The sequence below is a fragment of the Xenopus laevis genome, chromosome 9_10L, assembly GCF_017654675.1.
Source record: "Xenopus laevis strain J_2021 chromosome 9_10L, Xenopus_laevis_v10.1, whole genome shotgun sequence".
Classification (NCBI taxonomy): domain Eukaryota; kingdom Metazoa; phylum Chordata; class Amphibia; order Anura; family Pipidae; genus Xenopus; species Xenopus laevis.
This window is the reverse complement of record NC_054387.1, coordinates 2,353,507-2,497,011: the sequence shown is the minus strand read 5'-3', so window position 1 is coordinate 2,497,011 and position 143,505 is coordinate 2,353,507. Positions and strand designations below refer to the sequence as shown.

General features: G+C 42.8%; 8 protein-coding genes and 1 long non-coding RNA gene across 14 annotated transcripts; 5 read left to right on the top strand and 4 right to left on the bottom strand.

Annotated features, from left to right (window-relative positions):
* Positions 1-2,521: 2,521 nt before the first annotated feature.
* rpl19.L (ribosomal protein L19 L homeolog) lies at positions 2,522-6,156 on the top strand (the record flags this gene model as incomplete). Its single annotated transcript, NM_001086798.1, is given in 5 exon segments — positions 2,522-2,628; positions 2,709-2,831; positions 4,138-4,258; positions 4,473-4,583; positions 5,960-6,156. Coding segments are annotated over 5 exon segments (589 nt in total), but the record flags the coding sequence as incomplete, so codon positions are not given.
* A 2,889-nt stretch (positions 6,157-9,045) lies between these two features.
* Positions 9,046-14,491, top strand: 42sp43.L (P43 5S RNA-binding protein L homeolog). Of its 2 annotated transcripts, none has more exons than XM_018234134.2 (9): positions 9,046-9,481; positions 10,833-10,930; positions 11,536-11,629; positions 12,249-12,337; positions 12,514-12,587; positions 12,679-12,759; positions 12,846-13,075; positions 13,172-13,225; positions 13,952-14,491. In XM_018234134.2, exons 1-9 carry the CDS (start codon positions 9,356-9,358, stop codon positions 14,198-14,200), a joined length of 1,095 nt encoding a protein of 364 aa, XP_018089623.1. In that variant the 5' UTR covers positions 9,046-9,355; the 3' UTR covers positions 14,201-14,491.
* A 3,857-nt stretch (positions 14,492-18,348) lies between these two features.
* Positions 18,349-35,526, bottom strand: stac2.L (SH3 and cysteine rich domain 2 L homeolog). The gene is made up of 11 exons (XM_018234718.2): positions 34,289-35,526; positions 25,668-25,971; positions 25,471-25,568; positions 23,578-23,659; positions 22,563-22,681; positions 22,403-22,475; positions 22,260-22,312; positions 22,054-22,157; positions 21,721-21,772; positions 20,655-20,792; positions 18,349-20,249 (listed from the first exon to the last, which is right to left on the bottom strand). Exons 1-11 carry the CDS (start codon positions 34,379-34,381, stop codon positions 20,148-20,150), a joined length of 1,218 nt encoding a protein of 405 aa, XP_018090207.1. The 5' UTR covers positions 34,382-35,526; the 3' UTR covers positions 18,349-20,147.
* A 14,344-nt stretch (positions 35,527-49,870) lies between these two features.
* ubp1.L (upstream binding protein 1 L homeolog) lies at positions 49,871-58,624 on the top strand. The gene is given in 15 exon segments (NM_001098699.1): positions 49,871-50,032; positions 51,243-51,385; positions 52,720-52,796; positions 52,911-53,016; positions 53,094-53,200; positions 53,361-53,513; positions 53,852-53,962; positions 54,107-54,186; positions 54,392-54,446; positions 55,226-55,319; positions 56,142-56,232; positions 56,979-57,058; positions 57,315-57,457; positions 58,007-58,058; positions 58,366-58,624. Coding segments are annotated over 15 exon segments (1,413 nt in total). The 5' UTR covers positions 49,871-49,949; the 3' UTR covers positions 58,404-58,624.
* A 2,887-nt stretch (positions 58,625-61,511) lies between these two features.
* On the bottom strand, positions 61,512-75,720 carry fbxl20.L (F-box and leucine-rich repeat protein 20 L homeolog). Of its 2 annotated transcripts, none has more exons than XM_018234463.2 (15): positions 74,916-75,720; positions 69,688-69,749; positions 69,466-69,520; positions 68,906-68,980; positions 68,470-68,564; positions 68,281-68,349; positions 68,049-68,144; positions 67,292-67,418; positions 66,216-66,290; positions 65,506-65,639; positions 65,223-65,283; positions 65,064-65,108; positions 64,278-64,334; positions 62,932-63,144; positions 61,512-62,450 (listed from the first exon to the last, which is right to left on the bottom strand). In XM_018234463.2, the coding sequence occupies exons 1-15, from the start codon at positions 74,955-74,957 to the stop codon at positions 62,343-62,345; spliced, it is 1,314 nt and encodes a 437-aa protein (XP_018089952.1). In that variant the 5' UTR covers positions 74,958-75,720; the 3' UTR covers positions 61,512-62,342. The 2 variants fall into 2 exon arrangements, with proteins under 2 accessions (XP_018089952.1, NP_001087065.1); NM_001093596.1 differs by having other exon boundaries at positions 61,679-62,450; positions 65,506-65,636; positions 74,916-75,335.
* A 2,313-nt stretch (positions 75,721-78,033) lies between these two features.
* Positions 78,034-99,255, bottom strand: med1 (mediator of RNA polymerase II transcription subunit 1). Of its 2 annotated transcripts, none has more exons than XM_018234281.2 (17): positions 98,650-99,255; positions 94,382-94,490; positions 93,240-93,318; positions 92,203-92,257; positions 91,842-91,974; positions 91,206-91,234; positions 90,422-90,493; positions 90,208-90,282; positions 90,016-90,089; positions 89,359-89,448; positions 87,845-87,956; positions 87,476-87,600; positions 86,319-86,437; positions 85,063-85,264; positions 84,826-84,921; positions 84,396-84,501; positions 78,034-83,177 (listed from the first exon to the last, which is right to left on the bottom strand). In XM_018234281.2, exons 2-17 carry the CDS (start codon positions 94,466-94,468, stop codon positions 79,922-79,924), a joined length of 4,710 nt encoding a protein of 1,569 aa, XP_018089770.1. In that variant the 5' UTR covers positions 94,469-94,490; positions 98,650-99,255; the 3' UTR covers positions 78,034-79,921.
* A 2,749-nt stretch (positions 99,256-102,004) lies between these two features.
* On the top strand, positions 102,005-130,142 carry cdk12.L (cyclin-dependent kinase 12 L homeolog). Of its 3 annotated transcripts, none has more exons than XM_018234716.2 (14): positions 102,006-104,072; positions 106,236-107,102; positions 113,194-113,373; positions 114,192-114,331; positions 114,576-114,746; positions 117,963-118,152; positions 118,487-118,543; positions 119,191-119,292; positions 119,404-119,481; positions 119,705-119,821; positions 120,650-120,781; positions 121,006-121,208; positions 122,359-122,811; positions 128,599-130,142. In XM_018234716.2, exons 1-14 carry the CDS (start codon positions 103,063-103,065, stop codon positions 129,297-129,299), a joined length of 4,401 nt encoding a protein of 1,466 aa, XP_018090205.1. In that variant the 5' UTR covers positions 102,006-103,062; the 3' UTR covers positions 129,300-130,142. The 3 variants fall into 3 exon arrangements, with proteins under 3 accessions (XP_018090206.1, XP_018090205.1, XP_041432791.1); XM_041576857.1 differs by lacking the exon at positions 128,599-130,142 and adding an exon at positions 123,955-123,992 and having other exon boundaries at positions 102,008-104,072; XM_018234717.2 differs by lacking the exon at positions 122,359-122,811 and having other exon boundaries at positions 102,005-104,072.
* A 2,631-nt stretch (positions 130,143-132,773) lies between these two features.
* On the bottom strand, positions 132,774-134,552 carry gs17.L (gastrula-specific protein 17 L homeolog; the record flags this gene model as incomplete). The annotated part of the gene is given in 3 exon segments (NM_001088064.1): positions 132,774-133,070; positions 133,564-133,918; positions 134,536-134,552. Coding segments are annotated over 2 exon segments (444 nt in total).
* Positions 134,553-137,965: 3,413 nt separating this feature from the next.
* On the top strand, positions 137,966-142,270 carry LOC108700779. The gene is made up of 2 exons (XR_005964168.1): positions 137,966-139,666; positions 142,102-142,270. It is a non-coding gene; the product is annotated as an uncharacterized LOC108700779 (long non-coding RNA).
* Positions 142,271-143,505: the final 1,235 nt, after the last annotated feature.

Below are 143,505 nucleotides of genomic sequence, written 5' to 3'. Positions count from 1 at the left end.
AGTAGCAATAACAATACATTTGTAGCCTTACAGAGCGTTTGTTTTGTTAGATGGGGTCAGTGACCCACATTTGGAAGCTGGAAAGAGTCAGAAGGACAATATATAAGAAAAAATGAAGACCAATTGAAAAGTTGCTTAGACTTAGCCACGGTAAGGGCAGAGACAGATGAGACGATTCGGGGAGATTGTCGTCCAGCGACAAATTGCCTCTTCTTCGGGCGACTAATTTCCCCAAACTGCCTCCCCGCCAGCTAGAATCGAAATCACCAGCAGGATGGCACTCGGAACCGTTCGTTTTCTGAAGTTGCCTTGCGAGGAGACTTCGGGCGACTTCGATAGACTAATCTCTCCAAGTCCCATCCTGCCAGCTTTTTAGATTCTAGCTGCCGGGGAGGCATTTCGGGGAGATTAGTCACCCGGCAACAAATCTCTTCTTCGGGCGACTAATCTCCCAGAATTCTCATATGTCTCTGCCCTAAAAGTTAACTTTTTTTTAAAACATTATTCATAAACGCAACGGCTGTTGGCAGCAGCGCATGTTTATTTTATTCTATTCTCTGGTTCTGACTCCTGAAACAATGTAGCAGCAGTGTGTTCTCTGGGATGTGTTCAGGAGTCGGGACTGATAGTGCTCAGACTGTAAGGAGCCAGGCAGATGGGTTACACTTGCAAATAACATATTGACCTCTATATGTAAATATGTTTTTTTTTTTTTTCCTTCTCCGACAGTATTTTGGTGGAGATCCCCCTATAATGACTGTGATCTGTACTCACATAACCTGTTAGTTTAAATAGGACACTGCTCCTAATCTCAGCCCTGATACAATAGACCATGCGGTTGTATTTGCTCTCAATGTGACCACAATCTCACGTGGTTATTGTCAGACAGTTGTGCAATACTTTGTATTTCGCTGCTGGCCCTGGGATCAAAGTTGGTCCTCTTGGACTCTCTATTTAGCAACACGGCCTGTTTCTTCTGGATCCGCTTTTCCAGTTGCGACCCAAATGGAGTAGTACGGCTAAGCAAGACTAAACAGGGAAGCATGGCCTGGAAGAAACTGTCAGTTACGGACAGACTGACGGCGAGCCCTGTTTATAATCTTTTAAAAGAGGGGACATAACTCCATTCAGGACGGTTCATTTGGATCTTTAAAGGCAAGTGAGCTGCTGACCTGAGGTAGAAGTACAGGTATGGGATCTGTTATTCAGAAAGCTCCGAATTATGGACTGTCTTGTCTCCCATAGACTCCATTATAATCAAATCCTAATTTTAACAGATTTCCTTTTTCTGTGTAATAATAAAACAGTCATTTGTACTTGATCCCAACTAGGATATAATTAATCATTATTGGAAGCAAAACTAGCCTATTGGGTTTAACGTTTACATGATTTTCTAATAGACTAAGCATGGAGATCCAAAATATGGAAAGATCCGTTATCTGGAATCCCCCAGGTCCTTGAACGGATCCCATACCTGTGTGCGGGGTTTACCAGTGCACCTACCTAGGCAAGACTTGACTTGTTTTATCACCGGCTTTTCTTTTTGTCTGCTGAGTTGGTGTAAAGGAGCAGTGCACTGCTGTAAGTACCCGAATAGCTGGTGACTTTAGAATTCCTGCGCGCTAAGTAAGGGGCACTGGAATGCCCTTAAACCCACGTGTATTTTTTTGGAATGATGGCTGTCCACAGATGTAGCGAGGCTAATGAGACCATGTGATATTGAATCCTACCCTGTTATAAAGTCAGTGGGGCTCTTTTATAAACACTTGGGGTGGTAACCCATGGCAACCAGATAATTGCTTTCACTGGTTGCTATGTGTTACTGCCCAGGTGCAAATTTGCCCAGTTTTTATAAATGAGCCCCACTTGTATAAACAGTAGTATTTCTGCCACCTGAAATATTTACCGTATATACTAGAGTATAAGCAGAGTTTTTCAGCCCCCAAAATATGTTGAAAAACTCTACCTCGGCTTACTCGGGTCAAGCGCAAAAACGGTCGCCGGCGTTCAAGAATAGTCGCCAAGAATATTCGCCGGCGTCCAAGAATGGTTGCCGGCATCCAAATATGAGACGCCAGCACCTCCAATGGGAGCAGAACCCCTCAATTTTTTTGATTGAAACTTACCAGAAGCTGCTGCATTTCTCACCCTAGGCTTATACTCGAGTCAATAAGCTTTCCCAGTTTTTGGAGGTAAAATTAGGTACCACGGCTTATACTCGAGTATATACAGTACCTTTAAAAAAAAAAAAAAAAAGCTTTGTTTGATGTTTGTCTAATGAGTTGCTCACTCATACTGAACAGACATTTTAATTGTTTTGGGCTTGAATGGCAGCTGCCTGGTCCCCGCCGGTGTAATTGTGGGTCAGGGATCACTCGGAAACGCAGCACTGAGCTCATTCCATACAATTAGCAGGATAAAGTTTCTATTGTAATTACCCAACATGTGAATGTAGGGACTGGTGGGGAACGTTTTCTATAATGACATCTAATACATCAATTATCTGTCTTTTCCTCTGCAGCATGCTCAGACTTCAGAAGAGGCTCGCCTCCAGCGTGCTGCGCTGCGGCAAGAAAAAAGTCTGGCTGGATCCAAATGAGACCAATGAGATTGCCAACGCCAACTCTCGTAAGTGCTTTCTTTGCATTGCCCGCAGATATTCAGTGCCCACAGAGACCAATCCTAAATATTTCTGTATTGTTTAATAGGTCAGCAGATCCGGAAACTGGTAAAGGATGGCTTGATTATCCGCAAGCCTGTCACTGTCCATTCCCGTGCCCGCTGCAGGAAGAACACCCTTGCCCGTAGGAAGGGCAGACATATGGGCATTGGTAAGTCCCTAGCAGGCATTCCACTTAGGCTTCTGCTCCTCATGGCAAATACACACCACATTTTATATTAATGAGAATGGAAGCATGCGTTCAGGGATTAAACATATTAAAGGGTTTGTTCAGATTCAAAACTTTTTTCAGTTGGTTTCAGACCATTCACCAGAGATTTTTCCAAGCACAGATTCTCTAATATTGAAGTGTAAAGTTTCATTTTTCACCTTCTTAAGCAGCTCTGAGAGGGGTCGCGACCCTGTAAACTGTTCTAAATTGATTTAGTTGATACATTTCTTATCTTTGTCCCTGTTGAGCAGATTCCATGAGTTTTAATTACAGGCAGCTGTTAGACTTGATACAATAGTTGCTAATAGTCCAGAGATGCTGCTGAAGAATATATCAAATGTTGCAAAAGTCTAAAAGTTTAGATTCTGCACCTGAATTACTGAGCTGCCAAACACCAGAGATGGGGACATTCAACTTTAAACTTGGATATGGGGGGGGGGGGAACATAAAATATGCAAAGTAAATGAAAAAAGTGTTTTTCTGGTGAACAATCTGAAAACAACTGATCTGGGAAAAGTGTTTGGAAGGTGAACAAGCCCTTTAAAGGAGTAAATTTCCTTTTATGCATTACACAACTATATACGGTATTCCTGGTGAGTGTTTCTCCCTTGTTACTGGTTGATGGATGGTTGAGGGTTTACAGATATAAACATTAAATAACACTGGCGTTGTTTTGCTCTGCTGCTTCTGGAGACCCAAGCACTGAGCCTTTAGGAATACTGTACCCCCAACTTTTAGTTGCTATCCATGTCGTTTCTTATAGGCAGATTGTTTTTGTTGTTTTTACTCTTAATAGATTTGAATATATTCACAACTAGAATGAGTGGTTAAGAAAAGATTAAAATTTCTAATATTCGATCGAACATGAACGATCCAAAAATTGATTTGTATTTGATAAGTTTTCCCTCGAACTCGAATGGCTATTATCATCTTCAAATGGCTCAACGAACCTCTGCCACTGACTTGTACATGAACTCAGCAGGTTTGAGGTGGAGAATATTCGAATTAGGACTGTTTGCATGGTGGAGGCGTGCTAAATCTCGCGTCCGAATGTGAATTTGACACCAAGAAAAAAAATAATGTACCGGTTGAGCCTTAATAAATCTGCACCTTGGTGTGAATGTTTTCTGCACTTCTATAAAATACTTCAGCTGTTCTGTAGTGCGAGTGCTTCTGAAACCATTTCATTCAGAATGGGATTTCTTTCTATCTTCCTTGCTGAGAGTTTTTATTTTGCTCTTGTCAGGTAAGAGAAAGGGTACTGCCAATGCACGTATGCCAGAAAAGCTTTCTTGGATGAGGAGGATGAGGATCTTGCGCCGCTTGCTTCGCCGTTACCGCGAATCCAAGAAGATTGACAGGCACATGTATGTATGATTAGAAATAGAATACGTTTATCTACCGAGTAGTGCTGAATATTATGTAAATTAAACACAAAGCTGTGGGGCACACCACTTTCTCTTGGTTATATGAAAACTATTTCTTTTTCTATGTAAACAATGCACATTGGGTTTAGGTTTTTGCTCTGGCAATAATTGAAATTGCAAGGCTACACCGTATAAACGTTTGCATCTTTTGTAGGTACCACAGCCTGTACCTGAAAGTAAAGGGTAACGTGTTCAAGAACAAGCGTATCCTGATGGAGCACATCCACAAACTGAAGGCCGACAAAGCTCGCAAGAAGCTTCTGGCGTAAGTATTGAACATGTGCCAGTGCTGAATAAACCGGCCCTTGTATTCCGTTTAGTACAGGGACACCTACAGGGTCTTCTGCCAAAGTAGAACTATTTCATGCTGTGGGTCTATGCCTGGCAGCACATGGGTTACCAGGTCTTGGGATTCCCAATGAGTTGATGGGAATGGAGATTTAGAGGCACATTTATCAAGGGGTCGAATTTCAAATTTAGTTAAAATCCCATGAACTCGACCAATCGAAATTTATTTTAAAAATCGTGTTCTGTAAACTCGGGTGGATAGGATCGACCCGAAAACTTGAATCAAATTTGATTCGACTCAAAAAAAAAACAACTTGAATGTCAGGAAGGCTGTAAACAACTTCAAATTGATCCCTGGATGTCTCCCATTGACAAAAGCAATTTGGCAGGTTTTAGGTGCGGAATAGTGTATGATAAATCTCAAAAATGTAATTAGAATTTTTTGAAAGACTCTAATTGAATTTGAATAACTCCCTAGTCGAATTTGACAGTTTTGTCAAACTCAAATTAGAATTCCAAATTTTCAATTTGACCCTTGATAATCTGACCTTAATATTCAATGCTCTAAAAAAACTGAGCAAGGACTGTTGTTGCTGTTTTCTGAGTTGATCTGTTACCTGCGATAACCTTGAATTTGGAATAGAGCATTGCATTTACAACCACCCCACCCCCGTGACTATTTGGTACATGCCACTCATAAGGACGGCTTAGAAGTTCACAAGTTGTAAGGGCATAACCTGTATGTATAACAGCAATGTAATCGGAAGCAGGAAAATATATTTAGATAAAAAGCAGGTTGTTCTACAAAGGCCTCTGCGTGGGCTGCTGGTTTCATTCCCTCCTTGGGATCAGGAATTGGAATATGGCTTTTATTTCATTTTCAAATGTTGACCTTGTTTAGCACAAGAAATAACGCACACTCATAGATAATTCTTAATTAAAGGAGAAATAAACCATCCAAAACAAATGGCTAGAAATATCGTATTTTCTATATACTGAATTTTAACAGCACCAGGGTCTCTAGAGCAGTAATGATGGCAACCTTTAACGTTAAAGCCCTCCTTGGATTTTGTCGGTGGCACTGCACATGCTCAGTGTGCTCTGGGCAGCTCAAATATATTGAGTTGATCCCTAAGCGCAGCACATACTGGGTGCATCTTCAGAGGCAAAGATTTTTACTGCCTGTGTGTGCCTTAAGCTGGTATAGAACCCCAAAATATGCAGTTTCTACCCCTTTTCTGCTTTAAAAGACCAGCCCTGTTCTTTGCACCTATAAGCCATTGTATTACCTAGTGCTGATATAAGGCTGCATTCTGTGGCTGCGATTCCACTAATACAATGTCTCCTCTCCAGTGACCAGGCTGAGGCTCGCAGGTCTAAGACAAAGGAGGCAAGGAAGAGGCGCGAGGAGAGACTGCAAGCCAAAAAGGAAGAAATTATCAAAAGCCTTTCTAAGGAGGAAGAGTCTGGAAAGAAATAAACCCCACGGCCCTGCCGTTTGTGTATATAGAGTGCTGCTTTGTGCAAGCTCAATAAAACTCTCCAACACACTGGATGCTGTTCCTTGGCTTCCTACTAACACCCTGCAGCTCTACACACAGGAGAAGCTGCTACACTGTGATATACAGGAATTATCCAGTGACTTGGGGTAGAACTCCCTGGTGGGGCTCTTGCCATGCGACGTGTCCGATGTCCTGAAGATGCAGGAAGTGAAGGAGAAATCGCAGGTAAGAACTACATTTATCCGACTGAAAACACAGTGTGCAGCAGCGTCTTCATCCGAAAGTTGGATAAATGTAGTTCTTGCCTTGTGATTTCTCCTTCACTTCCTGCATCTTCAGGACATCAGACCTGGGGAGGTGTCTGCTCAAGCCACACCATGTAGTTCTACCCTAAGTGTCCCAGAAGAGGTGCTGGTATTGTGTATTTAGTGTCTTGCTGGAGCTACTGGCACTGAAGCTCATGTATTAGCCCCTAACTACACAAGTGCTTTTCATCAGATTATATGGGATCCTCCGTGCAACAGCACAAGCATTTGATGCTACACAATCTGGTGCCCTTAGGTTAGACTGTAAGGTCCAATTGAGTCTTTATTTCATGCGTTTACATCAAACAGTCAATATTTCTGTGAGGAAAAAAAGTCCCAACACCATCCGTTTTTATCTTGTCTGATGGAGCATTCACATCAGGCACGAGTGGCAAACGCAGGTTGGGATGCAGCATGTTGCATTTCACCTAAGTTCGGCGCATACGTGCGTCTGTGTGATTGCAGCCCCCTTAAAAATAATTGCGTCTCATCCTGTGCTCCCCTGCGGCTGAATGGAAGAAAGTGCAATGCAGGGGAGCGCAGGCAAAAACGGCCGTGTGTAAGAGCCCTGTCTCTGGACCCAATTAATTTAGTAAATTACATAAGCCTTTAGATCCTTCCTGAGTTCTGTCTGATACTCACTACTCCCACCATTACTCTATGTTGCAATATGGCTCCTATGTGTACAAGATATTTACCAGTTTGGTTCATTTCAAGCAAAATTGCCAGCTGTTTGGTCTTTCCCAGTGACTGATGCTGATTGGCTGCCTGTTCAAAAAAGTTTTTCCTGGGTGGACAAGTTGGAAGGGGGTGTAGCTGGAGGCTTAACTGTTATGATGATGTAGAGAGGGATATTCTGACCATTTGGTTTTTATTTTGTGGTTTTTGACTTATTTAGCTTTTTATTCAGCAGTTTGCAGTTTCAGCTGTCTGGTTGCTAGGGTCCAAATTCCCCTAGCAACCATGCATTGATTTGAATAAGAGACTGGAATATGAATAGGAGAGGCCTGAATAGAAAGATGGGGAATAAAAAAAAGTAACAATACATTTGTAGCCTTACAGAGCATTTGTTTTAGAGGGGGGTCAGTGACCCCAATTTGAAAGCTGGAAAGAAGTCAAATAACTCAACCTATAAATAATGAAGACCAATTGAATAGTTGCTTACAATTACCCACTCTATAGAATACAAAAAGTTAACGGAAAGGTGAATGGCAGATGCATTTTGGTTATTTGGTGATGTGCTAGAGCTGGTTACTGTACAACACTATGTGCTCCCCATGGAGTCGGGTTGTGGAGGGGGGACACTGAGAAACCCTAAAGGATAAGTGGGGGCACATCATGGTGTCATTGATATTAAGCGGCACAATGGAAGTCACCTGAGAGACGTTACTATGTGAAATAACTGATGGGGGAACTTTCAATGGGCCAAATCATGAAGTGTCTGTGAGTAATGAGTGAAGTGTTTATAGTAACCGCACACACACTACATCCTCACACTTCTACTTTACCCCTTACACTACAAGTAACAACCCCTAGTAGCACTTACACACACTTTACATCTCTAAACATCAAGGCTTTGTCCCCTTGCCCAGTCTTCCCATGTGTGTGTACTGCAAGTGAGCTGAAGTTGCACTACATCTTTTACTAACAACACTATTGTATGCAGTGGGCAAATCCTGCTTCCAGTGCTCTCCTGCAGCAAGCAGTTTCAAAAGTGCCCAGAATTAAAGGTAAAGCTTTTTCCTGCTGCACTCTGGATCTATAAACCTATTGCTAATGACATCAGCTGCAGGGCGACTTGAAAACTACTGCAGTCTCTACTAATTCCCCAACAACCACCTTTAATAATGAATTCCATAAAACTACGTAGCAGGATTATCCTAAATGTATACAGTATCCACTATAAGTTCTATTACTGTCTGAGGTTTAGTCTGTTTGGCCCCCCATATATAAAACCCTGACTCCTATTCGCTGCTGGGAGGGTTAGAACTGCAGCGTTCTCATTGGCTAATTTCCAATTAAATAAGGGTTGCGCCTTTGGGGCTCTTACAGACAGCTTTACCTGCGCTTCCCTGTGTTGCGCTTTCTTCCGTTCAGCCGCAGGAGTAGACGCACTCAATTATTGCCAAGGGGGCTGTACTCACACAGACGCATGTAACGCAGGTGGGACACAGCATGTCGCATTTCACCTGCATTTGGCGCATACATGCGTCTGTGAGTACAGCCCCCTTGACAATAATTGAGTGCGTCTACTCCTGCGCTCCCCTGCGGCTGAATGGAAGAAAGTGCAATGCAGGGGAGCGCAGGAAAAACCGCTTGTCTGTAAGGGCCCTTACTCGCGGGCGTTTGAAGCTGCGCTCCCCTGCATTCCGGTTTTATGCGTTCAGCCTCAGGGAAGCGCAGGAGTAAATGCACTGAATTCTTTTCAATGTAGCTCTACTCACACAGACGCAATAAGCGCCAAACGCAGGTTGGGACGCAGCATTTTTCCTGCGTTCGGCGCTTACATGCGTCTGTGTGAGTATAGTCGCATTGAAAAGAATTCAGCACGTCTTCTCCTGCTCTCCCCTGTGGCTGAATGCATAGAACTGGAACGCAACTTCAAACACCCGTTAGTAAGGGCCCTAACCCATATAGAGCCCACATGCTGAATAGCAATCAGTTGAGGCTCATGCTGCATAGAAGCCAGTACAGTCTGCAGCATGAATGTGAATTCTCACTGCTGGTTCTGAGCGAGGAAACCTCAGACTACTGGAAGCAGTGGGCTGGTGTAAAATCTGTACAAAAATGACAGTTTTATGGTGCAGACCCCCATTTAGTCAATTTGCTGCACATGCAGGTGATGTGACTCAGGTGTTACTGGGGGAGGAGCCTATATAACCTGGATCAGAGGCTCAGCACCCTGGGCTGTTAGAGAGAAGGACCTTTTTGCTTTGGGGAAGATGAAGAATGTTGGTGAGACTGTGCCAGGCAAGTGCCAGCTGCTCAGATGCCCGGCCGCAGGGTGCAAGGCCTTCTACAGAAAGGAGGGCAAACTCCAAGATCATATGGCTGGGCACAGCGAACAGGTAAGAATTCTATTTACACAGAGCTATAGTTTATTTGGGAAGATTTGATTGTTGGGGTCACTGACCCTGGTAACCAAAAATCATTAAGTGTTGCAGACTAGAAAGAGACCAACTGAAAAGTTGCTTAGAATTTGTTCTAAGGTGAAATAATAAAATGTATTTGGAATGGGACACTGCTCAGTGCTCAAACCTGCACCTGTAATGGGGAGAGCCAGTTACTCGCCAGTTACTCGCCAGTTACTCGCCAGTTACTCGCCAGTTACTCGCCAGTTACTCGCCAGTTACTCGCCAGTTACTCGCCAGTTACTCGCCAGTTACTCGCCAGTTACTCGCACAACATGGCTGACTTTTTTTTTTTTGGGTTTCTAGATTGTGTGTGTGTGTCCTGAATACAGTGGAACATGGATTTTTTTCCCACATTTTACATTTTTTTATTTGTGCTCCCACCAACTTTATAATTAATTTCTCTGATTTTAAGTAATGTTTTCCCAGATTTTGCATCAAAATTTTGTCCTGAAGTTCCCAAAAACTGCATTTTTTTTTCCCCATTAACACTGCAATGTTTAACCCTTGTTGTTAACACCGTAAATATTGTATCTGAAAGTAAATCTCATGCCCTTATATCCTTTCAGTACTTGAAGAAAAAGTCACTTTAATACATTTTTCCCTAATTTTACATCATTTTTTCCTAGTCCCCCTAAAAAAAATGTAAACTGGGGGTTGTACTGTAATTAGGGGTTCTATTGGAATCTGCTTTGGGGAACACGAGTTGCAGTTATTTGTGTCTTGTACATAGTGGGCTAATTTGCACCTGGGCAGTAACCCATAGCAACCAATCAGTGATGAGCTTTTCTCAGCTGCAGGTGAAACAGTGAAAGCAATTGATTTGCCCACTGATTTATAATTGAGCCCCAGCTGAGTGGCTCGTCTCTATGTAGAACTTCCATGCGAGGGGCCTGAAGGGGGTGGTTTCCCTTAAATGAACGTTTGCTATGATGTAGAACTTGCAATTGTTTTTAGCATTAATTTGAGCAACTGTGTGGTTACTATGGTCTCTTACCCTAGCAACCAGGCAGCTGTTTACCTGAAGGCCCTAGGGCCTGCTTAGAAAGAGAATTGTAACCTCAAGGGGCAATTGTTTTTGGCTGCCAGGGCTATTAAATAGCAATTTGTTTTCTAGATGCAGATTTAGTGACACTAGGAAAATCCCTTTTATTTTTAACCAAAAAGTCCCTATAGTTGTGTAATCTCCAGGGACCACTTTCCCTTTATTCCCCCTGGATAAATTCGGATATAACTGCTGATTTTGGTTAAACTCGACCCCCCCCCCCCTGCGCTTGTTTCCCAGAAGCCGTGGAAATGCGGCATAAAAGACTGCGACAAAGTGTTCGCCCGAAAAAGACAAATCCTGAAGCACGTGAAGCGACACCTGGCGTTGAAGAAACTCAGGTAAATTTGTTCAATTAACTGAAAACTGACCAGCAGGTGGTGCTGTTGTAAGAACATTAATTCATATAAACAGTAAAGACTCCCCTTCATATCTTGGATTCTTAAAATAAAAAAAATATATAAATTGCAAAGTGTTTAAAAACAAGTGGCTGAAAAACTGAGGAGTGCACTATTCTAAAGTCTCCTTAAAATGAACTGTAAGTATGATGTAGAATAGAGGGATATTCTGAGACCATTTGCAATTGGGTTTTCATTTTTTACTTGTGGTTTTTGACTTATTTAGCTTTTTATTCAGCAGCGCTCCAGTTTGCAATTTCAGCCGTCTGGTTGCTAGGGTCCAAATTCCCCTAGCAACCATGCACTGATTTGAATAAGAGAAAAAAAATTGTAGCTTTACAGAGCATTTGTTTTTTGATGGGGTCAGTGACCCCCATTTGAAAGCTGGAAAGAGTCAGAAGATGAAGGCAAATAGTGTAAAACTAAAAAAAAAAAAAGTGAAGACCAATTGAAACGTTACTTAGCATTAGCCATTCTATAACATACTAAAGTTACCATAAAGGTGAGCCACCCCTTCATTATTTGGATTTATTTACTCTTCCTCCTAGCTGTCCCACTGCCGGCTGCAAAATGACATTTAGCACGAAGAAGAGCCTGAGCCGACACAAACTGTACAAACACGGGGAGGCCGTACCCCTTAAGGTGAGTTTGCAGATACTAGGGCTCAGTTTGTAGCATTTATATTGGGGGGGGGGGGGGGAGATATAGATATTCCTATATTATAAATAATCCTATATATTAAATATAATATTCCTATATAATATTCCTATATAATAATCCTATATCATAAATATAATAATCCTATATCATAAATATTATATTCCTATATAATAAATATATTCCTATATAATAATCCTATATAATAAATATAATAATCCTATATAATAAATATACTATTCCTATATATTAAATATACTATTCCTATATATTAAATATAATATTCCTATATATTAAATATACTATTCCTATATATTAAATATAATATTTCTATATATTAAATATAATATTTCTATATATTAAATATAATATTTCTATACATTAAATATAATATTCCTATATATTGTATAATAATCCTATATATTAAAAATAATAATTCTATATATTATAATAATCCTATATATTAAATATACTATTTCTATATATTAAATATAATAATTCTATATATTAAATATAATAATTCTATATATTAAATATAATCCTATATAATAAATATAATATTCCTATATCATATTTAATCTGAGTTGTGCCTCTGCTCTGTCAGTGCTCTGTGCCAGGATGCAAGAGAAGCTTCCGGAAGAAACGTGCGCTGAGACGCCATCTGTCGGTGCACTCTAATGAGCCTCTGTCTGTGTAAGTATTTGCCCATCCTGCTGCTCCTGCTTTCCAGTTGCACGGCTCTCTCTGCCCATGACATAAGCTGAATACTGCATTACGTTGGGAGGGGGGTCCCATGTAAAGGGAAGCAAGAAGCTTCTGTTGAGTGTTACAGTTGTACAAGGCTGAGCCTCTATCTCTTATACTGACAGTTGTGACGTCCCTGGGTGCGGCTGGAAGTCGTCGTCGGTAACTAAATTCGTTGCCCATCAGAAGCGACACAGAGGTGAGTTGCAAATGACTTTTGCCGGGTTCTTGGGGGGGGGGGGGGGGTTTGGTGACTCTGATGCCGCAGCTTCTGTATTTCTCTACCCCAGGTTACCGCTGCTCCTACGAAGGCTGCCAAACCGTGTCCCCCACTTGGACTGCCCTCCAGACGCACATGAAGAAGCACCCCTGTAATTCAGCCGCTCCTTTCTTCTAGCAACCCCTGAACTCACTTACTGTAAACATTAGGGTGACCCCCTTTATTCTCTCCATGCAGTGGAGCTCCAATGTGCCGCCTGTAAGAAGCCATTCAAGAAGGCCAGTGCTCTGCGGAGGCACAAAGCCACCCACGCCAAGAAGCCCCTCCAACTGCCCTGCCCCCGCCAGGACTGCGACAAAACCTTCAGCTCCGTCTTCAACCTCACCCACCATGTGCGCAAGCTCCACCTGTGTCTGCAGACCCACCGCTGCCCCCACTCCGGCTGCACCCGCTCCTTTGCCATGAGGGTAACTTGTATGGGGGGCACAAATGGAAGGACCAGGGTCCAGTTCTAGAGGCTTTTTATTACCCTAATCCAAATTAAAAATATTTTCTCTTTCCAGGAGAGTCTGCTTCGCCATCTCGTGGTTCATGATCCGGAAAGAAAAAAGTTAAAGGTAGGGAGAGATGGTTTTCAAAATAAAGGGGTTGTTCACCTTTTAAATTTTTAGTATGATGTAGGACACTGCTAGTCAACTCTGTATTTCAGGTGCTATCTGGTTTCTAGGTTCTTGTATGCCCTAGCAACCAGGCAGTGGGTTGAACAACAGATGGGGGATATAAAAGGGAAGATAAGGTAATAAGTAACTATCCATAAAACTGTAGCTTCAAAGACCAATAGATTGCTGCCAGGGTCAGTGACCCCTGTATGAAAGCTGGAAAGTCGGGACAGGAAGGACAAACTATTTAAACAAAAAGTAAATATAAATTTAAAAGGAGTTGCTAGGATTAGGCCACTCGGGTTTATGTTGAGGTTAAGCATAGATTATTTGGACCAGTGCAGGAAACCAATAGCAACCAATCGGATCCATTGATTTTGTGGTAGACCAATGGAAAAAGTGACTGGTTGCTATGGGTACCTGCAGTGATGCAAACTGGGAGATTATGGGATAACTTGACTAATCATTGTTGACCTATAAAGGGCACCTACTGTCCAAAGCATGCTGGGTGCTGGCTAATAGAGCTCACACTCTAGTTGGGGGGGGGGGGGGAAATGTGGCAAACTCTAATCCCAGCCTGTATGTGCTTATGCCGGAGGGCCCCATGCTAGTCAGTGTTTGCATAAGCAAGAGAGTTTCTTTAAATGCTTTTTAAGCTATGAATGTTGCCCCTTCTCTTTTTAGCTAAAATTTGTACGTGGTCCCTCCAAATTCCTTGGGCGGGGAACCCGTTGCCGCACACCTGTAGTAGAAGAGGACTTGAGCCACCTCTTCAGCCGCAAACTTCTCTTCCATTTCAAGACCAGGCTGGAGACTAACCTCTCCGGTCTGTTTAATGAGCGTCAGCTCCGCGAACCAGCAGAGCCAGAGGTCAACCTTAGTGGCCTGTTCCAGCGGCCCCAGGGTCGTGCCAAAGCGGAAAAATCCGCCTGAGCCCAGAAGGATCATCCATCATAGAAACTGGAGCTTCTTTCCACCGCTCCAAGGCTTGATTACCAAAGTCATGGTTAAATTATTTCATGTTAAAATATTTCTTAAAAGGGGATTTATTTATTTATTTATTTTTCTAGCCACAGCGCTAATTTGGGGAGTTTGTCTGTAACACCTGTGCTTTGTTTTGCTCTGGAAATTGAGCCCAGTCCAATCACTGAATAAAGTGGAATATGATGCCCCTTGTAACAAATTGTAAATCTTTGTTTTCAAAATAAACCAAAAGTATCAACACTTGTTTGTCGCTGCTGTACTCGCACCTTGCCACTAGGGGGCAACGCTATATCATGTTTTGCACCAATAGGGATTAAAGTGTCAGTATAAAAAACAAGCCAGGCGATGTTTAATGAGCTCCTATGATTTATTTATAATGCGCCAGCACTTTTTCTGCTAAGCTGTACAGAACTAGAGCATGTCTTGGTGTGTGATCAAAACAGGGGCCCCATGTGAAAGCACCTTGTCTCTGTAGACATTATAGAGGTAACTAATTGGTATAAATTAATAAAAAGCAGTGAAATAATCTTTCTGGGGGTTAAGACCATCAGCATTCTAAGCAGGGGACGTGCAAAAAAATATATAGTCTTGTTTATCACTGATCGTGCTCCCACTGTGAGATTTAGGGTAGGGCTGCTTGCACCAGGTCCAGATTTTTTTTTTGGGGTTTGGCTGAGTCTGAACCCTAATTTTCTTATATAATCTGAATCGTGCATCCCTACTATAATATAAAGTATTGTACCAAAGAATTCCAGAGGCTAATTGTGTGACATGGCGACTCCGTCTCCCATGGCAATGTTCCCTCTAAATTGTGCACCCGATAGGGGAGAAAATTAAAGGGAACATTGTCCCATGGGTATTTAAATCGAATTAGGATTTGCACCGTTCAATTGACATTTGCATGAGGCTTCCAACCGCAAACTGCTCAGGCCTGGAATGGTCTATGGCAGACATGTCTAACTTTTTTTTACCCAAGAGCAATATTCAGACATAAAAGGAGTTTGGGAGCAACACCAGAATGAATAATGTTCCTGGGGTGCCATATAAGGGCTGTGATTGGCTATTGATGGCCCCTATGTGGACTGGCAGCCTTCAGGAGAGTCTGTTTGGTAGTACCAATAGTTTTTATGGAACTAAAACAAGCCTGGAATTCAATGTAAGCTCCTGCTTTGAGGCCACTGGGAGCAACATCCAAGGGGTTGGAGAGCAACATGTGACTCATGAGCCATTAGATTGGGATCACTGGTCTATGGCAGCTTCCCGGAATGTGCCAGGATCTCCATATTGTCAATGGATGCCAAGCACCCCCAGTATATAAAGACTTGGTATTACTGCACCAACGGGGCTGCTCTTAATCATTGGTGCATCTTCTTGGTGGGTCTTGTGATGGAAATATAAAAGTTCTGCTAAGATTTAGGACAGGGTTTTGGAATGACAAGCCAAAACTAGAGTGGAAAATGTATGGTCTCATATCCGGGCTTAAAGCCTAACGCAGTCTATATGGTTAATTGTAGAACTGCTTTTAGTAGAGATCTGGTCACATCAGGTCTGATGAAACGGCAGCAGGATTTGCCCCCCAGTTTAATGACAAACAAGAGAATATTTAGAAGTGCTTGAGAGATTGTGGCGCATAACCCAAGAGGGAGTGGACTGAGACACAGATGTTGCTGCTTGTGCCCGGGGTAAAGAAATATTGTGCATAATGGGTACGAGCAATAGGAACAAGAGAGACAACATCAAATGTTTCTGGATCAGTTATTTTATTGGGGGTTGACCACCAGGATAAAGAGGGAGGTCCTCTAGTCACTGAGATACAGTCAAGGGCCAATCTTATGTGATGTGAGGAACGTGTGCAGTGTCGGACTGGCCCACCAGGAAAACTCCCGGTGGGCCAAGGTGTCAGTGGGCCCTCCTGCTTCTAACCTTTTGGCCTATTTCATAGTCATTCTCTATTTCTTTATGGGAATAAAGAGGCTTAATATTTAAAGAATATAGAATAGTATGCAGAGAAAAGAGACTAGGAGAATAAAGAGGGTGAGTTAGGAGAGGAGGTATAATAGTTTGGAAAGTGGGCCCTCAACCTAAGGTTTTCTGGTGGGCCCCTGGCATCCCAGTCCGACACTGAACGTGTGCTACTGATTTGTATCTTATTGGATTGCTTTTGTCTTCAGATGAGGGGCAAAGAATCTAATAAATACCAGAACAAACCCATATCACATAAATTCCACCCATCAACCATCTTGTGAGGGCAAATCTCCATTGTTCAGTTTGGAAAACCAGGGCGCCTAGCACTAAGGAGGGGCATCAAAAAGCAAAGCAATGGCTGACGTGAGTTTTCCTACAGCTGTTGGCAGTTGGCAGTGGCATTTAGTTCTCTCCTGTGCCAACAAATGGATAATAATAATAATAATAATAATCGTGAGGTTATGGAGGGAACGGTGATCATTTAGATGGTCATTTCCTCCACTGCAGGAAAGGGGTTAATGGAGCGGAAGGATCCCTGGTAACTGAGCGTATAGTGAAAATGTCTCTAATTATATGTTCATCTCTGGTTATAGGATTGTGAATAAAGTCCACACCTCTTGGGGGCCTTTGGGGGCTGTGCAAGGTCCTCTCCCTCTTTCTCATTCTTTTAAAAGCCCCAGTTGAGCTGATTGAGATTGGCGAATGCACTCAGGGAAATGATGGGGATTAATGGATGAGGTTTGGTTATGTAATGAACTGTCTCCCCCCCCACCTCTGTATCTGGAGGGGTGAGAGAGAGAGAATGAGAGTGAGAGAATGAGAGAGAGAGAGAGAGAATGAGAGTGTGTGAGTGTGAGAGAGACAGAGAGAGAGAGAGTGTGAGAGAGAGAGTGTGTGAGTGTGAGAGAGACAGACTGAGAGGGTGTGTAAGTGAGAGAGAATGAGAGTGAGAGAGAGAGAGAGTGTGAGAGTGAGAGAGAGAGAATGAGAGTGAGAGAGACAGAGAGAGAGTGTGAGTGAGTGTGTGAGTGTGTGTGTGTGTGAGAGAGAGAATGAGAGTGAGTGACAGAGAGAGAGAGTGTGAGTGAGTGAGAGACAGAGAGTGAGAGAGAGAGACAGAGAGAGAGTGTGAGTGAGAGAATGAGAGAGAGAGAGTGAGAATGAGAGTGAGAGAGAGTGAGAGAGAGTGTGTGTGAGTGTGAGAGATAGAGAGAATGAGAGTGTGAGAGAGAGAGAGAGAGAGAGAGAGAGAGAGAGAGAGAGAGAGAGAGAGAGAGTGAGAATGAGAGTGAGGGAGAGAAAGAGAGAGAGAGAGAGAGAGAATGAGAGTGAGAGAGGGTGTGTGAGTGTGTGTGTGAGAGAGAGAGAGAATGAGAGTGAGTGACAGAGAGAGAGAGTGTGAGAGAGAATGAGAGTGAGAGACAGAGAGAGTGAGAGAGAGAGAGAGAGAGAGAGAGAGAGAGTGTGAGTGAGAGAGAGAGAGAAAGAGTGAGAGAGTGTGTGAGTGTGAGAGAATGAGAGTGTGAGAGAGAGCATTAGAGAGAGAATGAGAGTGAGAGAGTGAGTGAGAGAGAGAGAATGAGAGTGAAAGAGAGAGAGAGAGCATTTTTGTGCCCAGTTAAGCATATGCACCTCTATCCTCACTTCATCTCCAAAATATCCTCATTCTCTCACTCTCTCATATATTGTCTCATCGCCTGCACTCTTTCTCTTGTACATCACTTCTTATGTGCCGTCTAGCATTCCCACCTGGACTGTCTCTCTCCTGACTCCCCCTCACTACAATATTAATGTTATTCCTCTTTTGGTTCTACACAATTCAGTTCCACATGGAGCTGCCAGTTCTAGCACTTGCCTTATAGACCCTCAAGTAGTTACACTCACATATACAATATTATATTATTAACTGGCAGAAGCATCTGGGACTGTTTGGTGGGGTTCCCGCACTTTCTGGGAAACAAACCCGACATTTCCAGGTGGCAACTCTACTGCTTTCCCCATAATGCCCCCCAATCCCTGCCTGTGCCACCGGCACTTTCTATACTTTTCAAATTCAATATTTTATTGGCAGTGATTTTCATGATATCTTTGACCAGTTTCAGCATCTCCCCAATAAAATGTCAGACAAGAGGGGTAATTAACACTTTAATGTTTGAATCAGGTTAAATAACAGAATATTGCTCCTACTGGGGTCATTATTGCCGTGTGGGTAACAATAAAGGTTGTGTATGTTTGTGGTTACATTTAGACTGTCACAGCAGAACAGAGTAGGCCCCAAGCACCCCCGCCCCCCGGCACACATTTATTTGGGATAACATTTATTTCCCGCCACTATGGGAAAGCAGGACAGATACTCGCTGCTGCTATACAGTGCGGCGGTGGCAAGATAAAACGTGCCCTTAAAAAGCAGAACGTGCCCCGAGGAGAAAACGGAGAAATGGAGCGGAATGAATGGGAGCAACAGAGCGGACAGAGAGAGAGGAATGAGGGAGAAAGAGGGAAACTAATGAGGGGGACTAAGGCATGCAAGCGGGAGAGGCAGGAATGGGGGAGACAATTCAGGGAAGAGTGTGGGGTATTGGGAACAGGGGGTGAAGAATAGATATGACTTCTTGGGGCAACTATGGAACTAAAAAAGAAATACACAAGTTAATCCATAGGGGAGAATATGAACTACAATAAAGGAGATAACTGTCATTACACCGCGGCACCTGCTTTCAACCAATCACAGTCAGCCGGGCTTGTCAACGTAGGTCATGTCTGCGGTGAGGCTGCAATAACGTCCACTGACAGTCTTGCTGAGCACACTTACACACTTACACACTTACACACTTACACACACCTATACACACTTGTACATGCATCAGACATGAAGGGGAACTTGCTATTCCATTCCATAAGCTCCAAGTCTTGATGAAACTGCTATACGGTTGCCGTGATCGGTGGCCCAAGCAACCAGAGAGCAAGAAATTCATTTTGAGGTGAACTTCCCCTTTGCAGACATGAATGGCAGAAGGTGGGTCTGGAACAGTTGGGGTTTAGTTTAAGGCATGGGCGCTAACATTGCTGTACATGGGAGGGATACGGTGCTGATATGTCAGCTGCCATTCGGTTCAGGTTACACTAAGTGGGTTATGGAAATGTATCTAATATCTCATTTATATATAGGCAAGTCCTGGTGAGGGCACATCCATCCTCTCTCCACATGTAGCCTCAGCATATCCTCTCTAGTATATCATCTATGAGTATATTCCCAGGCTCCTTGCACCTTCTCCTCCAACGCTTCCATGCCTTTCTGATATTGCCACCCAATTAGTCCCCATTAACCACATCCCACCCTCCACATCTCCCCATCCCTTCCACCATGCTGATGTTGAGAACCCTTCACCAATTCCTTTTTAGAGATAAGTAACCGTAATTAGAGTCCTTGTCTTCCTTTTCATCGTCAACGAATGTCCTTCTTCATGGATGGAACGCTCATGGTGGTGCTTGAGAAGATAACCCAACTCCTGAGGTGCTGTTTGGTTGGAAGAGCACAGGCAATGGATTGGAAGGGCTGGTTGGAATTGGGGATGGTGCTGTTGATATCACATATGAGGTCACTAAGTGGCTTTCCCTGAAGAGTTGGCCCTGAGTGATGATGTCACAGACACCTGGTGGAGTTGTGCCCAATGCACAGATATAGAGAATATTCTTTGCATATGTACAGGGAAGGGAAGACTCAATGCAGCATTAAAGGCCATAGTATCAGTGCCAGGGTAATAAGGAGCTGGGTTATCCCCCTTTTTTTAAATAGAAGTGGTGGTATAGCAGCAAATTCAGAGTGCCTCATTCATTTGAAACTGGGGTCCTTGATTCTCCACTGTTCTTATTGCCAATTAAAAAAAAAAAAAAAAAAATAATAATAATAATAATAAGCAGCAGTGACCATTCAGATCTCAATCAAGCAATCCTGCGGCACCAAACCCTTCTTCTTCCCACTGGAGACTTTAATGAAAACTTCCATCTCTGGCTTGACCACCCCAACGCACACCTGAGGAGGAGAAAGACAGGGTGCTATTATAATTGGATAAAGCTCTAACAGTCAATTAGGAATACTGGAAGAGATACAGATACAGCCTCTGGGTAAACCGAGAACAAGTAAGTGAAAGGGAATATATTCCATGATAGGAGGCTGGGGAGAAGGTGAACTTAGGTGGACAATGATTAGGGTTTACATATCCCTATAATACAACTTTTATGTATAAATGTATCATTATAAGCTCAAGCCATTCATAGGAAGCCATTCGATTGTCTATCTATCTGTTTAGGTAATGTGTCCCAAAACCACAGAGGCTGTTGAAGGCAACATTGTCCACCAACAATATTTCTCTATTGATCCCTCTTGGAGCTGATGCCCAATTCCCTCCTATCATGTTGGCATATGCCCATTAATTACCTGCCCTTCTTTCAGACAGAGCTGCCCTTGTTCCTTGATCCCCTGGAAGGGTTTTGTGCTCTTCCAAACGGTCTCCCCCAAACGCACCCTCTGCACAAAGTTTGCAGGAAAGAATCCGGTCCGGTCCCCACATTTCCCCTGTGAACGACAAAGTAAAATCCTAAGTTCTTGGAGGAATCCATGGCGGCAAGAGATCATTTCTGTTATTCAGGATTGATCTGTTCCTCTGGCCTCTATAGAGGACACGCCTGTAGAAAAGGCACCACATAGAAATAAGGAGTTATGATGACAATGAACATTTGAGATGCACTCAAAGTCCTGCACTCAGGCTGAATAACTCATAACACTGAGACCAGTCTGATACTAAAAGCTTGTAGGTTGCATCGGTGCATGCAGTTGCAAGTAAGGGAGGCTGCACGGGGGTTCTCCTTTCCTGCATGTTTGCTGAATGGATGCACACAGGCAGTTTGTTTTATCCCACCCTTGAATTTCTCTCCCTCCCTGATTTATCCGGTGACCCCCGTCCCTCCATCCAATCTCCCCTTTTGTGTATGTTTTTCGTCTGCCTCTGGCACTGGCCTCCCTCTGTGCTTCTCTATGCCCTGTTCTGTGGGCGTGTGGGTAGATCTGCCTGGTCACCCACTGTGATTAACACAGGGACAATGATCCGCATGCAGCTGGGCTGTCACAAGGAGAATGGAAGCCGAGACGGGTCCTTAGGAGACCCAAAACAAGTTATAATCATATCCCACAGCAGGTGCTCAGATATTAAGTATAAATAACCTATTTTCAGTGACAGATTATGAAGCTCCTTCCTCTTCTTCGCCTCCCGTTTAAACTGCTAACTCTGCTTTCATTCTCCCTGGTTCCCACTGTTCTCTTGACATCTCTATCGGACCTAGGGCCCACCATTGACTGACACTGGGGCCCCTGTTCTCCCGACAAGTAGATATTTAGATGTGCAATAGGGGCCATATTGATTTATAATGTAAAGAAAAGATTGAGGTGACTTTGGGTCTTCTGCCAACCTCCCTGCTTGGCATGGACTACTAGTTTGTTTTCTTACCTTCCACCAATCCTCATTGGAGTCATCCAGCACCATAACTCTGTCCCCGGGCCTAGTGAGAGAAATACAAGCAAAAGGAAAAGGAAAAGGGGGAAATAAGGATTAAAATGGGGGGCTGAATGAAGAGAAAAGAAGAGACAGAAGAGGAAATGGACATAGGAAACCTCTATTGCCCCTTGAATCCAGAAGAAGTTGGAGTACAGAGCTCTGTTGGGGGGACATGGTCTGGGTATAATGGGGAAAGGCAAATATTTAAATGGTATTTGCCCAAACCAAAGTAAATAACTAATGACGGCAGAAAGCTCAGGACTGGGCACAGGGTGGCATACTCACTGCAGTGGAAGGTCATTGATTTCTTGCGGAAGGAACTTGTAGAGGGCCACATAGCAATACATAGGAGAGATCTCCTTACGGGGGCGGCCTGCAACCGCTAAGCTCTGGGGGCATAAACAATAAGGGATGAATTCAGAGCCATGCAAGGAAACATGTCCTACCTCTTACTACCCACATACACACAGACAGACAGACAGACGACTTACAGACACACTGCGGGCATCTTCACCTACAGCAGCCTCGCTCTCTGCTGGAAACACTGCAAGGGACAGAGTAACATGGTTTGAGGTGGGGTTGGCATGAACATATATTTATATATATAGTAATAAAATATCCTCCCTGCCCTCACCTGGGTGACTGGGACTTTCTTCACTACTTCTAATGCTGCCCTCCGGATCCTCCAGCCGCTCCTCCCGCTCGCCCTGCAGGGCAAAAAGAACATGGCACTTTAGGGGCATAAGGGAACCCTAATGTTGGTTCTGGGGTCCAGTCCATGTGCCCCCACTCACCAGACTGCGGGTGGGCGACTCTGACACACTGCTGCAACTGGAGCGGTTAAAGTGAGCCAGGGAGGTGCCATAGCGCAGCGTCTCATACACAGGGTCCACCTTACCTCTTGGACCAGGGGCTGAGAGAGAGAAAAAAGAGAGAGCACAGAGTAAAGAGAGACAGCTCCTTACATAGGGAACAATGTACCCTCTTTGTAAAAATATAAATATGGCATATGGTACCCCCTGTTGTAAGATATAAGGATATTGGAAGTCACCAAGGTGTCCCATGACTACATAAAGGCACGAGAAGAGCTGTAACATAAGTCATGAAACTCCAAGTTGACTTTTAATAGCTTTATGTTTTACAACAGGGGTGATTGTATCACCAAGCAATGTTTATAAGGATATATTTTTCTATACGTATGTGCCTGTTTAATGGTTAGTAGACGTCACTGAGAAAAGACACAAAGCTGTTGCCTCATAACAAGAACAAACGTGGCCTTTAGACTTGGCTTAAGGAACATCTAGGATAGGAAACAACATTCATCCTCAACCCAATGGCCCTCAATGAACTTCACAAATAACCGTTGGGATATAGACCTTCGTATTTTCAAGTTCTCCTGCATGGAGGTCCTTCTCTACCATCCTTGTTACTTTATGTGACATTGATTGATTGGTTACGGCACCACTGTGCTGTCAAAGGTTGACACTATTAATGGCAAGACTAATTATCCCAAGGACACTTGGTATGGAAGTTCCCAGGTATGTTTATAAATAGGATTTTGTTTCCCCTACTGACGCACAACTTTTTTTAGTGTGGAGAGAGTGAAACCCACACACCGATTCCATAGTGACACTCGACTGATAACTAATGATACAGAAAGAAAAGTCTTGGTGGAGTGGGTGAACTTCAAACAAGCCCTTCACCTTGACAACCAAAAGGCAGACTGCTGAGAAACTAGATTTTTATTCTTTTTTCTTCTTTCTTATCTTTCCACCCCAGGCATGATGCACAGAGTTAGTTGTCTCTTACCAGGCTGTGGGATTTCCTTTGGGCTGGACTGAGTTTCATGGATCAGGAGAGGAGAGCTGAAGTTACGTCGGAAAGATGTAGACTGAAAAAAGCAGGAGAAATGTTGGTAGACGGAAGATGGAGATTAAAATGTCAAAACCCTGTTAGTTAGGTTTGGTGGGCAAACAGAGGAACCACCAATGATATATGTTAAAATGTTCACCACCATCAAGTAGAATTCTAACATCCACTATTATATAAGATTCTAGCATTTGAATGTATTCCTGACCCAGTTCCTCTCCCTGAAATGTTCCACCAGTGCTCTACAAAGACACAATCATTTACCCCCAGATCCCTGAGGATGGTCTCTAGTTACAACATTCAATGCTGAAATGTTAAATAGGATGGGAAAGAGAGGCATCGCAACCCTTGGAAGAGATGATTACAAGACAATTTGTGATCAATTCCCAGAAGTGACCACAAAATGTCAACTGTAAAAGTAAAATATTATAGAAAACCTGCCCAAAATGTTCTCAGCAGTCCCAGACATCAGATTCAGAGGATACGTTTATATTTTGTCTTCTACCAAATTTACATTATTACATGGAAATATAGTTTGGTACTGCGTGATGGGCTTCACTCTTGACCAATTAGATGCTGACCAGTTGACTTAGCATAAATGTACTGAAGCTGAAATGTTTGTGGATTAATCTTTATTATATAAGTTCATATGTTTGTAACTAAGTTCCCGAACTCTAGTTACGAAATAGGGAAGTTGGGGTTCACAAGGATTTGTTTAGGATTAGGGCCGGCCTTAGGCCTATTGCACCAATTGGGCCCAATAGGGCCCCGCACCTCTGGGGGCCCCACACCACAGGGCAGCACAGATAATATTTCCCTCAGCACATGATGCTGCCTGGCCTGCCCCCAACTTTGAGAGTCCAGCCCATCCCCAAATCCATAGGTCCAGCCCACCCTCAACTCTGATAAGCCAGCCTATCCCCCAACTCCATAGGTCTAGCCTGCCCCCAACTCTCATAGGCCCAGCTTTCCTCCAACCTTGATAGGCCCTGCCTGCCCCCAATCCAACCAAGCCTGCTCCCAAGCTGAATCGGCCCAGCCTGCCCCAAACTAATTGGCCCAGTCCACTCTCCTATTTCCTCCCTCTCTCTCTTACCCTGTGTGCCCCTATTATGTGCCCCTATTTCATCCCTCTCACTCTTACCTTGTCTGCCCCTTTCCTTTCTATTTTGTGCCTGTATGCCCTTATTTTCCTAAATACTTGGTGTGTCAGTAGCCAGCAACACTTTGTCTAGGGGCCCCGACAACATGGTCCCAATTGGGCCCCACATTTGATAGGATCAGCCCTGCTTAGGATGATAATGGTGAATTTAAGGGGACATAAAGAGTTTGGAGGTGAGAACATATAGAAGAGAGGGCATAGAAAGCAGAGACACCAAGTTCTAACAAAGTTGCTGAGGACATCGGATACGAGAGATAGAGAGAAGATGTTAGGAGAAGGCAGAGAGGTCATTTTGGAGTAGAAAAGTGAAGAGAACATGGAGTGGAGATAGAGAAGAAAGGCTATGACTATATGTGGGCACCTATCATGGATAGAAGGTAAGAAGGGACTTGTTTGGGACTTTATACAATGCACTTAGTCTGCCCCCCACATAAATACCTCTTAGAAACAGAAGAGGACCCCAGTCTAGTATTTCAATTTATAAGCAGCGCATTTATGTCTAAATGTTCCTGTGCTTTTAATTGGAAGCAGATAATATACTGTATGTAAGGAGGACTGCCAGGAGCAGATGGAATGGAGCCCAGATACATTTATAGAAGAGAGAGAGGCAGATAGAAGGCAAGACACGGGGGTGTGTGCCATTATGGTTAACACATTTTTACTTATCTCACCATCTTCCCCAGACACTGCTGATGAGACACTTCCTCCGAGCACCACAGATGGACCCCAATCTTGCACATCTTACAGCGTAGGCCTTGCTTGGAGTTTCCTGGAATATACATCGAATAATGTCACATCCATTGATTGCCTGAGGCCACATGCCAATTAACCGTTGGGTTTCTCAAGGAGAAAAGCCGACGTCACTTACCGACAATGATCTGATGGCACAAGTGGCAGGGGCACTGTTTCTTGAAGACGTGTTCATGGAAACTGTGGGTTTGGACAGGTTGCAGGACAGAGAGGGGCTTGTGACAAGGGTGTGGGGACTGTTCAGTTTGGGGAAGAACCTCACTGGGGACTGGAGGTGGGGAAGGGGGAGGTGGAGGGGCAGGAGGGCTGAGAAGGACATCAGAAGGTATTTTGGATTCACTGAGTGGTCTCTGGAAGAAGTTTTCCACGCTCTTACTGCGTAGGATTGTCTTCAGAGAGATAGAACGGCGAAAACGCTGAAGCTGGAGAAGACATCAAAGAGAAACAATAATAGAGAGGAGAAGAAATGCATGAAACAGAAGAGACTCGAGAGGGGGATTCTGGGGTTTTGAGAATTCTAGGACTGAGGCCATTTCCACCCCACCCTGGAATCTCACTGGTGCTCCCTGCCTTACAAGAGGTCATAGGACCCCCCAGAAGAACTAAATGTGCAGATGAGATGTGACAGGCCCTACAGACCAGTGACAGGGGTCACAACTATCATCCGAGTAGGGCCCGGGCCCAGGGCACACGACTGACAGCTGGATCACAACACATTAGGCAGAAATGGAAGAACACAATGAGGAGAAGGGAGTATTCATGGGAGGAGAACCAAAGTGGAGTTGGGGCTAAACAAGAGAAGAAAAACATAAAGGTACAGACAAGTTCAGATCTAAATCAGCAATAACAGCTCTTGTTTAGTGTCACTTGGTGCAGACTATGGGGTATATTTATCAAAGAGTGAAGTTAATAGTGAAGTTCCGCCACTAGAGTGAAATTCCGCCGCTCTCCATTCATTTCTATGGGATTTTTATAGGCGTATTTATCAAAAACTTTCACTTTCACCCATTGATAAATACGCCTTTCAAAATCCCATAGAAATGAATGGAGAGCTGCGGAATTTCACTCTAGCGGCGGAACTTCACTCTTTGATAAATTTACCCCTATGAGTTGGGAGGATTCAAGGTACATGAGCTTTATAATAAAAGGGGTTTCTCCCTTCCTGAAAAACAATGTTTCATGGTTAATCGTTACGTTTCAAATAATGGATTTCACGTGAATTCTAAACCTGTTATAGCGCCTCCTGTTGTTACCTTATATCTCATGGGCCTGTCTACTAAAGTGCACGGATTTATTATGTTTTCATATTTTAACTCCCCATAGAGTGAGATAACATTGACATTAGTTGTCCCCATTGTGTCCAGCTCCATGGGACAATCAGCAATTAAATATGGAGACACGTCATCTAAGTGAATGTGGCCCATGTCTGTTCCACGTATAATAAACGTGGGATAAATGCGCTCCCTGCTCACTTCGTTATCCTCGAGGCCCTGGTCTTATCCAAAGACTGGAATGTTCTCCAATTAAAAGTGCCCGGGTTTTGGCCGACGCTTCTCTTATTTCCTAATTATTCTCTGCACAATGTTTAAAAAGCCCCAAGGACCACAATTAGTTTTAATTACAGAGTTTCTTTAAAAGTGCAAAGCCAACTGATTCCCAAGAACAGTGCGTACGGGAGACATTGGCGAACGGGAGCGAAAAAGACTGAGCGTTCTATTATTTTTAACCTATGAGAAGCCTATGGAAAGCCCTGCCTCTCTATTATAAGTCAGAATTAAAGCCAACTCCCCTTTATCACGGATCCCTCTGAAGTCGCTGGGACGAGGCCAAGTGTGAGCTCAGTCTAAAGAGCCGTTTATCTGCTTCGACCCGCTCATGTTACTCTGCGGACACAGAAATCCGGGTGGAGAACATGAGGGGGGAACAGGGGGGCATATTTGGGCCTGGATATCATTCATTTAGAAAGAGATAAAAGGGCCAAGTGGATCCATATACTGTTCTTGGCAGTTGGGTTCAGAATAATTAGATTGTAAGCTCTGCAGGGAACAAACTCATTTGTAAACGTATCCTTGCTACTCCATCAGAAGCAGACCCTGTGTTTCCCGGGGTCTCAGAAGTGTCGGAGGCCATAATTAATGAACAATTTAAAGGAGAAGGAAAGGTTAAAATAAAGTAAGCTTTATTAGAAAGATCTATATAAATACACCAGTAAAGCCTCAAAGTAATGCTGCTCTGAGTCAAAAGAAACAGCACATTTCTTTCCTTCTATTGTGTACTCATGGGCTTCTGTATCAGACTAACTGTTTTCAGCTTAAACCTCCAGGGCTAGGGCTTGAGCATGCTCAGTTTGTTCCTCTCTCCCTCCTCCCCTTCCTGCTGTAATCTGAGCCCAGAGCAGGGAGAGACTCAGGCAGGAAGTGATGTCACACCAAGCTAATATGGCAGCTGCTATCCTTAACAAACAGAAAGCTTCTAGAACTGTTTACTCAAGTATGGTAAAGCATTCTGCCGAATAAATATAGTGTTAGAGCTTGTACTACTGTGGGTAATCTATTGGCAATAAACTGCTTCAATAGCTTTCCTTCTCCTTTAATTGGTAGAATAGGCCAACTTTTGGGGCCCTTAATCGAATTCGCTGTGGGGCCCAGTAACGTTAGTCACATTTAGTTGTTTTTTTTTGCCACGCGGGCTCATGTAAAGGGCGGCTTGTTTAACATTGGGGTCCCTATAAATTAGAGAGGTTGAAAACATTGGGGGGCAGCCTGGGATTGCGCAAATGCTTTCTGCAGCCTTGTAACCCATAGCAACCCAATGCTTACATTATTTACAGCATACGGCCGCACTGCTTGTTGGTGGCAGGGTTAGGGCACTAGTTTGTGCCCCTTGTTCTGAGCCTGCACCCTTTCCTGCTGCTTGCACCTCCTTACCTCCCGTCTGACTAGGGTGCCTGTGTGAGACACTGAGCGTGGGCTTTATAATGACATGTCACAGCATGTGCTAATAAGCATGTGTCCTTGGTCCTTATACAGCCTGTAATTACCCTGACTCACGTATACAGAGCATGGCGTGACGCATTCATTTGCAGGCGGCGCCGGGAAGTTCGGATGCTGCTCTTGTGCCGCACAGGGCAATGGCGTAACGACATATTACTGGGCCCCAAAGCAAATTCTTTTTCAGGAACCCAAAATGTTTAGAGGTTGATCTGCTTTACGAATATTTATTGAACTGATATATGAATTAGGGCCTCCTGGGGCCCCTATACCTCCTGCTTCGTCTGTAGTTCTACCCCTGGCACAGCGGGGGTTCATTGTTCCTTGTTTATATTCTGCAACGTAGCGGAATATATTGTATTATTCATTACACACACGGAGAAATAACTGTAGCGCCGCGTGTTTCCTCGCGTCAGCAGAACTTACACATCAGGCTGAAGGTTTTGTAACTGTGCCAGGCTTGTGCCCTGTTTCTGTGCCGCAGCCCCTCCGTGTGGTGCCGCTCTCTCCCCCCTCCCTGGAGCTCATTCCCACCTCCCTCTTCCCCCTGCTCCGTCAGCAAATGCGCTCGGATTTTTAAGCAGGGGAAGGTCATTTATCACAGGTGACGTGGTCTGATCCATCCCGGTGTTGGACCTAAAAATACCCTGACGTTGCTGATTTGTCTGCCCACCTTTACACAACGCGCGCAGCTGAATAATTGCCTTTTGCTGGCGAAATACTGGCACAAAAAAACAAGAAAAAAAGCCAAATGTGAGGCCTGTTGTGATTACTAATAATATTGCAGCTGGGCTTGACACACGCATAGGAAAATACAATCAGATTTTGCATATGAATGTAATTATCCAGAATGCTCAGGTTTTCTGGATAACGGATCTTTCTGTAATTTCGATCTTCATACCTTAAGCCTACTAGAAAATCACATAAACATTAAATAAAGCCAATAGGCTGGTTTTGCTTCCAATAAGGATTAAGGGATCAAGTACAGGTATGGGACCTGTTATCCAGAATGCTCAGAACCTGGGGTTTTCTGGATAACAGATCTTTCTGCAATTTGGATCTTCATATCTTAAGTCTACTAGAAAATCATGTAAACATGAAATAAACCCAATAGGTTGGTTTTTGCTTAAAACCACGATTAATTATATCTTAGCTGAGATCAATTACAGGTATGGGACCTGTTATCCAGAATACTCAGGATATGGGGTTTTCTGGATAGTGGATCTTCTTTCCTTAAGTCTACTAGAAAATCATATAAACATTAAATAAACCCAATAGGCTTTTTTTGATTCCGGTAAGGATTAATTATATCTTAGTTGGGATCAAGTACAGGAATGGGACCTGTTATCCAGAATGCTCAGGACCTGGGGTTTTCTGGATAATGGATCTTTCCATAATTTGGATCTTCATACCTTAAGTCTACTAGAAAATCATATAAACATGAAATAAAGCCAATAAGGATTAATTATATCTTAGTTGGGATCAAGTACAAGCGACTGTTTTATTATTACACAGAAAAAGGAAATCATTTTTAAATATGGGAGACGGCCTTTCCGTAATTCAGAGCTTTCTGGATACTGGGTTTCCTGTATATAAAGGTGCACCTGAGTCTGAAGAGTTGTATCCAGACTGAAACAGATTTTGCTTTGAGTATGCGGGCGGCCGAAAAAATGGTCCTCATTGTTAGGGAAGCACATTATTATATATTATAATTCATTAAACATGACATCACTCACTACCTGATGACATCACACAAGCACTGCGCATAAGGATTTATATGTAATTCACATATGTATTACTGACAATGTGTCCCTATTTTGCCCATTACCATAACAATGAGGCACCTGGCCAGTCTGTATCACCCATACAATAAATCATATAGTGGATGCCGGGGAGCAGGCGGCCTTATCTCAGCGCGTTTCGTGCATTTATAGGACTTGCAGGGATCAATCGCTTTATATCTGCAAATAGGACAAATACGCCTATTGCATAAGGAGAGAGACAGCCGTAGCCTGGATGCATGTGCCACTTAAATATTTTATTTATTCCGCAGGAATCTCGGCTTGTGTGGATAACCGTTTAAAGGGACAGGCCACTTATTAAAGCAGGTGCTATATGATTCTTTATGACTGTATATGATGTTTATGGTACAGTTGCTATTCCGCTTGTACAGTTATGGGATTCGTTATCCTGGAAACCCAAATTACGGAAAAGACCATTTCCCATAGACTCCATTTTATCCAAATTATTCTAATTTTTAAAAATGATTTTCTGTGTAAAAATAAAACAGTCGCTTGTACTTGATCCCAACTAAGATATAACTAATCCTTATTGGACGCAAAATCAGCCTATTGGCTTCATAAAGAAATAAAATCGCCGCTAGGTTTGGGGGAAATGTACATGGAGGGGAGAAAGTGTTTCAAGTACAGAAATCTCTTCATCCGCCGTGTAGTGAATGTATAAAATATATTTATATATTTAACCCTAAGGCATCAGCTCTGGGGCACTGCCTCGGGATATATCCTGGTATATAACAGACCTGTGCGTGAGGGAATCCCTAGTGGAAACTCAGAAGTTTCAGAACCCTGTGAAAAGAACAAGATCTGCTGATTTTTGTATTTTTGTATTTAGAGTGCAGTTTTGTGCATTGTAATTAACTAGCCCTGTGAATAGATCAGCGACAAGGAATAATATATATTGATTATTGTCTGGGGTCTGTGTGTGTATAGACCCCCTGTAGACTATTGTCTGGGACTAAAATAACCTTGTACTCCATATTTAGTGAAATATGCTCCATAATCATGTAACCCCATGTATAGGACTTCTCTGGGGTCTGTAATCATGTATATAGGACTTCTCTGGGGGTCTGTAATCATGTATAGGACTTCTCTGGGGTCTGTAATCATGTATATAGGACTTCTCTGGGGTCTGTAATCATGTATATAGGACTTCTCTGGGGTCTGTAATCATGTATATAGGACTTCTCTGGGGTCTGTAATCGTGTATATAGGACTTCTCTGGGGTCTGTAATCATGTATATAGGACTTCTCTGGGGTCTGTAATCATGTATATAGGACTTGGGTCTGTAATCACGTATATAGGACTTCTCTGGGGTCTGTAATCATGTATATAGGACTTCTCTGGGGGTCTGTAATCATGTATATAGGACTTCTCTGGGGTCTGTAATCATGTATATAGGACTTCTCTGGGGTCTGTAATCATGTATATAGGACTTCTCTGGGGGTCTTTAATCATGTATATAGGACTTCTCTGAGGTCTGTAATCACGTATATAGGACTTCTCTGGGGTCTGTAATCACGTATATAGGACTTCTGGGGTCTGTTATCATGTATATAGGACTTCTCTGGGGGTCTGTAATCATGTATATAGGACTTCTCTGGGGGTCTGTAATCATGTATATAGGACTTCTCTGAGGTCTGTAATCATGTATATAGGACTTCTCTGGGGTCTGTAATCATGTATATAGGACTTCTCTGGGGTCTGTAATCATGTATATAGGACTTCTCTGGGGGTCTGTAATCATGTATATAGGACTTGGGTCTGTAATCATGTATATAGGACTTCTTTGAGGTCTGTAATCATGTATATAGGACTTCTCTGGGGTCTGTAATCATGTATATAGGACTTGGGTCTGTAATCATGTATATAGGACTTCTCTGGGGTCTGTAATCATGTATATAGGACTTCTCTGGGGGTCTGTAATCATGTATATAGGACTTCTCTGGGGGTCTGTAATCATGTATATAGGACTTGGGTCTGTAATCATGTATATAGGACTTCTTTGAGGTCTGTAATCATGTATATAGGACTTCTCTGGGGTCTGTAATCATGTATATAGGACTTGGGTCTGTAATCATGTATATAGGACTTCTCTGGGATCTGTAATCATGTATATAGGACTTCTCTGGGGTCTGTAATCATGTATATAGGACTTCTCTGGGGTCTGTAATCATGCATATAGGACTTCTCTGAGGTCTGTAATCACGTATATAGGACTTCTCTGGGGTCTGTAATCACGTATATAGGACTTCTCTGGGGTCTGTAATCACGTATATAGGACTTCTCTGGGGTCTGTAATCACGTATATAGGACTTCTCTGGGGTATCTATCTTGCAAGAAGCAGGACACTGGGAAGAAGGAGCAGCTGCAATTTCTTAATTTGCCTTTTCTAGTTCTATCAATAAGAAAAGCCATAGATTTGCACCATAATCAAGGGGACATGCTGTTCCTTTAAGGAATAAATTGCACAGCAATTAGCCTACACGTAGATCTGCATTCCAACCCGGTAAATGTCATTGCTTCTTGATACTGTTTTGCTAAAATAGATATCTGACGTTTTTGGTTAAAATGATCAGTTATTATAGGATCGGCCTCGGCTGGTTGGCGGTTCCTGGTATCATTTCTCCTTTACTAACTGTCAATCACAGGCGTAATCTGATTGCTTTTCCTGAGTGCATTTCTTAATTGAAATCAAAGTGTTTATTTACATTCAATCAAAGTGTTTATTTACATACATATAATTAGGCGCCGCTAATGTGAAGCAGAGGGTGGCGGCACTAATTATGCGGTGGAAGGAGCTGCTAATGTTATTGGGTAGGCAGTTAACGAGTTATTCTATACTTGCGTCCTTATTGGCCAGCACCATTGGGTTTAGTATTATTATATGGAGATGATGGTTGACCTCTGTTTGTTGGCCAGTTCCATCAAAGATGGTGGAATGTTTGTTTGGATGATGTAGTTCAGCCATCCAAGGAGTGCCTGGACCTGCCCCTGCCCCTGGACCTCACATTGGAAACCGCCTGCCACCATCAGTACTGACAGTTTAGAGCCTGGAACTGCTCTTGGGAGGTGGCAGTTTCAGACACTTCTTTTCTGGCTCAGATTCACCGGTGGAGAAGACATCCCATGTGCCACCAGCCTTAAAGTAAGATGTTTGGAAACAAGATATTTATAATAATAACAATGCTGGGGACACTTGGAAATATCTAGTTTTTCCAACTGTTCCCCCAATCCAGTAAATCTGTTATCAAATAATTTTTGGTTCACCCAGGGAATAGTTTGAAGCCCCCATAGTGGTGGATCTCTCAGAGGTTCATAAGGTGGAGATAATGATTGATACGATTGATGGAGCAAAGTTCTAGGAAGAGTAAGTGGGCAAAAAGTGCAAGTTCTGCTGCCTTCTTTCGGGGTACAGAAACTGTTAGACCTGGGAATCTTAACACATGAACCAGGACAGCAAATAAGGTCCCTACGCTGCTTTGGAGTCCAAAAAGTAAAGTGTTCTGCTCCAATAGGCAATAGTAATTGAATAAAGGTGTGTGATTCTTTCTAAGCCACTGGATTAGGTCCTGGAGAAGACTCCAAGACTTACTTTGGGTTCTCACTGAGAAAAAGGTGCCGTACGTTAAGGGAATTATATGTTTTCTCAGACTATGAAGGTAAGAGGAGAGACCATCGTCTGCTGCTTTATTGGCTTTACAACCTACGATTGTCCTCACCAGGTGCATTCATGAACAAAACCTATTGGTTAGATGAAGGGTTTAGGGGAAACAGGTGCTGCTACTGATATGGATGGAGTGACCCCTTTGGATTCAGGTAAAGTGAATGGTGTGGCCCCCTAGATCCATGTGCAAGCAAGCTGGAGTGATGGAATGTTGAGAAGATGTTGGGATTATGATATGTCGGGACAGGCAGTCAAATGAAGAAGAGATGATGCTTTTCAGGATACCTTACTCTCAGGCAGACCACAACCTCCTCCGATGCTGCTCCCCAGGGGTCTCTGCTCTGTATTTTGTGGGTCGCTTTCAGTGATTTCCGTCATGATGACCACTGAGATCCCGACTCTGCTCGGCGAATTCAAAAAAAGAAAGAAAAAGAAATCGAAGGAGTCTCTGTTCAACTACAGTCCGTAAAGTCCCTTTCTGACGACCCTCCTGCTTTTAATAAAGTCCCTTTGAGAAGATAACAAGCTCGATGGGACTCTTTAAAGGTGCCTTTGGCTTAATTATAGCATTGAATCCCATAGAACAGTATCCACCGGGATATGCTGAATATCTATATATACAAAGTAGTTATTCTTCTTGTCTACTTCTGAGATCTTTTGACCTCTTTCTGTGTTTACAAAATAAAGAGCCCCCCGACGGCCGTCCCTCCTGCGCTGAGTGTGGGTTGGACTGGGTCCAGGTAAGTCATCAGCACATTGTCCCCTCTGCAACGGTCTAGTTGAGCAGTCTCGCAGCTTACGGTGCTCGCTGGGTATTCTTGGCTTTATTGGACGCAGTCTCTCTCCATTCCCAAGGTTACAGATGGCATGTCTTGCCCTCACTCCTGGACCGGGTGCTGTCTCCTCTCATTTGCCCAGACTTGGGTGCTGTCAAGTTCTGCTCAGGGTGCAGCTCCTGAATGACGGGGCAGGATGGCAGCAGTCTCTCACTTTCCTTCCTTTTCTTTGTTATTTTATTGTAGCAGCAGTAGCAGTAATGTCTCAGAAGTGTCTCAGAGGGAAAGCAGTGGCCAGTAATACACTTCAGCCTGCGTCTTGCTCTTTAAATCTCTGCCTGTGGCTCCTTCTCTGCCTCCTCTGCAATCTCTCTCCCTCCCTTTTCCTTCTGTCTCCCTCCCTCTCTGCTGCAGCCTCTCTCTCTCTGTCTCTGCTATCACTGCTGCAGTCTGTCTATCCCATTCCCTGGCATTGCTGCAGTATCTCCTCCTCGCTGCTACTTCTCCAGAGCCTTTGTCTATAAAGATTAATTTCTTCCCCACTGCAGCGCTTTATCATTCCTGCTGTCACGCTCTGTCACTCATCCCGTCACTTCTTCAGTCCCGTCTCCTTATTTTCTGTAAATCTCGTGCTTTCTCCTCACTTTCTCTGCTTCTCATTGTCTTCTTATCTGCCTGTCTCTACCTATCTGCCTCTGCCTAAAAGCCTCATTGTCCCTGTCTATCCCTATCAGAGTCCCTGTCCCTCCTACTCCAGGCACTTGTCCCTGCTTGGCCCCTCCCTCAGCATTCCTCCGCTGCCGAGTAGAGTGTTGGATGGGGTCAGCCATTGATCCAAGCAGGAAAATGTATCTCTACTAAGTCAACGCATTTCATACCTTAAAGGAACACTATACCCCCGAACAATGTAGGTCTCTATAAAACTATAACACATAAAACAGCTCATATGTAAAACCCCGCTTCACCTAAATAAACCGCTTAGTAATAAATGCCATTGGGTATTCCTAGATAGAAAGCTGCCATTTTAAGTACTAAGGGACCATACGATTCATGGTGCACACACACACCTGCTGGGTCACATGACTCAATTACTGGACAAAGGTCTGTCTTTTACTTCCTGCTCCAGTTAGAGCTGCAGCGTTTCCTGTCAGGTGATCTCTGAGGCATCACAGAAATGGCGGCTCAAGATAAAAGAAATAAAAGGGCTAGATTTACTGATATCTATATTCTAGTTTGGGAAGATTATTTAACAGGCCGCATAATATGGTATAAACTATCTGTTGCTGATGTATTCATTCTAGGGTAAGTTTTCCTTTAATTTCTGTCCGCACTCTCATCTGTAATAGGTTCTACCGTGTCAAATATTCCAGTAGGGACCTGTACCAGTGTCTATGAAGCTTCTCATTCATACAGGTCATGGTATATGTATAATAATGAGTCCAATCAACTGGACTTGCTGTTTTTTCTTTGTTCTTGAAGATGTTATTACTAGTTATCTCACTGGCTTTCCCAAATTAAGAATTTCCTGTACAAAAATCAGAAAAATCTATAAAAAAATCTACAGGAAACCAACCCACATGGGATCCAAGACATTTATAAACTGCCACATATATATATATATATATATACGCCAGTACAGTCTATATATATAGATTTATTCCATATAAAAGGTTAATGTGCAGATCAGTAATCCCTGAGCCTGTGTGTTTCCCAGTGACAAAAGGGTTTCTCAGTAATTCTGAGCCACGTCGAGCTGCCAAACTAAAATGACAGTTAGGGCTCCATTCATGTGCGGCGGCATTTAGGTCTATTTTTGTATCTGTGATAAAGTGGTACAGAAGCTGCGCTGCCATGCTGCTTTCATTCACTGATATGGGCTCCATTCAGTTACAGGTCACTGCAACCAACAGCCTGATGTACATGCAGGGGTCTGGCAGTTAGGGGCGGAACTGCCATAAAGGGGCGGGGCTTGCCAAGCTACAGGTGGCATTTAGGTACAATAAAGCTGTAATTGTTCATCTCTTTCACCTCTCTCCTCTTTTCTTCTGGTCTGTTCTTCTTCTCCAGGTCTGGCTTCTGCTACATTGTTTCAGGAGTCAGAGCCAGTAGTGCAATGTGTTAGACAAGTCTGCAAATCGCAAGCTCTGATGCCTAGAGAGCATTCGTTAAGCAAAAGCTTTGCATTTTTATTCTGGGGCATGATTGCACTGGTTCTATTAGGTTGTTTGACTTTCTGGGAGGCTTCAGGCCAGACACTGAGGAATGTTATCTCATTATGTCTGGTCTGTTTTGAAGTGGAAATCAAGGGTGCAAGGGGGGTGTATGAGAGAGAGAGAATGGCAGGTTCCTCCATCAACAGCATATGCTGTCCTCCAGTTTATGTACTGATGGGGGATGCTGGGAGTTGTAGTTCTGGCGTGCCACAAATGAAAAGGATACTGGCATTATGTGCCAATACATCTGCACTACACTGGATTATGTCCCAATTGAATGTATAATAATAATAATAATAACAATAATACTACTACTACTACTACTACTACTAATAATAACAATAATACTACTACTACTACTACTACTACTAATAATAATCTGGGCATAAGTGCAGAAATTGTGGGGCTAATGAGTCAGTGTGCCAGCAGGAATCCTGGGAATTATAGAATTGTGGGACAATATACCTGCAGGATCATGTGTGTGTTTTGGACAGGGCCGAGTGCTGGTGCCCACAGTTCCTGGCAGGGGCCTGTATTGGCTGTGGGGCCCACAAGGCTCTGTAAGGCTACAAATGTATTGTTATTGCTACTTTATATTCCTCATCTTTCTATTCAGTCCTCTCCTATTCATATTCCAGTCTCTGATTCATATCAATGCATGGTTGCTAGGGGAATTTGGACCCTAGCCACCAGTTGAAATTACAAACTGGAGAGCTGCTGAATAAAAAGCTAAATAAGTTAAAAACCACAAATAATAAAAAATGAAAACCAATTGCAAATTGTCTCTGAATATCCCTCTGTACATCCTACTAACAGTTCATTTAAAGGTGAACAACCCCTTTAAGGTAACATTCCTCCTCCTCAATTGTAGGATGCCTAGAAGTAAGGGCTAGTACTTTAATAATGTAAAGTAAGGAATAGTAAGGGGTAGTACTTTAATAATGTATAGTAAGGGGTAGTACTTTATTAATGTAAAGTAAGGAATAGTAAGGGGTAGTATTTTAATAATGTAAAGTAAGGGGTAGTAAGGGGTAGTACTTTAATAATGTAAAGTAAAGGTTAGTACTTTAATAATGTAAAGTAAGGGATAGTAATAATGTAAAGTAAGGGGTAGTACTTTAATAATGTAAAGTAAGGGGTAGTACTTTAATAATGTAAAGTAAGGGGTAGTAATAATGTAAAGTAAGGGGTAGTACTTTAATAATGTAAAGTAAGGGGTAGTAAGGGGTAGTACTTTAATAATGTAAAGTAAGGGGTAGTAATAATGTAAAGTAAGGGGTAGTACTTTAATAATGTAAAGTAAGGGGTAGTAAGGGGTAATACTTTATTAATGTCAGCCCAATGAGAAGCAGAGCAGTGGAGAGATCTGGGCTCACACACAAGGGTTTGGGTATCAGTATCCACAATAATCTTTATTACTACTCCAAATAGGATCAGCTTTAAGATTACAAGTTCTTAGTCATTAAATGGCCTCTCCATCGAGGATAATAGAAAATCACCTTTAGGCATTTGGATGACCTAGAGCCGCTGAGTATGATACAGAATGTCAGTCCCATAGTGTGTGTGTGCGGGGTATTATTTATGTATGATTTATGTATGATTTATGTATGATTTATGTATGTTGTACAATGACATGTCTAATGTGCGCTAAGCCTTGGATAGAGTGTAATTCTGATTGCAGATCCCTCCTCAGTTCAAAATGTTGGCCTGATCCCCCCCTCCTGCCCCTCTTGTACTTCCCACACCCACCGGATTGTATTCACTAGATTTAATCCCGATGCTCCAAATGATGTGAAACCCCTCCTTATCCGTAAAGCCTGACATTTCAGATAACAATACCCAGGAGAGAAGCCCTGACTTGATGGAAGCGCCTCTGCCTAATGGATCCGGAGAGAGTCGGATACTGGGAGTAAAGGAATACTGGGATCCCATTAAATTTCGGGGGATTACTGGTTTGTCCATGAAGCAGAGGATTAAGTCGGTGTCCGTATAAAGCCCAAGGCAAATGCACAAGTCGCATCTCTTTGTTGGGAAGGAGAGAGAGGACAAGAGATTCTGCGGGGGGCCGTGACCCACATTTTCGCAGCAGGGAACTGCAGTATATACATTTATTTATATATATATATATATTTATACACATCCTTTTATATATATATATATATATCAATGCACATCTTTTATGGGGCACCGTGTGGCTTTGTATCTGTCCTGCGAGCACTTTGCATATTGATAGGCTAAATCTGCAGCTCTTGGGACTTCAAAACCCCACACTTAGCAATGCGCCTGGATGTGCATGTGAGCTCCCAGCATGCTCTGGGCTCCGCTTTTATCTCTCACGCCAACGTTGCAGCTCAGCCCTTTAATTGCTAATAAATCTCAGAATTCTGCCCACACTCCCAGCATCAATAAGAAACTCCGCAGGTCATCCTCATAGGGTCCTGATGGACTAAACGGCGCTAAAGGGTAATGGTGTAGCGTTTCGGGGTGCAGCCCTTCCTCAGGTCAATATCCCACTGTTGCACTTTATACCTATTAGAGCACACATGCCCCACACCCTCCATTTACCAGTAATACTTTGCATTCTGCCCTGCCATTGTCTCTCAGACGGGCTGGCTGCACACTCTCCTTAGCTTGATGCTGTAAATGAGAAAGAGGTGTGGCCTAGTAGCTAAGGGGGCGTGGTATGATATTGCTGGGGGCATGGCCAGAGGCACAAGGGGTTTAAATGGCTCTTTCCACCGCACAAATAATTAAGGTGACTTTCTCATAACCAGTAGAGAAGGAAGGAATGAATTTAGGCCAATGAAGGTAATTTACTGCCTTGAGCAAAATTCAGCAGGAACGTCGGGGGGTTATAGTGCCCCTTTAACCACTTATCGGGGGGCCAATAAGAGCACACATGCCCCACACCCTCCATTTACCAGTAATACTTTGCATTCTGCCCTGCCATTGTCTCTCAGATGGGCTGGCTTCACACTCTCCTTAGCTTGATGCTGTAAATGAGAAAGAGGTGTGGCCTAGTAGTTAAGGGGTGTGGCATGATATTGCTGGGGGCATGGCCAGAGGCACAGGGAGGTTTAAATGGCTCTTTCCACCGCACAAAGAATTAACGTGACTTTCTCATAACCAGTAGAGAAGAATGGAAATGAATTTAGGCCAATGAAGGTAATTCACTGCCGTAAGCAAAATTCTGCAGGAACGTCGGGGGAATATAGTGCCCCTTTAACCGCTTAACTGATTGTAAAATCATGGTGTTGACTATTAAAGACCAGCTTGATAATGTCTGATCAAAAAATCAGGCAGGAAGGGGGTTAAACGTATTATTTGCATTTGAGGTGTGAACCTGAAAAACTGGATTTGGCACCTGTGGGGGGGATGTATATTTTATATTGTGCCTATGTCCCTTCTGATGTTGCTGAACTAGATCTCACCGCCACCCTCTTTAACATTTAAGGGTCCTGGGTGCAGAACCTGAAAGACTGTAGGTTGGGTGAAACGGATAATAAAGTAAATATACACGTAACTCGCTGACGCTGTGATACGCACATTGCCTCCTGCATTCCCCAAAATATTTACACTAACACACAAACGTGGGGGGAGGTCTCCATGGGGGCAGATGCTTTCAGATATTGTTATGTGTCAGCCATCTGCTCCTTGAGATAATCTCCCCTTTATACAAATCGACTCTCTTTATTGTACCAAACTGTCAGATTGCTGTGTGTTTCCTCTGCCAGTTTATCCCTATGCATTACACACACACACAAGCTTTTAATATTCTCATTACAGGGGCAATAAGGTTTATTTTGCCTTCGATTAGTGGATTACAAAGCAATCAATTTTTAAAGTGAAAACAAAGCAAGCAGAGTGGTCCCCCCTTCAAGGCTAGAAAAGGAGCAGATAAGCGCCAGGAGCCGCTTCCAGCATCAGTAACAGCAAGGACAGACCTGCAGGGGGTACTTGAGTGGCACTTTTGTGCTGTTGTTTGAGAGAGAGAATCTCATGAAAAGGAAAATATTGAGTATAAATTGCAGTAATTGTGCGCTGGACTTCCCGGTGTATGTGATTGGCTCGCTAGAAATGGCCTCCTATTGGCTGTTGCTTGTGTCCTGGTGCTTTGTGGTGCATGACAAGTGGATTATATGGACATGAAAGTGATATTTATCCCCCCACCCCCAGCTGATATTATAGTACATAAGGACACCCAGGCGCTGCCTCCATAATCCCATTCCTTATAATCCGTGTATCCGACATCTGCCGACATCTGGACTGGAGCAAAGTGATCAGCAGCCCAACCAACGTCTCTTTAACCCATACACTGCCTTCTATTAGCGATGCAACCAATCCACCATTGGGATTGGGATTCGGCCTTTTTCAGCAGGATTTGGATTCAGCCGAACGAGTAAATTAGAGGCTGGGAAGGGAATCGCGTGACTTTTTTGTCTCAAAAGTAAAAAACGTATTTTTGCATATGCAAATTAGGATTCGGATTCAGTGCGGTATTTGGCTGAATGTTTTGCGAATGATTCTGGGGGTTCGCCCGAATCCAAGATAGTGGGGACCTTTTATAATAAGATTATTATTATTAAACACCCTGGAACCATCTGCATTATTGCTCCTATTGCCCCTTTAATGACTCCTACTATTGCTCCATTTATCACTTCCTTTAACTCTTTATATTCCAGATTTATTTGCTCTGCCTTTATTAACTCTTTCCCTGCTAACTCTCCCTATAACTCCTCTTCTTCTGCCTTATAACCACTATAAAGTCTATTACAGCTTTAGAAATTTTCCTTTTTATTGAGCTCCTCTATTTCTCTGTTTAACCCCTTCTCTTCCCATTGCCCCCTATAAACCTTCCATTTATTCCGTTCCCAATAATCTCTCTTACTGTAACTTGTCCTACGGCTCATTCATTCCCCCACCCTCCGGGATCTCACTGATATGAAGTGGGATACCCAGTAATGTGCCCTAAGGCTAAGGCCACACTAGGCGATAGCGCCGCGATTTGACTCACGGCGACTTTTCGCCGCGACTTTTAAGCCGCAATCGCTGGGGAAACTTTTGCGCTGGCGTATATGGGGAATCGCGAAAAATCGCCAGCGTAAAAACACACGCGGCGATCTTTTCTCTACTGTCGCTCGAAATTGCCTCGCTAGGTGATTTCGAGCGACAATAGAAATTAAAAGATCGCCGCGTGTGTTTTTACGCTGGCGATTCCCCATAGACGCCAGCGCAAAAGTTTCCCCAGCGATTGCGGCTTAAAAGTCGCGGCGAAAAGTCGCCGCGAGTCAAATCGCGGCGCTATCGCCTAGTGTGGCCTTAGCCTAAAGGGGGTGAATGAGTGTCTGGGACCTAAAATTCCCTGATTGTTGATTTAAAGGAACAGTTACACAAAAAAATGAAAGTGTTTAAAAGGAATGACAATATAACTCATTTGCCTTTAATAAACATTCTAGAGAGGAGTTATACGGAGCAATAGAGGGATTATAGGGGGGATTATATTACAAGTAAGGGTTTGGTTACTGGGGCAGTAGAATTATATGTAACAACAGGAGGAGTTTAGGGAGGGTTAGAATTAGTTTCGCTCCAAGTATTTAAAGCAACAGTAACACCAACAATAGGTCCTATTGTTACATATAATTCTATGTTTTCCAAATTACTCCTACTGCCCCAGTAACCATACCCTTACTTGTAATGCCCATATAATCCCCCTATAACTGCCCCTATGTCTCCGTATAACCCCTCTCTAGAATCCTTATTAAAGGCAAATGAGTTCTAGAGACCCTGTACCCTATATATCCCTATACCCCTGTCTGCCCTCCAGTTACACCAGTTTCTATTCCACTTGTTCAGGCAAAGCTTTGATCTGCCCTGAAGGCAAACACGGTGCAACTGTCATGCACAAGAGCTGGTGATTCACTGTTGAGTTGACAGTTGGGGCAGAGGGAACGGTTTCTCGGTGGAAATGTTACAAAGGCCCAAATCCCAAGCGGAGTCCGTTACAATAATTGGACTTTATTATATAATTAACCTAAATGAGCTTTCCTCTCACCCCCTGGATTTATACTGACTTTTATATTTCTATAATAAACCACTGAGCACAATAACAGCAATAATGATACAGAAATCATCATTTCCCTCTAATTCCCCCTGTGACCCCCCTCCAGCCTGAAAAGCCCCCCCCCCCCCCATCTATTAGCGTTTGATACCCCGAGGGTCATTCTATGAGTTTAGCTTTTGTGCCCCCTCTGCTGGCCGTGATATGACATTGCACTCTAATGTGAATTATTACTGTTTATTAAACAGTCTATATATATATATTGTGTTTGTAGTGTATATATTGTGTATATATTGTGTTTATAGAGTATATAGTGTATATATTGTGTATATAGTGTATATATAGTGTATATATTGTGTATATAGTATATATATTGTGTATATAGTGTATATAGTGTATATATAGTGTATATATTGTGTATATATAGTGTATATATTGTGTGTATATAGTGTATATATAGTGTATATAGTGTATATATTGTGTATATAGTGTATATATAGTGTATATATTTTGTATATAGTGTATATATAGTGTATATATTGTGTTTATAGGGTATATAGTGTATATATTGTGTTTATAGAGTATATAGTGTATATATTGTGTATATAGTGTGTATATAGTGTATATATAGTGTATATATTGTGTTTATAGTGTATGTAGTGTTTATAGGGTATATAATCAGCTCACAATTGTCAGGCAGTGCTGGTGTCCTCTGACACTTTATTGTATGTATGATACAATAAATAATATATAATAATAATTATCTACCCGCCAACTGTCCCGTTTTTTGGGGGACAGTCCCGGCTTGTTACTGAAATGTCCCGACTTTCCCTTTGATCTCCTGCACTGCACGGCCAGAAAAAGATACAACGTTTCTAAAACTTAATTGGCTGTTGGCAGTGAGACCAGAATATGTGGCAGATGCACTTGGATACATTTGTAACAATTTAAGATAAGCGAATAAGTGACTGTAACAATGTAAGATAAGCAGGTCTCTTGGGGAAACTGACTTGCAGCTTAAAGGGTAATTCACCTCTATTAGCAAAACTGTAATAACAAATAAAAACCACAGAAAATTAACATGGAAATTAGGGGGTGTGGCCACAAAAAGGGGAGCATCACCAACATAAACAACTGCTCTTTCCAGCAAACATTCGGCACAGACCAGGCTCAGAATCCGGTGCAGCAGGGACCTGTTATCCAGAATGCGCAGGACCTGGGGTTTTCCAGAGAACAGATCCTTCCATAATTTAGATCTTCATACCTTAAGTCTGCTGCAAAGTCATTTATAACATGAAATAAACCCAATAGGCTGATGAGTAGCGACAATAACAATAAATATTATATAAAAAGAAACGGACGTGGAGTCGGCAGACACATTTCATTATCCTGAAAGCCGCGTCAATGGCCGTAATTCATCGTCTTATAGGAACGGAGCAAAATGGAAGTGGTTTCCAGCATTGTGGCGAATTCATTTGCAGACATTAGCATCACCAAGCGGCAGCAACGAGAGCCCATGAAATAACGAATATTGGGAAAGTAAATGTGCCAAGTAAAGCGTTTCCTTGTCTGACTCATGATATTTTAGACTTATTTATATATATGAACGTGAGCAAAACCCAAACCATTGGCCCTTAGATTTGTAAATCATCTCAGCTCTCTCTTGTTTCTGACTCTTTGCAGCTTTCACATGGGGGGTCGCTGACCCCATCTAAATAACACATTTATTTTTATATTACTCCTCTTTCTATTCAGGCCTCTCCTATTCATATTCCAGTCTCTTATTCAAATCAATGCATGGTTACTAGGGTTAATTCGACCCTTAGCAACCAGATGGCTCCAGTTTGGCTCGGCAAACTGGAGAGCTGCTGAATAAAAAGCCAAATAAGTAAAAAAAAAACAAATAATAAAAAATGTCACTCTCTACATCATACTAACAGTTAATTTAAAGGGGAACAACCCCTCTAAATCTCTCTATGATCCCATTCACTATAGGGGCTTCACAGAAGGGATAGAAATATTAGGGGTTCATGGGTTACATGGACCTCCCTGAGTTAGAGGTGGAATTGTATACACGGTATATGATGTTTGTAGTTCAGCCTGTGGATCTATAAACCACACAGACACACAGATAAAATGTCATGAAAGAGCCAAGAATAGACTATAAATATCCCTCGCTGCACAAGAGACAGTGTTATGGGTCCAGATTTTGTGTTTAGACAATAAACAGCCCTAAGCCTCCCGAGCAGGAGAGTTAAATAAACTGCTACACACGGGGATATATTATATTTATTTATTGTTACACAGACCCAGCAGGAACCCACTGCCTCTCACTCACACAAACTGCCTGTGATTATTAATGTGTTACATCCACTGGATCTTTTATTCCTTTTACTTCACATGCTGATTCCCCATTATCACACACAGCTGTCATTACATAGATTGCAAGCTCCTATTGCACACAGTGCCCCTTCCTGTTGCAGAGGGTTCTAGTGAATTCTAATGAACAGAACAAGAGTGACCCCCTTGAGCTGCTTCCAACCCAACACCCAACTGTGACGCCCACTCGCTTGTCCCCAGGGGGCACTTTATTCTCACGTGTCACTTTCAACCAGACGTTAGAGACCAGAGTGTTAGAGTGCGACATGTGAATCCTCATAAAACTTCATTTCCCACTTGTATATACAGTATATATATATATTAGGGATGTATCGAATCCAGGATTCGGTTCGGGATTCTGCCAGGATTCGTCCTTTTTCAGCAGGATTCGGATTCAGCCGAATCCTTCTGTCTGGCCAAACCGAATCCTAATTTGCATATGTAAATTAGGGGCAAGTAGGGAAACCACGTGACTTTTCGTCGCAAAAGAAGATTTTTTTTTCCACTTGTTCCTTTCCTGACCCTAATTTGCATATGCTAATTCGGATTCGGTTCGGTATTCGGCCGAATCCCAAATAGTGGATTCTGTGCATCCCTAATATATATATATAGAGAGAGAGAGTGCAGCAGAATGCATTATGGATCTTGTTCTGATAATGATATATTATTGACTCCTGGGGGTCGGCCCGGTGACGTCTGTCTGGACTGGAAAGTGCTGGTTCTGTTGGAATGTCAGACATTGTGTGTATATGGGGGGGGGGGGTCCCCTCAATAAATCACTTCTTGTTTCTCATTTACGTGGGCTCAGTTTCAATTCCTCTACAAACCCCAAAAGAACCTTCTCAATACAGGGACCCTCGAAGTTAGGGGCAGAGATTTAATAGAAATCTACACAGTTCACCATCCACAAAGGGACTTGCGCTCACCCCTTGTGAAACACATAGTGAATTCATTATGGACCCCATTGGCTAAAGTTGCAACTGTCAGGCACAAATTCGCCAGTTGACGTGCCTTTAATGCCGTACACTACCTGGTTGTAAACTTTGCACATGTTGGTTAATGTTCTCATACCCCCTATATAGTGTGAGCTCTGATGAATCTTATTTCTCTGTTTTGCCATTTAGACATAAATATAATTTTCTTGATGGATATTCTAGCAGTTTTGCACTGACAATATCCAGGCCCAATCCACTGCATGTACATCATCAACATCATCCTCATTTATTTATATAGTACATAAGCTCACTCAGTGGCGTAACTACCAGGGGTGCAAAGGGTGCAATTGTACCTGGGTCCGCACACCATTGGGGCCCACAAGAGCCATGATAACAGTTATTGTGGGAGGCTGGGCGGGGAGATTGTGCAGCATGCATGCCAACATCACAATTCATAGGGGGTAGGGCCTGACGGGGTCCCGGGTGCCCATCCGGTACCAGGGCCCACTGGCAAGTAGTTACGCCACTGAGCTCACTGCCGCCTCTGACTGCCACATATACCATAGTGTATTCTCCTCTGCCCGTATTCTTCTTCAGATCTCAGTGTTGACAGTAAATAGTCCCGCAGTCGTGCTCTTGTGTACAGTACACACGGCCCTAGAGATGTGCAGGAGCAGGTCTGACTGTTTAGCCACAAACAATTCCCACTGCCCCCACCCACTGAGTTACCTGGAAAGGTGCAGAGAAATTCTATGTGTTATATAACTATATATATATATATACAGCCTACTTCCACCTCAAATATACCTAGCAACAGACATCGGTTCCACTTTAAGTCAACTTGTAGTATGTTATAGAATGGCTAATTCTAAGCAACTTTTCAATTGGTCTTCATTTTTCCTTTTATAGTTTTTGAATGATTTGCCTTCTTCTTCTTGCAGCTTTCAAATGGGGGTCACTGACCCCATCTCTATAAGGCTACAACTGTATTGTTATTGCTACTTTTTATTGCTCATTGGCCTCTCCTATTCATATTGCAGTCTCTTATTCAAATCAGTGCATGGTTGCTAGGGGAATTTGGACCCTAGCAACCAGACTGCTGAATAAAAAGCTAAATAAGTCAAAAACCCACAAATAATGAAAAATGAAAAACAATTGCAAATGGTCTCAGACTATCCCTCTCTACATCAGACTGACAGTTCATTTAACCATTAACAGTTAAATTAAAGGGGACTTGAGCCGATCCGTTTGGAGCGTTGCCATTGGTCAGATTTCTTTGCTACCAGTAGTTGTGACTTGTGAGTCTGTGTGTAGCCGGCGACAAGCAGTTCCTACTCAAGTACTTTGTGTTTTAGGCCAAATATTGTCGTGGTCTGAAAATTCTGGATGGATCAGACTCTCCATTGTCCATTCAACGCAACATTTCATCTAAAGTACAGTGACCCAGTAGAACATAAAAACTACTTCTATATTATTATATATACGTATATTATATGTGCAGTATATATATATATATAATTGTTATTGTATTCTAAAGCATGTGACTACTATATTCCCATATATATATATATATATATATATATATATATATATATATATATATATATATATATATATATATATATATATATATATATATATATATATATAGTCAAATACAAGAGTCCTCTGCACTCAACCCATTATCAATATATTTAAGACAGAGACATTTTGTGCTACTGCTACTGAAAAATGCCTTACCCTTTAAACAACACAGGGATTGTTTGTCCATATATTGCAAGTAGCAGGTAATACCTAGTCCCTTTGTAAAATGTATAATGAAGCAATAGAATTCTTAATGAATCAGATGAAAATTAAGCGTAGGACTGGCCAGATATGGGATGAGTGTGACGTAGTTGTTCAGCTTAAATATATTGCAATATATGGACAAACAATCCCTGTTTTGTTTAAAGGGTAAGGCATTTTTTAGTAGCAGTAGCACAAAATGTCTCTGTCTTAAATATATTGATAATGGGTTGAGTGCAGAGGACTCTTGTAGTTGACTATATGTATTTTGTGGTCACACCCTCATTGCACCCCCGCCTAATGGTTTTAAAAAATAGTGGTGAGCACAACTTTCCCTTGTTTGTTATAGTTTATATGTATATATATATATATATATATATATATATATATACAGTATATATATATGTATTGCACCTAGGGCCCATCCTGCGGCTCCTTTATTATGTCTCCGGGTTCCTATATAAAGTGTTCATAGTTTCTGACGGGTCACTATTTACCATACCTTTCCTTATACATTTAAAAGGCAGAACTGAGCGGAGGAGCCTCCTAGCGATGCTTTTCTATATCTCGTTTGCATTTCTTTAATCCTGTTATTTATTTGTGGCCCTTTTTAATTCTTCCAGTGTTTTTTTAAGAGATCGTAGACTTAAAATTTTCTTTAATCAGGTATAGGACCCGTTATCTGGAAGCCCATTATCCAGAAAGCTCTAAATTACGGAAGCCCGCCTCCCATGGACTCCATTATAATCACATAATCAAGATTTTTATAACTGATTTCCTTTTTCTGTGTAATAATAAAACAGTCGCTTGTACTTGATCCCAACTAAGATATAATTAATCCTTATTGGAGGCAAAACCAGCCTATTGGCTTTATTTTATGTTTATATGATTTTCTAGTAGACTTAAGGTATGAAGATCCAAATTACAGAAAGATCCCTTATCCGGAAAACCCCAGGCCCTGAGCATTCTGGATAACAGGTCCCCTACCTGTACCAATTTGCCTCCACATAGTGGAATCACTGCTCCAGCTGCTGCAGAACTTCACCAATTTATAGGGGAATATAAACCCCCTTCAAAGTTTTCCTAATAAATATTTAAGCAACTTATAATATACCTCCATGGCACCTATACCTATGGTATATTATAACAATATACCTCCATTAAATATTTTCAGTGGGTTTGAAGCCATATACCGGGGGAATTGCTATAAAGAGTAGCCTTGCGTAGCTTCTGCTACATTGTTTCAGAAGTCGGAACCGGCAGAGCAGAGAATAGAAAGGGGCAGAGACTCACTTGTTCCTATAGCAATACACTTGTATGCAGTGGCATGTACTCCAGTGATGCTCTGTCTCTGGCAGGGAAGGGGTTAAAGCAGCTGATTATCAGTAGATGCCTGTGTGTGTATATGGGAGAAGTGTGTGTTTGTGTGCTGTGTTTGTGTGTGTGTGTATATGGGAGAAGTGTGTGTTTGTGTGTGTGTGTGTGTGTGTGCTGTGTAAACAGAATGTACATTGTCCCGGCTGGCAGCCTGTGAAGTCTCTCTGTGTTTATATATAAATAATGAAATATCTGCACACAGACAGCCCGTTAGCCATTAGGTGCTCAGGTAAACACAGCCGGCCAATCACAGCCGGGGAAAGAGGTGCAGCTTTAGCCAATGGCAGCAAGTCTCTTGTTGTATAAAACCACTTTCCTTGCCCTGATATTTCCAGTACTTACAAGTTTGGGGATCAGTTCACCCTCCCGACCTCGGCCTCCTGCCACTTTCCATCCGGGATTATTGTACCTGTCCGACCCAACATGTTGTTTTGGCACAGCCAACCAGAACATTACTGGCCCACTCCGGCCGAGCACTACCAGAACCCTCCGAGCGGCATCTACAGGTGAGCCCAGTGCGGGGTCCATTTATTGGGGGCAGTGAAGTTATATTAAAATGGGTATTTGTGGGGGTCAGAGAGGTAGGGCTCTTTATATCCAAAATCGAATTCAGTTTAATCATATAGATCAGGGGGTCCATCTAGAGATCAGATGTGGCCCCTCCAAGAGATTTTAATGGCCCCTATTGCTTCTCAATGATTGTCATTTTGCTCCCAAGCACTGGAGTAACTAGATGTCACTGGGCCCCCCAATATATCCACAGATTGTCTTGTTTTACCAATATGTGTTGAAATTGTTCATTATTTGGGTCTCATGGGGCCCCTAAACCCCTCTGTAGTTACGCCCCTGTTCCCAAGTATATAATAATAATAATTGTCCTGGCTCAGTTAATGGACAGCAAACGCCTGGACACCCCTACTTTAGCCTGTAAGCCCCTTCTTTATTCTGCACAGTTGTATCATTGCTTTGTCCTCTTTGTGTACCCCCCACATGATCACAAGTTGTGCGGCTGCCCCCGGGAAGTCTAAGCCCTGGTGGGTCATTTGAAGGAGACGAGGCTTTACTTTCCCCAGGTACCATTGGCCGCACTGCTGTCACTCCAATAAGACGTTCCGTGTGATGGACGAGTTGCAAGTGCTGAAATGACAGGCCATTTAGCCGCTGATGTAAAACTTCATCTTCTTCACAAAAGCTTTTTATACCGACCTGTTTCTCTCTATAATCCACCTGCAGACAGTCCTAGGCTACACATATATATTTATATATTGATATGTAATTGGATTTGCATCATTGATCTGCTCACATACAAAACCTCCTGTTGGCTGGAGAAGGATTCTGGGAGTGGTAGTTCATCGGAAGAGAAACAGGTTGAGTATTTCTGATGTGTAGAACTTCCCTGTCTATAAACATGATCCATGGGCCCAAGGGGCATAAATGATGAACCTCCAGGTTGTGTTGCTACACCCCTGTGTCCCAGAATTCCCATCTGCTTTCACTGTAGAAGACTTTTGGGGATTAGAAATACACAGTGACCTCCACTAGTATTTTATCTCTTATAATTATTTAATTATTCAGTCATTATTTAATGCTCCTAATTATGTGTCATACCCAAGGTCCAGTTGTCTTCTCCTTCTCAATGTCATTTTTCCCCCTTATACCCTTCTGCCTATGCTGTTTGCCTCTACTTGTTTTTCATGTGCTCCTTGTGTTTCACAGAGAAACTATACAACTTCCATTCCTGAAGCAAGAAGACCAGCCACCCATCATCCCACTATGTCCAGCCTTCCAGTGCATCCTGGGTGCACCAAGTTCTCCAGCCATCAAGATGCATGAAGAGACCCTCACCTACCTCAACCAGGGTAATGTTTCCACCATCTCTTCCCCTTTACACAACAAAATAAACATACTCTGGTAGTGCTCAACTAGGGTTTATCTTGGATCTTCCAGAGGTATCTGGGTCAGCAATTCTGTAGTTCTGGAAGTTTTGAATGTGAATCCACAGACAAGGATTCCAGTAGAAGGGGAGAAGATTAGAAAAAACCTACCAGATTCCATTTTCATGAAGCTGCCATGAAGAGCAGCAGGTTAGCTAGGCAATAATGTCCCATTGAAACACTTGCTCACCCCCTTCCCCAACATTCATACCCTTAGTCAACACCCCTGACCACTAACCCATTTATCTACCAATATCTCTTGACCATTGCATGGCCCATCACACTTTAGGTCAATATCTGGGTCTTTCCAACCATGGGGCCTCCTGAGGGATCTTGGACTTGGTGCACCTCAATGTAGTCACAGTCCTGTGATTAGTCTTGGCTATGGCATGCCTATTGTCTTAGGCCTATAGGTTAGACTGTGGCTCGAAACCTTAATACATTAAAATAACAAGCTCATGGCTTCCTTTCCCACATCTTAGATGGTGATATGTTCCTTCTTATTTAGCTCTTTTATTCATGGAAATTTCCAGATACAAGACGACATAAGTTGGATGGAGCCACCTTTTTGTTTATGTGCAACTAAGGTGGAGCTTGTCTCACTGTGCTGCTTCCAGAGATTATTTAAAAGCAAGTAAATTCCAATTGTGGCAGGAGATGCTTCATATTCCCATACACTAGGAATGGATGTCTACCTGGGCAAAACTTTAACTCCAAGGGTTTGCTTGACCATTATAATTTGGCCTCCATGGGAAAAAGTTTGGTGGTTCTTCTCTAGAACAACCTGTACTGACAAATGACAAAATGTTGTATTATCCCAGACATCTCTTCAAGTTTCAAAGGCCAGGGGTAGTTGATAAATGGACTGTCCTGAGGGAAATTAAAAGTTCAGCTGGAAAACTCAATATTGAAGACGTTGTCCTTGAACATGGAAATTGATTCATGGGGCAGCAGAAAGTTCTCCAGTCTCTTATTTTATGCAGTCTATTTATCAAAGTGCCTTTGTGGACTTAATCTGACTTTACACAGTTACTGAAGAGGCATTTCAGCCCTTAGCAAATAACCCTTGCCTGTTGAGATTCATTAGATCAGATGCTGAACTGTAACTGAAGAGCCGTAGGAGGATAATGGGATTTTGTAGAATAGTTGGAGAGCCTCGGGTGGACTCTTTCTGCAGAAACATAGTTAACAAAAAGGAAACTGAAGATTGTGTTTCCAGTTTCCAGCTGTTTAATGTGTCCTTTTTGTGTTTGCTACAGGTCAGTCCTATGAGATCCGCATGCTGAGTAACTGGAAGGGTGTTGGAGAACTCTCTGAGGGTCGCCGACTGCTGAGGGTCAGTGTCTATTCGTATATAAGTCTATAATACCCAAATGCCATGAATAATGGAAACCAATATCCTTAGAAATGGTACTTTATACACATGCTCAGTGATATCCTTTTCTATTAGAGTGTGGTCAGAGTGGTCTTCCATGACCGTCGCTTGCAGTACAGCGAGAGGCAGCAGTTGGAGAGCTGGCAGTTGAATCACCCCGGGGATCGAATCTTAGATCTAGGTACATGGATTGTCATATACTGGTTGTCATTTTGGTATGAATTATCTACTGTAATACTGAATTATTATTTTTTGTAGATGTCCCATTGACCGTAGGGGTAACAGACCCATTGGTAAACCCCAATACTTTGAACACCATTGAGTTCCTTTGGGACCCAAGCAAAAGGACATCTGTCTTTATCCAGGTGAGACCTTTGGCACACTCATCTGTGCCAAGATGAGTCTAAATGGAATAAGCGGGCATCAGTTGAGTTGATTGTAAAGAGGTAAAGCCTGAAGGCACGGCCATGGGGTACAGGTAAGATCTACATGTAGGAAACTGACTTGCCTTTCTATCTGGTTTAGGTTCACTGCATAAGCACTGAGTTCACCCAGAGGAAAAATGGAGGAGAAAAGGGGGCCCCTTTCCGGATTCAGGTGGACACATATAAGGGAGATGCTAATGGAGGATTTACAGAACATCTGTACTCATGTAGCTGCCAAGTTAAGGTTTTTAAGGTGCGTTTCCTACTTTAATCTCCACGTGTCTCTCTGTTGTCTACTTGCACCCACACATACTGTTTGCTACTTGGATACATTCTCCCCTTCTATGTCTTAGTTAGAATATTCTACTGATCACAAAGTGAGGAGTGATATAGAAGCAATGCCCTTGAGTTGTTTCCTATATTGATTTATGCTCACACAGGTTGATTGCTAATAGAAGTGGCTCTGTAACGATTTCTCCTTCATTAAGTGTTAAGTGATATAAAGTTGGAGGAAAAAATGGGTTGCAGTGGACAGACACTTGTTGGCCAGCTGTTTCTATAACTGTGGACCTTCTTTCTGTCCTTCTCCAGCCCAAAGGTGCTGATCGGAAGCAGAAAACTGACCGGGAGAAGGTGGAGAAGCGTTCCGCTCTAGAACGGGAGAAGTACCAGCCAGCCTGTGAGACCACTGTCCTGACTGAGGTACCTAATGCCTTTTCTTCTGCCCACCGTCTCCTATAATGTTGGAGAGGCCTTCAACACATCTCTCTGGACTCTGGTCATTTCAGAGTGCCGTTACTTTACCCTGATAGCACTGTTTTGATTGTTCTCATCTATCTTTTGCAGTGTATTCCTTGGCCAGATATTGAAGCCCCCCGAAGCCCCCCAAGCACCCCAGGTTGCTTCAGGATGCCCACCCCAGAGAGGCAAGTCCTAACTAGATGTAACCAGTTTTTTTCTCAATTATGGAGGAAATAAATAAAGATATTCTCCTTATATTCTCCTATCACATCTGCACCTACCTGCTTCTCTTTCCTTTGTCAATGCCACTCTTGTTTCTGTACCAGGAAAAAAATATGGCTGCCCAAAGACAATAACCCAACTAATAAAGTGTTTCACTTGCTCATGCAGGGTCTGCGCATCTCCTGTGTGTGCCTCAGATAGTTCCACGGAAAGCTCAGGAGAGGTAAGTTCTACTTTATGTTCCACCATGTCCATCACCATGTCCATCATGCCATAGGTGGGCAAGTCTGCAGACAGAAGGGAGTCCATTTGGGTACACAAGCTGTGTTTTGGCTAATATTCCTCCGTAAGAATCCCTTTGCATTCATGGCACACTGCAGCACTAGTCTAGACATGATCAATTCCAATGAATTCTTCTTGGAAGAGTTAGTTCACCTTCAGTGATGAAGATGCTGATGTCCTAAGACTTGTGTTTCTTTGGAGAACTTACTCCTCTTTTGTGCGTTTTCCTATCCAGTTGCAGAAGGATCAGGTGCCACATAAGCTGAATTTATTGAATATTTATCTTTCTAATCAGGCTATTCCCCCGTAAACCCGGCACCTCTATAGAGAATCTATTCACATTTTGGAGCACAGATCATGACACAGATCATGACACAGCAGCATCTTAGTCGTAGACCAATTTCCAAGTTTTTGCTAAATGAAGAATTGGAGCTCTGAATCCAGGACTGTTTCAAACTGTCTCTGGAACTTATGTCAGGGCAAGAACTATACTTAGGGTGCATGGGGGTTTTATGTGTGATCAAAGACCATGTGCAATGGCCAACCATGTTCATAGAAAGCCTTCCTAGAGGAGTAGAGACTGTTGGGCAGGCTCAGATACTTTTGCCCATATAGTGTATCAGGCCTTGACAAAATAGTTCATACTATACATGCAAGAAAGATGGGAGAGTTGCCTCTGTCAACTGTCACTTGAAAGTGTCTGTCTCTGTTTCCCATCAGAGTCTCAGTCCTTCCTCTTCCATCTCAGAGACGCAGCAATGGCTTGTGAGAAACCGCTTTTCCAACTACTGCCGGACCTTTTCCAATTTTACAGGTAAGTAAAGTTCCTAAAAAAAAAAACGACCATCACATGACTTGGCACAAAATCAACTTGCAGATTTGGTTACGGTAACCAAGAAAAGATATTTTTGTTCATTTATTTATATATATATTTGTAACTCTCTGGCTTCGGGATCACTGACTGGTGTCTCTTTAAAATGTGGTGCACGTAGCGCCTGTCTGGCAGCCATGATCCCCCCTCCCCAGAGTTCTTCACATTATTAACATATTCTCAGAATCATTGAGTGCTACATGGGAAATACTTGGCTTGTGAAATCACTTGTCACTCAGCTTATTAACTCCACTCTCCCTTCTGATCCAATATATATATATATTCTATTCCCACAGTGTCTTTAATATTAGGGTAAATATGGTCGGTCAAAGTACTTTATTGCACCTGCCTATTAAATGATGGAGGAGTTGTTATATATTTGTATTATATATTAAATCAGTGTCCAATGTGATGTAACTACCATCGTTGGGTTATCTCCTCCTTTAAAGATGGCACAGCCTTCCATCATAGGACCCCTACGGTGCAGGGCCCTGCCACCAGGGAGGTCTCAAATTTTAGGACACCAGTCCCTGGTTCTCCTGAGCCCCACCACCTTTGTGACCCATGAATTTCACCTTCTTGTCTAGAGTCCCCCCTCTGCTATAGGACCCCTGACTGTAGAACTGCCTTTACCTCTCTAATGGTGGCACTGCCAGCCTCACTGTTCCTGGGGGTGCACTAATCTTAAACTGTGACCCTTCTATATTTGTCTGGGACAGGGTGAGTACAGAGAATTGATTGGGGTTGATTTTGATTGGTTTCCAGGGGCTGACCTTTTGAAGTTGTCTCGCAAAGACCTCACTCAGATCTGCGGAGTGGCCGATGGGATTCGTCTGGCTCATTCGCTCAGTGCAAGGTGGGTACCAACAGCGGAGAAAAAATGGTGGCAGAGATGCTGGGTTTCACCCACGAGGGATGATGTTAGTTGTCACCCAAGGGGGATAAAGTTGGGTGTCACCCAAGGAGGATGAAGTTGGATGACACCCAAGGGGCATGAAGTTGGGTGTCACCCTAGGTGGATGAAGCTGGGTGTCACCCAAGGGGGATGAAGTTGTGTGCCGCCCAAGGAGGATGAAGTTGGGTGCCGCCCAAGGAGGATGAAGTTGGGTGCCGCCCAAGGAGGATGAATTTTGGTGCCACCCAAGGAGGATGAAGTTGGGTGACACCCAAGGGGCATGAAGTTGGGTGACACCCAAGGGGCATGAAGTTGGGTGTCACCCTAGGTGGATGAAGCTGGGTGTCACCCAAGGAGGATGAAGTTGGGTGCCGCCCAAGGGGAATGAAGTTGGGTGCCGCCCAAGGGGAATGAAGTTGGGTGTCACCCAAGGAGGATGAAGTTGGGTGTCACCCAAGGAGGATGAAGTTGGGTGTCACCCAAGGGGAATGAAGTTGGGTGTCACCCAAGGGGGATGAAGCTGGGTGTCACCCAATGTGGATGAAGTTGGATGTCACCCAAGGGGGGTGAAGTTGGGTGTCACCAAAAGAAGATGGTATGTTCAATGCATTAAATCGAATGTATTGGTAGTGACCGTGATATTGGTATATGTGCCAATGGCACAAGAATGTTTGGGTGAAACAATAATGTTTCCTTGGCACTCGCAGGTCTGTGCGCCCACGTCTCACTCTGTACATCGCCACAGATACACCGGAGAAGAAAACCACTGATGACACCAGCCAGACAGGTAACCTTTCTAATAATATATAATATAAGCAATGATAGATATATAGGCAGCGCAGGGTAATGAAAACCCAAGGCTCTGCAATGAGAGGTCAAAGATATTGCAAGAGAAATGTCACAAGTGCAGCTGATATATGGATTCTCCTGTGCTCCTCACAAGCCAAATGATCTTCCCACTCATGTTCATTTATCATTAGTCACAGGGGAAAATCAAATTCCTGTGTGTGGCATTTTACCAAGTGTCACCTTTGTATCTCCAGTCTATCAGGAGCTGTACTTGGAGGAAATTACCGCTGCTGAACTGACCACTAAGGTGGCTGATCTCTTCTCTGTTCCGGCCAATCACATCCAGCAGATTTCCAGGACGGGACCTCATGGGATTCACATTCTCCTGAGTGACACTGTAGGTGGCCAAGTGTTATTGTATTTAGTAGTCCTGCTGATGTGCCTGGTGAACATCTCAGATGTCTCTTTGGTGTGTGGAACTTGGTGTAGGACTTCTGTGCTGCTTCCCATGACCATCGACTTTTCAAGTCACAGGCCTCATTCACCCTCACTTGTTTTCTGGGGTCCCTTCTGCACAGCCCACTCCTTCTATGTACCCAAGTACTTTGGCACTTTGCTCCCCCGGGCACTAAATTCCAAGTCTGGAGAACTAGAGGAGCCCAGAAGGCTGATGAAGGTTGAACTGTACTGTTAATAAGGTTAATTTACCAATGTATTGGGGTCCTAAATTGAATTTGCTGTGGGTCAATAGAACATCTTGTTAAGCCACTGTACAATATGATGGTAGTACAGAAGCTGGTGCTTGATGTCCATGGGTCATACAGACAATGGATTCATGGTTGGGTATGGTGCCCACAGCCTGAGAGTGGACTTGTTGGCCTTAAATAGTAGGTTTAATAGTACACCAAACTCTGTGTTCTGATCATCAACCCTTGCTCTTCCCCAGATGGTAAGACATATGCCCGATGAGTCCTGCTTCATGGCCTCCCTACAGAAACGTAAGTACCACGGTTTGGGTTTTCATTCAAAGTGGTGGGCCGGTTAGGGTTTTGGCTAGAGACACACATAATATCAAAGAAAACACAAGGGAAGTTGGATTAAAGAAGAGATGGACCCTCAAAGGCCTTGGCCCTGTACCAGTTCCCATGCCAAGGAGTCACCTTCCTAAAAAGACATAGGTTGGTGTTTTGGGTATTTCCCCACATGGGGAACAGTTTTAGGCGAAAACAAATGTGTGTGAATGACCTATGACCCAACAGAGCTTACAATCTAATCTCTTCCCATCCTGCTTCATTGCCCTTACAGTGCAGAACTCCGACAGCTTTCACTGCATCCTGCGATGAGCTCCATCCCCTGAGCCTCATCCCTCACATACGGCCGGACCGACATGAGTGGAGGTGGAGCAGCGTCAGGTGGAGCAGCTTCAGGTGGAGCACCCCTTAGTGATCCCTTCTCCTTGTATCCCAGTGGAACTGAAACCTGCCTCCTTTCTAACCCGCCGCCATAATCTGCTGTGTACATTTGTATATAAATATTTGTAATAAATTAACATTTCTTACTCTCACTCAAGCCCAACTTCCATGTCATTCCTCTGGGAATAAGGCCCCCCCCCCGCCATTAACCCTGGTCATTGCTATACGATTAACCCTTTCCCGGCTGTACAGTGGTGGGAACCAGTTTCCATTATTCCAAATATAAAAAGGCTCGGTCAGTGAGTGAGACGAGATTGTCTGTGTTGTGATCATCATCATCAATGAGGCGAGAGTCGGCGGCCGTGCCTTTATGTATTCGCCTGCCGTATTCCTGGAGAAATCAATAAGTCCAAAGATAGATGTGCTTCTCCTCCCCGAGAGTGGCCAAATAGAAGCATTTATCCAGTTAGCAAAGTGACAGCCCCAGCTCTCCCGGCTCTCGCCCATCACATCGTCTGCCATGTCTTTGCCAAGATGGGAGGGGGACTTATTAATTCACCTCCTCCGTTTCTTTTCACTGTTTTAACCAGTCACATCCCAGGATCTAGTTACAAAGGAGAAGCTAGAACTATCTATTCTGCCCGTGTCTGGACCCTATTAAAGCTCCGTGCACACATTGTTCCCATTGAAATGAAAGATGGGCACCTATAATGCAACACACGCATCTAATAGAATTCCTGGGGGTGCCAATCATTGGCTATTGGTAGCCCCATATGGACTTGGAGCCTACAGGAGACTCTGTTTGGCAGAACGTGTGGTTTTTATGCGACTAAACTTGCTACAAGCCTGCGATTCAAAACCGGCTTTGAGGCCACTGAGAGCAACATCCAAGGGGTTGGGAATGGGGTGCAACATGTTTCTCACAAGCCACTGGTTGGGGTTCACTGCCTTAGACCTACAGGGGTACAGACTATACCTGGAACGTGACATAGACTTTTACCAATAACTATCTGGTGTTAACTGGTTTAGAGGGTGTCTTTCATTCAAGATAAGATTTGCATGAATCTACCCATAGACTGGGAGGAATATTGGCCAATATATATGTGTGTTCACTTTAGTGCTTTTTCCAGGTGTAACGTGCACTGAATACAAATTGGCACCTACTCCCTACCCCGATTTTGGGTTCTACTTTATAAAATCAAACCTTTTCATCATTTCCGATATTTAGCAACTCATTCGCGAACTCTCCAACCGAACTTTTTGTTCTCAGCTGCAGTGACTTGCTGCCAAGCGCTGACAGAGAACACCCGCTCTGATTGGCCAGCAGGAGCCAATGATTTGCCTTGCACTGCAGCAGGGTTGGGTTGTTTGCAACAGTGGAAAAAAAACTGTTAGGTTGAGGAAGCACACTGATCATTTCTTCTTCGAGGTCGACAAGAAAACGATGTTTGTTTTTAATTATTAGTGTTTTTCTAAAGCCCTCAACTGATTGTCTGGGTCACTGACCCTGGATACCAGAATAACTTTCCTTTGTCAGTCACTGAATGGAAACTTTACTCTTACACCTTCTCCATCTGCCTCTCTTCACTATTCTTGTTACTATTCTGAGAACTCTACTTCTACTTTCTTCTCCTATAATCTTCACTCCATTTCTTCTTATACCTTGTGTTCTAACCTTTTTTTCGCCCCATTCTATCTTATCCCCATTCTCTTCCTAATCTTCAAATACCCCAAATACCCCTTTTTTTCTCAGCACCCCTCCCCCATTCTGCTTGTCATTTTCTTCATCCACTTTTCTCCCTCTTTATCTTCCATTGGCAGTTTATGACCCTCTTCACCTGATTCACTTTTTCTTTTGCATTCAGGTTCTCTCTACCTTTCATTTTTTATCTCCATCTTCCAGTTTCTCTTCTGCACTCTTCTCCCCTCAACCGTTCTGCAACACCCCTTTTTTTGCCAAACATCTCTTCATCCACATTGTGTTAGACTCAGCCTGATGTTCTTCATTGTTCAAACCTTCCACCTTTAAGCCCCCACTAAATCTCTTCAAGATGCATTTTCCAAAAAGACCTCTACATAATGTAACCGTCTCTATGTGGTCTGCTCCATCAAAGAGACGTGATTTCTGCTCCCATTTTTCATAAATGTGCCACATAGGCACATTTATGAATTGGCCAGTTGACAATGAAGAAGAGCACCCTTCTCACCGGTGTTCCCAATCACTGCCTCATAATACATTTATTAACTGCACTCCAAAAAAAAACTTGCTTTTACTTTTAAGTCTACATGGGTCTGTATCCAGCAATATTTCATTGGAGTGCGGTCATTGAATGGATCAAGTTGGCCAACGTTGGTTCAGCTCTGAAAATGTGGCCCTATGAGGCCACAGATGGCAACACCAAAGAACACTGGCTCAGCTGGTTTTGGCCAAGCAAATGGAACCATTAACATTATTTAGAACCAGTCTTGATTCATGGTCTATGGAAAATGATGAGATTGGGATATGGAGAGAGCCAATGTAAATGTCCCAATGTAGCGCCATCTTTAGGTGAGGCAATGCCATAGTCAAGTGGTTTCATAGAGCCAAGCCAAGGTATTTAATGCATAGGACTGGCTTCCATTGAATAAGAGTAAGATATAGAAGTGCAGCAGAAAGGAAGAAGGGTTGTGAACATGAGCAGGGCCTAGATCTAGTGGATGGAGGAAGTTTGGACTGAAGAAAGGAGAACCTGATGGTATCACAGCACAAGGCAGAATGGAGCAGGAGTGTCTGGTAGGTTCTGAGCCAGAGCAAGACTGATGTATATGAGCAGCTACAGAGAAGGTGACGTTCTGTGTGGTACTGCAGAACTGGACATTTCCGGGGTGCTACTACTGAGATGTTGGGAGTTGAAGTTGGGGTTGTTAGTGTGGAGCTTGTGCAGAACTAGTTGACTGGACCTTAGGAACAAGCACAGACAATGGACATGGAGTGGAGCAAGTCATATAATCGGGACAGGACAAATGGACCCAGAAACACACACACAACTCATTCGCCGATTACCCCTGACCAATCGCATCTCGTTGCTTTTTAATTAAGATTTCCATAATTGGCATTTTCACATCCACATGAGTGTGAGGAGGGAGCAACCCGCAACGTCATTAAAATTATATTGTACAAAGTCTCTATATATATTTATATAATTGTTTTTTTTTTTTACTTTTTCTTTTTGTTCTCGGTTCTCGGGGAATGCATTATAAGGATCTGGAGAGCATCCGCCATACGCTCCCCCAGGGGGTACAATGAAAGAGGGTGCCGAGGGCAATAGGAAGGGGTTCATGTGAAGGTCCATCTTTGGGTGGGGTCTGATGTCCATAACAGAAACGTCTGCTCCCATTGAGCCAGGATAGTGGGTAACCGTGTCCCCCATCCCACCAGAGGCACAAAGTTGGTTCCGTCACCAATATTAATAATCATCATCATCATAAAACAAAAAGCCTCTGCTGATACAGGACCAGGGAAAGATGGTGTAAAGGGGGGGCAGGCCGTTCCCCTAAATCCCAAATCTGATGATCCACCCGAATGCAGCAGCTGACCCTCTTCCTATGTTGGGGGGAATAGCTCCCCGGAGTGCTGTGGGGTTCCCCAGATGTTCAAGGCAAACCCTCAACTCAAATATTCTCAGGTAATAAAAAAAAAAACAAAAATAAAATGAAAATAATGGGGTGAGCCCAACCACACCCTAACAGTGGGGAGAAGAGGGTGGATGAGCTCTTTCTCTCTTGAGAAGTGGCATTTTCTCCCCCCACCGCCCCCAGTTGGCGCATTCTCCGCTGAATGAGTCCGTCTGAAGCCCCACGTGGGTGGGGGAAGCCGAGGGGTCCCTTGTCTCATAGAATGGCACAACATCTGCAGAAGCGCTGTCTGCTTCCCCCCACTGACGGAGGAGGGGTGACGGGGGCAAAGTAGGCATGAACTTTAATGTTTGGAAGATGAGTCTGAAAGAGATGGGGGGGACATCCGTTAGCATCACTGGGGAACAACCTGCGCTCTACAATCTAAAGGGGAAGTATGCCTCGGTGATATCTCTTAACATTTCCACTGACAGTTGCAGCTCATTATTCCCACAGATCTTTCTTTTGCCGGAGTATAAAAACTCTAAAGAGCAACGTTATTTTACTGTGAACCAGATATTGGACCAATGGGAAAGCTGTAAATGTTAACAGCTCAGTACTTGGGGTAGGCAGAAATAGATGGGGAACGCAAGGCAAATAACTCCCCTGCCAACCTATAGCTTGGGCCCTTCTCTCTCTGCCATTGGCTCAGTCTAATCTCCATTCTAAGGGAGACATTGAGATCTCTACCAGGACCCATTTTTATTATGGATTTAAAGGGGAAACCCAATGCCAGGTCCAATGTTACTATACCCCTCTCCAAAAAATTAGGATTTCCATTCCAGACTAAAAGGCATAAACTTACCCGCAGCCTTTTGATGCCAGCTCTGCTGATCTGTTGGCAGTCATAGAGTTCTATTCTCTCTAGGCTCTGGCAGCTCTTGAGGTGCTCGAGAGATGCGTCGGTGATAAGGGGACAATTATCCAACTCGATGACCTCCAGCCGGTCGTGGGCACAGGCTCCGTTCCCTAAATGGCGGATCCCGTCGTCGGTGATTAACTCACAGTGGGACAGGCTCTGCGGAGAAAGGAAAGGGCTTTCTAAACCTAAATGCCAGATTTTGAGATGCTGGAAAAGTACAAAGACCTGCAATTAATTTAAAAAAAGGCTTGGTCTTCTATAATATCAAGTAAGAAAGGGTAAACATTTCCTATTTGGGAAAGAAGCAATAAACCAAAAGGGCAAATCATTGGGCGGCACAATTGGTGGGTTCAGGCAGGTTGTAAGGGAAGCCTCTATCTGTCAGATTTATGGCAGTTGCCATGAAAGGAAAATAAAAATAACTCCCTTACAGCCATAAACCTGAAAGCAGAGCTTCCATTTGTTAAAGCAAAGCAGGTGGCTAGGATTTTGTGCATCGGGATCACTTAATATATAGTGAATAAAGTAGCCCCTCTTGTAAAATATGAGGATATTAGAAGTTACCGAGGAGTTTCATGACCATATAAAAACACGAGGCCGAAGGCCGAGTGTTTTTATACAGGTCATGGAACTCCGAGGTAACTTCTAATATCCTCATATTTTGCAACTGGGGGTACTTTATTTATTATAATACACAAATTTTAGTGAGTCATGTGACAGAAATGACATCACTACTCACCGTTTATAACTGATGACATCAGAACTCACTGTTTATAAGGATATAATTTACAGGATATTCATGGCTTTTGTGTATTATATAAATACACATCAGCGCTACCATCAGGCAATGCGCCCCTATAGATAAAACATCTACAGCCTTTAATACTCTATTTTACTGAACTTAATGAACAGAGAAAAGAGTCGTCAGACTTTTTCTGGTCACTTATAAGCAGAGCAATGTCACAAGTAGTTGCTTTCCTCACTAAATTCATTTTCTACCGTGTCCATTTGGCCGACATGAACAGCACGTGGCGTTGTTGTCGTTTTAAATTCATTAGAAAAACAGCAAATATCAAGAGTGGAACGAAATGTAAATCGCTAAAAGGGTTTAGAAGAGCAATTTTACACCCATTTCATGTCAGAGGTTGATATTTCAGGTCACAAATGGGACCCTCACCAGAATTGCGACTGCCCAGACCCAACGTTTAGGATGTTTACAGATCCAGTGCGTCGCTTGTCTAACTGCCAGAGATGAAATGTGACAGTCACAAGCAGTAAGTGATACTCACCAGTACCTGCAGCCTGGGACAATGTATGGAAAGCTGGATGAGGGTACTGTCTGTGATCTAGGAGGAGAAGGGAACGGTATAATATTTAGTCACACCAAAGCGGCAGATGAAAGACGGTGGATTGTGTATTTTTAAAGGAGAAGGAAGGCATTTTATTGCCAATAGATTAGCTGCAATAGTACAAGCTAGAATGCTATATTTATTCTGTAGAATGTTTTACCAGACCTGAGTAAAAAGCTCTAGAAGCTCTGTTTGATTAGGATAGCAGCTGCCATATTAGCTTGGTGTGACATCACTTCCTGCCTGAGTCTCTCCCTGCTCACTCATAGCTCTGGGCTCAGATTACAGTAGAGAAGGGAGGGGGGGGGGAGAGGAGCAAACTGAGCATGCTCAAGCCCTAGCCCTGGAGGTTTAAGCTGAAAACAGTAAGTCTGATACAGAAGCCCATGAGTACACAATAGAAGGAAAGAAATGTGCTGTTTCTTTTGACAGGGGACTCAGAGCAACATTACTTTGGGGGTTTACTGGTATATTTAGATGGACCTTTCTGATAAGACTTACTTAGTTTTTACCTTTCCTTCTCCTTTAATATGAGTCCCAACAACATGTGAGAGTTTCTGCTGAGTTCCCTATTCCCGTCTGCACCCCCATATGATGCCACCTGCCCCCTTCTGGAACCACAGGGACGTTACATGTCATGGAAGTGATGATTATCCTACAGCCCCAAAGAGGAGCACCCCAATACGTGAAGCCAATTCCCTGGAGTAGAACGTGACAGCATCTCACCTGTACACATTCCTCCAGGTCCATCTTCTCCAGCTCATGACAGTTCTAGGTGGAGGTGAAAAAAAAAAGGAGAGGTAGGAGCACGGCCGGAGTAGGAACCCAAAGGCAAACACATACACACGGCCATAATAAAAAGAACACGGATCAATATAAATTTACCTTTGCCAAAGTGGTGAATCCCAAATCTGTCAGCTGGGAACATCGTGCGACTTCAAGTATTCTGTGTAAGGGCACAAAGATAAACTTGGATTTAGGACTATAAACATCTCCCCTCTAGTTCCTGGATGTACCAGAGTCAATGCTCATTAGATCTACCAGCACTTACTATTAACGTGGCTGTACACGCCCACGACTCCATAGAGAACAATGAGATTCCATACAAGGGATCACTACCCTTCTGTTGCTCCAACCACCCCCCAAAAAACTGGAATGGGCAGTTTACCTGAGCCGGGGGCAGTTTTGTCCGAGTGCATTGAGAATGGAGTCTGTGATGTTGGCGCAGCCGGAGGCACAAAGAGACTGGAGCTTGTGGCATCCACGACATATTGTGATGAGACCGTCGTCTGTGATTTGCTGCTGAGACGGGTACAACGACAAAACAGACTGAATTACTAGAATTGAGATAGAGAGAAAGAAACTGAAGGGTGCCAGGCTTCTATCTGCCTCTGCCCAACCCTGACTGCCAGTCATTGTCATGCCAACAACACAATAAGAGCAGCTGCCAGCGAGACTGAACATTAGACACGGGGGGTGAAGATCGACTGATAATCTGAGTCTCACCGTCTAATCTCGTCCCCCAAATGGTGACCCACAGCACCCCCTGGCCTCAGCTAAAGTTAGAGGGATCGGCGCCAGGAAAAAGAAAGAATGACTGGCACACGGGGCTACATGCAAACGGGTGTAAGTGTAACGTTTTGGGGCTCACTCCTTCATCAGACACTCTCATCCCCCAACACAAGAATATTTAGACTAACGTTGGCATTTTCTCTTTTGCCATAAGACACTGGCCGGTCTCCTTCTGTCATTTCATTATTGGGGCGAAACCCCTAGTTTGTATCAGTTCCCGGTGCCCTCGGTGCCGACACAGTAACATAAACCACAATAATGCTGTTGCCGTTGGCACATACGTGGGCTGCTGCAAGGGTTACTTACTGAACACGCCTGGAGATTTAACGTGACAAGTTCTGGACAGTGGGAGCCGATAAACTTCAGCGCTTCATCTTCCAGCTAAAAATACAGACCAACCAACAGAGGTGAGAGCAGCGGCCAAGGAAAGAGAGATCAGAAGGGACAGAATTTGGCACAACTATTCTTCCCTCCTGCAGCCACTGCCGGGGCAATAGAATAATCACATATAACCAACAGGGTCTTTTTTTTCTTTATTAATTCCCCCCTGGGCTGGATCTGGACCCCTCACCCTCCTTCTACTACTGTTAGTTCTGTTTGTGGATCACTTAAAGGGCAAGTCAACCCCAAAATAAAAGAAAACATTATCTAAGCAACTTTGCAATATACATTTAGCACAAATTTCCTATGGTTTCTAAGTTATTTGTATGTGTATTGCTATTAAAGGAGAAGGAACGTTGTTTACAACTTAGGGTGCCAAATGTTAGGCACCCCCAAGTGATTGTATTGACTTACCTGAAACCCAGGGCCGGTGCTCCTATTAGCAGAAAACTGCACCGGCCCGGGGTTATACCAACGAGCACCACGGAACGATCCTCTTTCTTCAGACGACTGCACAATGCGCATAAGAGTGAAAAGCTGAACTTTAACTAAAAAGTCGCTATTTCATTCTACTGCGCATGCGTCTGCCCCAGGAAATTTGAAGAAAGAAGAAGCCATTAGAGGGTCGCTCCATGGTGCTCACTGGTATAACCCCGGGCACCCTAACATTTGGCACCCCAAGTTGTAAACTACTTGCCTTCTCCTTTAAAAAGCAGTGTTTGTCTCTATTCTCTGCACTGCTGGTTCAGACTGTTGTCCTTTAGCAGGAGCAGTCGCTCATTTAACAAACGAAGTCTGTTTTGCAGTAAAGGGGCCAGCCAAGAGCATCATCTCCTAATTTACCAATTCTGGGAAAAAATAAAACAGCAAACAGGGATTGTTTTGCCTTTATAAGAGGTTTTAAAGGTGACTAACCCCCTCCAGAATTTTTAATTTTAAACTTCAGAGCACGGCCCCCTACTTACTCCCCCATCCCTTCACTGTATATAGCGGCCACTTACCTGTGTGCAGCCTTTGAGAGAGAGAAGACGGAGCCCCCCGCAGCCTTTTACTAAAGCCTGGACCCCGTCCTTACTGATCTGATCGCACCACGAGATGTTCAGTTGCTCCAGTTGAGGACAGCCCTCGCTGCGGCAGGGAGAAATAAAGGCAAAGTTAGCTGCTGGGGGTTTATTTAGTACTATCCTATGCAGTAATAAAGTACTCAGCACACTCTGATCCCCTCTTCTACCATTATACGGGTGACAAATTAAAAACATATAGGGGTATGGGTGACTAGGGTGGGAGAACCTATGAATTCCCTGATAGGGAGAATTTGTGTGGAGCAGAGCGGATTGGATTGTCAGCCCTCGGAACATATTTTCTATATAATTATTGCAGTAGTGGGTGTGTTCTACGCAGCTGTTGACGATGTTGACGATGGACAACGGCACAATACATTCCCCCATCCAGGGCCGGAACTAGGGGTAGGCAGAAAAGGCAGCTGCCTAGGGTACAAGCCGGATGCTGGACAGCTACCTCCAGTCATCTTATCCTCCACTCAGTCACATTCTTCGCCCTTCCCCTCCGTCACAATCTCCTCCCCGTCCCTCCGCCGCATTCTCCTCCCCTCCGCCGCATTCTCCTCCCCTACGTCTTGTTCCCCTCCATCGTTCTCTCCTTTTTCAATCGTGCACACACGAGGGGGCGCGGTGGCCGCCGGGTTGGTTTGGGCGCCCGGTCGGCCTGGCCAGGCCCTGCCCCCATCACTCCACTCACCTGATTGCCTTGAGGGACAAGTTAGTGATGGATGTGCAGGAGGCCAGGTCCAGTTGCCGCAACTTGGAGCAGAATTTACTGAGGCTCGTGGACGTTCTGCAGAGAAGAAGGAAAATCGGGAGGGTCAGAAGTCGCCAAATCCACTGACTTGAAGGAGACTTTGCTCATATATACGGGTTCTGGTTATAAAACAGAAGACATTTGCCCCGGGCACAGAAAAGACATCACTCACGTGTCTGTGATCTTTGTGCAGCCGTTTAAATTTAACACTTCAATGTTCCTACAGTTCTGAGCGAAGGTTCTGCAGAGATAAAACACAGACAAAGTATAATTTGGGAATTAGACTGAATAGTAAAGCAGTTCATAAACGGAGTAAAGGAAAACCCAGTTGTCTGCGTCTGAGAGCGTTGTCCCTCTGTACCTGAGAGCGTTGTCCCCTACACCGAGACATCCACGTAAGCTCAGCTTTCTAAGAAACCCCCCGCAGCGCTTGGATATATTCTCTACCACACGGCCCTGGGAGATGAACACAAAGACATAGGGTTATTATATACGGGGCAGTGGGGGAGGAAGAAAGGGGCAGCGTGGGGGTGGGGTGGGCTTGCCAGGATAGGGATTCAGGGAAACTGCGGGTTTTGACCAGAACCATTCTCCCTAAAAACACTGGGCCAGTAAATTGCTTGGCATCCAATAGGCCTTAGAACAATACTGGAGAATAAAGGAGGGAGCTCAGAGAAGCATAGGGAGAAGGGCATGGGAGCTGGGGTGGAAGGGGCAGGAATAAAGACACAGGGGGGGCATGAGAATAATGGGGAACCAGTGGGGAGATGAGGATTGGGAGCGTGCGGCTACTGTACCTCAATATCCCTCTGGAAATCAAACAGGTCTATCCTTTGCCAGTTGCTGCCGTCCAGAGCGAGAACATTCCAGGCCTAAAAAAACAGACACAGGAGGGAGTTAAAGAGACAGACACTGATTAAAATCTGATACCCACTTTTACAAAAGGCGATTACAATGAAAGCAGATTGTGTGTATTAAGTCTAGGGCGCCATGTAAATCTGGAGAGGGGCAATTAACTCTGTATGGCCAGTGGGCTGTGGGAATTTGGCTGCTCCCTCCCATATTCCAGGAACCTTCAGGTAACTGAACGCAAGGCTGTTTTAGGTACGTTCCCTTTTTCAGCCAACTATTGGCAATGTAAATCTATGGGGTGCCGTGGTTTTAGGCGACTTAAATACCCGAAACAGCCCAGTATGTGATTGCCCTAAGGCTCATGGCACGAGGGTCTTCTCCCAATGGTTTGTCAGTTTGTTTCATCAGTGGGGACAGACAGACAGATTTCCGACCCTCACAGCTCCGCACGGACAGGTTTATGGTTTATTCCAATAAGGAGTTCAGCCCCGGTTCCTCCACTTACCCTAGAGACCTGCGCACACCGACACAAGGTAACCACATCCAGGAAAGAGAAGATCCTGGGGAGAAGGAGAGGCATTACTGACACCCTCAAATATCCCCCCACCCCCAAAGCATCATCCTGGGGCCCAGGGTCTACCATTGCCCCCGAGTCCCCATCATTCCCTGTAAGCTCATTTACGGCATGCCGCAGGCTGTACTGCCCATATACAATGACGTTCATTACCTGAGCAGCAATTCCTTGGGAAGTTTCTTATTAATCAGAGCCTCGTCGTTGTTTGAGAACATCTGAAACAGAAAGAAAATAAAAAGAGTAAAACCAGAGTCAAATACTCTGGGGCAAATGTGGTGTATCATGTGAATCTGCTCCCCGTTATTACCCCCTTTCTTATATACAGGGACAGTGGAACGATGCCAAAGGTTTTCAGCCAAAGTCTCCGGCCGAGCGTCACAACTGACCCCTGGGACAATATTCCACCGTGAGACGTTTGCCATCTAAGGCCAAGCACGACTCTTACACAACTGGGTCTTATTAACTAAAAATAAACAGAATCTCTTGATACGCGTCCAGTTTGTGTTCTGCCGAATCTCTGCTCCAGCGCCCGAGCCGGGTAATGACTCAAGGACAGGTACAGCATCCCAGCATCCATTATTGGGCGAGTTCCCTTAAAAATGCCCCATTGCTCTTCTGCAACAGACGAGCCACACTGTGTTCTAAAGAAGCCACTTAGTTCTGCCGACTGTCACAGAGACGTCATTTGGTACCTACTTGTTCTGTTTCCGTGGGCATAAATAGCACAATAATGAACATATTCTGTTTCTCATTTCCTTTAACAAACGAAGAAGCCGGTGTTTGTTGTGACAACCCCGGGAATAATATTTTGTGCGACATTCCTCGAGTGATCGTTATAAAAGCAAGACAAACTGAAATACAGCGGCCCGATCGGGTTCTTCCTTTGTTCCATTAGTAGATCTGAAGAAGCAGCCGAAATATATTGTTGTGCAATAAAACCGATGGTAGGCACCAAGCTTGGGTTGCTCAGATCTTCTGACTTGTTGGTGTAGGTACAGGGGGGTTATACGGGGCAAGAGGGGAAACAGCAACACTATAGAGCACCCAAGGCTGACACCTCTATAGAGCACCCAAGGCCGACACCTCTATAGAGCACCCAAGGTGGAAACCTCTACAGAGTACCCTAGGCCGACACCTCTATAGAGCACCCAAGGCCGACACCTCTATAGAGCACCCAAGGCTGACACCTCTATAGAGCACCGAAGGTGGAAACCTCTACAGAGTACCCAAGGCCGACACCTCTATAGAGCACCAAAGGCCGACACCTCTATAGAGCACCAAAGGCCGACACCTCTATAGAGCACCCAAGGCCAACACCTCTATAAAGCACCCAAGGCCGACACCTCAATAGAGCACCCAAGGCCGACGCCTCTATAGAGCACCCAAGGCCGACGCCTCTATAGAGCTCCCAAGGCCGACACCTCTATAGAGCTCCCAAGGCCGACACCTCTATAGAGCACCCAAGGTGGAAACCTCTACAGAGTACCCAAGGCCAACACCTCTATAGAGCACCCAAGGTGGAAACCTCTATAGAGCACCCAAGGCCGACACCTCTATAGAGCACCCAAGGCCAACACCTCTATAGAGAACCTAAAGTCAAAACCTCTATAGAGCACCCAAGGCCAGCACCCAAGGCCAACACCTCTATAGAGCACCCAAGGCCAACACCTCTATAGAGCACCCAAGGTTGACACCTCTATAGAGCACCCAAGGTTGACACCTCTATAGAGCACCCAAGGCTGAAACCTCTATAGAGCACCCAAGGCTGAAACCTCTATAGAGCACCCAAGGCCAACAACTCTATTGGACCCTTATGGTTGGTTAGAACAAATACTTGTACAGAGGGAGACAGGTCTGAGCAAAGACATTTAAATCCATAGCAACCAATCAGAGAACAGCTTTCTGACCCACCACGTTAGTAAATGAGTATTTGGGCAGCACAGGGCTGGGAAGGCACAAGTGGAAAGTGAAAGGGTTAATTCTTATATAAAGGAAAGTAACGGTCTGTATGTGGGACATAATTCCGTGGGTCACAAAGCAGCGGCGCAACTTGTTTTCATGGGAAGCAGCACATGCAACAGTCACGCAGTTATTTCCAGAACGCAGAGAAAACGGCAAAGCCAAAGATGCGCCTGATATTTTCCCTTCCAATAATATTCCAGTAAATTATAGAGACGGAGCTTCATGTTCAGCAGAGAAGGTTTATTTCCTAGATTTTCTCTTACATTTCTATTTTTTTTTTTTAAATGGGATCCAAAATAAATCTTGGGTTCTGATTTGGCGCCCCAAAATCCTTTTAATCTCAACTGACTATTGTAGTAAGAAATGTGACTGTATAGAGAGACTCGTGAGTACTCACTATACACAGCATGAGCCCCAACCTGATGCTTAACGGGTTAACTTAACTCTTAGTATGATGTAGAGAGGGATATTCAGAGACAATTTGCAATTGGCCTTCAGTTTTTATTATTTGTGGTTTTTGACTTATTTAGCTTTTTATTCAGCAGCTCTCCAGTTTGTCATTTCAGCCGTCTGGTTGCTAGGATCCAAATTCCCCTAGCAACCATGCACTGATTTGAATAAGAGACTGGAATATGAAGGAGCTAAATTGAAAGTAATGTAAAAATAAACGTGTAGCCGTACAGAGCATTTGTTTTTTAGATGGGGTCAGCGACCCCAACTTGAAAGCTGGAAAGAGTCAGAAGAGGGCGGCAAATCATTCAAAAACTATAGAAAAGAAAACTATAGAAAAGAAAAAATGAAGACCAACTGAAAAGTTGCTTAGCCATTCTAGAACATACTAAAAGTTAACGCACCCCTTTAATGTCTCCATAGGGCTGGGAATATACTTCTGGGTGCATGTGACATGTGAGGGCACAGAGAAGAACCAATCAGAGCACTCCGTGCATTGCCCTAGATGTTTTTGTACTGTAGATATTGTAGTATCAGCTGCTTTATACTCAGTACTCATGTACAGTAGAACTATGAAGCCCGGATCACTTTAATTTCAATGTTACTATTGCATTAAACTGTCACTTTAATTAACAAACAAAAGGGGAACAAAGGGGGAACTGCCCAGGGCCCAACACAACAGGGGCCCCACCTCCAGCCCTTTCCCCTCCCCAAAATTGCACAGGCCTGGCCTCTCTCATTAGGGCAGAGACAGGGGATTTAGTCGCCCGGCAACAAATCACCACTTCTTCGGGCGACTAATTTCCCTGCAATGCCTTCCAGCTGGCTACAATCTAAGCGTAGAGGCACACAATAGAGTCCTGAAGCGGGTCGGGTACCCGCAAAAACCTGCGCTACCCTTCGGGGAAGAGGGGTCGGTTAGTTGGTCGGAGACATTGGGGTGCAGTGTGAATACAATGTAACGCCATTTTATGGAATAAACCCTAGGCCCAGAGCTTTCCAGTTTGCTCTTTTATTGGCTATCTAGTTGCCGGGGTCTCTCTACCCTAGTAACCAGCCAGTGGATTGAATGAGAGACAGGAATAGGAAGAGGTGAGGGATTGAATAGAAAGATACACAGTACAAAGTATCAATAACATTGTAGCCTCACAGAGCCATCGTTTGTTTGGATGCTGGGGTCACTGACCCCCTATATATATATATATATATATATATATATATATATATATATATATATATATATATATATTATATATATATATATATATATATATATATATATAGACGAATTCACCTCAGAGTTCCATGACCTGTATAAAAACACTCGGCATGATCATGAAACTTCTACTTGCGGGTAGAAGTTCAGGGTGCGGATATAGATGCGGGTCGGCGATTCTGCGGGTCGTGGGTCATCTCAATAGTGATATTTACTCCTTTTTTCTGATCACGCCTACTTCCGATGATGTCACTTCCGGTTTACAAGGACAGCACTTCCTGATTCTTGATGGTCAGCGGGTCGCGAGTTCGGGTTGTGGATAAGGTACTTGCGGGTCGGGGGGTCCAAGCGGGTAAGAATGCGGGTTGTAGGTTGCAGAAACTTCAGGCGACTTCAGAAAACGAGTCACTCCAAGTGCCATCCCGCCGGCGATTTAGATTCTGGCAGGTGGGAAGGAATCCACTGGCTGGTTACTAAGGTAGAGAGACCCTGGCAACGAAAAGAGCAAACTGGAAAGCTCTGGGCCTGGGGTTTATTCCATAAAATGACGTTACATTGTATTCACACCGCACCCCAATGTCTCCGACCAACTAACCGACCCCTCTCCCCCGACTCTTCTCCTCTCCTATTGGTCCCAGTGATCCAGACACAGGTGATGTCCTGCGAGTGAGGAATTCAGGAGATTCCACAGATTTACAGGTTTACAGGTTTAATGACCCCGAACCCCCAACTCACCAACCAGCCAACCACATGTCTGAGACCCCATAAGCCCCGAGTCCCAAATTAACAAAAAGGTAAAGGAATATCTTGGACTCACCCACTGGGCCCATTAGATCAGCTGAGTGTGAGTGACACTCGGCCCATTAGATCAGCTGAGTGTGAGTGACACTCGGCCCATTAGATCAGCTGAGTGTGAGTGACACTGACCCATTAGATCAGCTGAGTGTGAGTGACACTGACCCATTAGATCAGCTGAGTGTGAGTGACACTCGGCCCATTAGATCAGCTGAGTGTGAGTGACACTGACCCATTAGATCAGCTGAGTGTGAGTGACACTGGGCCCATTAGCAGAGTGTGAGTGACACCGGGCCCATTAGATCAGCTGAGTGTGAGTGACACTGGGTCATTAGATCAGCTGAGTGTGAGTGACACTGGGCCCATTAGCAGAGTGTGAGTGACACCGGGCCCATTAGATCAGCTGAGTGTGAGTGACACTGACCCATTAGATCAGCTGAGTGTGAGTGACACTGGGCCCATTAGATAAGCTGAGTGTGAGTGACACTGGGCCCATTAGATCAGCTGAGTGTGAGTGACACTGGGCCCATTAGCTGAGTGTGAGTGACACTGACCCATTAGATCAGCTGAGTGTGAGTGACACTGACCCATTAGATCAGCTGAGTGTGAGTGACACTGACCCATTAGATCAGCTGAGTGTGAGTGACACTGACCCATTAGATCAGCTGAGTGTGAGTGACACTGGGCCCATTAGATCAGCTGAGTGTGAGTGACACTGACCCATTAGATCAGCTGAGTGTGAGTGACACTGACCCATTAGATCAGCTGAGTGTGAGTGACACTGACCCATTAGATCAGCTGAGTGTGAGTGACACTGACCCATTAGATCAGCTGAGTGTGAGTGACACTGGGCCCATTAGCTGAGTGTGAGTGACACAGGCTCCTCCCATACAGACAGACATAAATACACAGTTACAGACACAGTCAGACACAGGGGCCCCACTCGCCCCTCACTCACCTCAAAGCGGCTCTTGGTGACCCCGTTCATGTCTCTCCTCATGGGGGGCTTCTCCCCGAGTTCCCGGGTCCCAGCGGGTGTTTTGGGGTCGGAGCTGAGGTTTGGGGGTCGGGGAGGTGTCAGTGAGTGTCCCCGGCTGTGAGAGCGGAAGTGCCAGTGTGAGGGCAGCGAGTGTCGGGCAGCTTCTCAGTCTCTCAGGCCTTTAACTTCTGCCCAAAACAATAACACCCGCACCTGCCAGCATCGGCCGCTCTCATTGGTCTGACACAGCGGATGGGGCGTGTCCTTGACACTGACAGCTGATCGGAGCCGGGGTGGGACACCGGGGGACTGTGAGACCGAGACTGGACCTGACCCCTCCCGTGTCCCCGGAAATTCTGCTCGGCCTTTGAGGAATTGGCCCCTAGGGGCCCGCGATCTGCTTCCCCTTTTGTTTGTCTGGCTAGCCAATCACAGCTGCGGGCGCTGCCTTTAAACCTGACGTCATTACCGCGGGACTCGTACGAACCGGAAGTGCTGGGGATTTAAAGGGACTGAGCAATCCAGGGGCAGATTGTGCAGAAGTTTTGTATCAATGAATCAACTGGTGCCTTTAATGAAAGTTCTGAGCAAAGAGAAGGAATGGATCGAGTTGTGGATGAGAGTAGGACAGTCATGTAGCAGGAGGCCACAATTCATATACAATTTCATTCAATATTTCATTAAAAAGATTCACCTCTAAACATTTTGGGGGCCTGAAAAATGGGGCCCAGCAGAGACGCCATTAGACATCACGGGGCCACACAACACCTCCCAACATTCTGGAAATAAAAAGAGTGGAAATATAGTTGGCGTTGACATTTGTGACCACGCCCGTTTATGTGGCCACACCCTCTAATTACCATGTTCATTTTACAAAATTTGGCAGGTTATGGAAGTTTGAACATATTTCTGTGTTTTTTTTTCCAGTTATTCCAGGGACCTGTTATCTTATATTGTTACAATGATTTATTTGCTGATCTCGAAGTTGTTACAAAAGTACCTTATCTGCAGCTGTGGCTGTTCTGGGCTCTCTGCCAAAAGCCAATTAAGTTAGAAACTTTGTTTCTTTTTCTGCCTGTTCAGTGCAGAGAAAAAACAGGACTGACAAATGAGGGACTGCGGGTTGAGCTGTCAAAAGAGGGACTGTCCCTCTAAAAACGGGACAGTTGGGAGGTAGGTGTACAGCAACATTTTTGGGGGCCCCTAAGCCCCACCCCAGATCCTGCCCACTACACACCAGAGACAGTTCCATCATTTGTACTGGAAAGTCCTGATTTTCTCTGCACTGAACAGCCACAAAAAGATACAAAGTTTCTAACTTAATTGGCTTTTGGCAGACAGCCCAGAACAGCCACAGCTGCAGATAAGATACTTTTGTTACAAATTCTAGATAAGCAAATAGGTAATTGTAACAATATAAGAGAACAGGTCCCTAGGGAGAAGTTAGACTCACAATTCACCTTCATTAGCAAAACTGGAATGACTGGAGAAAAAAAACAAAGAAATATGTTCAAACTTTCATAACCTGCCAAATTTTGTAAAATCAACATGGCAATTAGGGGGTGTGGTCACATAAACCGGCGTGGTCCAAACAATCGCCACGATTCCTGCAGCAACTTATTTGTCCCTCTTTTTATTTCCAAAATGTTGGGAGGTATGAGGTTATTGCTCTGTAACAAGAAGCAAACGTGTTACCCCTAGGGTTAATAATCCTGGCCCTGCCTGCTTGCACTCTACTGCACGGACACAATGCAAATATAAACTGGATGCGGCGTTGGCTTCCTATAGGATATATATGTACAGTCAACATGTATTTCTAATGAAAGAAGGGGAAGTGGAGCTTCCTCTTTGTGTCACATGAAAGTGACAGTCTGAACTCCCCGCAGGCCAGTGTTGGATTAATCTGAATTATCTGCAATGTGTCTCCTAAAACCGGATGCTAAGAAGATTTGCACTTGGATTTAAAACAGAAAACATTTCAGTCACCGGTTCAATTAAGTCTCTGCTAGGAAGTCCCTAGAGGTGACCCAGACAGCAGTGCCCCCCTACAAATAAATGGTTTGACCCTCCTATGCCTGTACCGATTGGATATTGCTCTATAAACATAAAGATATGAGTGGCTCTGGCTGCACTTGTATTTGCTGTACGGATTGGAGGCCTATAGAAGCCCCTCCCCTGCAGGGCTCATTAGGGTTTATGTAATAAAAGCACTTAGTTTGCCCAGGAGCAGTAACTCATAGCAACCAATCAGCAGGCAGCATTAATTGGTAACCTGTTGCCAGGGGTTACTGCTCCTGGGCAAACTTAGTGCCTTTTATTATATTTGGGGGATTAACTTGTTAGTCAATGTGTGTCCAGCTTTGTTCATAGGAGTTTAGTTCCCCTTTAAATGCACTAATGGCTGTCGTTATGCCTCCTCTTGCAAATAGTAAGACACCCACAGAGGAGGGAGAAATAAAAGGCCCGGGGCCCATGTATACAAACAAGCTGCAGGGAATGTGAACACACAATTGGTTGTTGCTACAATAAACACACACTTGTGTCAACCTGTTCTGGCAGCTTTATTAGGACGGACTTTAAATGAACTGTTAGTCTGATGTAGAGAGGGAGATTCTGAGACAATTTGCAATTGGTTTTCATTTTTTATTATCTGTGGTTTTTGACTTATTTAGCTTTTTATTCAGCAGTTCTCCAGTTTGTAATTTGAGCCATCTGGTTGCTAGGGTCCAAATTCCCCTAGCAACCATGCACTGATTTGAATAAGAGACAAATATAAATAAGAGGCCTCAATAGAAAGAGGAGGAATAAAAAGTAGCAATAAAAAATACATTTGTAGCCTTACAGAGCATTTGTTTTGTAGATTGGGGTCAGTGACCCCCATTTGAAAGCTGGAAGATGGCAAATAATTAAAAAATACTATAAAAATAATGAAGACCAAATGAAAAGTTGCTCAGAATTAGCCATTCTATAACATATTAACAGTTAACTTAAAGGTGAAGCACCTCTTTAAGTCCAACAAGTTTCGGTTCCAGTGTATTCACCATTTTTCTTTTCCCAAAACCCACGTAGAACGCGGCATTATCATCATCTCAAACCATTTATTGTTATTTATTTATTTTTGTACCAAACGTCAGAAGGCAATTTAAAAAGCTTTAAAACTGGCAGGACAAATGAGATGTAACGAAAAGGAAAAAAACAAAAAAAAAAAAAACAGAACAAGCTTATGTACAAAAAGTAAACAGGACAGGCGTATTTACAGGAGGAGGGAAACAAGTAAAATTGTAAAAGAGTCTCGATAAAAGTCAGAATAAAAACTGCCCTTTAACAAAGTTTTTTTTTTACTTTGAATCCCCGTTGTTTTGGGGCAAAAACCATGTAATACTTATATATTTATAGAATTCATGAGTGCAGAGAGAAACAACACTGTCTTTTATGTCCCATCTCATTCATTATTTATCCAACTGGACTTTAACTCTGGGGACAAAATACACATTTTAAGTTAATGTGCGATTATTTATATTTAAAATGGGTTTTATGTATCCTTGCTCCAGTCTCTTCAAATTCCAACCCCCATGTCAGGCTACAAGTGTAACATTGCCTTTGCATTAGGGATGCACTGAATCCACGATTTTGGATTCGGCCGAACTCCCGAATTCTTTGGGAAAGATTCAGCCAAATACTGAACCCTAATTTGGGCATTTCCAGCAGCATTCGGGCGAACCGAATCCTAATTTGCATATGCAAATTAGGGGTGGGAAGAGGGAAACATGTTTTAATCCATTGTTTTGTGACAAAAAGTGATGTGATTCCCCTCCCCGCCCCTAATTTGCATATGTAAATTAGGATTCGGATTCAATTCGGCCGGGCAGAAGGATTCGGCTGAATCCTGCTGAAAAAGGCAGAATCCCAAAACGAATCCTGGATTTGGTGCATCCCTACTTTGCATGTTCCACTAACAAAATGACATCAGCAGCATGGCATGGGGGTGTAATATCGCCATGTAACATGGGGGTGTAATACTGGCTGTGTTCCACAGCCAATATGGCACCTGCAGCCTAAAATCGAGGTACAATATTGCCCACGAATAGTTCACAGCCAATATGGCACCTGCAACCTTAAATCAAGGTGCAATATTGCCCCCCGTATGGTTCACAGCCAATATGGCACCTGCAGCCTAAAATCAAGGTGCAATATTGCCCCCCCGTATGGTTCACAGTCAATATGGCACCTGCAGCCTAAAATCGAGGTACAATATTGCCCCCCCGAATGGTTCCAGCCAATATGGCACCTGCAGCCTAAAATCAAGGTGCAATATTGCCCCCCGAATGGTTCACAGCCAATATGGCACCTGCAGCCTAATATCGAGGTACAATATTGTCCCCTGTATGATCCACAGCCAATATGGCACCTGCAACCTACAATCGAGGGACAATATTGCCCCCCCCCCGAATGGTTTACAGCCAATATGGCACCTGCAGCCTAAAATCAAGGTGAAATATTGCCTCCCCAATGGTTCACAGCCAATATGGCACCTGCAGCCTAAAATCGAGGTACAATATTGCACCCGAATTGTTCACAGCCAATGTGGCACCTTCAGCCTGACACGGGGTACATTATTGTATTTATACTCTGCATGGTTCGCAGCCGTTATAATACCATGTTGGAAAAATCAAGGAGAATGTAAGTCTCGGTATTAAAGATAAAAAAAAAGACCATTTCAACTGAAAATCTGAGCACTTAAAAAGAAAAGCCGGGCACCAAAATGTAACGTATAAACCTATAAAATGGCCGTGTCTCCATACAATGGCTTAGGCCTTGGGACGGTTACGTTTAAATAAAACCTTAAATAAATGTAAAATAGGAGCAGCATAATAAAAATATAGTGGAGATACTGACGAAGCTTTGCGTTTTTATGGATCCCTTCGTGCTGCTAAACTCGCATGCAATAAAAAGAGAGAGTCCACTGCGGATGAGGTTTCAGGCTCCTATAAAGTGAGAGGCACATCCATTAAGTCATCGTCGTCCATGAGGAAACTTGGAGTTGGCCTGACACCTCGGTCGGAGCTCATCATGGAACCTCCAGACATGGCCATTGTGGGGTCGGCAGAAATCGGAGACTTGGACCAACTTTCTGGCTTCATGCCGTAGGACTTCTTTTTCTCTCTGTCCCTGTCCTTGTCTTTGAGCCTCTTCTTCTCCTTTTTGTGCTTTTTGTGTTTCTCGGCACTATACTCGGTCTGAGCCCTGCTTCCGCTGCCCCCTCCGTCGTCTGAGCTCGGGCTGTTTTGGTAAGACTTCTCTGCGATGGACGAGGAGCCGGATTCACTCTCGCTGTCCAGCGCCTGAGGGGTGTACGCTGGAGACTTGTTATGACTTGGGGAACATCTCTCGTGTTTTGGTGTGGAACCGCTAATCAAGGGCGACCCGTAGTTTTTTTGCATCTGTGATCGAAGGCCATCCCCACCGCCTTCTGGTTTCTGTAATGTCACTTTTGCCTTTATACTGGGAGAGCCCCCATCATGTTTGCTGATAATAATTTTAGCTACGCCTGTGCCCACAGAGCCCTTAGAATCCCCTCCTCCTTTTTTGGAAGGGTCAGATGAACCCCCAGAACCTGACCCTTTGGACTTGTCCTTCTCGCTCTTTTCTCGTTTTGTTGGAAACTCCCCTACAACCATTCCATGTTTAGAAGACATGCCATGGCTAGGGGCCCCAGTGCTACCACCACCTCCACCACCATCCATAGGGTCTTCTGAACCAGGCCCTCCTGTGCCTACACCATGTTTCAGCTTGTCTATGACTGCTGTCAAAGAAGGCTTTTTGTTCCTGCTAGGGGACTTTCCCTTTGAATTGCCGTGAAGGTTTTGGGAAACGCCACCACAAAAGGAAGAGGAGGATGATGATGAGGACGATGAAGAGGACGATGAGGACGAGGAGGAGGAGGAAGAAGAATTTGGCTTTTGGGATAAAGATCCTGAGGACACAAGCCCAGAGGAGGACTTTGTTGTGGAGTTTGAACCACCTCCAGACAAGTGCTGACCTCCAGAACCAATGGGGGACTTGGCTTTAGAAGATGGAGGAGTCCCTGGCATGGGTTTCATAGGAGATGACATCTTATCAGAGCCACCCGATGGCCTGGAATGTGAAGGGGATATGTTTGGCTTACTCAAGGAAGGGTTCATTAACACTGAAGGCTTCCCTTGTGGCTTAGTTTTACTTCCACTAGAGTTACTGACGTTGCTACTAAGGCCATGCTTAGTGATGGGCGAAGAACCTGCCTTTCCCATCGACTGAGAACTATTTTTGGATTGGCTGCTTGATTGCCCGCTTTGGCCAGAGTACATTCCGCCTCCACTGCTCCCGATTTTCATTCCAGAAGACCCGTCTGACTTGTTGCTTTTGATCTTCCCAGAGGCTGAGGATGACAATGAGGAATGCCCATGGTGGCTTTTGCTACTTGATGAACTACTTGACCCACTGCTGCTATACTGACCGTGGGATGATGGTTTCCCAACACTCACTGTACCCTTAGGAATCTGGATGGTTATTTTGGGTATAGGAGGGGTGGCCATACCAGGAGGGGTCTGTGATCTTCCAGAGGTTCCTGGAGACTTTGAGCCTCCCGTACTCGTAGGTGGGGTGAAAGGACGGTTGGTTATATGTGATGGTGACTTACCATCTGATTCTGTCTTCTTGCGCTTGGGTGGCTTATCCTTGCTCTTCCCATCACTGGAAGGGGTGCGACTACGTTTCATAGACTTTCCTTCCATTCCAGCACTTTGCATCCCACTTAGGCCTCCCCCTGCTCCTCCACCGTTGCTGCTTTCCTTTACCTTTTGCTTTTGTGGCCTATCTTTTCCCAAATCATTACTAAGCAGTGGGCTCTGGCTCCTGCTCTGTGTTTCCTGAATATCTGGACCACCAAGAGTTTTACTACCTCCAGTGGAAATAATGCTGAAGTCCAAGGTATCTGCTCCTAAACCCATCTTATATTTACCATCACCCCCATCAACTGGAAGCCCCGAGACAATATTCAAAGAGGCCAGGCCCGGCCCAGCAAAGTCTTTAAAATCATTATCCCCACTCTGGCTGCTGTCATCATTTAAATCATCTGTAAAACCGCTCTGGCTTTGGCTATTTAGCAAGTCTGGGTTAAAGTCTACACTGTTGAAGAAGGTGTTAGGGGAATCACTGTTTGGACTCCCGTGTGAGTCTACAATAAGATCAACTGGATCTGGGTATGGGTTTTCTCCACCGCTGCCACCACCTCCATCCACCTGGAACACATCAGTATCAAAAAGGGTGCTCTGAGAATGTCCAGAGCTGGAGGAATCCCTCACAGGAGTTCCAAGGTTTGGACAATCTTCCCCAGGTCCAGACAGCTTGGAGGCCTCCTCTGCAATGTCTGAGAGAATGTCTGTGACATCAGGGATAATGGCATCTGTGCTAGGGATCCTCACCATTCTCTGCATGTTAGACTGAGCGTGGGGTATAGACTGTTGATACACAGTTGGTGGTGTGCCACACTGGCTTGGTGCTGGTGTGATGTGAGGGGTGTCCAGAGCATCACCTGCCATGCCCACATCAAATATGGTGTTCTGAGAGTCCACGTCCATGGAGAAGAGCTCCCTCTGAAAGTCATCCTCTGTCTGGTTCTTCATCTTTTCTGCCCCTGTCCTGGGCCTTTTTTTCTTGGGCTTTCCAGTTGCCGAAGCACCGAGCTCTGTACGAGGCGATCCTGAGGAATTCTGCCTCTCCATTGGACTACCACCATACAAGTTGGAAAAGTCTTGTGCTGGGTTGTCTTTCAGCAAATTCATCAACATAGGATGGTTCTTGGTATTACTTGCTGGGGAAGAGACAGGAGGTGGAGTGTGCTGGGGTTGTGTTGGACTTGAGCCCAGTGTGCCACCGGTGTTGTTTGTGATTTGCAAAAGACTGGTGAGTATGGGATTTTGAGTAACTTTGTTGAAGTCATCTCCGTGGCCTGTTGAGTCATGTCGCTCCTTCATCCCCATGTTGAATAGGGAAGAATTTTGCCCCGAGGTATACGAGCTGGTTGGGGTAGTTAGGCCACTAAGTGCAGAAGTCATCCCATAACCAGGACTACTGGCTGGTGGAAGGTTCTTCTTTACCATGTCCTCCACGGTCTCAGCAATGAGAGAAAGGGCTGGTGTGTCAGCCTGTATAGTCTCTGCTTTCCTACGAATGGCTCTCATTGTTACAGGTATTGACATGCACCTGCATGGAAGATAAGATTAGAAAATTAGTAACCGGACCCTCTTCCTGCAACCAACAAAGGTTCCCCCACAAGGTGACAATAACAACCTGTTGTCAGATATCCTAACGGGAGCACAACTGAAATGATAAGTACATGAGTCCGCCTAAAATATCCATCTGTGCTGTATAGTATCCAAACACAATTGTAATTACTCGTTACAACTTCTGGCTTGGAGTTTATAGAGATATGAGGTTACTGGGGCTTACTTATGTTAGCAACCAAGCAGCAGATTCAAAGTCAAAACTGAAGATAAACAGGACAGGGATCTGGTGCATATGCCCCATGTTGGGGTATGCTAAAATAAATTGCTCAGAACTACATTTTCTTTGTATTTTGGGGTTGATATCCTCTAACTCATAAATTAAGGTATTTCTTGAGAGACCACTCTAATGCAGTGTGGGTCAGATGGATCCCTGATCTAAGCCTTTGAGGAATGATGTGGCATCCGGCAGTCCTCCATTAAAATATTATATCTTCAAACAAAGAACGGTTTGTAAAATGAATTCAGAGACTGTATTGTTCTTCTTACAGACTAAAGGGGATTATGATTGTTCAAAGCGACACTTTAGGCTGTTAACATTTCATTATAACCCACTGTAAAAACTGTAAAAACCCACAGATATTCATGAGTGAAAGGAACTGTAGCTAAATATCATCTCTGGAAGACAGCGTACTTTTAATGAATAAATAATTATCATCTTGTTAAGGTAATTGCTCCTATTTTCTGCTATGGATGATTTCACTATACAGGTTGTGTCCGACTCCCTTTAATTATAGCTTGCTGTACTTCCCATATGACTCTTACAGTCATACGTGTTCATGTTCTTTCCAATTTAGCACCACAGTAAATCACAATGTAACATACTTACAGAATAGACATACTTTGGAAGTTACTCACCCTCAGGCTGTACGACTGCTTTTATTGCTGCTGAATCAGCAGCCGGAACAGAATATCATTAAATCTTTCAACACACTGACCTGTCTCCTTCCTAGAAATAAGTGTCCCACCCCACTTATTATAAACGTTCACCCTTCCTGTTTTGCAAGGTTAAGGAATGCACTGTGTTACCAGTAATGTCATCACATTCCATAAAGGAGATGTACAGCATTCCCTAAATATATACGTAGTTGAAAAATGAAATAATGCTACAGTTTAAAATAGGATAAAAGAAGTTTACCTCTGGACCACTTTGGTAATAAAGTCGTCTGTACAGATGAGAGCATCAGAGAGACCCTTGTAAAGTTTGCAAGACACATGAGTGGAATCCTGCACATCCATCACAACTGGGGAAGAAAGAAGAAAAACATTACTTATAGAAATAAAATAGAAGCTACTCCATGTTTGGTTCTTGCGAGGTTGGTGATTATGATTATCGCAGCACAGATAAACAGGAGTCCAGGGTCTGTACACTGGTGATCTAATGATCGGTCTCACATGAACTTAACTTATTTTACTGGTATGAATTGTGTATGAATAATGCGGATGCCACAGGAAACAAAACAACTACTGTATGTTGATATACTGGCTAAACGAACTAAATGAACTACTGCAAGCAAGCAGATTATATAAAGGGCACATACACCTGCACATAAACCTGCAGCACTTACCACATACTAGAGAATCATTGACTGGATGCTGGAAGGAGATGCTGAAGCAGGAGTCGGAGAGAGGAGCCACTTCAAACTGCAAAAGGCCAGGGCAGTCTACAGGCAGAAAGTTAAAATTTAATCAAGTAAAAACATTGTCCTTTCCTTTTAAAACCACCTAATGCAAGAACAAAACCCCACAATCATATTAGCCTCTCACAGACGAACAGGTATAAAGCTGCTGAGTGAATTCCTTACCTTCCTTCAGCATGGTGCGCTTAACGCAGCTCCCAATCAATGTGTTGTAAGCTACCTGGTGCCGGATCAGGCTAAGGATGACGGGCACACGACTAGGGTGCTGGAACGGAATCTTACTCAGCAACGTTCCTTGCAGAGATCTTCCATCAGGGAGAGGGGCATCTTTATTGAGAAAATAGCAATGCTGCTGCCCAGGCAGAGACTGGAGAAGAAACAGGAGCAGGGATCAAGCCAATGCAGAATTTAAATGTGTTTGTATGTGTTCAGCACCAATAATTTATCAGCTTCATTCACATTCTTTATGGATTCCGGCTGCTGAATTGAGTATATGGTACTATTCAAATAATACAGGTCCTTCAGTGATAATGCTATTGGTTTTAAGCATAGGACTCTCCTCCTGTCAATACATGTATTGATAAAGATGGTGGTATGGGGATCATGGTTCAATTCTATTTATACAGCTGCAGATACATCCCTTATTGCAGGGGTCCCCAACCTTTTTTACCCATGAACCATATTTAAATGTAAAAAGAGTTGGGGAGCAACATAAGCATGAAAAAGTCCCTTGGGTGCCAAATAAGGGCTGTGATTGGTTATTTGGTCGCCCCTATATGGACAGGCAGCCTACAGAAGACTCTACTTGGCACTATATTTTGTTTTTATGCAAATGAAATGTGTTTCCAAGCCTGTAATTCAAAAATAAGCAACTGCTTTGAGGACACTGAGAGCAACATCCAATGGGTTGGAAAGCAACATGTTGCTCACGAGCTACTGGTTGGGGATCAGTGCCTTATTGTAATAACTGGTACCCACACACACTGGATATCTATATGTAGTAGTGGCCAAGCCACGTTGATTTAAACATAATACTCATTTTGTGCATAGAAGGCTTTATAGTGAAGATGGTATGAACCTATACTGTTGAACAGATTCAACAATGACAAAAGCATCATGTTTTTAAGCAATTAAACTCTACGGTATTTTGCAGGGTATCAAGTTTGCCTTAAATCTAGTTCTGAAAATAAGATACCGCTACAATTTCCAATGCACAGACAAGTGTAAGTGCACATGATGATCTTCTTTTGTGTTTTAAATACAAGCTGAGAAAAGCAGATCTGCACCTCCATGTAGCCCCACAGACATGGTGTTGGTCTGTGTGCAGCTACACAGAGTGGATTTTAGCTCGAAAACGCATCTGCACACGTGGCCCTACTCTAAGAGGGTCATACTCAGCGACACACACAGAAGAGACGCACCGCATAAAACCGCATGTTGTGGTTTAATGGTCCAGGGTCCTTTTCTTTGGCCAACTCAAACTGGGTGACCAACTCATAATGAGGCAGGAAAGTATGGGAACCATCAATCAGTGGGATACCTGTAATGGTGTAGAAAAAAAGTAGTAACAGTAAAGTTGAACTTAATTTAAGGATAAGTAAACATTAAAAAAAAAGTGAATGTAAAATTGGTCAGTTTGTGATCGTGATCCAGTCAAGGGGGTATATTTAGCAAAGAGTGAAATTAGATCTTCACAGTCTGCTAGAGTGAAATTCTGTCTCTCTCCATTCATTTCTATGAGATTTTTAAAATAGTATTTTATCACTGGGTGAAAGTGAAGGTTGACCCTTTGATAACAATGCCTTTTAAAATGCCGTCGGAATGAATGGAGAGCGATGGAATTCCACTCTAGCAGACTGTGCAGACCTCTAACTTCACTCTTTGATAAATATACCCAGAGGAATATGTCGGAAGAAAGAAAAAGGGCTGCTCTGTCTTTTGTTTAGGAAAAAAACATGAGAAAAGTTATCGGAGGGTTTTAATGTTTTTCCTGACCAGAGGAACATCAGAGCCGCCCCAATTCGTTCTTAAGAAACGTTCCCTGATTGGATCACAGTTGGAAACTGACCAGCAGGTGGTGCTGCTGTAACAAAATTCATGAGTGTGTGAGGTTGGGATGTGATGGGATTTGTCTCAAGGAGATGTACTGGAATTTATATGTGTACAGCAAGACAGGAGTATTGGAAACAATATGTCAGAATTGCTATGTTAATTAGGATAAAATCACAAGTGACTAATTATGAGAGGCACCAGTATCAGAAGGATTATATGGAGAGATGGATCATACAGGTAAGTAAAATCTATATGTGGAGCAATAAATGTCAGTGTGGTTGGGTTTTATGCGCATAAATCTGAATGTCTATGGGAAGAGATCAGGAATAATTGATACATATATGGGAACCATTAGGTGCAAATATTTGTGCACAATGGGGAATGTATGGGTGTCATTATATTATGGGGAGACATGTGTGGGGATCAGCAAGTGTATAGGAAGATGTGAGATATTTAAAAAGACACAACTGGGGGATCACTCGGTGCTGAGCTTTCATTTGCCATGGACTATACAGGCGCCACTTACCAGTGCAATGTTCGATTTTTTGGATGAATGCTCTGGAAACTGGAATGGGTTGCGGGAACTTTAGAAAGAAGCAAGCAGGGAGGTCCACACTGTTGGCATTTGTTATGGAAGTGAAGGATGGAGTCCTAGGACAGAGGATTAAGATCAATGCTAATCTACAACTGCGTTCCATCAGACACAGCAGTTTTATCACAAAAATTCCAGTCACACACAAACAGGCTCTTTTTAGAATACACTATATAATGAAACTTTAGCAGGGTTTCCTTTTTTCATATACATTGGAACATACCAATAAAACAACGAGCTGCGCTGTACTGTAACCTATTTCTTCAGAAACAGAGGCAGACACTGTGTAATCCCTTTACTTACCCTTTGTTATCCATAGCATGGGAGCCCACAATGAGCGGGGCGATAGGCAGCTTGTACATGGAGGTGGTCGCTTCTATGGTTACAGACACATTCATTCCAAGTGACCGAGGAACTGCTGATGAAATGAGAGAGGCAAGATTGGATTATTATTTCATAGGAGAAATGCATGGAAGAGTCCTCAAACAGCATCCACCAGTATATGGTTTTAGCCTAAAAATACACCATAAAATAAATAAAACCATCCCTGAATACCAAGAGCAAACCAAGAATAGACTCTCAAAACATTTCCACTAAGACCCAGGAGTGACATAATGTTCAAGAAATTCCAGGGGGAATATTTATCAAAGAGTGAAGTTAAGAGATCACCACAGTCCGATTGCATGAAATTCCGCCTCTCTATTAATTTCTATGGGATTTTTAAAGGCGTATTCATCAAATGGTGAACTTTCACTTTAACCTTTTGATAAATACACCTTTAAAAATCACATAGAAATTAATGGAGAGGCGGAATTTCACGCTAGCAGACTGTGGTGATCTCTTAACTTCACTTTGATAAATATTCCCCTAGGACCAAACTTTTCTTGAACAATACGTCACTCCTGGGTCTTAGTGGAAATGTTTTGAGAGTCCAGTCAGATAACTTCTTGGTTTGCTCTTGGTATTCAGGGATGGTTTTATTTATTTTATGGTGTATTTTTAGGCTAAAACCTTCACTGTGGTGATCTCCAACTTGACTCTTTGATAAATATACCCCCACGTTATCCTTGAAAGGGGTTGTTCACTTTTAAATTAACTGTTAGTATGATGTAGAGAGTGATATTCTGAGAATTTGCAATTGGTTTTAAATTTTTATTGATTTAGGAGTTATTTAGCTTTTTATTCAGCAGCTCTCCAGTTTGCAATTTCTGCCATCTAGTTGCTAGGGTCCAAATTCCCCTAGTAACCATGCACCGATTTCAATAAGAGACTGGAATATGAAAAGGATAGGATCTGAATAGAAAGATGAATAATAAAAAGTAGCAATAACAATAAATGTGTAGCCTTATAGAGAACTTTTTTCAGATGGGGTCAGTGACCCCTATTTAAGATCAGGCAAATAATGCAAAAACTGTAAACAAGAAAAAACAAAGGCCAATTAAAAAGTTGCTTAACGTTAGTCATTCTATAACATACTAAAAGTTAACTTAAAGGTGAACCACCCCTTTAAAGCAAGCGGACAAATAAGGGAAAGAAGGTTATAAAACGCTCAGTATAGCAACAAGAACTAGCTTCCGGTTAAGAAGTCTGACTAGGAGGAGTTGTGCAGCGTCACACCATGGATCTTACTCATTTCACGTCGCCCTTTTGCCTTATTGTTAAGACATCTGGGAGCACAGTTTTGTAACAGTATTTTTGATACAGAATTGAATATAATAAACTTTATGAAAGATAGAGCGGTTGTTAGAGCAGGGTACAGTTAATTTTTAACAAACATTTTTTTTTAGTGTTACTGTTCCTTTAAAGTCATTGCTCACCGTGTCCTTCGCTGAGAGATATGCTTGCTCCTGTGCCGTCATCAAACAAATCATATGGAGAGACGTAATACTTCAGACTCATGACCTGGCCTTTGGGACAAAACAAACGCATTAGGGAGCCTGACCTTTACCATTTCATTTAAAATGTATCCAGCTAAAACAGACAAAAGCACGACTTTAAAGGGGATGCTCAGTGGTTTTCAGATTGTTCACCAGAAATAAAGACTTTTTACAATTACTTTCCGTTTTTTATTTTTTAAAGTGTTTCCAAAATCTAGGCGCAGAATCTGTTACCATTTTGCTACATTTAGTTGATCCATTTCTCAGCAGTATCTCTAAAATATTAGCAACTATTCTATCAATTGTAACAGCTGCCTTTAATGAAACTCAGGGATTCTGCTCAGCAGGGACAAAGATAAGAACTGTATCAACTAAATGAGTCAATTTAGAACAGTTACAGTCGGCTGCTTTAGAAGGTGAAAAATAACACTTTACACTTCAATATTAGAAAAACTAGGAAACAGACAGTAATTGGAAAAAGTCTTTATTTCTGGTAAACGATCTGAAACCAACGGAACTGAAAAAAAAAAAGTGTTGGAAGGTGAACAACCCCTTTAATGATCTTTAGAGTTTTAATCTGTCTGTAATTAATATTACCTCCACTCCTTGGGGTCAGGTACCCAACTGTACCATGCAGTATTTTTTCCAGCACAGTGGCATTGGTAGCCTGCCTAAAGAGAAGAACAAAGCACAGAAGATTATGACCCAAATTTTGCAGTTTTATATTCTCTAACTGTGATACATTTGTCTAGCTCATGGTTTAAATGGGTTGCATGTTCCTCTACTTACCAGTAAATGGCAGCCATCTTTGTGAGGTCAAGCTCTAAAGACTGAAGAGCAAGATACATTTTTGTCTCCAATTTGCTGTAAAGAGAAACCATTACTGGAGAAAAGTTCACATTGCTAAAGAATTATTGGTTTAAAACAAAAGAAAGAGAAACAAACCACCAGTCAGACATAGAAACAACAGAAACACTGCCTCATTCTTAGCAATCTCACTCACTTATCCCCCGGCACCTTGTACAGGTTCACCAGGCCTTTCAGATGCTGTGAGAAATCCTCAAAGTTCTTCTCCCTATGAAAGTAATAAGTAAAAATTATATATATATATATATATATATATATATATATATATATATATATATATATATATATATATATATATATATATATATATAAAGCTGTGTGTAAGTATATGTACCACTGAGAGGCATTTAATAGCACTGTATACTGTAAAACTCTTCAGTGTCCTTAAGCATTTCTAGTAACTATTCAGCTAAAGACTTTTCTCTGCTATTGACCATATGTCAAACAACTTACTAAGTAGTTTAAATGGCAATTCAACAGCAAAAAAATTGGCTAATGAAAGGCAACTTTGCAATATACATTCATTACAATGTTTCTATAGTTTTTAAGTTAATTATAGATGTAAAGCTATTAAAAGCAGTGCTTGTCTGTCCCTTTCTATTATCTTCCCTGCAGGCTCAGACTGTTGATACAATATAAGACAAGGCAGCTGATTTAACAGAACCTGTCTTTAATTAATAAGACTTTTGCTAAATTGTTTAAAAATTAACTAACAAGAGTTAGGCAAAAGCTGATTTCAACAGCAAATGCTTTAACAAATTAAAATTTGTAATAAATGTATAGTGGAAAGGTGCTAAGAATTATGTTTTCTTTTGTTTGGCAAAGTTTTATTTTGGTGTTTACTTGCCCTTTAACTTGAACGAATGTTAACTTAGAGATTTAAATTTTATTGCATAAATCAATTAAAAAGTTCAACAGACCTTAGTTGCTCAACCAGCTCTGGACAACTCTGAAAGAAAGCAAGATATGCCATTAGTACAGCTGAAGTTGACACATATACTAACCTAGTAGGCTGAACGCTGCAGACTAGGAATGCATGCGCAACAAAATGAAAATGGAATAGCTTCATATCGGGTGCTGACACTGCGTGGAATGAACAAACTACCTTACGAGAATGACCAACACATGGGGTTTAAGGGTAGTTTCTTGTTGCTGCTGACACAGATTACTTAACATTTCAAAGAGGTCTAAACAACTGCTGTTTTTCAGGTGGAAATCTGACAGTTTAAGACTGGCAGCTCATGGGGCATTTTCTCTGCTGGTGAATATAAGATGATCAGTGAGGTATTAGAAATGTTGCTATCAGACTCATTTGATGAGACAATTCCTTACAATGCAAGTATTACAGCAGACTAAAGATGCTCTAGTAGGTGTTTAGGTTGTCAGGCGTTTTCCATTCATTGGCAGTTGTGGGTGTTTCTCCGGTAGCCTATGTGCCATTCTTAAAAGCTTAATATCAGTGGATAACCTATTGCTGTTTATTGGTTTCTGTGCTCCAATGGAGTACAATCAATCCTCAAAACATGGAGTTGATGTCAAAAACTAAAAACCCTTACCACTGGGTTCTCTCTGTGGTGGGCCACCTTTACATCACACAGTTGCCCTTCTGTATCCAAAAGTACTTCAAGGTAGAACATATCCGTAGTAATATAACACTCCGTGCCGTTTGGACTCAGGTGGGATGTTAGGCTGATCAACAAATATAGAATAAACAGCAATTATTAGACGTCACTGATGTTGAACATGAATATGCAGCCTCACTTTTCTGTTTCAGCACACCCCTAAAGCTTTTATCAGCAAAAGATTAACCCCTTACATCTAGGAAAACTGAAACAGAATTATCTTCTCGAGAACGAAGCAGCCTTCAGACACTGAATTATTATAACTGGTCCCACAGCCATCCCCCCACTTACTCACCCATTCTGTCTTGCTATTGACTCCAGACGATCGGTCATGGCAGATAAAGATGACACTGAAAATAGGAAAGACTTTAAGACACGTCACAGACTATACATCACACCACTCAAGCTAGGCCAAATGGGGGAAATAGCTAAAGCATATTGTCCTAAATGTAAAGAGCACAGGGCCTCTTTTATACATATGATGTGGTCATGCCCCAAAATATCCATTATATACAGGACAAAACTGTATTTCCAAAAATCCTTTCCCGCAAGTCTGCCTATTAGGTATAATAGACAAAGTCCTACCGACTAATGTCAAACGAACCTTACTCTACTATGCAAGGAAAGATAATGACATGGATGAGTGCAACCCCCCTTCCAAAAAGAGATGGCTCAGTCTCAAAAACCTGCCACTTATTTAACTGGCTTGTCAAGCCAGGGGCTGCCCGGATAAATATAACAAAATATGGGATGAATGGAATAAGGAATGCTCTTGAAACAGAGGTAAATATGTGTATAATGTGTGTAGTACCCACCACTACTTATGTTTGGAATAAAGCAAGGATGCATGGAGATTCAAACTTCATTTAAAGTAATTTGACATAGTATTGCATATACATGACCCTGTTCCCCCACCCATTTTTTTTTTCTTCTGTACCCTAACCCAAGTAAAAGCATAAATAAAAACTGTTAATAAAAAAGAAAATAGGAAAGACAAGCATTATCAAAAATTACAGCGAGGACACACAGTAAACAGATGTGCAAGAATAATATCCCCTTTATTGAGCCAACAACAGAAACCTGTACACCCAGTACACAATAGTGCCAAAGGGGTTTTATTTTAAGGAAGGCATGCTCAAATAAAAGTAGGAAGCGTAGCGAAGAGTGTCTTTTCCATTACTTTGTATATCTTAAATGACTATTTAAATAAAAGGTGGCACGATTGGGCTGCATGTAGTACTTAATATTAAACATCCATGGTCCCGAGCCTAAGCTTCGGGTGTTGACCCCAAATAAAGATTTTCATTTTTGATGGCACCAATGTCCCCTCACCTTTCAAAGCTTTCTGCAAGGTCTCTAAACAAGTGACAAGGTGCTGGTGGCTGCCAGACATCATTCCTGTCCGTTTTTCCTGTGGAAGACAAAATAAAGAAATATTCATGTCAGTTTACTGCACATATCTATATTTATCTAGCCCAGAGGTCCCCAACCTTTTTTACCCGTGAGCCACATTCAAATTTAAAAAGAGTTGGGGAGCAACACAGGCATGAAAAAGTGAAAAAGCCAAATAAGGGCTGTGATTGGTTATTTGGTAGCACCTATGTGGACTGGCAGCCTACAGGAGGCTCTGTGTGGCACTATACTTAGTTTTTATGCAATTAAAACTTGTTTCCATGCCTGGAATTTAAAAATAAGCCCCTGCTTTGAGGCCACGCATAGCAACATCCAAGGGGCTAGAGAGTAACATGTTGGTCACGAGCTACTGGTTGGGGATCACTGGTCTAGCCATATATGAGCGACTAGTAAGTAAATTAGAGCTTAGGTTGCAGGGAGGTCTTGGATGCAGTTTGCATTAATTTGCTCCAGTTTAATTGCAATAAGGGTCTATATAAGATAAAGTAATTGCACAGGAGAACACAGAAAGAATAAAAAAGTATTCACATTTTATGAACTTCTGGATGGCACAAAGGGATGCTAGAGCGAGACAATGTATACAAGCTTGTGTGTTATATATACACACACACAAATATATATTTGTGATTTTTTAGTTATTTAGCTTTTTATTCAGCAGCTCTCAGTTTGCAATTTCAGCAATCTGGTTGCTAAGGTCCAAATTACTCTGGCAACCATGCATTGATTTGAATGAGAGACTGTAATATGAATAGGAGAGGCCTGAACACAGGAGTAATAAAAAGCAATAACAATAAATATGTAGCCTTGCAGATAATCTGTTTTTTAGATGGGGTCAGTGACCCCCCATTTGAAAGCTGGAAAGAGTCAGAAGAAGAAGAAGGCAAATAATTCAAAAACTAAAAAAAAAAAATGAACATAATTGAAAGGTTGCTTAGACTTGGCCATTCCATAACATACTATGGGTCACACTGGAAATAAAAGGACTCCCCCAGCATGTACAATTTTTCAAAAATGTAAAGCATTACACATTAAAAAACATCATCTACACCCACAATTCTTACCATTATTTGCCGCACTAGTTTGATGGTTTCGGGCCATGGTCGATTCTGACTGTATTTAGAATGCAGTCGCTCCAACAGAGAACTCATTTTGTCTGCAATGAGGGATCCACTTAAGAATAAAAAAAATACCATAATTAAGGAATTGACACTTTTAGATGCATGTTAATACAGTGTAGGTGTCACCCTAATGATTTACTGAAACCCTTAAGGGCTAGTCCACACGGGGAGATAGCGACGCGTTTGCGGTCGCGGCGACAAAGCGCGGCGACAGTCGCCGCGACCGGCGCAGGCGACAGTTTTGTATGGGCGCCTATGTAAAAACGCCTGTGCTAACCACACGAGGCGATGCGCTTTTCAACAGTCGCCTGAAAAAGCCTGGCGAGGCATTTTCAGGCGACTGTTGAAAAGCGCATCGCCTCGTGTGGTTAGCACAGGCGTTTTTACATAGGCGCCCATACAAAACTGTCGCCTGCGCCGGTCGCGGCGCTTTGTCGCCGCGACCGCAAACGCGTCGCTATCTCCCCGTGTGGACTAGCCCTTAAACATTACTACTACAAACAGCAGACGCACACTTCTCTCTACATAGCTGGAATCAGACACAAAACAAGAAAACAGCTTTTCAGAAAATAAACTACAAACATTAATCTCATGATGCATAAAGGCACATATGTTAAAAGGCTGATTGTGGACAAAGCAAAACGATCAAACACACACAGTAAGTGGCTATATGATTCCCTCTTTCATATTGACATCCCTAGCCTGACTGTAAGCTCTTCAAGGGCAGAAGTTCACCAGCTCCCTTGAAATTGTTACCTTGTACTTTGAATGAGTGGTCTTTATGCTTCAAGGATAAGTAAACCTTTAAAATCAGTGAATTTAAAATTGATGAGGGGGCTATTCTAAGAAATTTTGCAATGTACATTCATTATTTATTTTGTTTTTATTCCAAGATATTAAGGGATACATGTGCTGTTAATATGAATGAATTTTGTTACAACAGCGCCACCTGCTGGTCAGTTTCCCACCAGTCTGACCAGCAAGTAGTCAAGGAAGTTGTCAGGAGAAAGAAAGAGGCTGCTCTGATGTTCTTCTGCTTAGGAAAGATGTGAGAAAGGTTTCTAAAATATTTTCCTAAGCAGAAGAACATCAGAGCAGCCTCTTTCTTTAACCTGACAACTTCCTTGACTACTTGGTGGTCAGACTGGTGGGAAACTCACCAGCAGGTGGCGCTGTTGTAACAAAATTCATTCATATTAACAGTACATGTATCCTTTAATATCTTGGAATAAAAACAAAATGAATAATAAATGTAAATGGCAAAAGTGCTCAGAATATCACCCTCATTCATTTTATATTCAAACCAGCAATGGGAGATTGGAATTGTAGTTGACAACAGCTGACTACGTATATACATAGTAGTGCACTAGGTGCGGCCATATTTAACAGAATTCCCCTTCAGAGTATCAACAGAATTAATGTCTCTCTTTCTCTAGCACATACCCCACCCCCCTGCAAAAAACACAGCATCAGATGCACCTCCTGATGGTCCCTAAATAAGAGGATGATGTGCTGCTTGGAGTGCTACCAAATGCAAGCAGCGCTCAGTTCAAAGAGTAGGACATAAATCTCTATGAATTCTTCAAATGCACCACACAGAGTGAAAAAATGCCAGATTGCACTGTAGTGTACTATCACCGACCTTTTTTTGCACCGTGGATCAGTTTCAAGCACGATGTTAGTGGATATAGATGCGTGGACGCATTTCAGGCTTACCAAAAAAGGCTGTCCAAACAGTATTTTGGTCCTTATTGTGATCATTAGAAACAGAGGCGTAACTATGCAGACCCTGTGGCTGCAGGGGGACCCCATAAGGCCCTAATTAACAAGCAACAGGGCCGGAACTAGGGGTAGGCAGAAGAGGCACCTGCCTGGGTGCAAGGGTAGAGGGGCGCCAGGCAGGCACATCTTCTGAGCCTTCCCCTAGTTCGGGAAGCCTTTGCAGCTTTCTTCTGAAAGCGGGTGTGTGCATGCACATAATCGCTCCCTCTGCACTTGTGCTCTTCCGTGCATGCATACCCACGCTGCCTCGGAGCTTGCTGTTCTGCGCAACCAGTAGAGGGGTGGCATTGAAGAGCTGGTTATAATGCAGTGTTGTGTTTTATTGAAGATGCATGAGCACTACATGTTTCGGACCTCTAGGGTCCTTCCTCTGGTGCAGTTGAACCTGCATCTTCAATAAAACACAACACTGCATTGTAACCAGCTCTCCAGTGGAATTATTGTCTATACCCTGAAGTTTATGTGGACTTGGCGAACCCCACCTCTGTAACGGACACGACTATACTAAGGTGATATCCAATTCATGTTTGAATCCGGTGGCATTGAAGGCTGGGTTGCCTAGGGCCTGGCACTGACAAGTAATTTCAGTATTGGTAAAACAGGATTTCCTCTGGATATTTTGTGGGCCCTAAAATGTATTTGCTGTGGGGCCCAGTGACATTTAGTTAGGCCACCGAGTAGAAAGCTTCCGGAGCTCTGTTGCCGTGGCAATGGTGCATCAGGGAGTTGAGATTGCATGTAATAAAGTGCTTTTTTTTGTTTTTGTATCTGTTATAGACTGAGGCTTGGACTAGAGGCGGCCAAGTTCGGCACAGTCCGCCACTGATCTGCGGCTAGGGAAAAAAATACCGGCCTTCCTATATATTGATCTCTTTTCCCTATTAATAACATTGGGATCACTGACCTTCCTATATATTTATCTTTATTCCCTATTAATAACATTGGGATCACTGACCTTCCTATATATTTATCTTTATTCCCTATTAATAACATTGGGATCACTGACCTTCCTATGTATTTATCTTTATTCCCTATTAATAACATTGGGATCACTGACCTTCCTATATATTTATCTTTATTCCCTATTAATAACATTGGGATCACTGACCTTCCTATATATTTATCTTTATTCCCTATTAATAACATTGGGATCACTGACCTTCCTATATATTTATCTTTATTCCCTATTAATAACATTGGGATCACTGACCTTCCTATATATTTATCTTTATTCCCTATTAATAACATTGGGATCACTGACCTTCCTATATATTTATCTTTATTCCCTATTAATAACATTGGGATCACTGACCTTCCTATATATCTATCTTTATTCCCTATTAATAACATTGGGATCACTGACCTTCCTATATATTTATCTTTATTCCCTATTAATAACATTGGGATCACTGACCTTCCTATATATTTATCTTTATTCCCTATTAATAACATTGGGATCACTGACCTTCCTATATATTTATCTTTATTCCCTATTAATAACATTGGGATCACTGACCTTCCTATATATTTATCTTTATTCCCTATTAATAACATTGGGATCACTGACCTTCCTATATATTTATCTTTATTCCCTATTAATAACATTGGGATCACTGACCTTCCTATATATTTATCTTTATTCCCTATTAATAACATTGGGATCACTGACCTTCCTATATATCTATCTTTATTCCCTATTAATAACATTGGGATCACTGACCTTCCTATATATTGATCTCTTTTCCCTATTAATAACATTGGGATCACTGACCTTCCTATATATTTATCTTTATTCCCTATTAATAACATTGGGATCACTGACCTTCCTATATATTTATCTTTATTCCCTATTAATAACATTGGGATCACTGACCTTCCTATATATTTATCTTTATTCCCTATTAATATCATTGGGATCACTGACCTTCCTATATATTTATCTTTATTCCCTATTAATAACATTGGGATCATATCACTGACCTTCCTATATATTTATCTTTATTCCCTATTAATAACATTGGGATCACTGACCTTCCTATATATTTATCTTTATTCCCTATTAATAACATTGGGATCACTGACCTTCCTATATATTTATCTTTATTCCCTATTAATAACATTGGGATCAGCCTTTATTTTTACCAGCCAGATGGCAACCCTATCTGCGGCCCAATGGTTGGGGACCCCTGCAGTAAATGACTCATGTCTCTCTGACCTGTGAGCCCACAACATGGATTCATTTATCCAGGCAGCTTCCCCGTCTCCTCCCATGATGTTCTACATGGCCACATTAGCATAAATACACATTGCATGGCTGCCATACTGCATGTCCTGGGCCCAGGTTGCCTCTAAGCCTCCCTCAGACACACAAAGCCGGTGTAAATATGATAAAAAGCCACATCATTTACTGGAGACTCAGAGTCACTCACCTGTACAGCTTTTCTTAACAACCTGCTTGAAAGATCATTGTCTGCACCAGAGGCACATATAAGTGAGTAGACTGCTGAGGGTTATAGTTCCACCTCTATAAACCAATCTCTTGCCAGTGTTTAACACTTCCCAAACCCAAGTCTTGTTGTTGCACAACTGCTTAGGACTACGGTTTAATCCACCCCTTCACTTTCTTCTTGCAAATGTCTCCTCAGGATACAGGCCCTTGGTGATTGGCCACAGATACTTGTCCCAAGTCCACAGTCCCTTCCTCTCCTGAGGGATTAAAGGAAAAGTTCAAGGCCCAGTAGCCCGTGTAGAAGAGCTTGAGCTGTGACTGGGGGGAGTAGAGCTGCAACACAATGATTCTGACACAGGGGGAAGATTGATTCCAATTCCTTCCGTCAAGTCTCGCGAGTAGCCTCCCTAGTAAATATCGCGATATCTCCTTTTTTTTATCTTCCGGCCTCGTCTGTCCAATGAAATGTGAAGAGAGAACTCTCGCGAGAACTCCGTATTGTCCGACTTCCGGCCTCGCTAACACGCCCGTCCAATGGAATGTGAAGAGAGAACTCTCGCGAGAACTCCGCATGTCCAACTTCTGGCCTAATGGAATGTGAAGAGAGAACTCTCGCGAGAACTTTATCGTTTTTTTTTAATGAATTCCCATTCTCTTCTGCCTTGTTCCAGAATACAATTTTAAAATGCTGTCTGGTCACTGACTTCATTCCTCATTCGTTCCCTCTCCTATTAAAGGAACAGTAACACCAAAAAAAAATCAAAGTGGTTAAAAGTAATTATATAGGGGGTTATTTATTAAAGTCACCAAAAACTCTGAATTTCTTGATTCGAATCTTGAATTTTTCAGGAATTATTAAACCCATTGGATGAAAAAGTCTGATTTTCTGTGGTCTGCGCTGGAATTAGCCTGAAAATCCAACTATTTCTGACTTTTCAGGCAAAAATCTAAAAAATTTGAGTGATTCAGAGAAAAATTCTGATTAAATCATGATTTTTCATGAACAAATAAGGTCCCATCGTGGATTCTAGTTTGGTCAGCCTTTTTTGATTAAATTAATCAGAAAAAATTGGACTTTGATAAGGCCCATATTGTACTATTGCTATACATTGGTGAAAGTTATGTGTTTGCTTTAGAAAGACAATTATAGTTTATGTTAACAAGCCACTGGGTAGCCATGGGGGCAGCCATTCAAGCTAAAAAAGGAGAAAAGGCACATGATACACAGTAGATAACAGATAAGTACTACTATAGTTTATATAAACAAGCTGCTGTGTAGCCATGGGGGCAGCCATTCAAGCACAGGATACACAGTAGATAACAGATAAGTACTACTATAGTTTATATAAACAAGCTGCTGTGTAGCCATGGGGGCAGCCATTCAAGCACAGGATACACAGTAGATAACAGATAAGTACTACTATAGTTTATATAAACAAGCTGCTGTGTAGCCATGGGGGCAGCCATTCAAGCACAGGATACACAGTAGATAACAGATAAGTACTACTATAGTTTATAAAAACAAGCTGCTGTGTAGCCATGGGGGCAGCCATTCAAGCACAGGATACACAGTAGATAATAGATAAGTACTACTATAGTTTATATAAACAAGCTGCTGTGGGGGCAGCCATTCAAGCACAGGATACACAGTAGATAACAGATAAGTACTACTATAGTTTATATAAACAAGCTGTGTAGCCATTGGGGCTTTAAATGGCTTTGAAAGGGACAGTCCCTGTTTGACAGCTGAACCCACAGTCCTGGATAGTTACTGAAATGTTTTAACTTTCTCTTTGATCTCCACTGAACAGCCAGAAAAAGATCCAAAGTTTCTAAAACTTAATTGGCTTTTGGCAGAGAGCCCAGAACATTCAGCAAGTGCACTTCGATACTTTTGTAACAATTTAAGATAAGCAAAGAAACAGTTGTAGCAGTTTAAGATGACTTGCAGCTTAAAGGGCAATTTCACCTTCATTAGCAAAACTGGAATAACAAATAAAAACCACAGGAATGTGTTCAAACTTTCATGCCAAATTTTGTAAAATGAACATGGAAATTAGTGGGTGTGGCCACACAAATGGGTGTGGTCAAAAATGCGCCCGGCAAATCTATTTGTCCCTCTTTCTGTTTCCAAAATGTTAGAAGGTATGCATTATGGGAGAGGAGAAAGGAGGCAAGACTGGCATGTTGGTGTGAGAGGAAGATTTAATGAGCAGAGAATGAGACTTAAAGGAACAGTTCAGTGTGAAAATAAAAACTGGGTAAATAGTCTGTGCAAAATAAAAAATGTATCTTATATAGTTAGTTAGGCAAAAATGTAATGTATAAAGGCTGGAGTGAGTGGATGTGTAACATAATGGCCAGAACACTACTTCCTGCTTTTCAGCTCTCACTGATTGGTTACTGTCTGGTAACCAATCAGTGGAAAGCAAGAGAGCTGAAAAGCAGGAAGTAGTGTTCTGGCTATTATGTTACACATCCAGTCACTCCAGCCTTTATACATTACATTTGTGACTAACTAACTATATGAGATACATTTTTTTTATTTTGCACAGCCTATTTACCCAGTTTTGAACATTTCCTTTAAAGTGGTGGTTCACCTTTCAGGTAATGTTTAGTATGTTATAGACTGGCCAATTCTAAGCAATTTTTCAATTGGTCTTCGTTATTTTTTTTTCAGTAGTTGCCTTCTTCTTCTGACTCTTTCCAGCTTTCACAGGGGGGTCACTGACCCCATCTTAAAACGAATGCTCTTTAAACGTAGATTTTGGAAAAACTGTAGAAGATAAAAAAAAGGAAAGTAATTGAAAAAAGTCCTTATTTCTGGGGAACAAACTGAAAACAACGCAAGTGAAAAGGAGTTTGAAAGGTGACCAACCCCTTTAAGACTACAAATGTATTGTTATTGTTACTTTTTATTCCTCCTCTTTCTATTCAGGCCTCTCCTATTCATATTCCAGTCTCTTATTCTCATCAAGGCATGGTTGCTAGGGGAATTTGGACCCTAGCAACCAGACTGCTGAAATTACAAAAAAGATAAAAAGCTAAATAAGTAAAAAACAACAAATAATAAAAAATGAAGACCAATTGCAAATAGTCTCACAAGATCCCTCTGTACATCATACTAACAAGTTCATTGAAAGGGAAATGAATTCTTTAAAACCTGCAAGTCTATTGCTGAGAAACTAAAAAGCCTGATGATGTGCCAGTGCTGCTGTCTCTAATCAGGCTGAGAAGCACATGGTGTCGTGTCTGTCTCTCTTTCTAAATAAAGTTTTCTGACACTTATTGAAAAAAAAAGGCTAGAGCTCAACCGGATCTCGCGAGATCACCTACACTCGCGAGAGTTCTGCGTCCACATTTCTATTGCCGCTGCAAAGTTTTTCCTTTGAGGCCGGGAGCTTTTTACGTGTAGCTGAGATATCGCGAGATCTACGGGGGAATGCAGCTTGTGTAGGCCGCGCCGCTCGCGAGAACTGAAGGGGAAGAAGTGGTGCCTGTGGTAACACCAGGCGGACGTTTATTTTGCGGGGTAAATCCCCCTCCTCCCCTTTTTCCCGCCGAAATCCCGCGAGATTCTCCCGTTAGTGACCGGCACCCTCTGCCTGGTCTCCTCACCCTTCAGTGACACATTGAAGACACGAGAGTGGCGGTGAATAGACAAATAAGAGAGGCCGCGGGGAAGAAGCTGTGTCTGTTCCAGACGTGAGGAAAGAAAAGCCGTTTTGGGGGACGGACTCTCGTCAGGAGACACAGGAACTCTCAGCTACTGCTGCTTCTTCCCATCATCCCCTGCGGGAGCCTTCCCACAATTCCACCTCATGAGGTTCCATTCGATGTTCTGAGGAAAACTCCAGCTCCACATTGAATGGGAGACATCTCTGTGACAACCATTGTGTTGCACTTGGACAACTTCCACCAGCCAGAGCTTTTTTTGTTGTTCAACACTGGGCTTTAACTTTGCCTTTAAGGAAACTGTGGAAGATTCTTAGGCCTCTTCTCACACAAGTGCAGGGACTTCAAGGACACCATAATCCAAAGACCCCCTTTTTTGCCGCAAAAAGTTACATTTGAGAAGCTTTAAAAGTCAATCACGGGAGCGGTATATGGAGGGAGGTTTTTTCTACCCTCTAACGGACTCTGTCACCTACCTTCAGGCCGGTTGATTACCACGTCCATGTAGAACTGTGTGGTATAGAATCTCGGTGAATGAGGGAGACAGGGTAAAAAGGAAGGGTGTTTTTTTTTTTTTGTTTATATGAAATAACATTAAGTACAATTTCATCATTCAGCTGAAGAGAGATCTGTTGAATTTGTGGGGTTTTCCCCAACCCATCCCCTTCTCCTTTTTTATTTTTTAAAACTATTTACTCCTCAGCTGAGCAGCAGAGGAATGCCAAACCCAGCGCGGCATGGGAACAAGAAGGACAGCGGTGGGTCAGCTTCTACCATGCCGGAGAGCAGTGGAAGTGTCAACAACAAAGACCGTCAACGTATCAGCTCTAAACACAAGAGGCATAAGTCTAAACACCTCCGAGAATCTACTGTCCCAGAGCCGCAAACCTTGAGTACCTTGAAGCTGGTGGAATATGATGACATCAGCTCTGACTCTGACACTTTCTCCGATGTTCCAGCCAAGCAAGAAAGGAGGGAAAATGACGAGAGGCGTACTTCGGAGAAGAGCGAGAAACTGCATAAATCTCGCCACCGGCACCAACACAAACGGCTTAAAGAGGCTTCCAAGACGAAGCAGGTAGAGAAGGAGAAGAAGGTAGAAAAAAGTCAAGAGGTAATAGCAAACAAGGTACCCAGTACTAAAGACAAGATACTTAGTTCAGCTAAAAGGACTGCAGAAGAGCAGGAGGAGCATGGATCCACGTCTAAAAGCAGCAGTAAAGACTCCCGATCTAAGATGTACAAGGACAAATCAAGGAGGGAAAGGGAGATGAAACCTGGACACAAGGAGAGGAGCAAAAGTCACCGGAAAAGGGATTCGTCCAAACGCTATAAAACCTCAGACAGTCCTAAGCGGAAAGGCCGGAGCCCTCGCAGGAAGTACGGTGGCAGCCCAAAGCAGGATGACAGTAACTCTGAGGGATCTTGTGGACAAGACTATGATGATAGCCCTTCACGTTTGCACGCTTCTGGTAACTTCAGTGAGACTTATAGGAAAACCACGGACAGTCCCAGTTACAAGGAGCCTGCGGCTTACCAAAGCAGTGCACGCTCGCCAAGTCCTTATAGCCGAAAACAGCGTTCTGTGAGCCCCTACAGGAGGCGGTCATCTAGTTATGAAAGAGGTAGTGGTTCTTACAGTGGGAGGTCCCCGAGCCCTTATGTGCGAAGGAGGTCCAGCAGTCCGTTTGTGTCTAGGCGTTCATTGAGTCGGAGCCCAGTGCCCAGGTGAATCTTAATGTCATTGTGTTTTTTGCCCTTTATCTAATACTGAGCTTGGTTTTCCGTTTGATAAATCAGGTGATGCGTTTGGTTACAGTGACTCCCAAGTCTGTCCGCAAGTGCTCATGGCACACAGAGTGGTTTTTGGTGGTTTAGTAGCCACTTTTTTTGGTGCTAAAATTTGGCACTTAATGCAGATGTGGTTTTTGCCAACTTTTTTCCTTGTTTCCCCTAACCAGCAATCAATGGCTATTCCTGATTCAGGTTAAAATGTTATGCAGGCCATAGACTTGTTACATGCGTGAAAGAGACAATGCCTTTTTATACTGATCACAGAGCTAGAAACACAATTGTGTGCTTTGTCCAAATCTAACATTAATGTTCAAGTCATAATGTGCCCTTTCTTGAATCAAATTAAAGCATAAATCACCATGGGGTTTATTTAAAGGCGGCTTAACATAGGTAACAAGCTCTTCTTAGCCTGAAGTCCTAATAATTCACAGTAGGGCTGTATATTATTCAGCATTGCTCTCTATTTCTTGCAGTCAATTAAAAAAAAACAGTAGTTTGATTGCTGCACACATTTGCCATGTCCATGTGGCTTCTTTGGGGGTTTCATGTTTTTTTCTGGAAATGTTATTTATGAGAAATAATCTACATAGAAATATAATGGAACTGTTAAAAATAAATATTTCCTGGTAAACATAAGTCTAGCTGCTTAAATTCAGTTGCACGATTCATGCTCGTTTGGTGGGCGGGCAAGTGCCTGCATACTTTTGGTTTAATGTATCTATTTCTGTATACATTTTTGGCATACCTATTTTCATGAAATGCACACCTGCCTGCCCAATGTTTCATTACTTAACCAAATTTACTGATATGAAGTTGGTCCTCCTTTTTGCTGCTTTCATGGAAGGCTATCCAAAATAGTAGGAATGTTATTGGTGGGATTTACTTTCACGCCTTTGGGCAGGCCAGTCGCATCTTGGCAAACAAATGTAGTTCTGAGATTATCGTTTCCGGATAACGGACCCCATTCCTGTTAAATAATATTTAAGCTCATCAATAATTTAGGACTTGGAAAGCAAGGTTTGTTCCAAGTCTTTTTGGATTAGCTTCAGGGCAGCTGGCATGATGGCTAAATTAAATTTTTGCTGCATTAAGCATTTGTTCGCCAGAACTAGGGATAGACAGAAGAAGCATGTGACTTGGGGTGGAAAAGTGGGGGGGGAGGGGCACCCTAGGCACATACCTCTTCTTCTGCCTTCAATTAATGTGGCTCTGCGAGTTGACAGTTAAGTGCTTGCCTTGGGTGCTTTCACCTTTTGCATGCAGTAGATCATTAGGGCAAACGTCCCGCGTGCAGTGACTTAAAGGGCTACAGCATGAGTGATGTCACACCATACCCAGTGATGTCATACCATGCTCTTCGGATGTCTAGGCCATGTCCCCTTCTGTATTTGTGTCGTGGAATTCTACAAACTATATTAGCACCATGAGAAGTGCAAAGGAATTTATGTTCAGCCTGACAGTTGGATATAGACTAATGTTGAAACTGAAAGGTGAAAAAGTTTAGGAATACTTTTGCAGACACTAGAGTTATTAAAGCAAATTAAATATAATTTCAGCTCTTAAGTCATAGCAGATATTAACTTGACAGGTTACTATCTTCACACCTTTTAACTTTTCAAGGTGCTGTTCAGATTTTAATAAGTCTTTAAAGGAAAATCGTTTTAGCCCAATAAAAGAAAACTCAATTACAAGCAACTTTCTGATACAAATTTATTAAAAATTGTTACCGCTTTAAAAGTTATCTGTAAATGTAATTGCTATTGAAAGTAACATTTGTTTAACTACTGGTTGTTACTTTTTAAACTAATGTTGCAAAAGTTCTAGTTCCCGAGACGGGTCTGTTAATCAGACTATACATTGTATCAACAACACCGGGGCAGAGAATACAAAGGGACTGCTTTCAATACCAGTACATATAAAAATAACTTTCCATAGAAAAATTGTAATGAATGGATATCACAAAGTTGCTTAGAATTATGTTTTCTTTTATTAGGTATAAAAAAAAAATTGGGGGGGGGGGTTGACAAGTCCTTTAAGGCCTTGTATATTATACTTCATTGTATCTTTTCTTTTTCCTCTTCTGTATTTTTATTTTAGAAAGTCTGCCAAGTCTAGAAGCAGGAGTCCCTTGTATCCCAGAAAGTCATCGTCATCATCTCGCAGCAAGAAGCAAAAATCTCAGTCAAAAAGTCGCCATTCCAGTATTTCGCCTGCCAGACTACCGTTAAACTCTAGCCTTGGAGCTGAGCTGAGTCGCAAGAAGAAGGAGATAGCGGCTGCAGCGGCGGCAGCTGGTAGAGAATCAAAAGGCAGTCCCTTGGTTTTGAAAAGAGAGAGTGTGGATTTTAGAGTTGCCTCTACAGTGGACCTCAAAAAGGCAACCAAAGTTCTTAAGTTGGAAAAACCTGTTTCTGATGCAGAAATAGTGACTGCAACCAGTTTAGAAACCAAAATTGTTTCTGCCAAACAAGAGGAGAGTGAGAAGAAACCCCAGGTACAGGCTAAAGATGCTAAAATTTCAGGATTAAAGGACTTCAAACCAGCACCCATCAAGGAGGAAGTAATGACTCCAAAAGAAGGAGTGACAGACAGAGATAAAGATGTTCCTCCTGTTCCTCTTCTATTGTCCCCACCACCACCTTTACCAACATCCACTCCTCCTCACCCTTCTATTCCCCCACTGCCCCCTCTTCCACCATCTCCAGTTGTCCAGCAACAGCCACCTCCACCCCTACCACCTCCACCTACACTAACATTCCTGCCCCTTCCTACTACAGTGGCTGCCTCTTTGACATCCTCCCATCATGTACGGCAATCATCTTTGTTTAATCAGACAAACTCCCAGCCCCCAGTTCCTTCACCTGCCAAGCCTCTGCCACTTGTAACAGTCCCTCACCTGAAGACATCAACACTCCCTCCCTTACCACTTCCACCACTGCTGCCAGGCGAGGATGATATTGAAAGGTAAGAAGTTTAAGGTTTTCTCAGCGAGTATTATTCAAGCCTTAAAGGGGTTGTTCACCTTTTGAGATAAATTTTAGTATGATGTAGAGAGGGATATTCTGAGGCAATTTGCCATTTGTTTTAATTTTTTATTATTGAAGGTTTTTGAGTCATTTATATTTTTATTCAGCAGCTCTTCAATTTGCATTTTAAACAATCTGGTAATCAGGGCCCAAATTACACTAGCAACCATGCATTGATTTGAATAAGAGACTGGAATATGAATAGGAGAGACCTGAATAGAAGGATCAGTGATAAAATGTGACAATAACAATACATTTATAGCCTTACAGAGCATTTGTTTTCTTTAGAAGGGGACAGTGACTCCCATTTGAAAGATGTAAAGAATCAGAAGAAAAAGACAACTATAAAACTATAGAAAATAAATAATGAAAACCAATTGAAAAGTTTCTTAGAATTGGTCTATAGCATAATAAAAGTTACCTTAAAGGTGAACCACCCCTTTAAAACTTATTTTTAAATATACTTTATGGCCAGATTTATCAAAGGTCAAATTGAAAATTTGAATTTTTGAATTTTCTTTATGTCCAAAACTGTCAAATTCGACTAGGGAATTGTTACAATTAGATGAGTTCTTTTTAAAATTCAATTTTCGATATTTAATCATACTCGGGCCCTTTGAGAACTCAAATTCGACTATTTGCCACCTAAAACCTGCCGGAATTGCTGTTTTAGTCAATGGGAAACATCCTGACATCAATTTGGAATTGTTTGCAGCCTTCCTGTCAGTTTTTTTTCGGGGAGTTTTTATTAGATTCGAGTTTTCAGGTTGATCCAATTCACCCGAGTTTAGAAAATTTGAATTTCTCCAGGTCTGCTTGGGGGACACAGGGACCATGGGGTATAGCTGGTACATCCAGGAGGGCAGGACACAACAGTAGAACAAAACTAGCCCTCCCCTACTGGCTATACCCCCAGCAGGCGGAGCTTAGCCCAGTTTTTGTTGTGTCCTCAGGAGGATAGGACATTAAAAATCCACTCTGCTTTATTATTTTAAACTCTGTCATTTGCTTGACACCAGGGGATGCCCAGGACCTCTACACTGTGTTAGAGTAACCCCATAGGCATCCCCCAGCATGGGACCTGTCTCTGGGGTCCCTAGTTATCCAGAACCACCCAGTCTTATTCTGGTCTCCCCTTCTCACAGGTGAAGACCGACTGGCTGGAAGACAGAGGAGAGGGCCCCGGGACACAGTAAGTATATTACCTGTGCTACCCTCCTCTCCGCCATTATCCCCCTCTCTATCCTATTGCAGGGAGAGGGCGCTCACTGAGGCATTAAAGTTACACAAACTGCCTCCCCGTGCCCCCACTGACGCTGCACAACTTTAGAGTGCTTCCCAAGGGTTGGGAAGCTAAGGGACGTCAGTCCGCACTAAAGGGAGAGCTCAGAGATTCCCGACACCGTAACGGGCTCGAAGAGGTGAGGGCACGGGAGGGAGACACACACTGGCTAAGGGACAAGCTTACGCAGAGGCTAGGTGTGCCTCTTGGAGCCATTCGCCTTAGATCTCTACCTCTGGTAGACCAGGACTGTCAGGGGGAATCCCCAGCACAAAACAGGGATCCTCCAAGACCTTCCACTCCAGATTGGGCATCACAGCTGGCATCCAGAATACCAAGATTTGCACAATCTTTTGACAATCCTAAGGGGAGAGCATCTAAACTTAGAGCTCCGTCTCTATCTGATGAAGTGAGCGTTTCTCCTTCCAGACCTCTTTCTCCATCCCTTCCAGACTCAGGTGAGGATTTTGATCGCTCAGAAGGTGAGCTTTCATCTGATTCTGACAAAGAGGGTGAGGGCTCACACAAATATTCATCAGAATCGGTAGACGCTCTAATTGCCTCGGTACTAGATATCCTTCATCTAGAACCGGAAGTCTCATCTGACACTGCTAAAAGCCTGTCCAAACGTCACAACAAAACTTCACCAGTTTTTCCTTCCCACTTACAGCTTGACCAAATCATTCAACAAGATTGGGTTTCTCCAGAGAGACGTTTTCAGACAAATCGCAAATTCCAAAGACTCTATCCATTCTCTAAAGAGCTTACAGAAAAGTGGTCAATGCCACCTTCAGTTCAGTTCTCTCCAAGAACACTGCTCTTCCTGTTCCCGATGCCTCCTCTTTCAGGGATTCGATGGATAAAAAACTAGTCTTTTACGATCTGCCTTCTCAGCCTCAGGAACCGCCTTACGTCCTGTTCTAGCCACGGCATGAACTTTCTCAATTGGCTTCCCAAATCAAGGAAGCAAATGATTACATGTGTGAGGCTTCACTTAACGCAACTCAGGTCATCAGTAGATCATCGGCACTTTCTGTGGAATCATGCAGATCTCTGTGGATGAAACTATGGTCCGCAGACCTGTCCTCCAAGAAATCTCTAACTTCCATCCCCTTCAAGGGCAAGATTCTCTTCGAGGCCGGTTTGGATAAAATCATCAGCCAAGCACGCCCCTCCTTCCGCAGGGGTAATTTTTTTCATGGCTCCCAAACAAAACACGAGATCCTCACCACCAAGACAGTCCTTCACTAATCGAGGACGTTTCAGTGGAAAACAGATCTTCCTGGCAGAGCAAGAAGCCGACTCCCAAAACCGGAGACAAGACCACCTCTGCATGACGGCAACCTCATACCGGCAGTCTCAAGGACCGCAGGGGGCAGGCTCGGTCTCTTTGCCGAAGTGTGGACCACACTCATTCAAGACTCTTGGATACACAAGGCGGTAACTCGGGGCTATCATTTAGAATTCGCCTCCAGACACCCCCCCCTTCGGTTTTTTTATGTCCAGACTGCCACAGGGCTCAATAAAGAAGTCGGCCTTCCTAGGCGCTATTTCCAATCTTCTCCTCTACGAGGTGATCATCCCTGTACCAGCCGGAGAACGTTTCAAAGGATATTACTTAAACCTTTTTGTAGTCCACAAGAAAGACTGTTCGGTACGACCCATTCTGGAACTAAAAAAACAATTTTTTTTTTTCGAAAATTCAAAATGGAGTCGCTCAGATCAGTCATTGCAGCAATGGCCCTGGGGCAGTTTCTGATTTCTCTCGACATAAAAGACGCTTGCCTTCATGTTCCCATTTTCCCTCCGCATCAGAGATTCTTGAGATTTGCTTTCCAGAATCGCCACTACCAGTTCACAAGTCTCCCCTTCGGGCTAATGTACGCTCCGAGGGTCATCACCAAGATCATGGCAGCATCGACAGCAGTGATTCGCAATACGGGAGTTTCCATTACTCCCTACCTGGACGATCAAAGTGCCCTCCTTCATGGAAGCTCAGAGATCTCTCAAAACATCTATGCACACATTTCAGAGACTGGGCTGGGTCCTAAACCTGGAGAAGTCTTCACTAACGCCCAGCCAATCTATGGTCTTCCTCGGCATGCAGTTCAATATGCAAATGCAGAGGATATACTTTCCTCAGGAGGTCAGGTCAAGCAGATCCAGGACCTAGTAAAGCTGCTCCTGCAAAAACCTCTACACTCAGTAAAGTTCTACATGAAGGTGTTGGGAGTCATCGTGTCCACCATAGAAGCGGTACCATTTGTCCAATTCCACCTACGAGAGCTCCAGTGGAACATTCTGAGGGTTTGGAAGAGGAAGTCCCTCCTTCAGGAGATCAGACTCTCCTGCAAGACGAGAACATCTCTACATTGGTGGTTGAACAGCACCCATCTGTCCCTAGGCAGACCAATGGGGGAACCACATTGGCGTATCCTCACGACGGATGCGAGCCTGTTTGGCTGGGGAGCAGTTCTCGAGGGCCGCTCGGCTCAAGGCCAGTGGAGTCCACGGGAAAAGAGACTAGAGATCAATCTTCTTGAGATCCAAGCAATCCGTCTAGGCCTGTTTCACTGTCAACAGATGCTACAGGGTCAAGCTACAGGGTCAAGATACAGTCCGTCAATGCAATGGCGGTGGCATACATCAACCACCAGGGGGGCACAAGAAGCAGAGGAGCACTAGACGAAGTCAGACTCATCTTCAAATGGGCCAAATCTCACCAAGTTCACCTGTCAGCAATTTACATTCCAGGACTTCTAATCTGGGAAGCGGACTGTCTAAGCCGACAGTCCCTAGACCCAGGAGAGTGGTCATTAAAAGACTAACAAATGTGGGGCACTCCAGAGGTTGACCTCATGGCGACCAGGCACAACTGCAAGGTCCCAACGTTTCTGGCTCGATGCAGGGATCCACTAGCCTTAGCAGCAGACGCTCTAACAGCAAAGTGGCACTTCCATCTGGCCTATGCCTTCCCTATGCCCAGGACTCTCGGGAAGCTTCAACAAGAACAGACCACTCTCATTCTCATCGCACCAAGATGGCCCAGACAATCCTGGTTCACAGACCTTCTCAATCTGTCCGTGGCAAAACCCTGGACTCTATCTCTACTCCAGGACCATCTAACTCAAGGTCCCATCCGACACCCAAACCCAACAAACCTCAAATTGACGGTGTGGCTCTTGAGCTCAAGATATTAACTGAGAAGGGGTTCTCCAAGGCTGTAGCACACCCCATGTATACCACCTTTCCTCGTTTTTTCACCATGATAGAGCGGTCCTCCGCACAATTCCATCCTTTTTACCAAAGGTAGTCTCAGAATTTCATTGGAACCAAGAAATCACCATACCAACCTTCTGTCCTGCACCATCAGTAACCAACCAGCTTTGGCAGAAAGGTGCTTCAAGCCGCAGTGGCATCTTCCACTTAGGCCTCACTCTCCCACCCAGAGGATTTAGGGGACAGCTTTGGTACGTCCCCATGGTCCCTGTGTCCCCCAAGCAGACCTGAAGAAAAGGAGATTTTGTGTACTCGCCATTAAATCTTTCTTTTCAGTCACTTGGGGGACACAGGGCTTCCCTCCCTGGACTGAGGCCTTCACTTTTCCGTCTGACATGTTACGGTGATTGTTAACCGATATTATGTTTAGTTTTTTTATATTCCTGTTGACTTTGGAACAAACTGGACTAAGCTCTGCCTGCTGTGGGAATAGCCAGTAGAGGAGGGGCTAGTTTTGTTCTACTGTTGTGTCCTGCCCTCCTGGATGTACCAGCTATACCCCATGGTCCCTGTGTCCCCCAAGCGACTGAAGAGAAAGAGATATAATGGTGAGTACACAAAATCTCCTTTTCGAGTTGATGGAGTTTATGGGAGTTTAAAAAAACTCCTGTGAATTTGGAATTCGTCCCTTGATAAATCTGCCCCCTAATGATTACAATGTTACATTCTAAGATAGGTGATGGTAAACTAGGGATGCCCTGAATTCTGGTTTTGGCAGATTCCAAGCTATTTTGATCAGGATTCGGCCGAATTCAAGAGCCTGGCCATGCCGAAATGTAACCCTATATAACGTTAGAAAAATCAGCGCCCTCACTTTGCATGCGTGCATCAGGCTTTTACGCCCATGTGTCAGCTTTTATGGTGCAGATGATCAAATTTGGCTCAGCATTCAGGGATTTGGCGAACTGTAAAAAGCAGGGTTCAGTGCAACCCTATAGTAAACATGAATGAAAAGTTAATGGCCTTCCAAAACCCGCTTTGGTAATTAACATTGAGATTTTTTAAATATGTAAATTATTGCTATTATGACGTAGTTTTGCCCAGGAATGTCAAACTTTTTTCCCCCACAGTTGTGGAATAAATATGGGCAATTTAAATCATGTAAGTAAAGTTTTTAAATAATAAAAAAGAATTCATTCATCCTTTTCCCAAACCGCTTTCAGATATTTCCACAATCAGGCTGGTAAAATACAGATCAATCGCCAACCCTCTAGTGTAAAGCAAGTTTTGGGTTGCTATAAAATGTGTTGGATATTTTATTAATTTTGTTTCTGTATTGTCGTGTGAGATATAACCAAAATATTTATGACTGGACATGCAGACTATTTTATACGTGAAACCAGCTATAAACACACTGCAGGTCTGCAAAACTGTAACAGAACAAAAACTGCATTTTGCAGTTGCCTCACTTGTTTAACATAGCGCAGCCTACTGAACTTCCATCTTACTTTTTTCTCCTGTTTCCCAGCCCTAAGGAGATCCCTCCTCCCAAAATTGTTAAGAAGGAAAGAGATAAGGATAGACCACGTCATCTCTTAACTGACCTTCCTCTGCCTCCTGAGCTTCTAGGTGGTGACCCATCACCTCCAGATTCACCTGAAAGGAAAGTAATAACACCTCCTCAGCCACCCTTAAAGAAGAGACCAAAGTAAGTTTAAGCTATGGAGATATGTCTGTGTCAAGTAAGATCTCATCACAGCTGGTGCTTAAGTAGAACTTTACCTAGTCGATATATCTCTGTTCATTACATGAAGTTTGAGAGTTCTTCATCAAAAAAAAATTAAACTCTTATCACTCTAAAAGATTGGGGTGTGATGCAAAAATATTCAGAAAAGTGTGAAGGTGCAAGTGCACATAACACATACAGGAAGAAATGGATATTTGGAAGAACATTGGGGTACAATAGTGAAATAAGAAGTAAATTTGTGTTTAGGGCCAATGACAATACAGATTTGGAAGGCAAGATATTTGGCCTTGTGGCAGAAAGTCATCTACTGCTTTCTGGATGCTAGTGCATTGATGGGATCAGCCCTTTCAAGAGCTTATACTGTATGGTCTGAGGTCTGTCTTCTCTGAAAATAAAGAGTGAGCTTTAAAGGAGATCTAGTTATAAGGGGTAGAACCAGTCCTGCATTCTAGTGGTGTAAACTGTGCTCTGTGCATCCCAAGTGGCTAAAGAGAAAAGGATTTAATGTTACACAAAATCCCCTTTTTGAAAATTGAAGACACAAAGAAATTCTATTATTTTTATATAATGCTGTCATGTCTCACTGCCCTGTACAGTATACCGGTATATGATTTATAAATTATTCCCAAACAGAACAGCTGCATAACCTCAAACCAGGTGCAACTTAAAACCAGTTACAGGATCCCTTTGACCTTCCAATATTATTGCTTTCAAAATATTTACTACAGTTACGTGTTACGTGTAGCATGTACATTGACATTTCATTAACTTCTGCTTAGAATCTGTTGCCCTCGTTATGGCGAAAGAAAACAGACAGAAACCGACTGGGGAAAGAGATGTGTGGACAAGTTTGACATTATTGGAATTATTGGAGAAGGAACCTATGGGCAGGTTTATAAAGCCAAGGACAAAGATACAGGTAAAAAAAAAATCAAATGTTTACTTCAGCCCACAACATTGTGGAACAAAGGCATCAAGATGTTTAAGATCAAAAATACAGTTGTTCTTCTTTGGTGACTTGTGTGCAAAGCATAATGGACTACTCTTGGTCCTTCTTACCTTAGTATTTATAAATTTAAAGGACCAGGAACATCCAATGTTCAAATACAAGAGGAAAAACTTTTGATGAGTTTCCCATGGCTTAACTTAATTTCTCTCCTTAGGAGAACTTGTGGCCTTAAAGAAAGTTCGACTAGATAATGAAAAGGAAGGCTTCCCCATTACTGCCATCCGGGAAATAAAAATCCTGCGACAGCTCATTCACAAGAGTGTGGTCAACATGAAGGAGATAGTAACGGATAAACAGGATGCATTGGACTTCAAGAAAGACAAAGGTAACACTTTTCGTATTATTCTTCTGCTACATTTCCACCAAATGTTCCCAACAATTTTTGCCTCTAGTTTAAACATATTTCCTCCTCCTGAATAATTTTCAATTGCTACATTGTAAAACATGATTAAAATAAACCCAACAATAGGCTTCCTGCCAGCATGTGCAATACACATTTCCCTATCTGCTCTGCTTTATTAAAGAAAAGGAGATTTTGTGTTTCGGAAAGCCCAGGGAGTGCTCATCTCTCTGGTAGAATGTGCCTTGATGCCCTGTGGAGGTGCTTGTCCTTGTGCTGTGTAGGCTCGTTGGATGGTCTGTTTTATTCAGCGTGAAATGGTGGCCTATGTGCCCCACTGTGGTCCTGAGGGCAGGATGAACAGAGCATCCGCTTTTTGTATGACTTGTACCCTGTAAAGGTAGACCATGAGGGCCTTGACCGGATCCAAGGTGTGAAGCGCCGCCTCCTTTGGGTTAGATGGTTGAAGGACAGAAGGTTGGAATGGTGATCTACTGGTTTAGGTGAAAGGATGAGGCCACCTTGGGTAGGAAAGATGGTACCGTACAAAGGACCGCCCTATCCTGGTGGACAAGAAAAGGAACCCTGAAAAGGCACTGAGTTGAGATACCCTCCTCGCTGAAGCAATTGCCAGTAAGAACGAAGTTTTCCATGTGGGCCACTGTAGAGAGCCTGATGCCAATAGCACGAATGGCGGTTCTTGTAGAGCCCGCAGGACCAAGGAGCGATCCCATGTGGGAGCTAGAATTGGGGGAGCCAGATGAGCTACCCCCTGCAAGAAGGTTCTGAAATCTAGTAGGAGAGCCAACCGTTTTTGAAATAAGACCGACAGTGCTGAGACTTGAGGGATCCCATCGATAGATCCACGGATAGACCATCTTGCAGGAAGTCTAGTAGACTGTAAATGTAAAAATTTTCAAATCTTTTGTTCTTCTGTGAACACCATTGTTTGTAGGTCTTCCATACCCTATGGTAGGCTTTGGCACGGGTTTTCGGACTCGCATTGTTCTCACTACTGCGTCGGAAAACCCTTTTAGTTTTAGAATTTGAGTCTTGAGCAATGCCATCAAGTTGGGGCTTGTTGGTTTTGGATGGAGGCTTGGTCCCTGGGAAAGAAGGCCTGGAAGAGGAGGAAGAATCCAAGGTTGATCTATTGACAGGTTTAGTAAATCCGAGTACCACGTTCGTAGTGGCCATCTGGGAGCGATGAGGGTTGTCTGTTCCCCTTGTAGTTTTCTAATCTCACTCGGTATTCGAGGAAGCGGTAGAAAAGCGTAGGCCAGTCGGAAGTTTCACTCTGATGTCAGAGCTTCCACCCCCCGGGCTAGAGGGTCCCGGTATCTGGCGAAAACATTTGGTACTTTTCAATTCTGTTTGGGTGCCATGAAATCCACCTCCGGCATTCCCTATGTCTTAGTCTTCTCCTTTAGCGGCTATTCGTCTGCTTAAAAAGTCTCCTTCCCAGTTTTGGACTCCTAGTATGTAGATGACAGACAGTAGAGTTTGATTGGTTTCTGAAAGTGAAAGATGAACTTGACCTCATTTAGTGCCCTTCTGCTCCTTGTGCCGCCCTGGTGATTTATGTGGGCTACGGCCATGGAGTTGTCTGATTGGATCTTTACAGCTTGTCCTTTCTGTTCCCTTTGCCAATGAATTAGGCCCAGTGGAATCCCCCGTATTTCGAGCAGGTTTACCGACCGTATGCTATCCTCTTTTAACCATAGGCCCTGGGTTGCCCTGCCCTTCAGGACCGCACCCCAAGCGAGTAGGCTTGCGTCTGTTGTAAGGATGCGCCATCTTGGGCTTCTGATTGGCCTTCCCTTGGTGAGATTGCTGAGCTTCAGCCACCAAAAACAGGGATGTTCGAGTCTGTCTGGAAATGCGGATCATCTGGCAGAGTGACTTTTGTCTTCAGGATGATAGGATGTTCCACTGTAGTTCCCTGAGGTGGAACTGGCCGAGGGGAACTGCTTCCATTGTTGATACCATGACTCCCAGAACCTTCATGCAGAACCTGGCTGTGTGAGTCGGTTTTGCTAGCAGTGCCCTGACCAATGAGTGTAGGTGAATGATCTTCTCGTGTGGGAGAGATACCTTCTGAGCTTGTGTGTCGAATTGCATCCAAAGAAATATTGCGGACTGGGAACTAGAGAGGATTTGTTCATGTTGACACACCATCCTAGATCTTGTGGTGTCGTCACTGTAAATTGGAGGGCCTGTTGAGTCTCTAGTACCAATGGAGCCTTGACTAGAATGTTGTTCAGGTACACGGTGATTGAAATGCCCCTCTTCCGGATCACTTCTGTCGCTGCCGCCATGATCTTTATGAAAACCTGGGGGGCAGATTTCAGGCCGAATGGAAGTGTCGTGAATTGGTAGTGACGATTTTGGCAGGCAAAGCGTAAGAATCTCTGATGAGGAGGGAAAATGGGAACATGTAGATAAGCCTCCTTTATGTCGAGAGATACTGGGAATTCTCCAGGGGAAAAAAAGTTGATAAGAAAAAAAGGTCCGTCTGGAGCACATTAAGGCACATGAGCGCATTTATTACATATTACTTATTACTTATTTTACAGCCGTTTTTTGGCATCAGTTGCATTGTGTTTTCTGGCATACATTATCCTGAGCCCGATGGTCAGTAAGTAATAAATATGCCTAGAAAAAGTTGAATATTCCCTTTAACCATATTTTCAGTAATGACTATGGATGGACCTCTAGCCTCCCTCTGCATGTTGGACTTTGCACTATTAACGGCATTTATTTATTTATTTTGAAATCTTTTTTTTAGCTAGATAAGAGAAAGAAGAAGAGAGTATAGAAAAAAGAGTAGAACTTCGGAAGTGTCCAGGTAGAACAGAAAAGTGAGAAGGGGATGGACCTCCTGCAAGTATCTGAGAATAAGGCTTGGAGCGAGCAGGACTAGGCAGGCAGAGTAAGCTTTATGGTTTATGCTTGTGTACCATTAGTACCGACAAGTAACCAAGTGCCACACATAGAAATGCGGTTATTCCAATGAATCAAGGTATACAAGCGGTACAGAGCTTATGATTCCTGTTGTGAAAGTAGCCAGTCTTGTACAGCAGTCTTATTTCATGAGCTCAACTTGGAAATGGTGTCGCAGCTTTAATTGCTCATTAATCTTCACCCGTGAATTACTATCCTTTCTAGGGTAACACAGTGCTATATTTCAATGTCTTCTAGGTGCCTTTTATTTGGTGTTTGAATATATGGACCATGACCTGATGGGACTGCTGGAATCAGGACTGGTGCAGTTTTCTGAAGACCACATAAAGTCTTTTATGAAACAGCTGATGGAAGGGCTGGAATATTGCCACAAAAAGAACTTCCTTCACAGGGATATCAAATGCTCTAACATTCTGCTAAACAACAGGTAAATCATTTTAAACATGTAATAGTTTACGTTACACACAAGCCATGAACAATATTGACTTGTAAACCATGCTTATTGATATTATCCATTATAAACCATGTTTGGCTTGTAAATCACATTACGCCTTCAAATGTGGGTGTAATAAATACAGCCAACTCTTATCCAATTGGTTTGCTGTCAGTATGTCTGTATGTGAAAATTGGGGTTCGGGTCCAGTATTTGATGAAATGTTTGGAGGAGTTGGCCAAATTCAAAATATTGTGCAATCTGTGATTCAATTCTATTTTTTTTTATACTCTGGGAGTTAAAGTATGTTAACAATTTCTCATTGCAGTGGTCAGATTAAGCTAGCTGATTTTGGACTGGCACGACTTTATAGCTCAGAGGAAAGGTTTGTGATTTTTTTTAATTTTTCTTAAATTAAGCTCTGAGTTTCGCAAATCAAAACAAAAGTTGACTCCTTCATCTCAATACACAAGTAGCTTTTTGCAACTCGCTTTTGCACCTTAAAATCTAAGGTTCCTAAACATTGTTATTCTGGTTACACCTGCAATCTGCATCTTTAATTACAGTTTCAAGTGTGCAAGCCCTGGATATGTACTCTGATAAGCGAGTAAAGCCTTGATCTAAACTGATTGACAACTGATGCTCTGCTAAATCCTTTAATAAGTGCCTGAGGCACTTACACTCTAATTTCACATTTATGTAATTGCACTTATTATTCGCAGGTATCCGTTTCACTCAACATAACTGATTTGTATTATTGTACGGATATTTCATTTTGACGAATGTGGTCCATCAGGCCTAGGGAATATTTCTCTGCTGACTGCAATGCACCAGAAACAATAGATGTGTCATACACCTTAATAAGTTACCCCTCCATGCTGCCTGTCATTTACTTGAATTAACCTTACTAGTTTTTTTGTGGGACTTATCAATGACTTTCTGTCATAAGAGTGTGTTGAAGCCCCTTTTTCATTTACTGTAATGTATAGCCTGCTGTACACTATTCCTACTGATGTTTCTCCCTTTTTACAGCCGTCCATACACCAATAAAGTGATTACACTGTGGTACAGACCCCCAGAGCTGCTTTTAGGAGAAGAGCGCTACACTCCTGCCATAGATGTGTGGAGCTGTGGGTAAGTAACATTAACTCCATACAAAGAGTAAACATTATTTAAGCCAAATATGACCTATAGCAATCGCAACACCCTTACTGTTTATAATCTTACTATGTTGTTTCCATTCAGATGCATCCTTGGGGAACTTTTTACAAAAAAGCCCATCTTCCAAGCCAATCAGGAGTTGGCTCAGCTGGAACTGATTAGGTAAACCCCCCGGCACAATGCTGTGGCCATTCGACTTCAGCAAATTCTATTTATTTATCTATATGATGGGCTGCTTTTTTTCACCGCTCTTTTCACCATTGCCATGTTAATCTGCATTAAGTGAAGAGAATGTTTGTATTTGTCTATAGCGGTTTTTTTTGTTTTTTTTTTGTTAATTTAGTCAGGGGTCACCTGTATAATAATGATGTATTCTTTTCCTTAGCCGATTGTGTGGCAGCCCCTGTCCAGCCGTGTGGCCGGACGTCATCAAACTGCCATACTTCAATACTATGAAACCGAAGAAGCAGTACAGACGGAGGTTACGGGAAGAGTTTTCCTTGTGAGTTGGGTTTCCGTGATACAAAGCTCCCCTGTATCTAATTTGACTACTTGTTCAGGCTAAACTGGTTATAGGATGGTCTTTTGTGAACTATGAAACATCTTGTGCACTAAATGATGGTCAGCCTATTTAGCCGAAAACAAACATCTGAATCATGCATGAACTTCTTTATTATGGGAAGTATAACACCAAAATCTGGCTGCTTTAAACGGAATATGCCAACATTCTGGTGACCCTTGGCCTGTAGCAGATCTAGTGATCTGATCTATATCATAACACTAGGGAGCCAATTCACTAAGGGTCGAATATCGAGGGTTAATTAACCCTTGATATTCGACTAGGAATTAAAATCCTTCAACTTCGAATATCGAAGTTGAAGGATTTAGCGCAGATAGTTCGATCGAAGGATAATTCCTTCGATCGAACGATAAAATCCTTCAAATCGAACGATTCGAAGGATTTTAATCCAACGATCGAAGGAATATCCTTCGATCAAAAAAAGTTAGCCAAGCCTATGGGGACCTTCCCCATAGGATAACATTGACTTCGGTAGCTTTTAGATGGCGAACTAGGGGGTCGAAGTTTTTTTTTAAAGAGACAGTACTTCGACTATCGAATGGTCGAATAGTCGAACGATTTTTACTACGAATCCTTCGATTCGTAGTCGAAGTAGCCCAAAAAAAAACTTCGAATCCTTCACTTGAAGTTAGTGAATCGGCCCCTAAGATTTCACAAGAACCAGCCCTTACATTGGTAGCTTTATAGCAGTGTCCTAAACTGTGATGCTTTTTAATGATTTCTTATTACACCTCTGTCCTTGTTCTCCAGTGTTCCCACACCTGCTCTGGATCTGTTGGACCATATGCTTACACTGGACCCTAGCAAACGTTGCACTGCAGAGCAGACTTTACAGAGTGATTTCTTGAAGGACATAGATGTCTGCAAGATGGCTCCTCCAGAGTAAGATCTTATGATACACACAGGCTGAGTCACTTGATAACCTGTATATAACATAATTTGTAATAGACGCTCTTGGACCAACAAAACTATTTTGAAGTAAAAGAAAATTAGGTGATTAGTATTAGTGATAGTATTAGTGATTCCTGCTTTTAAGTTTTGAAGCACAATTATCATGACTTATAAGCGGTAACATTGATGTGCTGTGTTCCTCTGCTCTCCTCTAGCCTCCCTCACTGGCAGGATTGTCATGAGCTGTGGAGTAAAAAACGAAGAAGACAAAGACAAAGTGGCATCATCCTTGATGAACCCCCAGCCATCAAGGCCCCTCGAAAAGAAAGTGTATCAGTCCCCAGTGTAGATGCCACGAAAAACAGCAGCCCAGCACCTTTGCAGCCAGTGAAAGCAGAGCCCAGTATTAGTGACTTAGGTGAGAGGGTTATTGCTAAAATATTTAGTAGCTTTTTTTTTGTGTTCAGTAAACGTATACAGCTCCACTCAAGAGGTAATGTGTGTTTATGATGTTGTAAACTGGTGTTACATTTGTTGATTTGCTCTAAAACACTAGGCTACTGGTTTTTAACTTTATAGAATCCTTTGAGGGACACGGTTTACTGAGAGACCACCAGGACAGTGTCCAAAGTCTAATCTTGTTCATGCTTTCATGGAATATCTTCGCTGGCACGGTGTTGCGTCTGAAGGAGACAAAATAGTTTGTAAACCCTGAATTTATGCAGTGAAATAGATAATTCTGATCAGCACAGTGCAGCGTCTATGAACAAAGATCTGAAGATCCGATCTTAACTAGTTGGGATAACTGCCAAAGCCACTTAAAGTTGTTTTTTTATTAAGAAGCCACAACAACCCTTTTGTATGGGCACAACAGTTGGTGACAAACATTTAATTGTGCTTACAACAAATAAATACGCAAAACAGATTACACAGTGCATTTTACATATGGGCATATTAATTGAACATCTTTACTTCAATGAATATTAACTGGGACCACATCTACTCTGCAGGACATCAAGCAAATTCAAGGGTAAAATAGAAGAATGGAGTTTTTTTCCTGTAACACATAAACTTTTTTTGTTTAAAGCAATATATTTGGAGACGCTATTGTACATTTTCAAGCAAATTATGATGTAGAGTATCTGCTGGAGCCATGAAAGTCCAGAAATACAGGCTGTAAAAAGACTATTAAACTTAAAGCTCCGAACAAGTTATTTATGTTGAGCAATTGAACCAGCCTAATGGAATTTTAAATGTTCTCTTTTCCTGTTTGGGACAACTGTTGCTTTGCACTTTGCAAAGAAATACATTTTTACCTGTACCTTTTAGCTGTGCCTCTCTTGTGATTTTGCTATGGAGATAACTAAACATTATTGTAACTTGGAAAGTCAAAATAATGATCGAAACAGTGTTACACATGTGATTCCAGCAGCTATAACCTTTAAGTGCTTTAGGAAATGCATGCTGCGGGTAATGTTTTGGAGGCCGTGTTCTCCAGGAAAAGATCCAGCTCTCTTCCATTTTGCCATTCACTCACTTGTTTGTTTTTTTTATTTCTCAATGTCCAGCGGTTTTAGGGGATATCACCCAGCAGCTGAATCAGAGTGAGCTGGCCGTCCTGCTGAATCTTCTTCAGAGCCAGACAGACCTCAATGTTACCCAAATATCTCAGCTGTTAAATGTACAGGCCAATACAGAGATACAGCAGCAGCTGGAGGCTCTTAACCAATCTATCACAGCCTTGACTAGTGCTGCAGTTTCTCCCCAAGAAACTGAGCCACCTAAAGAGCCCCCTGCCCTTGACCAAGTGGACCTTCTAGGGGCAGGAACTCAGGGAGAGGTGCACAATGTTCTAGCCGTCCTACTGAGCCAACTCCTCAAGCCCCAGGATGTTGTTGATGCACCTGGAGAAAGCAATGGAGAGCAGAGTGGCGGCAACCCCACGGCACACATCAGTCTTGAGGAAGAGGAGGAACCAGATAAACACCATGAGCAAAATGAAGAGGAGGAGGAAGACGCAGGTAATTACTGGTCACCCTGAGTCACCCATCTTGACCACACTGCATGTAAGAAATATAGGTGCGGCTGAGGCCGTGAGGAAGATCAGAAAATACTGTGATGCAAATACAAACCTCCTTTCTGTGTCCTGTGAAGTGTTCTCTGCGTTAGGGTTCTTCAGCTTTACTCATTGGGAAAGGAAAGGTGTCTTTACAGCACATGAGTTGGAATCTGCAGAGACGCCATTTATGTGTATTTTGGTTTATAATAAACTGTAAAATTAAAATCACAATTTGAGCATTTAATCAATTCTAGTGGTAGAAGGCATAAGTAGCGGGCTAGCGTTTGTCTATTCTCATTAACGTATTCATATGCTGCAACTGTCACCCCATTTATGTCTGCTGGGGAAACATGAAGTGTCATGTCTGTGTCAGACAAAGCAATTGTTTCCCTTATTTGGTCACGTGATGTGACTTACCAAATCACATTTGGCCCTTGCCTCTTCCCATAACTTACCACCATCCACATACTTATCAACTATTCTGGCTAACATCAAAACAAAAAAAATATGCATGTCATCTTTTTGATTTAAAGTCTTAACATCAGTTTTATGTGCCCATCCCTCATGTCATACATTTAACACTACATATTTTACCTAAGACATCAAACAAACAAACAAACAAACCCAGGCTTTTTTTTGGTCTGAGTAGTAAAAGAGTATAGGCTCCTTCCCTGTGCATCAGGTATGCAAAACTGAACAGCTAGATGGTCATACATTCCATATCCATGCACTACATTTTTCCCCTTGATTGTAGGCATTTTTTTTTTGCAAATTCAGTTAAATAACTGCAGACGAAGGGTATCTGTTTAAATTCACTTAATATAATTAATCTTAGTAATCCACTTTGAGGAGGTTCAAGGGCTATTTCAAGCCTGAACTAAGAAGATATATGTAATTCTAACAACATATATAAAAGGCAAACAAATAGACAGCTGAGGAAGGGCATCTCAACCTTTTATCACCTGGAACCGAGTTTAAACCTGCAAATTAAATTCATGTTAAAAGGGTAGTTTACCTTTAACACGTAGACTGATATCCTGAGACAATTTGCAATATGTCTTTATTTTTTTTTTAATTTACTTGTGGTTTCCCTTTTGTTTTCCAGTTTGGAATTTCAGCAGTTGCTAGAATCCAATATACTCTAATAACCAGGCAGTGGCTTGAATAAGTGGCTGGAATATGAATAGTATCCAATATACTCGAGTAACCAGGCAGTGGCTTGAATAAGTGGCTGGAATATGAATAGTAGTCAACTGAAATTATGCAATAAAAATGAGCACTAGCAGTAAAATAAAATGTAACCTCATAGAGCAATATACTTTTTGACTGCCTGGGTCAGTGAACCCCCATTTGAAAGCTGGAAAGAGGCAGATGTGTAAGGCAAATAATTCAGAACGATGATTAGTTTGACTAAGAACAGGCCCTTCTATAACATATTGAAAGTTGACTTTGAACCACCACCCCTTTAATTACGGTTGTCAGCTGTAAATGTCATGCACACAGTGGTATCATCCTAAACTGTACAGGGGCCTATATTTGTATTCTGGCCCATAGGATAAGAATCCCTTAAATCACAAATCGATTATCCAGGAGCTGTAGTGCTACAACTCCCTGCAACTTGCCTCTGCCTTTGGGTTTAACGCAAATTAGGTTGTGTGCTCCTTCCCCAAAAGTAATATGTTTCTATTTAAGCATCTCTGAGTTAAAAGGACTCCAGCAAAGCCATGTGAAAAGCACTACAATGGTAAATCCCTGTCATTTACCACTGTCAGTATAGTATAGACCATGTCAGAGCAAGAATCATATTCTGGTCTTATTTGGGCTGTGTCCAACCAAAAGGGCACACTTCAGAGCATGGGCACCTCTCTTGGTATTTATATAGAGAAGATCTCATAGATGGTCCCCTAAACTCAATACTGACCATCTAAATGCTCAGACTGTGATACTAGATCCTAAACTACAGACTGACCTCTGGGATCCTAGATGTTCAGGAAGATTTTTTTTTTTTTTTTTTTTCCTTGTATTTTTTGGTAACATGATCAATTATAGTGGTTAACTATTCTAAAAATTACAAAAAGAAACGGCAAGCTTTTGACACTAAAAAAAAACAAAAAAAAAAACCAAAATTTCTTCAACGGGCATAATCTATTTAGGCTGCCCAGGATCCTACTTTTGTGTTCTGACCCATACATCTAGAGGCACATTTATCAAAGGTCGAATTTCGAATACATGTGAGGTTTCTTTTTAACTCTAATAAATTCGAATATACTCGAAATTCGATTGGTGGGGTTATTTAAGAAAAAAATGAAATATCTAAAACTCGAACGAATATTAGCGACCCAAAAACATGAATAGAATTAGACTAAACTCGATTTGAGTTTTTTTCTCTTGAATGTCGGGAAGGCTAGTAACATGATCAAATTGGTCCCTGGACCTCTACCGTTGACTTATACATGAACTCGGCAGGTTTTAGGTAATAGTCTAATTCGAATTTTTAAAGGGCCAGAGTTTGATAAATCTCGAAATTGGAATCGAGTTTGGATAATTCACAATTCAAATTTGAGAGTTTTCAATTCAACCCTTAATAAATTTGCCCCTAAAAGTAGTTTACATCAAGTAATGGGAACAGATCTAAAAGTTTTGATCCCCCCCCTTCATTTAAAGTGGAAGATGTTCTGAAATTTGACAATCCTAGTTATCGATTCCCTAAAATATTATGTTGTCTTATGTATCGACTTCAACGCCACAAATTGTAATGGATAATTTACCCAGCGTTTGGGAGCATGTTTATGCAGGTGTTGAGCCTTCTTGTATTCCAGCAGATATATATAGATATATATATATATATAGATATATAGATATATAGATATATAGATATATAGATATATAGATATATAGATATATAGATAAATAGATATATAGATAGATAAATAGATATATAATCTATCGGACCTGGGGCTTTCCATATTTTGGATCTTCATACCTTAAGTCTACTAGAAAATTATATAAACATTAAATAAAGCCAATAGGCTGGTTTTGCCTCCAATAAGGATTAATTATATCTTAGTTGGGATCAAGTACAAGCTACGGTTTTATTATTACAGAGTAAAAGGATCAGTTTTAAAAATTTGGATTATTTGGATAAAATAGAGTCTATGGGAGACGGCCTTTCCGTAATTCGGAGATAGAGAGAGAGAGGCAAATTGTGTGTGTATAAACGGCATGTTCAGCTGAGAGTTCTTGCCTTTCTATTAACACATCCATCTTTTTCTGAATCTTGTGTTTAACTCATATCAAACCGCATCTTTCCTCATCTAGAATTCCTAATGTTCTAATTAAAGATACAGTACACCTGGCACAGACTTGGGACACGCAGCCTTTACCAGAAATGGGTGAGGCATGTATTACCTGATGTTTCCTTTGCCTTTAACTCAAAATGTATCTCTGCCTGCACGAGTGAGCCGCAAGATGATTTAATGCAGAAGAAGGTTGAAAGCTGAATCGCCTTGCAGCTCTCTTGTGCAGGCATAGGCATGTTTAGTCTTCCACTGAGCCAGAGATAGAGGCGGAGGCAAAGGTAAAAAGGAATTCTCTTGGCAGAAGGAAGAGAATAAGGCAGGAAGGGGTAAATGGCAAAAACGAAATTAGAGAGAAAAAAGTAGAGCAAAAATAAGGGTAATGGAGGATAATGGGGAGATAATGAAAGTAGAGAGAGAGAGGACAATAGAGTGTGACGTAAAATGAAACGGGTGGAGTAAAGAACAAATAGTAAGTGAGAGAACTGGCACAGAAGGGAAGCACAAATGTCAGCCAAGTGAGTTACTTATCCCGGCTATATGTGTAGTTTTTCATTTCACCGTTCTAATTCCATGGCATTTCTTCTGTACCCGTGGCCTTTGCAGGAGTGTCAAAGATTCAAGGGACAGTAAGCAATTTAAATGGGATGCACCGGGAAAACCAGTGTGCTTAGGAGCACTGCTATATTTTAAATATATATGTGTATATATATATATATATATATATATATATATATATATATATATATATACTGTGTGTATATATATGTATATATATAGTGTATATTTCATTAAATATTTTAACGTTTCGGTCAGTGACTACTGGGTAGCCATTCAGCCTGGGTGAAAGAGGAAGAAAAGGTACGTTACGTAGCAGATACGTTCTGTAGGATACAATGGGGCTCATTTATAAACCATTTTATTTATCAGTTATTTGTTAAGAAACAAATTTGCACCTGGGCAGTAACCCATGGCAACCAATCAGGCGATTGATTTCAGTGCTCAACCTGCAGCTGTTTGAAGAAGAAAAAAAGCTAATCACTGATTGGTTGCTATGGGTTACTGCCCAGGTGCAAGTTTGCCCACTGTTCATAAATAAGCCCCACAGTGTTTAGATTCCTGTGTAAAAATGAAACCAACTGTATTCTATAGAGCTTCTTATCTGCCCATTTAGCCCTATTTCAGACTCATCCGTTTGGGTATAGTTCTGTTTCTGAAGCAAAAACGCCATATTTACCAGGGCAGGGCAATATCTGAATGACATTAAAACCTGTTAGTGTTGCTGTTCCATTAATCTCCTGTCTAGTTACACCGTGGGGTGCTCTTGAGTACGGCCACCATCGGAAATGTAACTCTGGAAAATTTTACAGCCGCCCTTTGTATTTCCTGCTAAACAAGTCTGTGCTTCACATTCCACCCAATATCATCTGAGGTGCAGGTTTGATAAATTACAGGAAAACATGGTAAAAAAAAAAATGCATCTGTTTTCTTTATTGTGCATTTTCTTACACCAGCTCCCAATGCATGATACTTGATTAAAGTGCGGAGCCATATGTCAGTGCTACAAAGAATTCACATCACAAGATTTGGTCAAATCACCACACTTTTTGCAGGATTTAGATTTGGGTGACTCCAAAGTGTTGGACTGTCCTGTGAATTTAAAGATGTGGACAGTTCACTTCACAGAAGCTGAATGGGTCGGTGATGTTGGATTATTTTTTGGCCCTACATTCCAACATCTCCCCGTGAGCTGATTCCAGTTAGGCAAGTTTTTGAATCCTGACGGACAATGTCGGTGCCTTTGTAGATCATCGGCCAGTTGGCTGAATGGCTGTTGCAACTGAATCTGGCCCTGACTAAACTGCACAAAACTCTTTAACTGGACTAGTTCCCCTCCTTTCCTTAGGCTCACAGAGTCATTCTCCCCCTCCCTCGTCTTGTTTTATTGTGATGTGATGCATTCTAGTACTTGAAGTCCTCCCGCTTTCCATAGTGGATGGTGCACAGATTCTTTGCAAAGCAGAGAGACTTCTAGACTGCTAGAATCCATCTTTTCTGAAACAAGCTGGGGGAGGGTCTGCATGACACTGTGAGCCCAAGAGGGGGTTGGGAAATGGCTCCTACGAATCAAGACAATCCTGGATTCCTCTCAGCCTGAGAAACCAGATTTATACTCCATAAACGCAACTGAACAAGCTTATGTCAAAAAGGGTCTGGGGTCTTCTCTTTAAATCAGAAGTTCTGTATATGGAATTGTTGATGTAGAGCTGAATTGTTGATGGCACAGGACATCTTTTTCGGATTTGTGCTGCTTAATCTGCCACTGAGAGTTCATATCACTCATTTCATTAGATTCTCCGATGTGTTTTTATTCTGTGATGAACCGATATGTTTGAAACTCTATGTAAATGCCTTTTTCTTCTTTATATTTTATTTATCTGTATTTTTTAAAGATGGCGTCAAACGGAGTAACCCTCCGGCCGCTTGTCATCCCCGTATCCTGCCTCCAGAGAAGAGACCCCCAGAGCCTCCTGGGCCCCCTCCTCCCCCACCACCCCTTACCGAAAGCAACACGCAAGATGTGAATCCAGAAGTTACAGCGGTCCTCCTACAGCTCTTCTCTAACCAAGAGGTGGAAGCTCCTTCCATTAAAGGCAGCAGAGAAAGACAGGCCCTCCGGCCTCCCTCAGAGTTGTCACAAACACTGTCCTCCAGGACTTACAGCACCGAGGGCACGGAGGAAAACTTGAATGCGGACACGGACGAAAGAGACTCTGGGCAACTGCTAGGGAAATGTTCACCACAAACTGTACGGAAAAGCAGGACATTCCCAGGGCAGCTGGGGGAATCAAGTGGTTACCAGGGAACGGGATCCGTGCAGTTCCCAGGGGACCAAGACCTCAGGTTCACCAGGATCCCTCTAGGGATGCACTCTGCTGCAGTGCCTCCACCTGGACAACTAGAGGGGAGCAGTAATAACTCTCACCTCTTTCAAGAAGCCAAAATCCCAAATTACAGTGAGTTGGGGTCAGGGACCACAGCGGCAGGGACAAACCAGGCTTGGGATACCCAATCTCCAACCTTGGGCAAGGTATACAGGGCTCCTGCCCGAATCCCTCCAAGAGGGGGGCGCGGAAGAGGGGTCCCTTACTGAGACTGCCTCCTATGAGCTAGGTTCTGTAATATTGTTTAAATGGGAGCTGCAACAACTTCTATCTCCCAGGGGTGTCCCAGAAATATGGCGAAAAGGGCCAAGCGTGAAAACTCTGCAGTCCAAAGGGGTGAACTACTCTACCAACGGCCTCATTGCAGCTCACACGTTTAATCGTCTCTGCAAAAGCCTGCGGGATGTTGGCGACCTAGACTTGAGTTTTTTTTCCTTAAGGACATGTAAGTCTGCTCTATCTCCCTCCCTCTAACGGTTAATGCGAAATAAATGAACCCTTGAAATTGCAACTTCTGCAGCCCGAAGTGCTTTTGGCAATAGACATGGCTTCATTTGGACCCATCAATTTGAAATCCAGAGAAGACACGCAGGAATGCAGCTGGCTGTGTAAAATTGTAAAACCCAAGCCAATATTGGTTTGTTTTTTTTTGCGTCAAAACTGCTGGAATATATATATTTATCTGTCCCTAACCAACCACTCTTCCTTTTTTTTCCCTTTTTTTAACCTTGCCTGTCCTGTTTCACGTCTCCAATGCAACCTTTGAACCTTAAATTTCAGAGCAGAATATCCCAAAGGACAGACAATGATATATTCTGCCGTTTGTGTTTATATAAATATATATATATACATACATTTTTTTAGGGCCGAATCAGGTCAATGGAAAACTTTGTTGTTTTTTCTTTTCTGTTCTAGTTTTGTTCCTTCTTTATTTTTTTTTATTTTTTTTTTTTCTCACTGTTCTGGCACCCTGAAAATCGGACCTTTTTTTTTAAAAAAAAAAAAAGTTGTTGAAGGGCCTAAACAAATAAACAAGAATTAAAAAAAAAAAAGGCAAAAGATCTGGTTTTTCAACGTTTATAGACAGGAAATGTGAAATAATAGTAGAAGAATCACAATGTGTAATTTCTTCTTTTTTTTTTTTTATTTTCACAAAATTGATGTTTTACAAAATCTCAGGCTCTAAGAGGGAAATACCTGCTGGTGGTAAATGGTTGTGGGAACCCTGAGTTCCCCCCTATGTTCAATCAATAATTGATGGGGTCAACTGTCTGACCCGCTCTTCCTGGAACATTTATGAGGTTCGAGAGCACAGAGATGTGCTGAGCGAACAGAAGGTGCACAGACAAGTTTGGAACAGGACATTATTAATTTAAAACGGTTAAAGAGAGTCGAGGTTTTAACACAACATAAATAAATAGCTTGCTTCCTCCGTTGGGTGTGTTTTCCCCAATAGCTTGGCCTTTTTCTCCCCTTAAAGGGATACTGTCATGGAAAAACATGTTTTTTTCTAAAACACATCAGTTAATAGTGCTAGTCCAGTAGAATTCTGCACTGAAATCCATTTCTCAAAAGAGCAAACAGATTTTTTTATATTCAATTTTGAAATCTGACATGGGGCTAGACATTTTGTCAATTTCCCAGCTGCCCCCAGTCATGTGACTTGTGCCTGCACTTTAGAAGAGAAATGCTTTCTGGCAGGCTGTTATTTTTCCTTCTCAATGTAACTGAATGTGTCTCAGTGGGACATGGGTTTTTACTATTTAGTGTTGTTCTTAGATCTACCAGGCAGCTGTTATCTTGTGTTAGGGAGCTGTTATCTGGTTACCTTCCCATTGTTCTTTTGTTTGGCTGCTGGGGGGGGGAAAGGGAGGGGGTGATATCACTCTAACTTGCAGTACAGCAGTAAAGAGTGACTGAAGTTTATCAGAGCACAAGTCACATGACTTGGGGAAGCTGGGAAATTGACAATGTCTAGCCCCATGTCAGATTTTAAAATTGAATATAAAAAAATCAGTTTGCTCTTTTGAGAAATGGATTTCAGTGCAGAATTCTGCTGGAGTAGCACTATTAACTGATTCATTTTGAAAAAATTTTTTTTTCCCATGACAGTATCCCTTAAAGGTTTTGCTGAGGTTCATGCAGACAACTATTTTCTGGCATGGGAAGGCTCTGCCACATTGTAGCAGAACTACCAAAAAACTTCATTATATTCTAGTGTGATTATTTGGGGTGGTCAGCTCGGATGAGCAGAACAATCAAAATCTGCCAATATTCTGTATGGAATCCATCAGTTTGGCCTAGCCACTCAGTCATATACTAAGGGTTTTTTTTACCAAAAAAACCCCTCGAATTTTATTATACCACTGATGCTGCAAAAAAAAAACCAAATTAGATAAAAACTCGCCATCTCATACTTGTCAAAGAACTTGTAGAAGTCAATGGCAGATGTCCCTATCCCAATTGATGTGGTTTGCACTGCGTTTAGCCCGATAATCTTAAATACAGGGTTTTCAGACAATAACCCGAAAAAAATCAAGCAATGCAGGAGAAAAGTCTAAAAAAATCATATGATTCAGGTTTTTGCTTGATTTTATCTAGTCTTTCTGCAATCCGAGTTTATTTTAATGATAAATAAGGTAAAACCGTGGATGGGAGTTTGGCCGAGCTTTCTTTATTAAAAAAATGAGATAAAATAAGATTTTAGTAAATAACCCCCTAAGTGTTGAACAGGGTTATGAGACTTATTATAAAAATAGTAGTACAGGTATGGGATCCGTAAACCCGTTATCCAGAAAGCTCAGAATTACAGGATGCCCTTCTTCCATAGACTCCATTTTATCCAAATAATCCAAATTTTTAAAAACGATTTCCTTTTTCTGTGTAATAATAAAACAGTCGCTTGTACTTGATCCCAACTAAGAGATAATTAATCCTTATTGGAAGCAAAACCCGCCTATTGGGTTTAATTCATGTTTACATGATTTTCTAGTAGACTTAATTTATGAAGATTCAAATTACGGAAAGATTCCTTATGCAGAAAACCCCAGGTCCTGAGCATTCTGGATAACAGGTCCCATACCTATAATGGCAATAACCAAAACCTTGCTTTTGGAATAATCTGCTTTCTGAGCCCCCTAACCAACTACCATTGTATATTCCAGCTAGGCGATAAATCGTCAACTCCGGAACATGAAGACCAGACATTTTCATGCTAAAAGTTAACATTTAAGGTAAAATGCTCCTTTTGTAAAGCTGATTAAGATGCTAAAAAATATGCATAATCTCTGCAAGGGAATGTAACAGTGTCTTAGAAACCTTGGATGTCTTGGTTGTTACCTTGGGGAAAAACAACCCTATTATGGGGCTTTTTTTTTAAGGCTGTATAGGTAGTAAAACCCAAACACACAGGGATATTATTTATGGTTTGTTCAATAGAAAATAGAGCAGGAAAGCTTTAGGGGCTGATTTCCTACTCGTCGTTGATTCTGATTGATCAGTAACAGACAATCGCACATATTACCGTAATGGTTGGTCCATAATGGATCTGATCTCCTGGCCTCATTGCCTACTATGAGATTCATTTACTTGAATATTTTGGGTATCGAGTCCTTGGAAGACTTGGACAGTGTTAAGGATACAATGAAATCTAAAAGATGTAGAGAGAGAGAGAGACAACTGGAATGTGTTCATGTCTTGTAGTTTATTGGCTCAATATATTATAGAAGTGCCCGCATTGTGCCAGCCCTCACAAGAGCTAGTGTTAAAATCTCATACAGTAAAAATATACCACCCTTAGGGCGCTGCTTTCCCCCGGGTTGTTGCATGGAGCTTGAGCACAGGTTTGATTTCATGGTTGATATTGTAGTCTATCTGTATTGGGCCTCGGCTTGCAATGCTGCCCATGGGTCCTCTACCATAGATGGACTGTAATAATGACTGATGTCTCTGTAGCTTCCTGGCTGGTGATTACCGTAAACCTACAGTGGGGAGAGCAGTTATTAGACTGAAACACAAGGGAATTCTTCTAGGGATTTAACTGGTCCACAGTATGAAACTGTATTGTCCCAACCCATGGAGCATTTTTACAGCTAAACCTCTTTTGAAATGCACATAGACCATCTTCAGCAAGGTTTGCATTTCTATACATGTATAATAAAGCTTAATTAGCAATTGTGCCCCCAACACTGCACAGAGGTGGCCCTGGATCCCGTGCCCTGCAGCAAAGCAAGGTGATTGTGTATTACCCAAGGCAAGGCCAACACTGTAACGTCTGCAGTCTTGGAAGCTCGTCAATCAAAAGGTATCAACACAAACACCCGCTAGGTGCCTAAAAGTCCATTAGTTGGGGTCTACCATAAGTAACTTCCAATCCTGCACATGTTCCTGGAGCACCAACCCTATTCTAGATATTGGATAATATCTACAATAATAACTTACAACCTCTATCATATCCCCAAAAGAGCATCTTACTTGTGTAGCACCGCCTCTTGGTTGTCTGAAGAATGGTTTGGGTTCTGGAGTACGTTTATGTCGAGTGGGAGCTGTAGGACTCAAGCCCCAGCTTTGTCTCTGGTTTTGAAGCAGTTGCCATCTGCCTGGAGACCAGTCTTTCCATGGCTGCCGACGCCTGTTGGGGTTGGTGTACTGATCTGGGGTGGGACTGATTTGTCTCTCTGAAGGCCCCCTTTCAAGGGAAGGTGGTGTTGAATTCCAAACCTTTGGTGAGGGATGCCTTGAAGTTGGACTGGCATAATGAGGACCTCCACGGCCAGCCAAGGCCAAGAAATCCAAATTCTGGGACATAACTGGAGTCTGTTTCTTTTATCTACAAAACCAATAATTGAAATGTGTGTATTAATATGTGTTCAGTATGGGTATAACCAGTCTGTACCCACCAGCAGTTAAGAGAAATTACCAAAAATATAATTAAAAGTTTAAACCATTTATTAGGACATAAAGGTGAAGGCCTGACGCATTTTGTGCCTGTTGGGGCACATACTCACCAGCTGCCACTCAAACTAGTACGTGAGCCATTGTTAAGAGCTTGGGGGACATGGAAGGAGCTCTCCGTGAGTCTGTTAAATTTTACCCCATAAATAAGTTCCCCTTAAAATGTGTCTTTATCTAAACAGAATATATAACCCAATATTTCCGCCAACTAATACTTCATCTAACTGCCCCTAACGCCTTATGAGCCAAGATGTAATGTGTTAGTATTTCTAGTGGGTGGTTGATTAGGTCCCGTTTACCCTAGCAAGGCATTGTTTTTAATGACAGACTGGCATAAAAGATAAGTAGTAAAAAAAATAACTACATTTGTAGCCCCACAGCTGGGGTCAGTGATCCCCACCAAACAGGCAAAATCACATTTCAAATGCAAGCTCAGGATATCCTATCATTCTCATATTTCCATAAGCAAAGATAAATGTAAAGTATACATACCACGATTTCTGCTGCTGCTTCTCAGCTTCTGCTCTGTGTTCTGATCCAGATGGGTTATTTAACCAGGTATTTAAATGGAACAAAGGGGAGGGGCCAGGGGATCTTTGACACCTGAGAGGGGGACACAAAACTGAGGAAGGACCCCCTATAGACTAGCAGGACTTTTTGTTTTCCTTGTTGGGTGTGTCTCTTGCGTCTCCTGCAACAACAATGCCCTCATGGGCTTCATTAGCAATTAAAGGGGGTCACAAACACTTTCCCAGTCATGCTAATTAAACTGGGAGCACGGTGCACCCCACCCCCTTGTTCAATCTCAGTGCAATAAATAGGGCTTGTGTATTGTTTTGATCATGAAAAGTATATGGTTATAATTTCTTGAGCTAAGGGCTTTAGCACATGGGCAGATTCGGGGAGATTTAGTCGCCTTGCGACTAATCGCCTCATCTGGGGGGTGAAAATCTCCCCGAACTGCCTTCTGCCTGCTATAATGAGAAAACGCCAGCGCCAATGCATTCGCAGGACTCCGATTTCTGAAGTCGCCGAAGTTTCCTTGTGAGGCAGCGTCGGGCAACTTTGGAAATCGAAGTGCCACGAGTGCATTGGTGCTGGAGTTTTCTCATTATAACAGGGGGAAGGCAGTTCGGGAGATTGTCGCCCAGCAGAAGAGGCGATTAGTCGCCAGGCGACTAAATCTCCCCGAATCTGTCTGTGTGCTAGCTCCCTAAACCAGGGAAACTGAAGCAACCCCATGTTTGATCCTAGCCAGGTAGATCATTTGATTATTATCAGTGGCCAGATAAATCTCCTCTATCGGAATATTATCTAGAAGAACCAATCATGCAGGAGCTTCAGTTTCACTGTTTAGCTCAAAAAAATATTTTTTTAAGGATTAAGAAAATTTTGATTGGGCGCCTTTGAAGGCACCTGAACATCGGCCATTGTTAGTGGTGAATCCCAGGTAAAATTCTATTGTTTCTATATGTATATCTGACCATTCAGCTCTACACGTGTGCTTTTTAAACGTACGATCTTTCCTGGAAACATCGTAACTGTAACGTCTATGGCCTCCTTTAGTCCCCAGTAGGGACGCATCAAATCCACTAGTTTACTATTTGGCCAAATCCTTTGCGAAACATTTGACCGAACCAAATCCAGACTCTAATTTTCATATGTAAATCAGGGAAACGAAAATTTTCGACTTCCTTATTTGCGCAACAAAAAGTCATGATTTTTTTAGATTCGGTTCAGCCAGGCACTTGGATTCGACCGAATCCTGCTGAAAAAGGCTGAATCTTGGATCCGGTGCATCTGCTGAAAAAGGCCGAATCTTGGTTCCGGTGCATCTGCTGAAAAAGGCCGAATCTTGGTTCCGGTGCATCTGCTGAAAAAGGCTGGATTCAGTGCATCCCAAGATTTTCCCTATACACTACAAGTCTACAACTTTGCGGATGGCACTGGGTCTCATTCAGAACTAAGATGGAACAGAATACAGACCGCTAGCGTGCAATATTATAATATACATTGAAGAACGTGACCTACGACAGAGATGATTGTAGACTTCAGAAAACGACCATGTCAACATGAACTTGAGGTTGAGCCGGTTGGAAGCATCACATTCTTAGGTCGACATATTGCAAATTCCTTAAAATGGACTGACCACGCTAAAGCTCCAAAATGCTCAGTGACCTCTTCATTTCCTTAGAAGATTAAAGCAGGGCAGAAAGAACTGCAGAACGGATCAGCACCACTGCACTCCCATCATTATCCAATCCGGACACTGGAAAGTGTAAGAGCAAAATGAAAGCCATTACTAGCCACCCGAGTCATCCAGGGCATGAACTGATCATCTGGCACAAGCCCAAGTGTCCTCTGAGGCACAAAAGGCCTGAAAGTATAAAAACTAGAAGTAAAATTTAATCTCACTGGACTGCTTATACCAGGGGCCCCCAACCTTTTGAACCTGTGAGCAACATTCAGAAGTAAAAGAAGTTGGGGAGCAACACAAGCATGAAATATGTTCTCGGGGTGCCAAATAAGGGCTGTGATTGGCCATTTGGTAGCCCCTATGTGGATTTTCAACCTACATTGAGGCTCTGTTTGGCAGTGCACCTGGTTTTTTTACACCCAAAACTTGCCTCCAAGCCTGGAATTCAAAAATAATCACCTGCTTTGAGGCCACTGGGAGCAACATCCAAGTGTTTGGAGAGCAACATGTTACTCACGAGCTACTGGTTGGGGATCACTGGCTTATACACTCCAACACATATCTGTACTCACTGCTATACAGGTATAGGATCTGTTATCTGGAAACCCATCAACCAGAAAGCTCTGAATTACAGGAAGGCCGTCTCTCATAGACTCCTTTTTAATCCAATCATTCAAACCTGATTTCATGTGTAATAATAAAACAGTCGCTTGTACTTGATCCCAACTAAGATTTAATTAATCCTTATTGGAGGCAAAACCAGCCTATTGGGTTTATTTCATGTTTATATGATTTTCTAGTAGACTTAAGGTATGAAGATCCTAATTACAGAAATATCCATTATCCAGAAAACCCCAGGTCCTGAGCATTGTGTTTAACAGGTCCCATACCTGTGTGTGTACTTGATCCCAACTAAAATATAATTAATCATTATTGAAAGCAAAACCAGCCCATTGCGATTATTTAATGTTTATGTGATCCAAATTACAGAAAGATCTGGAAAACCTCAGGTCTCGAGCATTCTGGATAACAGGTCCCATACCTGTACTCCATAATTCAGTTTCACATTGCACTTTCTGCACTTTATTATTGTACTCTGTAATTCTACATTATATTGTTAAAAGAAATCTGTGTGTGGTTGCTCGGGTAATTTGGACCCTAGCAACCATATGGCTGAAATTACAAACTGGAGAGCTGCTGAATTAAAAGCTAAATAAGTCTAAAACCACAAATAATATTAAATGAAAACCAATTACAAATCAGTCTCTCCATCGTACGAAAAGTTAACTCAAAGGTGAACAACCCCTTTAACTGTTAGTATGTTATAGAATGGCTAATTCTTAGCAGCTACTCAATTGGTCAACATTTATTTCTTATAATTCTTCTTAATTATTTGCCTTCTTCTTCTGACTTTTTTCAGCTTTCAAAAGGGGGTCACTGACCCCAGCAGTCCAAAACGATTGCCGTGTGAGGCTAAAATGTTATTGTTGTTGAATCTTTTTATGCGCCCCTTCTACTACTCCTATTCCAGCCTCTCTTTCCAACCACAGTCTGGTTGCTAGGGTCATTTGGAACTTAGCAACAAGATCCCTGCTGATATTTCAAACAGGAGAGTGGTTGGACAAAAAGCTAAATAATTCAAAAACCAAGTAGAAAAAAAATGTCTGTACTAGGATTTGAAATAGGCCCTGGCAGCTCCTATCAGCCCAATAAATAGTTAGGGTAATCGGGACCCTAGCAACCAGACTACTGAAATTGCAAAGCTGCTGAATAAAAAGCTAAATAACTAAAAATAAGACAATTATGTCAGAATATCGTTCTCTCCATCATACTAACAGTACATTTAAAGGGGAACAACTCCTTTAACTGGGCAAGAAATTGAAATATGTTCATCTCTTTGTTGGTGGAAGGCCTGGTCTATAGGGCAATTGAGGGGTAAATAAGAAGTGTGAGCAAAGGAGAAGTGGAATTAGATTGAACAGAAGTGAAAGTGTCGCTAGTCTCCCCCCATGGAGTGGAAGTGATACTGATACCTCTGGGGCAGTCACACCTTTTCCCAGGTCTGCGACCCCCCGCGGTGCTGCCATTGTTATGCACTGTGTGTAGCCTCATTGTAGCAGCTCAGGTGTATAGGAATCCCTCATACTAATCATGTAATCACTAATTCCTGTTTTATCTCAGCATCAGCGGAAATACACATTTCTCTTGATTCATTCTCAGACGGCCTGGTACTTCCTCAATGTATATATAGTGAATAAAGTACCCCCTCTTGTAAAATATAAGGATAGGAAGTTACAGAGGAGTAACAGAGGAGGAGGTCATGGAACTCCGAGGTAACTTCTAACATCCTCCTATTTTACAGCTGGGGGGACTTTATTTATTATAATACACAAATTTCAGTGAGTCATGTGACAGAAATGACACCAGAACTCACCGTTTATAACTGATGACATCAGAACTCACCGTTTATAATAATATAATAATAATAATTTACAAGATATTCATGGCTTTTGTGTATTATACGTCTATATAGTCATCAGACCAAACACGTTCAATCGGTTGTATCATATTGTACATAGGTGTGTGTATTAATATAGAAGGAATAATAACATATAAGGGTTTTATAACTTTTTGAAGTCAGCCTGTAGAGTACATCCCAATACTTACAGTCTCCATTCAGCATCTCTGTACTTGTGGGTAACATTACTGGTACTGATCCAATAACATTCGTCGGCAGAACCTTTCCTGCAGCTGCTCATAAATCACTTTCATAGGACAACTTGCCCTTGCTCCTTGTCTAGTCTCATCACTGGGGGCTCCTACCTTGGCATCTTTACCCTGGGCCTATTAGTACCATAGTCTTCTCTGCTGCAAGTGCCTGTTCTACCCATCCCATAAAGGTAAATCACTTACTGTATATAACATATTATTATGTACAGGCCCGGACTGGCAATCTGTGGGCTCTGGCAAATGCCAGAGCCAATGTCGGACTGGGGGGCCCCTGGGACTACTGTCCCGGGCCCTACTCTGGACCCCCTGGCCCCACTATTGCAGCGGTGTGCATGCTCGAATAGTTCTGTGCGGCACCGAAAATTGTTTATTTCCCGGTGTCCTGCCAGGCCAGTCCGACCCTGGCCAGAGGGGCTGCTGTAAGTTCCCATAAACAGTCACCATATAGTGGGCTTGTGGAGGACTATTTGGGCCTCTGTGTAATTGGAATGCCAGGGCCTATTTTGACTCCCAGTCCAGACCTGATTATGTGGATTAGACTGGAATAACTGCGTATGGGTTTTGACTGATTAAACGCATTGGATCTTATTCGATAAGCCACACTGTAGGTTGATGGTGCCCTGCTTACCTATTTATTTGTACTTATAGGTGGCACATGGCTCTGGATCCAGAGGTCCCATATTTGCAAAGCCGGAGGTAGGTGTCCCTGAATGGGTTTCAGCTTCTTGTGAATCTGTTTTCCATGTAATAGTCCATGTAAACACGTACGTGTTTGGGGGGCAGCCTGTTTGGATTGATGCTCAGTTCTCAGCAGCTGCAGGGACTTTATGTTAGCACAAGCAATCAGTGGCATCACTATAGAGGAAGCAGACCCTGCAGTCACAGGGGGGTCCCCGGAGGAAACTGGGGGACCCGGACTGCAGAGTCATCTCTTACCTGCAGAAGAAGGGGGGGGACTAGCACAGTCTAGTACAGGGATCCGCAACCTTTTGAACCCATGAGCAACATGCAGAAGAATAAGGAGTTGGGGAGCAACACTAGCATGAAAAATGTACTTGGGCTGCCAAATAAGGGCTGTGATTGGCTATTTGGTAGCCCCTATGTAGATTCTCAACCTACTTTGAGGCTCTGTTTGGCAGTACATCTGGTTTTTATGCAACTAAAACTGAGAGCAACATCCAAGGGGTTGGGGAGCAACATTTTGCTCACGAGCTACTGGTTGGGGATCACTGCTCTAGTATATATATATGTATATATTCTATATAGTCACCCCTAAATCTGCCACCAATACATAAAGGGCCAAATCCAGTACAAGGGCCTCCAGTTGGACATCCCTACTGTACCTTAATAAATAAAGACAGCTTTTAGTACAGGTACGGGACCTGTTATCCAGAATGCTCGGGCCCCGCGGTTTTCCAGATAAGGGATCTTTCGGTAATTTGGCTCTTCATACCTTAAGTCTACTAAAAAGAAAGAATCATGTAAACATTAAATAAAGCCAATAGGCTGGTTTTGCTTCCAATAAGGATGAATTATATCTTACTTGGGATCAAGTACAGGTATGGGACCTGTTATCCAGAATACTCAGCACCTGGGGTTTTTTGGATATCGGATCTTTCCATAATTTGGATCTTCATACCTTAAGTTTTCTAGAAAATCATATAAACATGAAATAAAGCCAATAGGCTGGTTTTGCTTCCAATAAGGATTAATTGTATTTTAGTTGGGATCATGTACAAGCGACTGTTTTATTGTTACAGAGAAAAAGGAAATTGTTTTTAAAAATGTTGACTATTTAGATATAACAGTCTAGTCCGCCTTTCTGTAATTGGGAGCTTTCTGGACAATGTGTTTCCAGATAAAGGATCCCATACCTGCACATGGGCAGTTTCATTCATAAACTCTGGCACCGCTCTACAGTGACCCTTACCGTCCAGCAGAGGGCAGGGCAATCCATTCTTAAAACGTCTGGGATATTTAATGCTTGGCTGAATGACTGCATGAGAGGGAGAGATCAGCTTTGCTGTTAGAAATAGTTGGACGCGGTGGGTGTAGGGTCGTTAAAAGCCCTTTGGGAGTGGAGAAGCCCAGAAATGGTCCAAATACAAAGCCACCATGTATTGAAGCAACTTCTTGCCGCTGTGCATCATTGAGTTAAAGTTCTCCACTCTTTTCTCCGGCTCTGTAAGGAAGAATGATATTATTGCCCCTTTTAGCCTAAACCAATCATACTGCAATGATCACAATGGTGGATACTGACACTATACACCCTTTCTCTGTATGTTATGTACAATACATCCCCAGGTTCTCCTCTTATTTTTGGCATTTAAGCTTATGTAACCTTCCTGAGTTGCCATATTGCTTCAAAGGCATTCTTGATCGATTCTAGTAGAACACTCTTTATGACCAATAGATGGTGCTGTTGTATTGAAGGAATATCTCTGCCACAGTTAGCAGTATGGGGTTGCAGAGCACAAATAGCAGATTTAGCTGCATAGACATGCCCTTGGCCCATGTATGGACCCAAAATGATGCCCTTCCCATTCATTATGAGATTGAGGCTTGTTGATAGCAGAATGATGTCCACTTCTAAAGGTGGCCATATTTAATCTTACAATTTGGGCCCTTTAGACTGTTTCACCAGTTAATCTACCCATGTATGGAGACCTCCAAAGGACCACCCCACCAGTATCTGGCCAAAAATGAGCCAGATGTTGATTTTCCTGTCGGATCGGGGACTGCATTGGCTTGTTGATGCAATCTTCATCCCATTGATTGTTGACCCTCGGGCCAACAATCAGGTTGTAGCCCAATATCGCCCAAGGTGGCCATATTTGAGGAAAGGTCCACTTCTTTGGTGAACTTGCACTTTAGCACTGCCCTCAGATAGTGTACTAACCACTGGTGTCCAGATAAGGAGGCTGGTTCCACCAGGGTGGCCTAAACCTTATGTTTGAAGAGCAGATAGGGTACAATTTGGAGCTGAGTATTTATTTGTTGCCCTAGATATTCTTGCACCTCTAGAAGGGCAACTGCGTCTCCACAATATTCATATATATCTGTAACCTTATTATGAGACGCTGTGGGCGGGGGAGCATACCCATATCATTGACACTGACCCATGCCGACAGCTTGCAGCCGACAGATTGGTAGAGGCTGAGTCCCAGAGTTCGCAGCTGACAGAAGAAATGACTTGCGTCGCTCCCAATCAACAGGAAACCGATTCAGTGAATTCCAAGTTCCACAGGGATCTCCGAAGAGAAGGAATTTGCCCTTGAAATAAACAGATTCCATAATCATCACACTGACCCACATAGCTCACAGGCCGAGTAGTGTACAAATCTGCACGTCTGGAGGAGTTGCGAGGTCAGGGTTGGGTTTAGGAACCATCATGGGAGGGAAGGAATTATATTATTAACAATTATATATGACTAATAATTCATTCATAAGCTTATATATAACTCTTTGAATTCCATTCTGCTGTCTTCACCTCCTCCAATGATCCCTATACTCAACCCTGACCTTGTAACTCCAGATCTTGTTTCAAGGTATATTTCTGAGTTATATTTTTCAGCTTGGAAAACTTTCACAGAAGGGAATGTGGAAGAGACCACCAGAATAGTCAAATGCAGCAAAAGCTCATAAATAAGAACTCTAGTTGGTGTGGTTAAGCACCCACCATCTTCGTTTGTCTTTGGTTTGAAAGAATGGCAGATGCAGGACACTTAAAGAGGGTGGATTTCTTCAGGAACCCCTTGCATATCCGACCGTCAGGGTCAGGGACCCCACAGTGGATAACATGGCTACATATATAGCAGGTTTTCAGCCAGTTTCATGAATATCTACATTTTTACCCCATAAGTCACCCTCATTGACCTTCAAGTTGGGTATAAGTAAAGGTGCAAACCCTTCCCAGATATCACCCTAACCAGCCTTCAAGCCAGTTAGAGTGACCTTCACCCCTGGTACTGCTCCAGGCCCATCTTGGGATGGGGGCAAGATTTGGGAACCACTGACTGAGTGTTACAGAAGATGGTATGACACATGAAAGGACATGTTGATGATGTCTAGGACTATCTTCTACAATTTGTCTAAAGACATATTAGCTCACACTTTGACAATGTTTGAGATTGCCAAACATGACCATGTGAACCAACACTTTGCAATTTTCTGATTTTTCCTCTACATTTTAAATAACTGCCTTGGATACCCCATTGAAAACATAGGGTCCTGTTTATGGTGTCCCAAGTCAAGTATCTGGAGTCCAAGAGTTGAACTTATATGTTGTCTTGCAGCTGAACTGAAATGTTAATGAAAAGGATGTCTTATTTTGAAGATTTCAATGTTCCGCGTTTGTTCGTTTGCACCGTATCACATGCAGTCCACTTTTATTTTTTTTAATAGAATATGCGAGTAGACAGTGTGGGAGAGAGTGTGTGGGTTGGAGAATGACAAGAAACCCCTAGGAAATAGAAGGTGGAAATAATAGCAGTAACTAATAAAGATAGGCACAGGCCTTTAAGACTGTCAACTAT

Coding starts and splice junctions, on each gene's coding strand:
- 42sp43.L (XM_018234134.2), top strand. CDS start 9,356: ATGAAGAATGTTGGTGAGACTGTGCCAGGCAAGTGCCAGCTGCTCAGA. Junction 11,630..12,248: donor GGGAGGCCGTACCCCTTAAG/GTGAGTTTGCAG, acceptor CTGCTCTGTCAG/TGCTCTGTGCCAGGATGCAA. Junction 12,338..12,513: donor TCTAATGAGCCTCTGTCTGT/GTAAGTATTTGC, acceptor TTATACTGACAG/TTGTGACGTCCCTGGGTGCG.
- stac2.L (XM_018234718.2), bottom strand. CDS start 34,381: ATGACGGAAATCACTGAAAGCGACCCACAAAATACAGAGCAGAGACCC. Junction 21,773..22,053: donor ATCAATGACCTTCCACTGCA/GTGAGTATGCCA, acceptor TTCTCTCACTAG/GCCCGGGGACAGAGTTATGG. Junction 20,250..20,654: donor TCTGTCTGAAAGAAGGGCAG/GTAATTAATGGG, acceptor TCTCCTCCTCAG/GTGTGCGTTGGGGTGGTCAA.
- fbxl20.L (XM_018234463.2), bottom strand. CDS start 74,957: ATGAGGAGAGACATGAACGGGGTCACCAAGAGCCGCTTTGAG. Junction 67,419..68,048: donor TTGTCCCTCAAGGCAATCAG/GTGAGTGGAGTG, acceptor TCCCTGCCGCAG/CGAGGGCTGTCCTCAACTGG. Junction 65,284..65,505: donor CAAAACTGCCCCCGGCTCAG/GTAAACTGCCCA, acceptor GCCCTTACACAG/AATACTTGAAGTCGCACGAT.
- med1 (XM_018234281.2), bottom strand. CDS start 94,468: ATGAGTTCTCTGTTGGAGCGACTGCATTCTAAATACAGTCAGAATCGA. Junction 91,235..91,841: donor ACCACAGAGAGAACCCAGTG/GTAAGGGTTTTT, acceptor GCTTTCTTTCAG/AGTTGTCCAGAGCTGGTTGA. Junction 83,178..84,395: donor ATTACCAAAGTGGTCCAGAG/GTAAACTTCTTT, acceptor TCTTCCATGCAG/GTGCATGTCAATACCTGTAA.
- cdk12.L (XM_018234716.2), top strand. CDS start 103,063: ATGCCAAACCCAGCGCGGCATGGGAACAAGAAGGACAGCGGTGGGTCA. Junction 113,374..114,191: donor CCCTTAAAGAAGAGACCAAA/GTAAGTTTAAGC, acceptor ACTTCTGCTTAG/AATCTGTTGCCCTCGTTATG. Junction 121,209..122,358: donor GCCCAGTATTAGTGACTTAG/GTGAGAGGGTTA, acceptor CTCAATGTCCAG/CGGTTTTAGGGGATATCACC.